Below are 105,227 nucleotides of genomic sequence, written 5' to 3'. Positions count from 1 at the left end.
ATAAAATCCTCTCCAATTACCACCAATTTTTAATGGCCAACTTCTAAAGACTTAGAGTGTACCTCTAAACAAAGTAGCAGTTCCATTTATTTATATCTAAAATCAACAATGCCCATAAGTAACTTGGTTACCAAATAAATTTAATTAATCTACTTAACTTTGAGAAGTAACCACAAGTATTTGTAGTATTTAGTTAGTACTGTAATTAATTGATTTACAAATTTTATCAACCCCTAGTGTATAAAAAATTATTTGTCTTTTGTTTAATATAAGATTAATAAGTAAATAAATAAGCTTATCTTTTATTAAAATTACTCTACCTGACTGTTGCAGTTTGAACTGCAATTGGGCCTGTCTATGCAGCTTTAACTGTAGTAGTTAAATTTAAATACATAAAATGAAGGAAAAACTTCAAATACCGCCCATGTGGTTTCGCACTTTCTCACTTTAGTACCCTATGGTTTAAAGTGTATCACTTTCGTATCCCATGGTTTTATTTTTTTCCTTTTGTTATCCCTCTGCTAATTTTTTTCGTTAAATCATTGACAAAGTTAAAATTAAAGGGTACTAAAGTGAATATTATATAAACTATAGGTGGGGTATCTGAAGTTTTTTGTGTATGATTAACGAAAAGTTAATGGAGGAACTAACGAAAAGAAAAAAATAAAACCACAGGGTACTAAATTGATACACTTTAAACTATAGAGTACTAAAATAAAAAAAGTGCGAAACAATAGAGATGGTATTTGAAGTTTATCATAAAATAAGTAAAATATCATATCTGAATTGATATACAGTTAAAATTTATTGTATAAGGGTTAATTTTATACAAATTCCTAGAAATATAGTGATTTGCAAATATATCCCTACAAAGTTCAACTTTCATATGCTATCCTTATAAAAGTTCTAGTATTTTCAAATATGTCCCTCTGGTTTGGTACCATTAAAATGCTGTCAATTTTTTAAGTAAAATGACATTTTTTGCCATCACAAATGTGTCCCTCCAGAAATTCCAACTATTAATTAAAGAGGGGTAAAAAAGTCAATTTACCTCATTAACTAATTAGAGTTACGTATTTCACTTATGATTAACTAATTTTTTCTAACGGTGGAGACATATCTAAAAATATCAGGACTTTTATAGAAACAACATATGAAAGATGAGCTTTATAAATATATATTTATAATTTATTATATTTATATAGAGATCTGTATGCAATTAACCTTTATAATTATATGCAATCAAACAGTCTTGAAAAGCAGGAGAGGGACCTCCCTGTTGTGATGTCTTTATGGACTGCCAGGAGCATGTGCTGCTGTCAGGACCCAAGTGGGAGAACATGATCTGGCTCATGGAGGGGTCACATGAAATATATTAATTTTTTGTAACCTATTGTTGAAGAAAAAAAAAAAAATCAAAGAGCCCCTCATGATTCAATGCATTTATTTAAGTTATTAGTATTCATCTGGTTCTATTTGTTGTACTTGGTTATTTTGTTGTTGCATTTTCTTATGCTGTAGAGATTTTATTTTTTTTCTTCAACAATAGGTTACAAAAAATTAATATCTGTTAAGTCATAAATACAACTGAGTACGAAACGGAGCCATAATTTTTCATCTGTTATTTCTAACTGGCTGATGATAAAAATTTCTTATGTAAAGTACAAAATAAGAAACACGAGATAATTAAGTAAAACAGATCAAATGACAAAATAATGAAATGCAAATCGGTTAAACTGTTTGTACGCCAGATTTTTTAATTTGTATTACCTACCTGATTAGATTTTGCATAAATGTTGTTTGAATTGACAATTTAATGTAAGCGTTATTATAATTTTTTAATTTTTTTGGAAAGCTCTGGAAGAGTAGTGTTAGTGGATTCTCTCCTCTTACATTCTAGAAGCATATTTTAGCTTTAGTATTGGCCATGTTTTTCGTGCTAAAAATGTAAGGTAACAGTAGAGCATCAAATGAGGCCAAAATATTTATTGACTTATTGATGTTTAATTGGCCATTTTTTATCATAATAATTCTCAATCCGGGGAAGGTGTATTTGGTACTTGGCAATGCTTTTCATGCTAAAAAATATGGGCTTTTTTGCCAAAAAAAAAGAAAAGAAAATTCAATTAGTTTTGCGATTTTATAAAAAAAGGTCACTTTTAAAATTTTTGCGGATTCAAACTGATTTTTATTTTCAAACTAATCAAATTATTTTTATTCTTTCTCTTCTCTCTCTTTTTGCTCTCTTTCTACTCCGGCTTCCCCTCACTCCTCCCCTACCTCACCCACAAGTCATGAGAGGACGATTGCGAAACTTGACTCACTTGTGGTTGTGGCCAATTTCGGCGTTCGATCTCCGGTACTGTGGTCGGAGCGGTAGGAATGAGGATGGCGCCGCTCGGAGCATTGCTAGAGATTGAGATGGAGGTGGAGGTAAAGAGCAATGATCGCTAGTCGAGAACACTTCTGAAGCAGATTCGCAAGCGGGTTCGTGAGCGCGGCTGACGATAACATGGTGGCGGCGATAATGAAAAAGAAAAATCTGATGAACGGCGCGATGTTGAAATATTTAAATAAATATTGCACAATTTAGCAAAGAAACCTTACTCCAACATGATCAGATACAAAAATTCAAATGGCAGAAATTATACCCCAATAAAAAAACAAAAACTCATACAAACCCGATTCTAATATACTAAATAATAAGTTAAATCGTTATAAATATCTTAGTAATCGAAATAAATATTTAAAAATTATTGTGTTACATATAAAATAAGCTTTTATATAGGTTTCATTTTGGGTTCGGATTTTGACTTCGGATTTGATTTGGGTACAATCAAAAACGATAATTGAACCCAAATCCGTTGGGTTCTGGATGTTTTTGTTTGTCAGGTTTTCTCGCAGTTTCAGCATTCGGCCCATGGGCCCGTTTTCTCATCTACTCAAGCAATACTTTTGTTGCTTCTTAAGGTTTAGTTTGATATTGAGATCTATCTAACGTTATTAGATAAAAGAGTTAGGGTAAAAGCATATAGGAATATGCTTTTGCGTTCTCCGGTGGAACCGCAGAAAATATATCATAACCGACTCATTGCGATATGCAGAACACAATATTGTGTATGAAAACAAACGGAATATTTTTTTCATCGCATGTAACGCAATTTCCCCACAATCCCAAACAAAGTCTAAAAGAATTGGTGCTTTTGGCCATCACAATGCTGTGCAGTGGACTAGAATAGAATCAACACGACCGGTCGATTATTGTATCACCGTCCGAGCAGGTGTTACAGTGTTGTTTAAATAGCGCTTAAAATAGTACAACAAACCCTCCTACGAAATATGAGGCTTACACTCTCATTGTAGCTTTTCGCTGCAATAGAAGTTTATTTTATCTTCGAATAACCGCAGTTTAATGCGAATGCACAGTCAATTAGACATAAGAACCACTAGGGCTTCGTTTGGGGGGTTACAGGTAGAACGCATTGCGTGCAGTGAAACAGTGAAATAAGATAATATTATACTTTCTTCGAAGATGGTAATAAATTGTTGTGCGTGCCTTATGTCGAATTCGTCTTTGATATAGTTTTTGCTGTTTCACTGAAAAACAAGAAGCAATCATGTCTTAACATGCTTTTGCCTAAAAATAAACAATCTACTCCCATCTTAAACCAAAAATGTTAACCAGTACTAGGTTGAAGTACCATTAATTAGGCATAAACACTCATAAATGAATAAAGCAGAATTAAAACTAATTAAGTTTAGGTGTGAAATACCTTCTTTGTAGAAGCCAAAATATAAAAAAGAGGAATAAAAAATAGTACACTGTGGTTCTCATGTAGATTTAGCTGAATCTTCAAAACATGAGTTCACTACTTAAACATGAGTCTACTTGGCCCAAATAGAGTTTCCAAAAGTCAAATTGTGGTTGTGCATATAAAACTTAATAGTAATATACTTCGTCAAATAACTCTACTCAAATAGTTTGCAGACCAAATATACCCTCCATAGAGAGTATCTGTTGTCGTCAAATTTTAGCCACCCGATGAATAGGTGTAATGAGATATGTCGGCTGTCTAATGAACGAATTCTGTTCGGAAAGAAATAAACATTTCGAGATTTTCGAGATTCGTCCGAAATCATCGAAATTAGTTATTAGACAAAATTCAGCCGAAAAAATTATTGAGATTCGGTTTCCAAATAAGATTCGATCTTATTAAGAAAGCGGGATTATGATTTGGATTGTGGAGGTTATAAATACCGCGCAGACGACCAGAGAAAAGGAGCCGTCTTTTCAACCATATATTTATCAATTATTCAAACAATTCTAAAGTCGGAGCAAAAACTCTACTTTGATCATGAAGTTTTTATGTTTATGCACCAAAAAAAATTTCAGACATAAATTTGGCTTGAGAAAGAAATATGACTAATTTAAAAGATTACGTCCTTCCCGTCAAAAAGTATTTTGATTCATTTGCGAGATAAAAAAGTACTTGATATTTAGATAATCTCTTCATCATTTATTTTAATGGTCGATAATATTGAAAGCTAATTTGATCATTTATAAAAAATCAAATAACGTTAAATTTATTTAAAGAAATAAGAAATTTAAAAAAAAATTGTTATAAAATTTTTGCAGCCAATTTACAACGGTCTTTCTAACATTCATTTTTGGGTTGACACCTTCTAATTTTTTAATTTTTTCTGAGTAGGAGTAGTTTTAGCAAAACTAATTAAGTTGACTATTATATGAAATAATTTTATCAAATTTATTGATTTTGGAAACCTTTAGGGTGTGTTTGATTCGGATCATCCTGCCAGGATTACAAATAATCCTGTCAGGATTACTAAGTTTGGTTCATCCCGTCTGTAATCTAGTCGGCGATGTAACATTACGAATGGTGTACGAGCGGGAGTTGGAAATCTCGTATTACTGTTGGTGGATTATTTTGTATATTATCTATAAACCTATATGAAGCCACAGTATTTTTTGCCACATGGCATGTTATCTTTCATTCTCATAACCCAACTTTAAATCAATCCATTTTCTCCTCTTCTCAACGCCCAACCCTTCACATCCCCACTTCTCTAATTATATGCAAGGTGCAACATTTAATTACATGCACCATATTAATATTTGGGTGCGTTTGGTTCGCACTATGAAAGATTACTAGTAATAAAAAGATGTCTGAGAATTTTATTCCTATTCATCCTATTACTAAGAATGTGGCATTCCTGTGTTTGGTTCGTACGGTTATATTATTTAGTCACGTTATTTAAGTTTACAAAAAATATATACAATTTATTTATTTATTTATTTATAATTAATTTTAGATAATACCACCAAAAATTTCAATATTTTTTTAGAAAAAAAGGAGAGAGAGAATATAGGTTAGAGAGAGAGAGCATAATCTTAAAGAAATAAGAAGAGAAATTGAGTCGAGATTAGAAAGAGTGAGAGAGTTGAGATTTTAGAAAAAGAGGGGGAGAGAGAGCTTAGTTTAGAGAAAGAAAAAGAGTTGAAGTTTAGAGAGAAAAAAATAAGTTTAGAGAGAGATATGAGGTTAGAGTGTAAAGAAATATAATACCAACTAGCCGACGGATAGAGAGAAAGAAAGAGATTAAACATATTATGATTACTCCAATCCATTAATATGAGGATACCCACCCTCCCTTAAGGGGATGAGATTAGTACTTTGGGATGAATCCCATTCTCAAGTAAATCTAATATTACCAACTAGATTACTTAGTGCGTTTAGCCAAACACCGTCATATTTTTTTATTCTTATCGAATTACTAGGAATCTTAAAAAGATAGCGCAAACCAAACGCGCCCTAATGAGTGAGTTTTATAACTTTAATTCACTCCCCTTCTTCATTAATCTCCTACACCCTCTCTTTTATAACTCTTTTATATGCATCATAAAATTTCTTTGCTATATGATATATTACCTTTGATTTTCATAGTCCAACTTTAAATCAAACAACTTTCTCCTCTTCTTAACGCCCAACCCTTCACCTTCCAACTTCTCTAATTACGTGCAAAGTGCAACATTTAATTACATGCACCATATTAATATTTTATCAATGAGTAAGTTCTAGCTATAATTTTAATTTTTTTAACAATTGAATTTAGTCAGGCAAATTAGCTGTGCTTAACATGGTATAATTTCCTATATATCAATAAGCTGTATATATATATTTTATTAAAATTTTTAAATTTTGCTTCTATTATTTACCCGCTGCATCGCGCGGGTCTCTACACTAGTAGAAAATTATAAGGTCATCCCTCCTGCCCCCTAAACTCTTCCAACATGTCATTTTTAAAATTTTAATTTAAAATTTTGAATTATCAAATTTTAAGTTTTAAATTTTAATTTTCAAACTTTAATTTTAAAATTTTAAATTTTAAATTTTAAATTTTGAATTTTGAATTTTGAATTTTGAATTTCAACTAAATTAGACTGTAAAATTTAATCAACTAAATTAAATTATAAAATTTAATTAAAATAAATTATAAAATAAAAATAAAAAATTATAATAAATTAAAAATTAAAATAATCGAAATGTGCACCTCACTATTTGAGTACTAAAAGTTAAATATAGCCTAATTTTTTTGATTAAATATAGCCTAATTTTAACTTGACTAATTTTAGAAGTGACGAAAACGAAGTTCGGCACGTGCGAAATACTCCGGAATGTGGGTGGAACTTCAACTACAGCCGTCGTTCGTTACCCGTCCCTTTCACTTTCAGCCGTAGATCTGGAGGACCCTCCCTTCGGAGAAATTATTGCCTGCACCGGGTGTATTCATGCGCCTCATACACCACACCTAATTTTTTAAGTATTTTGTCTTAAAATTAAAATCCAATACTATGGAAGGGTCAATATATACATAAAATCATGAGACATAGGTATTAATGGATCGGGTTAATGAAAAAAATAATAATAAATAGTTAATCCAGTCAGATCTCTTAAAAAAGTGGAATGAGAGGCGAAAAAATATTGTCAAATCGGCTTATGTTACTGATCTTTTGAATAAAGTGATAAACGAAGAGCAGAATATGGAATAAAAATCAATCTTCTCCTATTCTACCCCAACCCACCGAGGAAAAGGCACGTATGTGGAGATCGCTCTCGTCCCTGGATCTGTCTCATTTGCTTTCCTACTGAATCATCATTTACTTTGTGAGAAATCGATATCTAAATATTTGTAGATAATATTTTGAATATCGCAAGCCACATCTAATCAAGGAATTCTAGTGAAAATATACAGTGATTAATTTTTTTTCATTTTCGGATGGAATTGTATAACTCATTACAGTATGAATAATATAATATTCATTATAGAAATAAACAGACTATTTTTTATCATACACTCTCATGAAAGATATAGTAGTCTTCACGCAATCTCAAATAGAAAAAAAGTACTATAAAAAATTTATTATTTCATAAATAATATCTCTACATACTTTGGCCTTAACTCTTAGTACTGGACGAGTTTTAATTTTGCGTTCTCTGTGGGTGGTTCTTAAGAGTGTGGTGTACCAGATATATGTGTACACCCGGTTCACGCAAAAACTAGCTTTTCATTTGCTTAGCGCGGAATCATCGGCCCCCTCTTTTTGGGCTCCGATCCGGCCTAGGCTCTTGAACCAGCCCAGTGGCATAGTAGTAAATATACCAAAATCTACGAAAAAGTCGTAGCATGAACCTGGTGTATGATACATCTCATGCACCATATTAAATATTTAATGATCAATACTTATTATAATTAATATCTAGTGGTAATCTTAACTACGATCCATTTGAGTACTTTAAAACTTTTTTTTATATTTTTATTCCAGTGCCTTAAATTTTGCTCATTTATTTAACCTATTTAACGAATTATCTATTAAAAATTGGAAAAACTTCAAAAATCTCCCCTGTAGTTTCACTTTTTTTCACTTTAGTACCATTTGGTTTAAAATGTATCAAATCAGTACTCTGTGGTTTCTCACTTTATCACTTTAGTACCCTGTGGTTTAAAATGTATCAAGTTAGTACCCTATGATTTTGCATTTTATCACTTTAATACCCTGTGTTTTTTTTTTTTTTCAAGTTAGTACCCTGTGATTTGTATAAACCATAGGGTACTAAAGTGATAAAGTGTAAAACCATAGGGTACTAAAGTGATAAAGTGAGAAACCACAGGGTACTAACTTGATACATTTTAAACCACAGGGTACTAAAGTGAAAAAAAGTGAAACTACAGGGTACTAACTTGATACATTGCAAACCACATGGTACTAAAATGAAAAAGTATGAAACCACGGGGGGGTTTTTAAAGTTTTTCCTTAAAAATTTATACATATCACTGGTTTTAGTGAATATATATCAAATATGGTAAGATTACCTGAAAAATTTCTGAAGTTGAAAAATTATCAAAATAAATTAAATCAAATGAATTGAACAGCAATGCAAAAAAAATAAAATATTTTAAGATTAAATAGTAAAATACAAATGGTTCATAATTCAAGTGAGTTTCATATATTTTTATAAAAAAATTACAATATCTAAAAGCTGATAAATATAAAATTTATTATTTGTAAACCAGATTTTTCCAAAGGTTAGAAATATAACAAAGGTATTGATTTTAAATATATGTAAGACTTTTAAACATTATATGCATGACTCAAATTCTAATCTCTAGATTGAATTTTTCAAAATTTTAAAACTCTGGTGCACGGTGCACCGGGCGCACGCAAAAAGCATACAGACGTAACCGCAACTCGAAGTGTTTGACGAACCGAAGGGCATAATCGTAAATGCGCACCTCTTCACACTCCTTGAACTCCGAGATCACGGTGGCTATAAAATACACCCACCACCCCTTCTCCCCTACACCTTCTCTCTCTCTCTCTCTCTCTCTCTCTCTCTCGCGGCCGCGGCTTCGTCTTCAACCTCTCTCCACCATCCCCATCCCCAACCCTCGAAGCTCCCGAAGCTCCCATTTGAAGGTTCTCCAAGGTTCGTCCTCTCCCTCTCTCTCTCTTTCGCTCTCCATTTTTGTAGCTTCGAAAACCCTTCGATTTTAGCAGATCTGGAAATCCTGACCCAGAAACCCCCCAGATCTCGCCATTTTGATCCATCTACGATCTCCATTTCCTCCAGATCTGGCGAAAACCCTAGGTCTCGGGGCCGCATCTGGCGCCAAGATGAGATCCGTCGCCGGATTCGCCATCCGGATCGGCTTCTTCTCCCTCGTCGTCCTCCTCGGCTCCGTCCATGGCTTCTACCTCCCCGGGAGCTACCCCCACAAGTACCAGGTCGGGGATCCGTTGTTGGTGAAGGTAAACTCCCTCACCTCCATTGACACCGAGATGCCCTTTAGCTACTATAGCCTCCCCTTTTGCAAGCCCCAAGAGGGCGTTAAGGATAGCGCCGAGAACCTCGGCGAGCTCCTCATGGGCGATCGCATTGAGAATTCCCCGTATCGATTCAAGATGTACACGAACGAGTCCGATATACTCCTGTGCCGATCGGATCCGCTCACGCCGGAGAATTTCAATCTCCTCAAGAAGCGGATCGATGAGATGTATCAGGTGAATCTCATTTTGGATAATCTCCCTGCGATCCGGTACACCAAGAAGGATGATTACTTCTTGCGGTGGACGGGGTACCCGGTGGGGATCAAGGTCGGGGACGCGTACTTTGTGTTCAACCACCTCAAGTTTACGGTGTTGGTCCACAAGTATGAGGAGACCAATGTGGCGAGGGTGATGGGGACCGGGGATGCTGCTGATGTTATCCCGACGCTCGATAAGTCCGGATCTGGCGGATTGCCGCAGGGATGGATGGTGGTTGGATTTGAGGTTGTTCCCTGTAGCTACCTCCACGATTCGGAGTCAATCAAGTCCTTGAGGATGTATAACAAGTATCCCGCGAAGATCCAGTGCGATCCGACTACCGTCGCGATGTCCATTAAGGAGAATCAGCCGATTGTATTCACTTACGAAGTCTCCTTCGTGGAGAGCGACATCAAGTGGCCATCGAGGTGGGACGCCTACTTGAAGATGGAGGGGGCGAAGGTGCATTGGTTCTCGATCCTCAATTCGCTAATGGTTATTGCCTTCCTCGCTGGTATAGTTTTGGTGATTCTTCTGAGGACGGTTCGTAGGGATCTGACTCGGTATGAAGAGCTCGACAAGGAAGCTCAAGCCCAGATGAACGAGGAGCTCTCGGGGTGGAAGCTTGTGGTCAGCGACGTCTTTAGGGCTCCGAGCCATCCGATGCTTCTTTGCGCGATGGTCGGAGATGGGGTCCAGATCCTCGGCATGGCGGTGGTCACCATCTTGTTTGCAGCCCTAGGGTTCATGTCCCCGGCCTCGAGAGGAGCTCTCATCACTGGAATGCTCTTCTTCTACCTAATTCTTGGAATCGTAGCTGGGTATGCTGGGGTTAGAGTTTGGAAGACTATTAAATGCGGGGATCACTCTGGGTGGGTCTCGGTTTCATGGCGTGTGGCTTGCTTCTTCCCTGGTATCGCCTTTTTGATCCTCACCACGCTGAACTTCCTCTTATGGGGCAGTCACAGCACAGGAGCTATCCCTATTTCTTTGTTCGCCGTTCTATTATTGCTTTGGTTCTGCATCTCAGTCCCTCTTACTCTCATCGGCGGATTCCTCGGTGCCAGGGCACCTCATATCGAGTACCCTGTGAGGACCAACCAAATCCCCCGCGAGATCCCGCCGCAGAAATACCCGTCGTGGTTGTTGGTTCTCGGAGCCGGCACACTGCCCTTTGGCACCCTTTTCATTGAGCTCTTCTTCATAATGTCCAGCATTTGGATGGGCCGCGTCTACTACGTGTTCGGCTTCCTCTTCATAGTGTTGATACTCCTCGTGGTTGTGTGCGCCGAGGTGTCTCTCGTGCTCACTTACATGCATCTCTGTGTGGAGGATTGGAAGTGGTGGTGGAAGTCGTTCTTCTCGTCCGGATCTGTTGCGATTTACATCTTCTTCTACTCAGTTAACTACCTCGTCTTCGATCTTAAGAGCTTGAGCGGGCCCGTCTCTGCTACCCTCTACCTCGGGTACTCACTCTTCATGGTCATCGCGATCATGCTCGCTACCGGCACGGTCGGGTTCATTTCCTCTTTCTGGTTCGTTCACTACCTCTTCTCGTCGGTAAAACTAGATTGAGCTGAGTTGCCTCTGCGGCGAGGATTTTCCCTCACCCAAATCGTAGTTCGGGAACTGGACAAAGGTAAAATTATCGCACAGATTCTTAGTTCCTACATCTTCGATGGTGACATTGTTCGGTACCTGATAGAATGATTCTTATTATTTTTTTCTTAAATCATATACCTAAGCATATATTCGTGTATCTGCATTTGAGTAGCTATTTGAGTTGTAATAGGATGAATTAGCCGAATGTCGTCTGTCGCCTTCTTCTTTGTTTACTCTTTGCTTTTCCTATGCTTCTTGTATTGAATAATACCTCAGATTCTTATGATGCATTTATAGTTCCTCTTAGCCATCTTGTTTGTTCAGATTCAGCATCAGTTGTGCTCAAGTATCATGTTGATCTGGTTAATGAAGTGCTCCGCGCGGAACCGATTCTGCACTAAGCTTTACTTACCGCATCGATTAGGAGTTACTAAAAAACCGTCCGGAGCATCCCAGCATACTTTACAATGTAGTGTTGTTTCGGTATTACTGCTCAAAGAAGCGCAAATCTGTCCAATAGCTATCTCTGTAAACTTCTACTTTTGGTGCGTATTTAGCTTCCGACTGCTGCAAAAAGTTTCGAATTGTACAGCTCTGTTATTTGTGATGTTTCTCTCTGCCCACCTTCCTACTTTCCTTACCTACTTCATCTCAACCCTGACAATGAGAAATAAATCAAATATTGCTGGTTGCCACAAACTGTTCTTTATTATAAACTATGTAGTGCATTTGCATGAAACGAAACAAATTCTCAACTCTACCTATCCTTAGGGCGGGCCGTTTGGTTCGATATAATTGTAAATACAATATAATTAGAGGGTTATATACTCAGTTAAAAATATAGTAATTATAATTTTATGCATTTGTTGTATTGCATGCAGTTGAAAAGCACATTAACGAATTTTTTTCATTTTGTATGGAAGGTAATAACTGATAACACTACTACCTATGTAGGAAAGAATGTTTTTTTAAATTATTCTCTCTAAGTGTTGCAGTTGAAACTATAGCTAATTTAAACATAGTTTCAACCGCTGTAAAATTATAATAGTTAAATTATTCAAATATATCAAAATAAATGCCGGGTTTGAAGAAACTGCATAGTTGTAACTGTTCAAACAGTCCCAAGGAATATATATATATATATAGTTGTAACTGTTAAAATTATTGATTTTGAGCCACTTTGATTACTAGGCAAATGATATCGAAAAATTATAAAATTTATTTTCTAGGTATTTCAAATACTCTAGATCAAATTTAACGGAGCCGATCGACGATTCGAAAGTCGCAACATCGAAAACGAGCTGAAAGCATGGAAGGCTCCGTGCTTCCGATAGCATAGTTACACATATATATCATTAGTAGTGGTATGATATATATAGTATGAGCTAGCTGGTATACTATCGTGTAGCACGGAGGCCTCCGTTGCTTACAAGTTGTTTTTCAATGATGTGGCTTCTAAATCGCGATCGCTCGTTAGATTAATCTACACTATTTGAAAGTACTTGGAAAACTAATTTCATAATTTTTCGGCGTCATTACCAATCAAACGAATAGTCTAAAAATGAACGGCCTGAAAATTGAAATTCATAAAAAACAGTGATAAAGAATTCAATTTTCAATCGGAGTATTGGTCTTGTATTAATGTTAAGTAGAATTTTCTATTAATTTTCATCTAATTTGGATACTTCTTACACCGTTGAATTAAAAGCGTATCATATCTACCTATTAAAATTGTTAATTTTGGAACCTTTTGATCACTAACCAAATGATGTCGAAAATTATGAAATTTAGTTTCCAAATACTTTTAATAGTGTAGATCAAGTCTAACGGAGCTGATCGTCGATTTGAAAGCCGCTCATTGAAAACAACTCGGTAGCACGGAGGCCTCCGTGCTCCGATAGTATACCACCTAGCTCTATATATATATATTATATATATATATATATATATATATATGAACTAGGCTACTATACTATCGGTAGCACGGAGCGTTCCGTGCTACCGAGTTGTTTTCGATGATGCGGCTTCTAAATCGGACGATCGGCTCCGTTAGACTTGATCTACACTATGGAAAGTATTTTTAGAAACTAAATTCATAATTTTTCGATAGTATTTACCTATCAAACAAGTAGTAAAATTGAACGGCTGAAAATAAAAATCTCATGAAAATAATAATAAAAATTTAAATTCAAGATCAGATATACTGACGTTACTCTAAATAGTGAAAAAAATTTTCTATAAAATTTTCATCGCATTTGGATTGTTTACACCGTTAAACTCACAAACACACCACACATCGACCATTTAAAATTGTCAATTTTGAGATCATTTGATCACTAGTCAAATGATGTCGAAAAAATTCTGAAATTTAGTTTCCAAATACTTTCAATAGTGCAGATCAGCTAGAACGGCGATCGTCGTCGTTTGGAAGCCGCATCATCGAAAACAACTTGGTAGCACGGAGTGCTCCGTGCTACGTAGCATAGTAGCCCGGACTCTATATAATATATATTATAGTGTGAGGCTTTATGCTATCGGAAGCACGGACCTTCCATGCTTTCAGCTCGTTTTCGATGTTGCGACTTTCGAATCGTCGATCGGCTCCGTTAAATTTGATCTAGAGTATTTGAATACCTAGAAAATAAATTTTTAATTTTTCGATATCATTTGCCTAGTAATCAAAGCTCAAAATCAATAATTTTAGATGGCCGTAGTGAGCCGTTTGCAGCTTTACGGTGTAGAATATTCAAATCACGTGAAATTTTGATAGAAAATTTTTTATACTATATAAACAGATCAATATATTTTTGATCTAAATTTTAATGTCATATTATCACGTTTTGTAAATTTTTATTTTCAGCCGGTTGATTTTGAGCCTCTTCATTCACTAGGTAACATATATCGAAAAATCGCATAATTTATTTTCTAAGTACTTTCAAATCTTAGATCAGTTTAACGGAGTTGACGACGATTCGAAAGTCGCAACATTGAAAACAAGCTTAGAAGCACGGAAGGCTCCGTGCTTCCAATAGCATAGTAGTCTTACTTCTCTCTCTCTCTCTCTCTCTCTCTCTCTTCTATATTATATATATATATATATATTTATATATATATATACATTCGTAAAACGTGATTAATGGTAGCGAAACTAATTCTCAGCTCTACTGCTCTACCCTTGTAGAAAGATGAAAGAAAATCTATGCAAATTGCGTTGAACGTGAACGTTTGATCGCACGGCATTTTCTCCGTGAATTAGGGTTGTGGGGCCCAGTTGCAAAATTTGGTGAACTGTAATAATTTTCTGAACCGACTGCACCTTATGAACTGTGAACCCTCCACATAGAGAGAAAATCGGCGTCCCATATGGATGGAACTAGGGATGTGTAATCCAGCTCCCTATTCGCGAGCCAGCTCCGTGTTCGACTCGAAATGAGCTCGAGATCGGCTCGCTCGTTTAGTAAACGAGCCGAACGTGAGCTGAATTTTTTCAGCTCGTTTAATAAGCGAGCCGAACACGACCTGGGATTAGCTCGTTCGTATTCGACTCGATAACAGCTCGAATACATATATTTTATATTTATATAATTTATATTAATTTATTTTTATATATAAAAAATATTATATATAATATATATTTTTATTATTTAATTTTTAGAAAAATAAAAATATAAATACGAACTTAATTATAAAAAGACATTTATATGTAAAGTTTCAACTATTAGATCAAAATCTAATAAATAAATTTTATATATTTATTTTTTGTATATATTTAATCTAATTTTTTTTAAATTTATTATACGTTGGCCAGCTCGTGTTCGACTCGTTAATAAACGCCGAACACGAGCTGAAATTTTTCGGCTCGATACTCTAATGAGCCAGCTCGTGTTCGGCTCGTTAATAAACGAGCCGAACACGGAACCAACCCCAGTTCGCTCGTATTCGGCTCGTTTACACCCCTAGATGGAACAGTACAGCGCTTAGTTCATATCCACATCCATACTTTTATGTTGGATCCGAATACTGATTTAGATACTCATCGGATACTAAAATTCAAATTCATATTCAGTAGAAACACTCCAGATACGGGTCTGATATTTATTTAAGAAATATATAAAATTAAAAGAAAAAAACTATCAATATTCATATGTAAGCGTCTTAACCTGAGTGAATCCGAATTCGAATCCGAATTTTAAAATATATTATAGTTTGAGATCCGAAGCTGAATCCGAAGCTAAGTCAGATAGTGAAATTCCAATCCATATCCGGCAAATATTTTAGATTCAGAATCGGGTCGGGTTAGATTTCTTCCTACCCGTTTTCACCCCTACCTCTACACCTCTTCATCCTTCTATTTCGGTTTTCTTTAAATATCCTGTGAGAAAATTCCACGCAAGAAATCTCCAAAAAAATCAATCTAGAATTAAAATAAGACAAAAAAAACAAATATTTGTGAGACGAAAAAAAAAAAAAACTATTAATCGAAAGAAGGATTACACCAAATTCTCTTCTAACACCTTCCTCTCTCTTCTCGCCACCACATAAAATTATTTAAAAATAAAATATTATACTTAATAATTTATAACAATAATATGTGGCGTGGCGAATTTTTTAACTAAAAATAACTATAATAATAATAATAATTGACTATAATCTCATTGCATACCAGCTCTCTGATTATAAACTATATAAACCCCAATTCTCTAAAGACAGGTAACGTACGGATCCCCAGCATCCTAATATTTTTTTATATATTATTAATGTGTTAACGTTGATATTACGTAACGAAAAAAAAATAATTAACTTATATGCATATTGTAAAAATACTATATATATATATATATATATATATATATATATATACATCAACAGCATATATTATTATTAATTATTAAATTATATAAACTAACTATTTATTTAGGGAAAACTTCAAAAACCCCCCTGTGGTTTCGTGCATTCTCACTTTGCTACCCTGTGGTTTAAAACGTATCAATTTGCCCCCCTGTGGTTTCGTTTTTATCTTTTTGTTATCAATTTTATTATTATTATTTTTTTAAATCAGTGACAAAGTTAAAATTAAAGGATACTAAAGTGACTATTCGATAAATATAGATGGTTATCTGAAGTTTTTTGTATATAATTTAACGAAATATTAACGAAAAAGCTTCCGAAAAGATAAAAATGAAACCACAGGGGGGTAAATTGATACGTTTTAAACCACATGGTAGCAAAGTGAGAATGCACGAAACCACAGGGGGGTTTTTTGAAGTTTTTCCATTTATTTAACTCAGGATCTTCTGCTATAATATTATATTAAATTATATAAAATAATATTTTATTTTTAAAAAATTAAGCTGTCCAAAAATAATATTTTTCATATTTATATTCAACATTAATAATATTTTGACTGTCCCAAATCCTATAATTCTATAGGATGAAATTCCACTCTTTCTAATTCTTATTTATTCGGAAGGATTTGATAATATTTCTCATAATACAAGCGAAATTCATCCAACTCCTATATAAGAAATAAATTTTAACTATTTGTAAAAATAAAATAATAAAATATAGTTAAACTTCGATTTAATTGAATAAAAATTATTATTTCTAATTCTTATCATGTGATTTTATATTATATAAAAATGATTTGGTGCGTTAAACAAAAATGTAGATTGGAGAGTGTACAGATTCGTGGGTCCCACACGACTTCGACCAAGTCACAATTGCCGACACTGGACTTTTTTATAAAACAACCCTCGAGGATTTTAAAATTTGCAAAATAACCCTCTCAAAAGTCTCTTTTTTATAAAATTAACCTTTCTTCGGGGGCGGATATTTGTTATAAAGGCGGTAAATCGTTTACTATCTTACTAAAGGCGATGAATCACTTCTTTATTTTTCACAAAGACGGTGAATGATTCACCGCCTTTCGCTTATTTATTGTTTCTTTTTATATCCCATGCGCAGGGGCGGAATCATTGAGGAGTCCATAGTGGCCATGGCCCACCCTCCCCAATTTTTTAAAATTATATAAAAATCCTGTATAATAAAAATTAAAATATTATAAAATTTAATTTTAGGGGGCCAAATTAATTTTTTTAATAAAATTTGTGTCTCAATTTTTTTTCCCGAATTTCTTGGTCCTTTCCCTTCAACTCATATAGTTTTGTTCCTCTTTGAGCATATTATCATTATTATTGCTAGTAATAACTGATCAGTGAATTTGACAAATTTTTTTTCTTACTATCCGAGGTCAAATTTTTTTTCTATCAAATCTAAACCTTGGCCCCCCCGAATCTTAATTTCTAGCTTCGTCCTTGCCCATGCGGCGAACGATTCATCGTTTTTAAAATAAATAGAAGAAAGGGATGAACAATTCACCATTTTTAAAAAAAATTGGAGAATGTAAAAAATGATTCACCATCTTTAAAAGAAGGTAGAATGCGATGAACGGTTCACTGCTTTTCAAAAAAATCCCACGTGGCTCCTATACGATGAAAAGAGGATTAGTTTGCTAAATATAAATTTGATAGAATTATTTCGCAAATTATAAAATTTTAGAGGATTATTTTATAAAAAAAAAAAAAGTCGGCCGACGCTCTCCTGAAGCTTCGCCCCAAAAAGTTACAAGGAATATCCGTAGACTCGGTCTATCGTGGACTCACAATAAATTGAATTTGTGTTCCACACCCAACAACTTGTCGATGGGGCAAAAGCCGCGAATCAATGGATGGACGGTTGCGATTGAAAGAGGAGATCGCGGTTCTCTGACGACGTGGTGGTCACGTTCCACGTAAACCATTTTCTCACCTAGATTTTCACCCCCGCGTTCGCTCATTGGTGTAAAAATGTATGGAGACCCTCTACCTATAGCAAATTTTGAGAAACACCCCTCAACTAAAATTTGTTATCTTTTTGACTATTGTGGCCTAATTATTCTAGTTTTATAAATTTAACGAAAATTGTTAAATTTAAAAAATCAACGAATGAATTTGATAAAATCTCTAGTTTTTTTAAAATATTTAAAAGTAAAAGGGTCTTTCTCAACTAATATTAAAGTTGGGGGATCATCAGGTATTTTTGCCCAATTGTAATGATTTTTTCTTTTTAATGAATATCCCGGTGTCGTACTCTTCTCCCTCCTCCATCAACCGCGTATCAAAATAAAATAAATAAATAAATAAATAAAACTACTCAGAAAAATAAATGAACGGCTACATTTCGCACCTTTTTTTTAATATTTTTTTTTTCCCATTTTTAGATCTACGATAGCTTCAATTTTATCTACCAAAACACCACCAAAAACTCTTCTCTTTCCCCTTCTACAGCGAGAGAGAGAGAGAGGAGATGGGGTCGAAGGAGGAGGTGGTGATGGAGAGGGTGGGATCGGAGGGGGAGGGGTCGGAGATCCGGTCGCCGGAGAGCAACTCCAGCGACGGCGGCGGCGGCGGAGGAAGGAGCGCATTCGAGTACTTCGGATGGGTTTACCACCTTGGGGTTAACTCCATTGGACATGAGTATTGCCACCTCCGATTCCTCTTCCTCCGCGGGAACTACGTCGCCATGTACAAAAGGGACCCCCATGAGAACCCCGGCATCGTTAGTACCTTCCCTCCCCTTCGCACGATTTTGGCCTTTTCTTTTATTCTTATGATCTTTTTTAGTAGTCTTTGAATTAGAGTGGGAAGAGTAGGGATTGGTGGATCATTGCATGGAATTGCTTGAGATTAGGTTAAATCTTGGGATCCTTTAAGTTTGAATTTTTCGTATGGATTCATTGTTCGTGTTGGTGCTAATTAATCCTGTTTATATAGGTATAAAGAGTAGGGATAGGCGCAGGAATTTGTGAATTGCTTGATGATGGATAAAATAATGAAACTTGTGTTGTGCAATTTGGGGAAAGTGACTCTTTTGCTGCATTCAATATCTATGCAATTTATATCTAAAGTTCTTTAATTTCCTTAGTTCTTGATCATGAAAGCGTCTCCGAGGCAAGTTAATTGTGTTTCCATAGCAAAAACATGGTCTGTTAGGGTAACTAAAGATGTATTTCTTGTTGAACTAGAGAAGACTTTATAAATTACTTTATTGGAGCGTTCGGTGGATTTTTTTTCTTGCCTTGGACTCAGTTTTCCAGGTTATTTATGTGTTAGACACTCATTTTGGGCACATTAGAGTTGAGTACATATTTTAGTGAAGTGATGGATTTGTAATCTTCATTTCTTGTTTAATCTGTTGCCACAGAAGCCTATTAGGAAAGGTGTTATAAATCACACTCTTGTGGTGGAAGAAGTTGGACGTCGGCACGTCAATAATGGGGTAACTGTTCAAACTTAATAGTTTTCCATTCATAGGTTAATTTGTAGACTGTTCATGTGATGAAGCAGAACTAAAAGTTGGAACTTTGGTTTGCTTCTTTCCATCTATGCTCTTCTGGTTTGTTCTTCTCGTATTTATGGCTTTTTTCCCCACCATCTTATTCTAAGATAGATGCTGTTTAACCAGGATCTTTATGTTCTGAGATTTTACAATCGGCTGGATAAAGCGAAAAAGGGAGAGGTAATTTATTCTTTTGCATTAATCAGGTTTCTATTTTTTGGGTCTCTATCAAAGAAAATCTTGCGCATATGAGAAGGCCATTTCTTTTGCATCATACTAGTTTCCTAAAAGATTGAGGACACCATAATAATAGTCCTCTTTTGTATACTTGCTAGTTTTTATGATCTTATCTTACTTTGCCACTGTTTGAGTGAGAACTTTCGACTGTTTCTGTTGATCGTTGCTGCTCTTTTTCACAAATTTTGTGATCTTAGATGAATTAATTTTTTTGCGCTATATTTTAATTTCCTTATTGCATAAACTAGATTGCTTGTGCTTCTCCTGGTGAGGCGCGGAAATGGATTGAAGCATTTGAGCAAGCTAAGCAACAGGTGAAGTTAAGGATATGTTTGGTGGCATGGCACTTTACTTTCTATCTTTTTTTCCCTGATGCACTCATGCATTCTCGATTGCTTGCCATGCGTATTCTATTCCTGTTCTTCTTGCTTTCTGACCTTCAGGTAATTCTTCTGACAGGCTGAGTATGATCTTTTAAGAGGGAGTGGCTGTCAAAGCCTAAACACTAACTCTGAGTATGTCAAGAACTCAAGTGTCCTTACATTTAACTGATTTTTACAAGTGTTTCTTTTTAAGCTTTCGTAGTCTTGGTTCTCTTCTCTCATTGCATCTCTGAACGTATATTCATAAATCTACTTATATTTTTGTTGAACTACATTAATTTGCTAGGCTCAATCTTGATGGGCATCGGCCCAGAGTGAGGAGATATGCACAAGGTCTGGGGAAGCTTATTAAAATAGGAAAAGGTATTTGCATGATTCTGTCTGATGCGCCCTTACACATGGTTATATTTATGTCTGCCTAATTATTCACATCCTTAATGTTTGTATAATAATTTGGTTTTGGTACGACTGTATGAGTTGTATGTCTACACTGCCTTTCTCTGCTCCTGTCCTGTTATAAAAACTAGCTATCTTGTTTATTCTTGAATATAATTACTTGCATGGAAACAAATCCTTAGATTCTGAATGAAAGATTTGAAATCCTCTTGATATTATATCTGCAAATCAAAGGCCTGTGCGGCTCTACCTGATGTTGAGAATATCATCTACAAGAGCCAACAACCTCACAATATGCACCAAGAGTTGTATGGATAGTATTGTTCATTTTGGAGACACTCTGGAAGGTGTGACCTATTCAATCCTCTTTTGCTGAATTTTACCTTGTAAATGCTAAGGATAGAGCCATAATATTTATGATATTTTAGTTGGTTACTATTAATTATTATTGGTAAAAAACTGATGTGCCAATGTGACTACGGTTAGGGCTTGGATATAAGCGTTTCTGTGAGAGCAGAGCTTTGAAAACAATAATTTCTAAAGTTAGTTACTGCAGCAATTATGGATAAAATGTCTTGAAATTCCAATACAATTTAGTGTCCAACTCTCTCTGTGTTTCCTAAATTTTTCTGGGTGACAATGATAAAATTGGAGGTTAATGAGCTAAATTCAAGTTATTTTCACAAAGTAGAATAATCAGCTACGAACCATGATCCATCAGCTACTAACCATGTTCCAATTAAGTGTACTTTTGAGGAGTATGGACAGAAACATAGGCGAAACCGTAAGCTAATACATGGCTGTTATCTGGGGACAATGGGTGGTGAATAAGATTAGAGAAGAGGATTATCTGAGCAGTTTCATTTTGAACTATAGCAATCTGCTATGCTGTTTGTTGGCGGTAATTTGAAGTGTGTAGATGAGTGGAGCAGGTTTATCCATAGCCGGTTCAATCTGCTTTGTTAGCAGGAATAACTATTAGCAGCTCTTCCTAGCTTCCTGCGACAGCCGAAGCTCTAAAACTTGATCTTCCACAGCTGGCTGCTGCTTCTCCAACTAAGGTAACTGTTGCAGAAACTGGGCAAAGCAGATGTTTGCTCTATAATGGCATATTCAACTATCTTAAGGGTTTCGAGATCGGATGAAACTTGATAGAACGTAGCTCATATCTCTTGTTGTGCTAAGTACCAACAATAAAGCTATCATCTTTTTGTTATTGTATGGAATTTATGAATCATATACTAATCCATATGAAAGACTTAATACTTGTTTAGATATATGGTTTTGTCTTTGATGCTTAACTACAAGTTTTGAAGTGCATGAGTTCTTATGTACCCATGCAAATACTAAAATGCCTGAGTTGTTAAGCCTAATTTTATTGTCATTCTTTTTCACAATGGTGCATGTTACCTTGCTGTCATTGTCGTTGACTTGATTTGAACTTGCAGGTCCAGAAACGCTCCTTCGAAAGGCTTCAGACCTTGGTAGTTTTGGGAGGGTAAATTCATATGATGAAGGTGACACTGGAGATGCATTTGATGCACATGAATGGAGATGTGTTCGTACTTTTAACGGTAGCCATTTTGACTTTATATTTACTGTATATCTTTTCCCTATAGGTGGTTATTTTTGTTGTTGATGCTGGAGACCTAGTGAAGGCGCATCAGGGCACTGATAATATATGACATTAGAATTAGTGGTTGTAGCTTTATCAGTGGGATGTTCTTCTGAGGGAAGTTCAAACTTATAAGATTCATGGTCATTTTCATTCTAAATTTGCTTTTCTAACACTTAGACAATAGGTGTCTTTGCTATCCTCGAAATCTGACATGTTATTATTTTATCGCTATCAAAGCGTCATGTGCAATATATAGGATTTCTCTCTTTTAGATTGACATTTTGACACATTCTTTTGTCTTTTCTCTTATGTGTAGGTATTAGAGTTTTTGAGGATGTGTCCAAGTCAAAGGTACTAACCTTTGTTGGGTAATGAGTAGTAACAGTCATTCGTATTTCCTGCGTACCTTCAATACTATCGCATATTGTTGAACAGTTCGTATATTTCATAACGTACACTAATTATCTGTTCAGTAAATTTGTCTAAATTTCAAATCATCAAATCAAGTTCCATGCTTTGCCACTATTAAGCTCTACGAAGTTCTTGAAATTATTGGAAACAGCTGTATAAAAATCCATAGTCATTAATATTTCTAACTTTTTCTAGGGTGCAAAAGGTATACTTGTTAAGTCCGTTGGCGTAGTTGAAGCAAATTTGGATACTGTCTTTGAAGTACTCATGAGCCTTGATAGGCATAAGAGATATGAGTAAGTTGAGCATGTTAGGTTTTTCCTTATAATGTTAGTTGACGCCAAAAAATGACTCCATGCCAGGTGGGATATGTTGACAGGCGACCTAGAATTGGTGGAAGCAATTGATGGGCATTATGATGTTGTTTACGGGACCTATGATCCGAAATATCTTACTTGGTATGTGTTTTAATCCTGTTTCTTAATTTTCAAGTGCAGTTTTTATTATGTGTTGTTCGTTAGAGAATTTCTTTCAATTTTATAAGCCACAAGGTTTGCTAAAACTTGAATGTTCTCCTCATTATCTTTATCTGCTGCAACCTAAAAGAAATACGTGTTAGACATTAAGAAGTCAATTATGCAAAAAATTTACTTGAGTTCTAACTTCTTAGTTGCTATCATGTGCTGAAACCCTAGATGATCATGCCTATTTTATTGGACCTAGGAGATTTCAGACATGTATCTGGATGGTCATACCCATTTTTATTGGACCTAGGAGTTTGTGATTCTGCAATTTATAGCTGAGTTTAGGTAACAATGAAACTAACTAGCAACCGAGTAAATTGATTAATTTAGTAGATAACTTTAAGACGTTAGACCAAGTACCATTAACTGTTGAATGGTTAGTTAATCATACATGAACTTGCATTGGCTCAATTAATGGGTGCTAATACATCATTAAATTGACTACAGCTGATAAAATGCAGCATAAACCTATATTGCTTATCTGTGGACACTCTGCTCTTTTCTCTGTCCTAGTAACAGTTTTTGTGTGCTCCTTTTCCAAACACTGTTACAGGTGGAATTCGAAGAAAGATTTTGTTTTCTCAAGGCAGTGGTTTCGTGGGCAAGACGGGGCTTATTGTAAGTATTCGTTGTTGTCTTGTTTTTGTATTTTGTCTCTGTTCGCTGCATGCACAATTCATTGAAGTTTTAGATGCAATTAGATGGTGCAATTAGATGCAAATTCCTTTTACTTCTTTTGTTGAAGAGGGTGAGGCCTTAGCAGTTCTTTTTGCTCTGGAGGAGATGAGTACATGGCGACATTTAGATACTGTTTTTCTGTTTTAGGATTCAGAATTGGTAGTTAGGGATGTAGTCTCGCAGCAGAGTTGTTTTCGTCTTAATTAGCGAGCTATTTTTATGATCTCTATACCAGTCCTTATTAACAGCCTTACTATTGGCGTGTGTCTGCTGGACAAGCCATTTAAACAATATTTCAGCACATGGTCTGGCTCATTCTGCACTCACTTTGCAAGCTGAGAAAGGCTGAAAATCTGTCTTAGTTAAACTTATGAATGTTCTTTCTGTATCTTGTATCTGTGCTCTTGTATGGAACATTTTGTGATGATTCTAATGTGTGCCTACTGGCTTTTCCTCGAAATAATGAAGCACATAATGAAAGTAGATAACAATTGCAGGAACTGTCTGTATCCTTCTCTTTTTGTATACATGCAGATATAAATGTGTGTTTATTTGTGTACGTATTAATTTACATGTATACTTGTACAATCATACATATACATGTTCAATTGGTGAAATGTTCAATTGGGAAATTTTTTTCATGTATTGATGTAATTTAAGCTCTTCTTCCACCAGATATTTTTGTAGTTACTGCTATTGTCAATGTGTATGTTTGTATATGGCTAATAGCTTGATAAATAGCTGATTGTTTTCATCTAATTTACCTACTTCATGATGGTCTTTGCAGCCATTTTGCAACGTCCTGTTGTTCTCAAAAAACAACCTCAAAGATCTGGCTATCAACATATAAAAATGAACCGTAAGTTCTAATGATCCTCATTTACATGTTCTTCTTACCCTTTTGTACATTTTAACTCATGACAATGTTTGAGTTCTTTGTTCGGAGGAAAAATTCTTCAATCTTGATAATCTTTCATACTTCTATGCCTAACCTTTACACTTGACTGAACTTCAATGTTAAAGCTTGTGATGCAGCAAGCTTACCTCCATTGCCATGTTCTTGGTTAATTTGTTTCTTTCAAATGTTTGTGTTTACTGTACAATCTTCTTTCTTAAATGGTATAATATCCTGTTTGAAATTTTGGCTTATTTACATTTTACATGTGAAGCATATTTCCTGTAGTAGAAGTTGTTCTACATTTTGGTGATCTTTCTACCATTGGTTGTTAGTAGGCAATTCACATCCTTTAATGAGTAGTGTGCTCGTATTAAAACTTCTATGGCATTATTAATCAAAATTACCTGTCGAGCTATCTTGATTCTGACCGAAACTTATATATCAGCTTCCATTTGGGAAATTAGAAGACTAAGCACCTCGGGGTCATCAACTTCCAAGTGCCTTGTGACTCAAATGTTGGAAATTAATTCAAGTTTCTGGGACAAATGGAAGAGAAGGCGCAGCTCAAATTTTGAGAGAACAATCTCTTTTGCTTTGTTATGCCAAGTTGCAGGTTTAATCCCCTTCTCTTTTATCACTAATATTTTTATCGTCAGATGGATACTTATTTGACAATTAATGATTATCCGTTTCACTTACTCTTTTAATGAAAATTTCATTTTGTTCATGGAGATCACAGGATTAAGAGAATATTTTGGAGCAAATCCCTCACTGACATCTGATTCCCCCACTACAATTGTTCATGCAAAGGTATCTGATCCTTCTGGTACACATGTTGAGCTTGAGGATCCTGATTCTAAGGATGAGTTCTATGATGCAATTGCTGATGGTGATTCCTTGGATGATGAAGATAGTGATGATGATGCTGAGTTACCCAAGGTGCTGCAAATTAAAGAGAGAATTTGAACATGCTGCTATAATCTGCTTTGTTTTTCTTGTAGGTTTAAATCCCTTAACTATGTTTTTTCCCAGGCTGGAAAAGTGAAGCTGAAGAACGTTTCATGGGCCATCACTGCCTTGGCTTTGAAGAGAAGCAAAGGTCATCTCAATACACGTGATGCTTAAACACGTTATAATATTAAATTCTTCACTAATGCTCTTTCTAGTTTTACTATCTTTTTACTTATTTTGGTGCATGAGTACAGGACAGAAGTAGAACCAGTCATTTGTCATATTTCTGTTTTAACTTTTATGTATTACTAGAAGGTTTTTCCATTTATGCAGGTTTGCCAGAGAGTAGTGAGTTGAATACAAACTTCCCTGCAATTACCTTTGATCCAAGTCAGTTTCATGGTTCATTGAGACAAGGAAAAGGGGAAAGCGACACCAACTGTTGGAGTTCTCCAGGTGGCCAAGGTTTTATGATAAGAGGGAAGACATATTTCAAAGACTACTCTAAGGTTAGTTTAATATGGCGTATGTGAAATTTATTTGTTTATATAGGAACCTCGTAATTTATGTTTTCTCATGTATCAAGTAAGATAAGGCAGAGGATTATTTGTTTACTTTAGCCGGACCTCATTATAGCGGGTTGCTCGGCAAATGATAGCGCAGCTGCATGGGTAGAGATTGCTAAATTGATGCTTCAATGATAAGTTTTAATGAGAAAATCAAACAATATATTTTAGTTTCTAGTATCATGCATCAATTTCAAGAATGACTCATTTCTTTTCTAGCAATTCGTACTTTCTTTGTGTTCCATACTTATTTCTTATATGTCTGTAATGTATGATAGATTGCTGGAGGAGATCCTCTTCTGAAGCTCATTGCAGTTGATTGGTTTAGGTCCGATGACACCATTCATAATGTTGGATCACATCCTAAATGCCTCGTTCAGGTAAAAACATTTACTGCAATTACTTCATTATGGATCAGCAGGATATATTATGAACATGTAGCATTAATGTTTGCCGCAAGTCCATTCTCCCCTTTTTCTTATTTTCTGTATGTTCAAATGAATTTACGATGTTTCTTGAAGTTCATTTTGCGATCTTCCACAAGGCTTGGAAAATTGGCAGTGTGCCAGTGATATGGCCGGTGTGTTTTGAGACATGTCATGGCACATGGCATGCTGGTGCATGACCTAGATCATAGCTAGTTAATGGAGAAACAGTAAAAATTTGCTGTGAAGTAAATGGATATACTTATTTTCTGAAACTTTAAATATGATTAAAATATGGGTGTAATAAAGCTGGAGTTGGCAAAGTAATGGTATGCAATTCGTGCAAGAATAGTACATTTGTGAGTCGAAATTTTGGGAGCAAAAAATAGCCATTAATTAATGTTTCTTACCATATTCATAGTATCAAATATGAAACCTCATCATCAAAATTAAGCATTTAACAAACATTCAAAGAAACCAAATCACTACCAATTTTAAATTAGTTCAAAATTGACGGAATATAGTCTGTCCATACATGAGTGAACTTAAAAGAATCAGTAGTTGGGTGTCAGTTAGGCATGTCTGCTCCCTTGGCTGGTGTCCGGATGGCTTGACTCTATGTTCATTCTTCCAGAAAGTTACTTATATTCTTTTATTTGTTCAATTTATTACAAATGCAGACATAATGATGCTAACTCTGATTTTGTTTGTTTTTTCCTCCCTCTTACCAGTCGGATGCTGGCAAAAAGCTCCCGTTCATCCTCATTATAAACTTACAGGTTTGTATAACTGTTTTTTGGTCTCGTATTCTTTGTCTGTTAGAAATTTGGCTGGTCTTGTATTTCTTTGTCTGTTAGAAATTGTTCATACAGCCAAATTCATCCATTTGCTTTCTCATTGATAATTGGCCATATTATATCGTATTATCCGGATTTTCTGTAGTGTTGAGTCAATTATAGTGTAGACACAAGAAAGGGCATCTAATCTCACAGATTTTAACTGATCAGGTTTCTTTTCAATGGAGAATGCCAAATTTTGTGATTGAGACAGTCAACACTAGTTAAAACGGTTGCAGATTTACTGCATTTAATCTTAAATAACTAGCATGATTACTTTAGTAAGGACAGAGATTCTGTTGCCCTGATCCTTTTGCGAGCATTTGAACTTTTTAAGGTTTTCTGGCATCCTTCTGCAAGCTGTTGCCAAGCCTGTTCATAGGAGAATGTTAAATTTGAGGGCCTCAAGGCCAAGCTGAATTGATATTTATGGCTTTTCTCTTTTTTTTCTTTTTTTTTTCACTTCTGTCTTACTACATACAAACAAGTTTCTTTACATTCTTTTTTCTATTGGTTCTTGTTTCTTACTTCATGAACTGCAGATTCCAGCAAAGCCAAATTACAGCTTAGCTCTTTACTATGCTGCTGATAGACCTGTGAACAAAGAGTCTTTATTGGGTAGATTTGTTGATGGAACTGATGTGTTTCGAGACGCAAGATTCAAACTTATCCCGAGTATTATAGAGGTGCATTTCTTAGCTAGCATTCTGATAATTTCACTTCTAGTGACTGCTACGATGTTTTCTGACTGATATTTTCTTTAGGGCTATTGGATGGTCAAGCGCGCAGTTGGAACAAGAGCTTGTCTATTGGGAAAAGCAGTGACATGCAATTATATCCGAAAGGATAATTTTTTAGAGGTAATTAATGTACTTGAGATTTATTGGGTGAACATCATTTATGTTAGTTGACTTGACCAAGGCTCCATCCATAAAATAGCACTGTATTGAATTTACTTGTATTTTATGTTGTTTTTTCCTAATTCATACATATTATACAGGGTTGGAATTACATCTGACTCATAAATTTCTGTCACTCTGCAGATTGACGTCGACATTGGCTCCTCATCAGTAGCAAAGAGTATCATCAGCCTAGTTCTTGGTTATGTGACAGGCATTGTTGTCGACCTTGCAATATTGGTTGAGGTATATTTCATTATTTCATTACTACTTGGTGCCTGAAATTGTTTTGCATTATCTATCCAGTTAGTTGGATTAGTGTTGTTGTTGTGGACTTGTGGTTATCGTTGTTCTTCTCGCATACCTATTTGAGCCTCACAATAATGAAAATCCAGAAATATTGCTAAATCTTCTGTGGCAAGACCACCACAATATGATGTTTCCAGGCAATTCTATACCTGTTGTTGGGAAGATAAGAATAGCGAAATGCATCCAGTTGCTTTGTCATCAGTAATGCTCGTCTGTTACAATCAAATTTTGTGATGATCTTAGAGACCAACTATATATTTTCTTTTAATTGTTAGATGATGAAAACTCTATCTGTGATTAATGCAGGCTCAGGAAGAGAGAGAACTACCGGAATACATTCTCGGGACAGTTCGGTTGAGTCGTGTGAGGCTTGATTCTGCTGTCCCACTGTGAATAAACGCTTTTTAAGCCAAAGACATTATGGTTCTGAAAAAAAAGAAAAAGAAAAAAGAAGCATCACAAAACAATGGGGGCTAATCAACTTCTCAGTGTGGTCCTCGATGGTTCTATTCAACATTGCTATTTAAATTTCTCTAGCATCATACCATAATATTGTTTAGGGTTTATATGCGGACATTTCGACTGTTAATACCAGTTGTTCTCGAGTGTTGGCTGCATCAGGTTTAGCTAATGGTTTGTAAAAAGTATAGGAGTTTTCACATCAAGTTTATGGGGAGAATTAATTCGAGATAAATGGTAATGATTTACTAGAAATTCCATGTGGGAATTATTGTTTTGTTAACTCGTAGTTAGCATCATCAGTTCTTTCTTAGGCCTGGCTTGTGGAATATCCTATGGAAAAAAAAAGGCCTGTTTTCTTTCTTTTTTTTTTTTCCATTTAACAAATAGAGAGTCAACAACGCCGTACTTTGTGGACAATAATAAGGATAACAAAAATAAGAAGATAGAAAGGAACAGCAAGATTAGCTGCTCTTAATAGTGATTTTTTTTAAAAAAAATAAAACCACCAACAAATACCAAATCTTGCTAGCTTGATTGCTTGCATTGAAGCTGCATGCACAATGAGCAGCACATTCATTTTGATCATATAATAGCGAGAACAAACATTCATTTACTTACAAAGTTGATAAACGATTCACATCCAGTTTACGAAAACCTTGCATATAACCTGCAACACACTCTTTTCTAACCGAGAAATGAAATCATACACCCTCATAGCTCACAAATCAACAGATGGTAAAAAAAAAAAAAACCATTTCGTAAATCATCTGAATAATCAGTGCTCTAGTTGATATTATTACAAATTGAATGTAATATAATATACTCTGGTTAGAAGCACTTATTTCACAATACATAAATGCCTGCAGGTACCTAAATCTAAAGCTTACTATCTTAGGCTTAACTCAAGCTGGAAGAAGACCGGAAAATCCCAGCATTGCTGTGAATACAGAAAAAAAGGAAGTAGGAGATTCAAATTTTTCTAGCTCACATTATGGAATGAATCAATGATGGCATCAGCAAGGTACTCGCATTTCGACAAAGATAGCCCAGCCAAAGAAATTCTTCCATCCTTGGTCATGTACACATGCCATTTGTTTGTCATATTGTCGCTCTGCGAGCATAAAGAAAAGACAACGACGTGAGGAAAACATAGAACCAGAAGGATGAAATCTACCACGCACTTTGAGCAAGAGAGATTTGCATCTCAGTAGTCCCACATTGGTAATGGGAGGGGATTAAATTTTTGCACCCAAAACTATCATATTAGTGTTAAAACTTATAAGTGGAGAGAAGGCTCCGCTCTCGTCAGTTTACAAGATAAACCTGCTGGTTCATGTGGTCTGCAGTTTTATGATGCAACCAGACCACTCATAACGCCCGTTCCACCCAGGCTGGTTCAACAGCCCGGCTCAATCCAGCTTTTAAGACATTGGTTAAAAGTTGGACATAAGCATTTTGGTCAGGTGGTGAAAAACCAATTTATTCAAGTAGCTAATGCGAATGGGTTAGGCAGGCTTTACAGTACCTGTGCTTTGTTTAGGCCGGTGAATGAGAACATGCCGATCTGCTTCAGAATGAAGGACCAGTCCTTCCCACTCTTGTCCTTCTGGGAGAGGCTATCATAGAGCCTCTGCCTAACATGCTTGATTCGACCCGCCATTTGTTCCATCTCTTGCTTCCATTCATCGAAAAGAGTTGGATCTCCGACAACATTAGCAACTATTCTGGCGCCGTGAACAGGAGGGTTCGAGTACATTGGCCGTGCCAGTCGTTTCAGCTGACTCTTTACCCTGATTATGGAAATCACAAATTAATGATAAATAAATAAATCAACTGAATTAACATTCTTATAAATGAACAGTAGGCATCAACATTAGAACAAATTGCATGAGGAATCCACAAGATTTTAAACTTCCCATCTCAAGTATCTCCTTGACATGGGAGGTCTTCTTTAAATAGTTTAGTTTTTCTCCACTACTATAGCTTGGAGAATTCACAGCAAGGCCAGCATATTCAAGCCCTATATGTTACAGCCTGGTTCAGTCCTCCAACTTATATTAGCAAGAAACTTGGCCCTTCTTTCATTAAATATATGAAAATGTTCATGAATCAGCCATTTAAGTAGTATTAACTGCAATGAGAGGAGAGCCAAACAATCATTTAAATGGTGGGCACACAGCAAGAAGATGGAAATCTCTATCCATTAGAACAGAAAAGTTCATGTTCTATTGGAATAAAAGATTCCGGACCTAAATGTAAAACTGGAAGGTTGGAGACGAAGCTAACACTTTTCTAAACATTTGAGGACTTCTCTTGCAATTTACACACAATTTTATACAATACCTATCAGTAACATCCGAAGCTGAGCAAACGAAGTTTACTGCTCCAATCCTTTCAGCATATAATCCTAAGTTTTTACTGTAGGATTGAGCAACGAGAAGTTCCAAACCACGCTCAACAAACAGCCTAACAGAGAAAGCATCTGTATCAAGGCTTCCGCTGGCAAATCCCTGTTAACATCTCAAGTTTAATAGAATAAAAAATGAAAAAAGGAAAAGAGAGGACTCAAACGAACAAATATGCTTTACCTGGTAGGCAACATCAAAGAAAGGGATGTGGTTCTTCTCTTGAACGACATCCGCTATTTTTTCCCACTGTTCAGGAGTTGGATCTATACCTGTTGGGTTGTGAGCGCAACCATGTAGCACAACAAAAGAACCATCCGGTGCAGCCTATTTGTGCACAAGTAGGTAAATGGATGAACACATTTAATTGACAACTAGTTAAGAGCAAGAGATGCTGCACTTGTCCAGATATGAAGATGTCAATGTATCATTTTGCAAATGCAAGCTAATTTAACTATTTCAACAATTTCATTATTCTCCAATCATTAAAAGGCAACCAGTGACTACGTCGTTACTATAAACTGAGTTACCTTTATGTCTGCAATCATTCCTTCAAAATCCAGTCCGACAGTTCTTGGATCGTAATAGCGATACTCAGACCAAGGGACCCTGGCATCATTGAAGATGTTCTTGTGATTACCTGTTAACATATTAAAATTGGTTGCAGAAAGTTAGTACAAGAAGGAAAAATTCCAACTGGCAATAGAGGAGGGGGGAAACCCATTCACAAAAATTGCATACCCCAAGTTGGTGACGATATTAAAGCTTTTGCTTCAGGGAAGTATCTTTGTATGAATGCCGCAGCAAGGCGTAGAGATCCAGTTCCTGAAAGACCTTGAACGGTAGCAACCTGGACAAGGAAGCTATTAGTTTCTCACTAACTAGCAGGTCAAAAACAAAAATACTACATGCTTGCTTGGCATTACTTTTGGAGCAGCTTCTCTACCTTGAAAAGCGGCAGTACAGCGATTGGCAAACAACAACTCAACCTTAAGCTATTGTTGGAAGCTAAAATAAGATTTTGGACCCAAAACTAGAAGCTCCAAATTTGAAGCTTTTGGTTCTACCATAGAAGAAAGCTGATAGTAAGGATATCAATCAGAAAGTTATTAGCAGTTTTTGGATAGCTTTACTCAACAAACACTTCTACAGAAACTCTAGCAAGGCCAAAAATGCCCTAAATATGAATTTATCTTGGAAACATTATAAAATGTCAAGCAGATTGAAAGCAAAAGTAGGTACTGCATACTTTTCCTTGCTTGATGACAGGATTATCTGCTCCAAGTAATAGCTCCGCAGTCACCTTGTTAAATGCAGCAAGACCTTCAATTGGAAGATACTGCAACATGAACCACAGTTTAAGATGGGAAACAAGAGAATTTGTATGAGTTCATATGATCTTTCCACTTTAATGTTTTCAAGTACCTCCTTGTTCTCTCCTCTCTCTAGCATAAGTTTTTCTGCCTACATAGTGAAGAAAGGAAAGAGATACCAATAATGAGTTTAGCTGAAACTTGACAATGAGAAAAGGAATTTGGGATATTAAAAAAAACAAAAGAAGAAAAGTTAACTTGTGCATTCTTCCTGCATGAACTAGATTAACTTCAAGATTCAGTGAAGGGGTCAAAAAGTTAAACCTTCTTAACTACATTTAGCACATAAGGTTGTAATTCCTCAGTCCTGTAGGCTCCAACACCAAGGTTGAGTTTCAACTCGTTTGTGTCTGCTTTGAATGCTTCTGATACACCAAGAATCGGATCTGGAGGGGCCATTGTCACGCCCTCGAAACGAGATAAATTTACAGCAACAGACATTCTAACACGACCAAAGCCCTGTATCCCAAAGATCATAATTAATAAATGATCAGACATTACAGCAGTAGAGTATATATCAGCGCACAACAAGCATAATTAGCAAGAAAATTACCTGAGAGAACCTCTAAAAGGCGACAAGGCATACACACGACAAAGTAAAAAATTCCCAGGACAATTTTAAAAATTGACAGGATAACTTTTATATGTTTTCAGAACAAACCTCATTTTCTGATGATTTTAGGCCATGGACACTAAACCTAACATCAAAAGTTCTCTAGCAAGGCAGCAGTATTTTGAGTACACTGTAGTATGCTTTCAGAACTAACCTCCTTTTCAGATGATTTTAGTCCATGGACACTAAATCTAACATCAAATGTTCTCTAGCAAGGCAGCAGAACTTTGAGAACACTTTAATATGTTTTCAGAACTCACCTCGTTTTCAGATGATTTTAGTCCACGGACACTAAATCTAACATCAAGGCAGTAGAATTTTGAGAACACTTTAATATGTTTTCAGAGCTGACCTCGTTCTCTGATGATTTAGTCCATGGGCACCAAATCTAACATCAAATATTATCGAGCAACATGATAAGGTTACTAGATACTAATATTTACAAGTAATTTTAACTATAATTTCTATGTTTTGACCTGTTTTCAACAATCTCATGCTACTTGCCAAAAAAAAAGGAAACCTTGTTCCCTTATTTCTCGTGACCCTGAGGGCCACAAGTACAAAGTAAATGCCCGACGATCTCAAAAATTATACATCATATGATAAAGATGTAGAGTTTACTACTCTTTAAGTACAAAACGTAAAAAGGCTCGTGATATCTGCAAAGCATTATGAGTTGTTACCAGCTATCAATTACAAATTAAAGCGAAAATAACCCAAAATTAAAACTTTTCAGCAGATGATGAGATAGAAAGACACCTAAAAACAATTAATCAAAAAATCCATATAAACGCAAACGAAACAGCATCGAAATGAAACCCTAGAAAAAGAAAACGCCATGCCAATCGCCAAGAAACGAATCAAATGAAAAAGAAAAAAAAGAGAAAAGGCTACCTTTCCCTTGAGCAAAAGATGGTCTCCTCCATTCTTTGGGACTCCGATCATCTACAAAATCACACGATTTCGGTCCCGATTCAGAACAACGAGATAAAACGAACCAGCACACCAAACACTGCGGAAACAAATCGAGAATCGAAAATTTGAAGAAAAAGGCACCGGAGATCGTCCGCGGAGATCCACCGCGGAGGGGAAGGGCGCGGAGAGAACGGTGGAGGCCATTGTATCGGGATCGAGATCGAGACCTCGTAGAGAGAGAGAGAGAGAGATTGGGAGGGAGAGGAGGAGATAAGAGACGATCGCTGTAGAGGAACGGGGGTGTGCGTGCGTGAGCAATTGAAAACGGTGGCAGTGAAAAGGAGAGAATTGTTGTGGTGGGTGATTCCAAACGCCGGGCTCACCGTACGCCTCGGTCTCTCCGTCGGAAAAAAAAAAAAAATGTACCAGTTATATTACTGATTTGGTGTCTCCTGTAAATCAGATTATTCTTTTGAATTCATTCATCTTATCGTGATTAATAAAAGAATATAAATATTTTATTATATATTTTTAAAAAAATAAATATGATTGACTGATTATTAATAATATACTGTATGTAAGTATGATATAAAAAGCTTTCTCCTTCTCTAGTGATGCATTTGAGAAAGAGAAATCTTGAATGCAACAGTTGCTTTTGTGGTGTCATCAACTAATCAAATTAATTTTTTGAAATTCATCTGTTTCATCATGATTAATTAAAAAAAATATTTTATTTAAAAAAAAAGAGATATAATTGACTGTTAATAAATAATACGATGTGACTAATATATAATAGAAATTTTCGCGCTCGAAAGGTTAGTAATTTTGGATGCAAATATACAGTATCTGAGCTATACACTGCTTTACAATTTTTTTTACTTTTTATGCTATGTAATTTTTTATAATTAAAATATAAACTTTTTTTTTATAAATATATTAACTTTTAAATTTTTCCTTCTTATTTTTAAAAATCTATATTTTTACTTTTTTAAATACTCCCATCTGTTAGAGTTCCATCATTATTTTGTCTTTTTTTAAATAATTTATACTAAAAATATTTTAAAAATAATAAAAATAAAAATAAATTATTATATTATTATTTTTTTTTACAAAATAAATAAGAATAATTTAATTATTTTCCCACGGGCTAAAAATGTTTACAGGCATCAAAATTTAAAGCGCCAGCGACCAGTCTGCACTCTACACCCATGGATAGATAAATGGGCCCCCAAACCTGGGAATAATATATCTGGGCCGACTTCGGCCCGTTACCTGCCCATTGCATCCCTCCTTTCCCGCCAAAATCCCATCTCATCTCCCGCCAAAATCCACCCCCTTCTTCTCCCCTCTTCGCCTCAGGCTCAGAGAGAGAGAGAGAAATTTAGAGCTTTAGAAAGAGAGAGAGAGAGAGAAATTTAGAGCTTTAGAAAGAGAGAGAGAGAGAGAGAGAGAGAGAAAGAGGAAGTGGGGGGAGAGAGAGAGGGAGGGAGAGGAATTGGGAGGGAGAGAGAGAGAGAGAGGAGGGGGAAAAGAGAGATCTAGAGAGAGAAAGAGAGATTTAGAGAGAGAGAGAGAGAGAGAGAGAGAGAGAGAGAGAGAGAGAGAGAGAGAGAGAGAGAGAGAGAGAGAGAGAGAGAGAGAGAGAGAGAGAGAGAGAGAGAGAGAGAGAGAGAGAGAGAGAGAGAGAGAGAGAGAGAGAGAGAGAGAGAGAGAGAGAGAGAGAGAGAGAGAGAGAGAGAGAGAGAGAGAGAGAGAGAGAGAGAGAGAGAGAGAGAGAGAGAGAGAGAGAGAGAGAGAGAGAGAGAGAGAGAGAGAGAGAGAGAGAGAGAGAGAGAGAGAGAGAGAGAGAGAGAGAGAGAGAGAGAGAGAGAGAGGGAGAAGGGGGAGAGCAATGTCGGGGTGGGACGAGGGGGCGGTGTTCTACAGCGACCAGGCGCAGTTCCCGCGGGGTGGCGACGCCGCCGCCGCCTCCGACACGCGCCACTCCGCCCTCCGCAAGTTCAAGGAGTTCATCCGCGGCTTCACCGGCCACAAGGGCGATTTCCCCTATCGGTTTAACCCTAACCCTAACCACCCCCCTCCTCCCCCTCCTCCTCTCCCTCGTAAGCAATCTCCTAACCCTAATCGTTCCCCGCCGCAGCGAGAGCCTCGTCCACAGCCCCGACCGCCTCACCGTCGCCATGGAGGACCTCGACGCCTTCGACGCCCTGCTCTCCGACAAGATCCGCAAGTCCCCCGCAGATTACTTGCCCCTGGTATATAAAAATGACCATTTTTTATCAGGATTTGCGTTTTCTGGTGATTTTGGTGTGAAAAGGTGTCGCCTTTTTCCTATCCAGTTTGAAACGGCGGCTGCCGAGGTGCTCGTGAGCCTCCGATCGAAGGTCGCGGGCGAGACCGGGGAGATGGAAGAGCCCGTGACGGGAGATGTGCAGATCTTTCTTTCCTCCAAGGAGAATTGCGTCTCGATGCGATCTATTGGGGTGGATTCTATGATCTTTTATCTCAAATTCCTTTTTTTTAATGTGTTCCCCCCCATGAATTTTCAACCCTAGTTGTTTGTTATGTGCATTTGGTTTTTAGGCTGAGTACATGTCGAAGCTGGTTAAGATTGCCGGGATAGCGATTGCCGCATCGCGAGTGAAGGCGAAAGCAACTTATGTAACACTAATGTGCAAGAATTGCAAAAATATTAGGACGGTTCCTTGCCGACCGGGGCTTGGCGGCGCCATTGTTCCCCGATCTTGTGATCATGTTGCTCAGGTACTACACTGTTCAAAATCTTTTCTTTCATTTCCCAGAATTTGAGTCAAATTTGTGTGATCGACTTCTTTTCTTAAGCCCGGAGAAGATGAATGCCCGTTGGACCCCTGGATTGCGATTCCGGATAAGAGCAAGTATGTGGATCTGCAAACCCTCAAACTGCAAGAAAATCCTGAGGTATGCGAGAAAAATTCTAACTTTATTCGATCCGAATATATTCTTCACTTTCTAATCTGTGTTTTTTTTTTTTTTTCCAATCCCTAATTCTCTTGTTCGTTTTAAGGATGTGCCGACTGGAGAGCTCCCAAGGAACATGCTTCTTTCTGTGGATAGGCACCTTGTTCAAACCATCGTGCCGGGCACGAGGTTAACTGTAATGGGAATCTACAGTGTTTACCAAGCATCTGCAGCGTACGAGCAATTATAAGCAGTTTTTAATGGTTCATAGTTCTAATTCTGCCGGGATTATTGCTTAATTTCTTTCTTTAATTTTGTAGTCAGAAAGGTGCGGTTGGTGTTAAGCAACCTTATATTAGAGTTGTAGGGTTGGAGCAAACTCGGGAAACTAACTCTTCCGGTCCTTCGACGTTCACTCTAGATGAGGTTAGCTCCCTTTGCTGGGAAGGTGCTTTGAGTCATAGTACGTATTCGATAACAATCGTTTCTTTCAATCTAGGAGTTGGAATTTAAAGAGTTTGCTCAAAGGCCGGATGCATATGCTAAGATATGCTCTATGATTGCTCCTTCAATTTACGGCCATGCTGACGTCAAGAAGGCTATGGCTTGTTTGTTATTTGGGGGCTCGAAGAAGGTATAGCTTCGGATCTAAATGCTAATTATGAAATCAATACTTTACTAACTGCTTTGCTTTAATACTACAGAAATTGCCAGATGGTGTGAGGTTGAGAGGGGATATTCATGTCTTACTTTTGGGTGATCCATCAACTGCAAAATCCCAGGTTGGTCTTTTATTTCATCGAATGTTTTATCTAGGGCAGTCCTATGTAAATTCATTAATATATTAAAGTATAACCAGGTTGGTCTTTTGAATCGAGGAGGATCTCTTAACGGTATTAGGATAGTTTGTAATGTCCTGAAGTTCTGTTTCATATCTCTGCAGTTAATAGCAAGGATTTAAATGCTCGTTAGCACGGGCTGTATCCGTCGTGCCGTATCATGCTAACAAGATATCGGCGCGATATAGTCCCCGTGCCGATAGCATAACTTAAAAACTCTATATTCTTTAAATTAGTCAGTAGTTTTCTCAATAAAATTCAAAAGATTTAATAAATATACATAATAAGCAATTACAATATGTTGTTGTTAAAGAAAATAAATATTTCATGCCATTATATGTCGGCACACGTGTTTTGTGACCGGCATGCATTGGTACCATCCGGCACACACCGTGCCGTACCGTGCCGACAAGTTTACGGTACGATCCCGTGCCATGGCACTTAAATTCTTGGTTAATAGTTGACTATACATCCCGCAACAATCATTTGTAGGTAAGCATTTAGCTGCTACATAGTCACAGTCTTATTTAACTTAGGTGGGAGGGATATGACCTGGATCTAAGTATTGTGGACTGCTTTGTTTCTACTACTCCAAGTTTATTTAACAAACAAGGGGTAGTGATAAGCACACCAAATTTAAGATCGTCAATTATGTTTTTAGCTTAATTGTCCACTAAGTTAACAAATTAAGTTTTTGAATTGTTTGTATACTACATTCTTTTTCTGATTGTACTTAATTCATTCTTCATTTTCCTCTGTTGTTTCGCTATTTTGGCTTTTGCTTAATTTGTTGCTGCCTTTCGTGCTGTTGGTCTGATCAAATCTAGTTTTATATCTGAAGTTCCTGAAGTTTGTGGAGAAAACAGCACCAGTGGCAGTCTATACATCAGGAAAAGGTTCATCTGCTGCTGGTCTCACAGCATCTGTAATTCGTGACAGTAGTTCAGTAAGTTTATAGTCTTAATTGATAATATTTCGTCTCTTATTGTTGAATCTGTGGCTTATGTGTGTTTGCTGGTAGCTTAGATTTTGTTTTTGAGCTCTTCAGTAAATTAAAGTTGAAAATGTGCAATTATTTTCAGCGTGAATTTTATTTGGAAGGAGGCGCTATGGTTTTGGCAGATGGAGGAGTGGTTTGTATTGATGAATTTGACAAAATGAGGCCTGAAGATAGGTAAAGTATTAACTAGTTTGAAAACTCCTGAACTTACTAATTCCTACTGTCATGAGTACCTATCTTTTCTTTTCTTTTTTGAATTCCCTTTCACTAGTGCCTTATTTTGTCATTTTGGCCTTTCATAGAGTTGCTATTCATGAAGCCATGGAGCAACAGACTATTTCTATTGCGAAGGCAGGGATTACTACAGTGCTCAACTCAAGAACTTCTGTCCTTGCAGCTGCTAATCCTACTTCAGGGCGCTACGATGATCTTAAGGTCCTTTAGCAAAGTACCCCTTTTCTTTCTTTTCTTTTCTTACATTGATGCTTGTTTGGTCCAGCTTGTGGAATAGATTATATACTTCCCAAAACCGGTTTTTTGGCTAACAAACTGTTCGGAGCTTTTGCAATAGAGGGTAGTAGCTACAGCGAAGCTTCTGTTTCTGCTGCAGTGTGAATCATAAGATGAAAAGAATAAAAACACCAAATAATCTGCAATCAGCCAAACAGGCTCTTAATAGTGGTTTCGGAAAGTTGGTCCTTGCCACATGGATAAGATGCTAAGAGAATTCTATTTCTTTCAGACAGCACAGGATAATATTGACTTGCAAACGACCATCCTTTCCAGATTTGATCTCATCTTCATCGTCAAAGATATCAGAATGTACGACCAAGACAAAGTATGAACCAGTTCCTCTTTTCAGTTCTTTATGTTTAACAATTTTAAAACTTAACAAATGAAATGAAGCCTTTTTTTTGTTCAGCGAATTGCCAGTCATATTATCAAAGTGCATGCTAGTGGTGCTACAGCCTCGAAGAGTGCTGATGCTGCAGAAGGCGAGAATTGGCTCAAGAGGTTTCTTTGCAGTTCCTCCATTCTTCCTATAACCTAAAGTCAAATGTCTTTTTAGAAGTATGATGCCTATTTTTCATTTGTCAACTATGAAGGTACATCGAGTACTGCCGTGTTAGTTGCCAGCCTCGACTATCTGAAAAGGCTGCTGAAATGCTGCAGAACAAGTATGTGGAGATCAGACAGGTAGGACCAAAATTATAAATTTGCTTATATATGCTATTATCAATTATGAGAAAGTTGGTTTTTGCAATGTGTACCACTGAAAGTATAGATTATTTGCGCATGCCAGTGGTGTCTATGCAAAAATAAGCTTTTGCATCAAGTCTCTTTAATTTCATGTAGATACCCCTGGCCATGCACACACAAATACAAAAGCAAAGTTTTAAGGGGCACGGGTGCAAAAAACCCTTTCCTTGTCTAATTTGGACGTTGATGAACTTCTGCCAATTCAAGTTTCGTTCCCATGTCTGTGTTGCTTTGTAGAAAATGAGGCAGCAGGCTTATGAGAATACTAAGACTAGTGCAATTCCTATCACCGTGAGGCAGCTTGAAGCCATAATCAGATTGAGTGAATCACTAGCAAAAATGAGACTGTAAGTGCTTTCTCATACTTTATGGAAAAAAAAGGGTGCTATCTCATCCTGTGCATTGTAGATTAAACGAATTTTAGCTGAGCTGCAGCTCTTGTTCGCATTACCATTTAGGAGTTTAAAAATGCATTGCCTATTTACTGTGCAAATCTTTTACACTTGTGAAATTCCATATATTTTATATATGTTATATGTCAATTGATACTTATATTTAGGACCTCCGTTGCTACACAAGAGCATGTGGAAGAGGCATTTAGATTGTTCAACGTTTCAACTATGGACGCTGCTCGGTCTGGAATCAACGAGCATTTGAACTTGACCCCTGAGATCGCAAACGAGATCAAGGTTATTTAATAGAGACTCTTAATATTTCTATTCGATATGTGTTCGCACTTCGTATGTATATTTTTTTTGCGCCTTCTATTTCAGCTGAGCTAGTCTTCTTCTTTTGGCTCTCTTTAACAGAAAGCTGAGACACAGATAAAGAGAAGAATGGGCATCGGAAGTCATATGTCAGAAAGACGGCTGATTGACGAACTTTCCAGGATGGGAATGAATGACTCCATTGTGAGTGATTTGTAATCCATGATCTGCTAATTTCAACTTCGCAACACTTCGGTGTATTATCTTAAACTTATCCTTTTATAGGTGAGAAGAGCCCTGTTGATCATGCACCAAAGGGATGAAATAGAGTACAAGAGAGAGAGACATGTTATCGTCCGCAAAGCTTAATGCAGCTCTTAAGCCCTTTTAAGCCTAACATGGCTTAACCTGGAAGCAGATATGTTGCGCATGCTTGTATATGTAGAGATCGAAATAGAACTTCAAATTGACCTTCAAATTGACCTTCATCGGGCGAAGCGGCTGGAAGAACTTAACCAGAACTAAGGACAAGTCTCTCTCAATAGATCAGAAGCCTCAGATTCCATGTTAACACAGGCTCTGATGCAATGAAACATTCTATTTTTAAACTTAAATGTAATTCGGAATATGCTTGTATCTAGGTTTTCACCTCAGTGAGGAATGCTATCATGCTGCCAATTAATTGCGTCTATGTTATATAATTCAAGGGTTTGTTTCTATTGCATTAGCTAGATGAATATTGAGGCTGATTCGGATTTACTGCTAACTCTTTTGGCAGTGGTTGTATGGTGATATGAGTTTATACTGTGTATTTTTTTTAATTCCTTTATAATGAACCGCACAAGGAATTGCTCTTATGTTTAACAGCATTGTGAAGATGTTAAGTTTCTTTTTTATTATTATTATTTTATTTCTTCCTTTAATCCACGCAGCAAGCCTTTTCATTTTCTTTCCTCTTTTATTCATCCAAACTAATAATAGGCTTCAAACGGGTCGGGCTCTAAACGGGCCGGGTCAAAGAGGGCCCAAATGGTTTGGCGCCTCCGTATTTGATGTACCCAAATTCCAAAAGCGTCTCCTAAATCCTAACCCTCGATGGCGCTAAACCTTCACCTTCTCCCTTCCCTTCGTACCCCGCTCCCAAACCCTAACCCTAGAAGCACGCATTTTCTTCTGCTCAGAGCTGAATCCCTACGAAGAAGCAGCTCCCCGAGCTCCTTCTCCACCACCCTTTCTCTAGGGAGGAGCAAGCGCTCCGCGAGGTACGCGATCCTCGGAGCCGGATTCGCGGGGTTATCCGTCGCTTGGCATCTTCTCAAGGTCGCCGATCTTTTCCTCTCCATTGTTCTTCTTCTTCTTCCCTTTTTTTTTTTTTTTTTGGGTTTTCCTCCAATTATTTGAACTTGTTTAGATCGAAATAGCTTGGTTGTTGTTGTTTCTCTCTAGTTTCTCTTATCCTTCTTATAGATACCTATTCCTTTTAGTTTGGTTAGTTGTGAGTTGATTGTGTTGAGGAAAATGTTATCATGCTTTGTTGCTAGAAGAGATTTAGTTAAAATGGAAGGACCATCTAGTAATTATAGTGATTCATCTAAAATGTAGGCATTAAAGATTTTCCATTTCTTATTGTTGCATGTTTTGTACTATGTTATAGTAGAACAATTGGTGTACCTACTTACCAGCTTCTTGAATCGACCTTGGGGACGCCTAAAGCAGAAGTCCGATTTGAAGCTTCAAACAAGTTCACTCAAATAATACTTTTGTAGAAAGTTGCAGCAATCCCTTACAGGCCCTTAGATTTAGGATGAGATGTTTAGAGCAAGCTGAGTGAAGTTTTGCGAATCTATGGAGAATAAACTTTACCCCTGTAAATTGCCATGTCTCTTAATTCACACAGTTCTTTGTTGTGGTGCAAATTGTTCGCGAATCCACTTGCGGGATGATGATGTAGTTCACGGCTTCTCTCACCTCCTTTTCTTGTCACTTGTCATCATATTGGGTTTTGTAGTGCTCAAGGAACATGCTACTTTGATCCGTTTTATCAGTTCAAACTTCAAAGAACTTAAGTTGTAACCTTGCCTTTTCTTAATAAGCTGCTCTCCTTCCATCTTATGATTCTTCTTAACTTAAGATGGACTCAATGTTTGTTCCTTAGCTTACATTCATTTTATTACAGAACTGGAGGAGCATACGAAATTTACATGTTGGTCGGAATTTTGTACTTCATTCAACTGCATTATCAGCATATCTGATCAGACAACTTATTATCTATTTGCGAATATTTCATGACATCAACCTTTTTAAGCAGCATAGTCCGAAAGAGTCCCAGATCCGTGTTGATATATTTGATGAAAATGGGATAGGTGGAGGCGCTTCCGGCGTTTCTGGAGGACTACTTCATCCTTACTCCCCTAAAGGTTTCCATTTTCACAAATTCCACATTGCAATATGTAGCACCTAGACCTTGCCTAATTATTTGAAAATAGAATTTACTTCATCACATTTATGTAGAAGAATTGTGCAAATTGATTAACTAAGTATATGACCTTTAACACTTGAGAGTGGCATGTGCTTGAGTAACTGGGTATTTCTAATTTCAGCTAAGCTTCTTTGGAAAGGTGCTGAATGCTGGAAAGAATGTCTACAACTGTTAAACGTTGCAGAACGAGTGAATGAAGCGACAGGTTCCAATCAGATCATTCAAGACTTTACATCCAAGTTTGATGGAACTATTGTTTGCAGAAGGCAATTATTTCTTCTCCAAACAACTAGAATGGAATTTTCGTCCTAATCTGTTAAACATGCATAGTTCTTGCTGTTGATACTTTTTTTACTAAGTAGGCAATGAAGGTAGCTGATGCTATAATAGCTGATGTTCTTTCAGGGGCATATTGAGACCTGCAACTAGTGAGAAAAAAGTTGATATTTTAATGGAGGTACTTATGGCGAACTTAGTGTCTGGATGTAATGCTATTATTTTTTATCATATGTAAATTTTGATTGATTTATTGCCTATTCAAGTGATTAGAATACTCAGAGTAGCCTTCACTGTTGCAATCTGGAAGCTCTAGATAGGGAAGCTGCTCAATCACTTGTACCTGGATTGTGCGTTCCATTCGACTTTGCTGTATATATGCCCCATGCTGTAAATATCCATCCTAAGAGATACCTTCAGGTGCATTTCGCTCTATTCTTACATTCTATCGAGTATTTACTACACTTGTCGCTTATAACAAATGATGAAAAGAAAACCACTCTCACTTATTTTGCAGGCATTGTTTCTTGCATGCCGAAATCTGGCAGATGAAAGTTCTGCATCAAACATCTGTGAAGAAAGAGAGCTCAATTTGTTCAGGGAGACTATTAAAAGCCTCCGTCAGTTGGCAGGTAATTTGACGTAATTCCTTTCCGATGCGTTAATATTGTGAAAGCATAGTCTGCATGATGGTAATCTTGCTTTAGTGAGGATGGCAAAACGGGACATGATAGTTTTCTGTTTTTTCTCTTTTTCATTTGAGAAATGTCCGAAATTTAAAAGTCATTTGACAACGCCCAGATGAATATGATGCAATGATCATCTGCCTCGGTGCCAAAGTGGACATGCTTCCGGAGCTCGCAGGAAAGCTCCCTCTGAGAAGCTGTAGAGGAGTTGTTGCAGAACTTCAATTGCCGATAGATGCACGGTATGTAATTAATAACTGTGTATGCACTACTGCCGAAGGAGCGGCACTCCATCTTCTTTTGGCCTGAACCTGGTCTATGAAATGAGCCAACACCTGATCCATTTTCTTAGTGAGGCCTATTTTTAGTGGCCCTTGCCGCCAAATACGCCTAAGTGTTTTGTGCTTGCCTAGGTCCATTGCTGGCCTAATAGGCATGCTATATTAGGCATGGGAAAATTCTGGGTCACATGCAATATTCATTTGTGCACTGTTGTAGTTGAGAACAAGCTTACTGACACAAGATTGTTTTTTCCTGCAGTGGAGAGTATGGTGACCAAAGCCCCTCCATTCTATCCGATGCATGGCTCGCGTTCCAAGGGCCGCGTTCTGTCTCGTTGGGGTCCACGTGGGATTGGAAATCAAAAGATTACACATCGAACGTCCCCGAAGAGGAAGCTCGTAGAGCAATGGAAGAGCTTCTTCCAAAAGCTGCTGCTGTCTATCCAGATATAAGAAGGTGGGCTTTTGCCGGGGCAAGGGCTGGTCTAAGGGCCATGCCGCCAGTGACTCCACATGGATCACTACCACTTCTGGGGAGTTTGAACTTCATGATAAGGGAGGCAGGTGAGTGCTTGTATTGGTTGGTTGGGGGGCTTGGTTCAAGAGGGCTTTTGTATCATGGCTTGGCGGGGAACCTGACTGCTCAAGCTGTGGTTTCTTGTGATGAGAGTGTAATACCTTCTGAATTCACTTCTTGGAAGAAGAAGAGAGAAGTTTTGAGTTGAATAAGAAAAGTGGAGTTTCCTTATAGAGTTAGAAGTTGCATGAACTTAATGCTCAGAAACTTATTAGAGCACCACCTTGATTGGATGATAAGCTTCTATCTATCTATTCAGTTGCCTAGTTAACTTCTCCAGAACTGTTGTTTGCTCGGAGCTCTTCGAAGAAACAGGTTAATGCCTTTCCTACTATAAGTTCCTTCACCTGTCAATGGAGGCAACCAACCTCCTACTAAACTTCATCTCTCCATTTCTTTAACGTGTGCAGGCAACCAACCTGTAACACTCCCCAATAGTCCCACATTGGATGGGATACTGATTCTGATCAGTTTATATGAGGCCTACACGCTAATAATAATAACCTGGCTTAAGCATTTTGGGCCGATGGTTTGGGCCCAACGAGTTATTGTTGCTAGCGGGTCGGGTCGTTGCAATTGATATCAGAGCCGAATACCAGCCGGAAGTGTGAGAACTAAGTGCTATGCAGGACAAAGTGCTACACCAACGGGTTTGGTGGGAGCCATCTTTTGAATCCGTAGGAGTCACCTCTGGAATCTCACATCGCCTGGTAATGGTCCTGGTCTGTCTGTTTATGATGATCTGGTTTGGACCCGACGAGGACGTCAGAGTCTAAACAGGGAGAGTTTGTAACGTCCCTAATAGCCCCACATCGGATGGGATACTGATTCTGATCAGTTTATATGAGACCTACACGCTATTAATAATAACCCGGCTTAAGCATTTTGGGCCGATGGTTTGGGCCCAACGAGTTATTGTTGCTAGCGGGTCGGGTCGTTGCACAACCTTCTACTACCGCTGTACGCGCGTTCCATTGAAATTTGGCAACCACCCTACTATTCTAGATCAAAGCTAATTTAAACATTCAGATTTTTTTTGGAGTAGCTTCCGGGGTTTGCAGTTGTTAAATAAATGAAACAACCGTTGTATTCTAAAAAGTTAAATTGTTAAAAAGCAGTATTTATATATTTATATATCTAACAGCGCATGATAGCAACCGATACTTGATCAATCAGTACTGCATCCTATATCATGGCGAAATAAGCCAAAAAACTGCATAGTGAAATTTTGGACTAGTATATAACTTAGATCTCTAAAGTTGACTAAACAATGAGGCTGCGTTTGGTTGGAGAACTAAATTTTGGAGAACAACTTTTATTGTTCCCGAGAACAGGGGATATTCCGGTACAAGATAGAACAATTGTAAATTTGTGTTTGGATGCATTCGAGGATATTCTAGAGGATATCCTTAATAGCGTTTGGATAAAAAGTCTAGAACAACGTCTAAATATATTTTTAAAAATAAAATAATTAATTTATATTAGTATATTTTATATAAAATTATTTATAAAATTATTTCATATAATAATTTATAATATAATATTTTATGTAAGAATCTAATTTAAAATAATATATATTATTTTATTATATATAATAATTTATTTTATGTAATAATTTATTTTCTATAATTTATTCATAATATATTAATGAATAAAGTATAATACTAACAATATCCCTATATTTTTAATTAATAATTAGTATAAATTTTAATACAAATAAAAAATATATATATAATTAAATATTAAAGTATAAATGATAGAGTTTAATAAAATAAAAAATATATCAAATTTAATTAATTTATATTATATAATAAAATTTAAGTATNTTTTAGGGAGAACAAGCTTACCGGGTTGTTCCCGGCTTAACGGGTTGTTCCGGGAACAACCCGGTTGTTCCAAATTGCATTGTGTTTGGAGGGATATCCCTCCTTGTTCTGGGATATCCCTCCAACCAAACGCAGCCTCAGAGGGTTTTACTGGTGTAACTTTTCATCCATTTCTTCGAGCGTGGGGTACCAACCACTAGGCCTTTTGCCCCAGTTATACTTGCAAATGCTTAGTTGTTACATGAACAAAAACACATAAATATTGGCCCTTGGATACCTGGATTTAAAAACAGGGTGAAGTTAAAGAAAGCCAAAAAGCACTGTAACCTCCCATGCTTTGTAACAGGTTCTCTTTGGAATCTTTTGAACATGTTGTGGAATAATACCAGTAGACAACTCTGACACTCAGATCAATGGGCCAAGCTGTAACATGAAAGCGCACTTCACAATCTCAGCAATAATTTTTTTTTTTTTTTTTTTTTTTTTGGTGGTTCCAAAGGGAAGTTATTAAAGTGGTGGTGATGTGGATGTGGATGTAGATGTAAAAACATCCCAGGTACAATTTACAACCAATCTTATTTTCTCTTTTACATGGGTTGATCTTCCAAGAACTGTAAGGCTGAAATTTAAGGACAAGCTTAAAGCAAGAGCTATCCTCACAAAAGAGCTATTAACTATCAATTTGATATGTGTGGTGGTGATTTTAGTGCGTGACAACATGATTTTACATAGACAGATCGAGCAGCTTAGAAATGACTTTGATATCATGTTACTGAAAAAATATCGATATGATTAAACATAGTACAAAAATGTGCTGAGTTGCGTGTAAGTTGTTTATCTAGATCAAAGCAGGAGATTATTTGGTTGAAATTCAGACTCAAATTACTGACCAACAATATTACTGGATTCCACCAGCTTTTTTCTTTAGTTATATCTCAAATTAAGAGGTGGGTATGGTTTTCTCAATAAAATTTCACTAGATTTATTATATTTTTTTTAATTCTAGGAAGAGAGGGACAAGAAGTGAACATTGTTATATATGTTTCACCAAAAAACAAATGAGGGACTATACTATGACTAGCATTAACATTTTCAAGGATTATATAAGCTAGGTTTGGTTTGTAGGATAGTGTGAGTTGGGCCCATAGCACATGGTTTGCTTCTTTAGGGCAAGGTGCTCTTGTTTGGACTTATGGAGCCCCTTTATGTCACTTCTTTCCTTAAAGCTCAACATGGGGTATCTTTGATGCCTACATTAAAGAAACAGTGGGAATAAAAGAGCAATCCACATGACTACACCAACCGTCCCTATAGCAAGTGGCAAAGTGTTTGGTGGTTGGTACTCGAGACCCAAATTCGAATCCTAGTTGATTCACATTTCTAGCTAAGTTTATTTCTAAATGAAATAAACGAAACGAGTAGCGTGCTATCTATTTCTTAAAAAAAAATCCATACGACTACTCAAATATAAGAGAAACAAAAGGTCCATGTGACTACACAAAGGGGGAAAGCTCATGTGTCTTTGGATTCTATATGTTGGGCAATGTGGGCATAGTTTCATGCCAAGGATGATCACCAAAATTGCCAAAAAATGGATTCTTTTTCATAGCTCTCCTTTTGAGTGACCATTCACTCTACTTGTGTATTTCTAGGGTGCTTTTGGTTAGTTGATACATTTTATATTAAGTACTTTTCAAAGCTAATGTTCAAATATTAGACAAATCAACATTAATTATCCAATTTTTCAAGTCAAAACGTTAAACAATTGAGCTAGATTGGTAAATTCCTATACGTGGAGTCCACGAAACAGGCGAATCATATTAGTCCCTTAAGTGCTCGTGTTTTATGTATCATACTATTACATTAATTGAGCTAATTTTATTAGCATATTTGAACAGATAGATTTATTGAACCTATTTATTATGCACCGACTACTGAATAAGATCCGTTTCAATTACAAATATATCTGTGAATATTATTTTCAAATTAGAGGTTGAGATCACTAGTGCAATCAAAGTGGAGATTGGTCCCAAGCACAACACCCCACTCAATGGCACCCAACAAGTCAAACTATCTCATCAATCAACAAGCCAAATTTTGATTACGCATGCGTGTTTGCGTGTGCCAAAACCAAGGTTTTACCATGACAATATTGAAAGGTCTTCATATTCTACAGATGCCAACAAGAGTATAAGCACAAGTTTCATGTGGAAAACACTAGCTAAATAGGAAAGGGGTGTTTTTTTTTTTTTATGATTTAATAATGCAAATTGCTTTAGTCAACTTTATGTCATTTTGGATTCAGAAGAAGTGGTCATTGTAGCCGGATAAAACTTCAGCAGGAAACTCTCCAATAATATTTTGTTGAGGAGCCTTCGATTTGCTACTATATATTAATTTTGGCAATATTCAATAATTCATTGGTTGATTTTTAATACTAAAATCTCCTAAACAAAAATTTAAATCTTAGACAGAAGAATTATAATCCTTAGAGATTGGGACTCCCCACTCAATTTTTTTTTTTTTTTTTTTTACATTGTAGCCTACCAAGTCATACTTGAATCATGATAATTATGTAGTATATATATTTAATTTAATAATTTTTTATTTTGAAAACAAATAGAAAATTTTAAAATAAAACTATATAATATATATGTATTCGAGCTGTTATCGAGCCAAACATGAGCGAGCTGATCCCAGCTCGTGTTCGGCTCGTATATTGAATGAGCTAAAAAATTCAGCTCGTGTTCGACTAAACGAGCAATTCGATTTCGAGCTTATTTCAAGCCGAACACTGACAGATGAACAGCGAGCTGCACTGCCACCTCTATACTAATTATACTAGCAGTTATGAAAATATATAGCTAGAGTTTTATATTTGACACTCAAATGAATATCTAGATCATTTTTATTAGGAAAATTATTATATTCATAACAAATTTAGATTCAATGTAACTACTTTGGCAATATAAACTTATTAGTTGTCTTTTTATATGATGTATTTAGTCCCCCAAGTAGTTGGAATTTATTCACCAGAGATATTTATTCCCAAGAGATACATTCCAGGTAAGTACCTAGTAATTGGATAGGTCAAATCTAATGATTTGGTTTCCAAAACTTGACCAAACTGTGTTGACGCTTCAAAGTTCAAAAGTTTTCAAAGCCCCATTAAAAAGCTCAACACCAACTTTGACCTTAATTCCTTATATTTTCATCATAGAATCCTAGAAAAATCCACCTAATATACGCGTAGCAGTGTTTGATTAGGGGATAGGGATAGGAATAGACCCTTATCCCCCTTTATACTCAAACGCTAATTTTTTATTCGAGAATAGTAGTTCTCGGTTATCCCCAGCAACACCTTCATTTTTTATATAAAACTATCTAAAATTGTTCTTATCTCCGGAAACAACCCAATTTTCATCCAAACATTATTTTTTTTATCCCCATACTTGTACCTATTTCTGTAATAACTGTATCTGCTTTTGGAGACTAAGTCTATAACATTTGCCGCTTCCATACACTTGAATTTCTGGAATCTGATGAGGGAATGTTCGATGATTCAGACCGTTAAAATTTTTAAATATCGATAACTTAAGATCAGTATAGTATTAATGTCATATGTATCAATTATATGCCGCTCATCAGATCCCATCTTATGAAAGATAGTAGTATCAGACACATTTGATAATAGATTTTTATTATTAATTTTTTCTTCCTACATCAAATCAATGTGCCCTTCCCAGCTAATAATGGTGGGCCAAACCCAGACAATAGTTTCTCATGGTCCACCATGTTCTGAAGTCCTTCAATTAGTTTAAGGTTTAATTACATATAGCTCTCTATAAATATATCGAATAGCAGATATATTCCTATAAAGTTTTCAAATATATTCCGGCTGTTAGGATCTATTAGAAAAATATAGTAAACCATAGGTAAAATATTAATCCTGATTAGTGAATGAGTTAAATTGATTTTTTTACCCCTCTTATATTATTGAGTAAATAGTTTTTTGGGAGGACATTTTTACATAATTCTAATAGCTGGGACTTTTGAAAGAATATATTTGTAAGAGCAAAAATATCATTTCACTTAACTGTTGTTAAAAAATAAGCAATACTCTAACAATAACAAATCAGAGGGACATATATAAATATCACTAAACTTTTATAGAAATAAAAATGAAAGGTTGAACATTGTAGGGATAGAGTTGCTCTTTGACATGTTTAGAGGGAGATATATGCAATTAACCCCTTAGTTTAAATACAGCTAATGATTCAACATTATTGTTGCCCAATAATTACTCTAAATTATCATTAAGATGATGATTAGTACAACAACAAAGTATATGCTGGCATATAGTGGAGACACAGTGGGTCCACTAGACCATGGTCCATGGAATTTGAATAAATTATTTGACCCTTCTCCTCATAGCCTAGGTTTGAACTCTTATTAATAATAAGCGAAATCGAAATAGTTTGGATTGTTATAGAACTCGTACCTTTTCCGATCGAGCTCCACCCTCGAATCTCCCGAACCCGGAAACCCTAGCGCCGATGCCGTACTCGTCTCCGGCGTGCTTCCGCGGCGGCGCGGCGGCGGCGCTAGCGACCTCGGTCTACGAGACCGGCGCCGGGCTCGTCGCCCTCTCCTGGTCCCGCTCCCGCCTCGGCCTCTCCCTCCGCGTCGACCTCCTCCTCTCCCCCTCGGACGACGAAGACGACGAGGGCGAGGAGGAAACCCTACGGTTCCGCATCCGCCCATGGAGCCTCTGGAAGCGCCGCGGCTCGAAGCGCTTCCCCCTGAAGCGCCGCCGCCGCTTCGTCGACTTGGCGTGGGACCTCACGAGGGCGCGCTTCTCCGGCGCCGCGGCGCCGGAGCCCGCCGCGGGGTACTTCGTCTCCGTCGCCGTCGACGGCGAGGTCGTCCTCGTCGCCGGCGACCTCCGCGGCGAGGCCGCGGCCATCGCCGCCCCCTCGGCGGGGGACCGGGACCACCACATCCTAATCTCGCGGCGCGAGCACGTGGTGATCGGGGGCCCGGGCGCTTCTAGAACCTACCGGACCACGGCGCGGCTCGGGGGAAGGGAGAGGGAGATCGCGATCGAGCTTGGCGAGCGCGGCGCGGAGAAGGCGAAGGAGAGGGAGAGGGAGAGGGGGAGGGGGAGGAGGGGATTGGGGGAGGTGGGGATGCTTATAATGGTGGACGGGAATTGCGTATTGAACGTGCCGCGGCTGCGGTGGGCGTTCCGCGGGAGCGAGACGGTGTCGTCGGCGGCGGCGGAGGGCGGTGGTCGGATACGCGTCTCGTGGGACCTACACAATTGGCTCTTCCGCCTCCCCGACGATTCCGCGCCGCCGCCGACGGCGTTCGGAGACGCCGGGGACGCGGTTTTCGTGTTCCGATTCGAGCAGGACGGGGACGGGGACACTAACGAGAATTGCGGTACAGGTGAAGGGCATTTTCAAAAAAAGGGCGGGGATTTCGCAGAGCGAGGGTATTTTGGGAAGAGGAATAGAAAGAATTGGAGTGAGAGCGGTGGTTGCAACAATAGTAGTAATAGCAGTAGTAGGGGGAGAAGGAAAAAGAGCTTGTTGAAGGCGAGCTCGTCGTCGTCGTTGTCATCGACGGCGTCGACGGCGAGCACGTCGACGGTGGCGGGGTGGGCGAGCCCCGAAGAGGCGGAGATGCAGAGAGGGGATGCGTTCTCGCTCTTGGTCTACGCGTGGAGGCGTTAAATTGTGCGTAAAAATGGCGAGCTTTGACGGAAGAGATGCGCGAATTCCAGTTACAGAAAATTTGCTTGATCAAACATTCACTACATTTGGAGATCACAGTACTGCAGGCTAAGAAACCGAAGCCAATCTCTTGGGGTGAAGTCTCAGGTCGAATTTTGAGGAAACAGAGAGGAAAATTCTCTCATTGAGGTTCTCTCTTGGGTTGTGATGATGCTGTTAAATTTGTGTATTTTATTTTTCTTTTTCTTTTTTTTTTAGATTTATAAATTGCAAATTGACTATTTGTAAGAAACAAGGAGCAATAGGACACTTTGTCTGATGAAAATGAAAATCGGGTTATAAGTTAAAATGCAGATAATGGCCTTACAATTTTAAAAAGAAGTTTCATTTAATTTTAATGCTATTATTGTTCATTTCTCTCCCATAATTTATATCATCTAAAAGAATATTAACAAACGACGTAACATAATTTGTATTATCCAAGTTTAATCAAGTCATATTATCAATCTTATTAAGTACGTGAAATGAAGGAATGAAGTGGCAGCTGATTTAGAAAAAAAAAATTCTACTTTGGCGTGTTTCAGGTTTTTGCTTTTGACCCAAATCAAATACGGATTTCCGACAATCCAAATGCAATGCCAGTCCATTTTAGAAGCTTTGAAATTTACTTGTAATCGGATATTTTTGTTTTACTCGCATCCATATCCACAAAGAGGTGTTTAAATGTCTTTATTGGGAATCTAACAAATAATAAAGATTAATTTCATATAATTCCATATAAATATAGTGAATTGTATATATATCTTATAAAGTTCAACTTTCATATTTTTATTTTTATAAAAATTTTAATATTTTCAAATATTTCCCTACCATTAGAATTCGTTAGAAAACTTTAGTTAACCATAGATTAAATACTTAACCCTGATTAGTTTATGAGATAATTTGATATTTTTGTCCCTCTTATATTATACTATTGTAGTTTTTGGAGGAACATATTTGTAATGATAAAAATGACATTTCACTTAAAATATAAACCAGAGGGACATATATTTAAAAATATTAGAACTTTCATAAAGACAACATATAAAAGTTGAATTTTGTAGAAATATATTTACAATTTATTATGTTTGTAGGAATCTGCATGCATTTAATCCAATAATAAAAATATCTCAAAACACTATAAATATATTTTGTATCCAAACAAGTACTTTAGTTTAAACAATTTTACTCAATTAGCACTTTTGCATAAAAATTTCGTTGCATGAATTTGTCGCTAGAAAGTAAGGTAAATGGCCTCCTTCCTGTCTCATCACTACTCATTAAGCTCCATTTCTTTGTTGCTTTGTGGCTCAAAGACTGGGCCAGTACTAATTTACGCAAACACTAAAGTGGAATTTACACAAGATGTATAGCGGGTCCAAACTCCAAAGTGGATTTGTAGCTTAAATTGCATGATCCACTTTGTAATGGGACCCGAAAAGAATTTTGAACACTTGAGTTGGAAATCCTAGTTAGTACAATCACTAATAAGCACAAATGAATTGTGTAACCCACAATTAGCTGGTGAAGTTATGTTGTACAACCTCAATCACTAATAAGTGCCTTTGGGATGGTATAAGGTAAAAATAAAAAAATTATATTAAATCATTCAGATCAACAGTTTAACTAGTGATTCATATTTGCAGCTAAGTTTATTTCTAAATGAAATAAACGAAGCAGGTAGCGTGCTACCTATCTCTCAAAAAAAAAAAAAAAAAAAACTAGTGAACCAGTGAACTGATCTAGCTTTTTTCTTGATAGAATCGGGTTTTATGGTTAATTGGCATAACAATGTACATCTCATTTAATTATATTACTTATTTTTAATCAGATACAATATTACAATTTGTAATTTGTAATAATACTATAATTTAATAGTGCGAAGTGGTTGCACATGAACCTTAAACCAATAGCTTTGCCGATTACTGCTACCAGTTTATAAAACATTGGGTCTCTTCTGAACTTCTTTTTAACCAGAAAAAAATGTTTGAAAAATGAAAAATAAAAAATTATTGTGTCTTATACAAGGAGTCTAAAATTAACTTCCTAGTCCACAGATGCGGTAAGCGAAAAGAGCTTACGATGAAACATATTAAGGCTTAGTTTGGTATTGAGGCCAATCTAACGCTATTTGATAAAATAGAGTTGTGAAAAATATATATAGGGATATACTTTTGCGTTCTCCAATGGAACCGCAGAAAATATAGCGTAACCGACTCATCGTGATATGCGAAACGCAATATTACGTACGGAAATATTTTTCCAACGTACTTTCTCACCGCACGTAACGTAATCTCCCCGCAATCTCAAATGGAGCCTAAAAAGAAATTGGTGATTCTTTGAGTCAGCTTATGCAATTCATGATATAGAATCTTACAAGCAGGCCAAGCAAGCCGAGACAAAGTATTAAGTTTTCTTTGTAACTCTCACAAGCTTACTAACTTTCGCGACATCTCACATGCATTAATAATTTCCTTTTTGGGTAAACTTCAATTTTCCCTGCCGCAATTTTGCGTATTTTTTACTTTTAATAGATAGCAAAATAAAAAATTTAAATTAATAGTCTCTTACACTATACTAAAAATAAAATTATAGAATAATTAAACATAGCTCTTTAACCGAAGGATGATAAAATAATAATACACTAAACCACCAGATAGTTATGTATAATTTTTTTTAACTAAAGAGTGGTAAAGTAAAAATGCGCTTAGCCTCGATGAAATAAGTTAAAGTTTACCTTTGCAATTGTCATATCCTACAATTTTACGAAACAAAACTGACTCCACTTCTCGGCATGTTATTTATCCAAAGAGGAATTTTTTTTTGCATTTAGTCTCCTTATTATTATTTTTTTCTTTTACAAATAATCCTACCAAATTTATATTTGCATAAGTAGCCATTTCCTTACCATCCAAGTACTTGGTTGATGTATTTAAGTTGAACATGATGATTCAATTACCATATTTAAATACGATAATTGGATCATCGTGTTTTCTTTTATATTTTTTTTCGTTCCTAATTTAGAAATGAGGGACTAAAATGTGAATATGAATATAATGATTTAATCACCGTGTTTAAGTACAGTAATTTATTCACCGTGTTTAACTTAAACACAAATGTGACGCTCACATGGCAAGAAAATAATTATATATGCAAGTATAAATTTGCCAAGGTCATCTGTAAAATTTTATTTGAGGAGACCTATATGCAAAAAAAAAAAAAAAAAAAAAAAAAAAAAAAAAACCTTTTTCCCTCCTTTTACCTTGATGACTCCGGAATCGAATTAAAGCACAGTGACGTCTCTGTTATTTCATCATTCTCAGGTGTGATTGTTTTGAGCGCTAGTGACCGAGTCAAGAGTCCAAATGAAGAAAAACCCTCACCAACCCAACTGAAACCTTGAACACTCTTTTTCTTTTTCTTTTTCTTTTTCTTTTTTTTTTGTTAAAATATATTCCACCACGCTCTCTCCAACTTCTCTAAAAAGAAATTCCTGAATATGACCTACACCTCACTGGCCATCAAATGCATGATTAGGTTGACCCACTACCACCTACACGATTCAGAAAATGTGGAAAAACTCGTCAACGTCACGTTATAAGTAGTCCAAGTGTCAATTCCCAAGTCAACTTCGTGCCTAAGAATATTATGAATAAAAAAATTATATATATATATATATATATATATAGAGCAGGGCTGCTGTGCTCTCAGGAGCACGGAGGCCTCCGTGCTCCTGAGCCGTTTTCGATGATGGAGTTTTCGAATCGACGATCGGCTCCGTTAAACTTGATCTAGCGTATTTAAAGTTTCTAGAAAATAATTTTTGCGATTTTTCGATATCATTTACCTAGCAATCGAAAGGATTCAAAATCAATAATTTTTAACGGCTGAAAATAAAAATCCTATAAAAAGTGGTGATATAGCACTAAAATTTTCGATCAAAAATATAGATCTTGTTGTAGCTAGTATAAAGAATTTTCTATCAAAATTTCATTTGATTTTGAATACTTTTACACCGTTAAACTTGAAAAAGGCAGATATCAACCATTAAAAATTATAGATTTTGAATCCTTTCGATCACTAGGTAAATGATAACGAAAAATCGCAAAAATTATTTCTAGAAACTTTAAATGCGCTAGATCAAGTCTAACGGAGCCGATCGTCGATTCAAAAATTCCCTCATCGAAAACGGCTCAGGAGCACGGAGGCTTCCGTGCTCCTGAGAGCACAGCAGCCCTGCTCTATATATATATATATATATATATATATAATATATATATATATATATATATAGATATAGGAAAGAAAAAATCAACCTTATAGAAAATTGAACTTTGATATTTGAATTCGAGAAATTAAGTTGTAGCTAAATTAGCTAACCTGATTTCTACAATTAAATTAATTCCTAGACGCATTCGGAGAACAAATTGAAAGATATGTAATATCTTGTTTTAAGATGTATGTTTTGCCCGTGCATTTTTAACTTATCCTATATGTAGATTTAAGGTAAAAATGTATAAAACATAATTGAACTATAGATCATTTTGATTCAGCTATCCAATCTTTCTATTTATTTAATTTAAATAATTTGATCATTTTTCAAATATAAAATTTAAGCTTCCGTAGATTGCATAAAATATACAAACTAAATCTATAAAGATAAATGATAATTTAAAATTTGAAGTTAAAAGAGAAACTAATTGACTCAAATCAAATAAATTAAAATTTCAGATAGTAAAATTAATTTTTTTAAAAAATTAGATAGTAAATCTAAATGAATGATAGTTGAAGTAAATTTTACACATTTTTACCTAAACTTATCTAACAGAATCAAAGCATCACTAGGAAAAGATGTCATATATTTCATCTTATATTTTCAATTCCATCATTCAACTTACTAGTGTTTATACTGATTCATACTAAATCAATCTTTTAGCCCCCGTTTGGTTCGGGGTTAAGAAAAAGTAGCTATTTCAGGGATAGGGTTAAGTTCAGGGTTAAAATGGTGTTAAAATTTTTTTGTGTTTGGTTGGAGGTTGAAGTTAGTCTAGGATAGTGAAAAAAAGTGTTTGGTTGGAGTAGGTGGGATAAGAAAATAATGATTGATAAAGAAGAAAAATGTAAGAGCTCGGGATGCGTGCGTGGTTAAAGTTGGAAGGGGGAGTGGGGTTAATGATTGATAAATAAGAAATAGGTGAGGGCTCGGAATGCGTGCGGGGTTAAAGTTGGGAGGAGGAGTGAGGTTAGTAAACCCCACTAACCCGGTTTGGGGTGGGGTTTACTAACCCCACCCCAAAAGAGTAGTGTTTGGGTATAAATTGGGGGTTAAGGGGTTATTCCACCCCTTAACCCCCAACCAAACGGTGGCTTAGATAATATAGCATAACTAATTCTAAACTCTCTTACCAATCTATTTGATTAATTTGTTGATAACACAGAATAAAAGAGCTAGTTTTATTAAACTCTCCCCTTTCTAGAAACTCTAGTTCCTCTGATTTTTACAATTAGGGCAATTTTCCTTAATTTTTTAATCAAATCAATCAATTTAAACACAACCAATCTATCACATGGTTCCACGTAAGTGGGATTTGTCGAAAATTTCTAATTTCTAATCAAATCAATCAATCAATCACATCGTGTAGCGTTTTGATGAGCCCGGTCTACTAGAGCGGTCTAGGAAAAATACTTTTATAGCGAAGAGCACGAAAGGGCACGCACCGTAAATGTACGCCCGGTCCACCACGTGTCGCTCACCAACTTCTCCCCCACGAGTTTGCGGCGACGGAAACACGGCCGCTCAGAACGAGGACACGCATCGTGCGAAACACCAAACACCGGGCCCACCGAAGAATTCGTGCGCCCCTGTAAAAAGGGAAAAAAATTGAATTCGAAAAAGTATTTAAAAATTTTGAAAAAAAGATATTCTTTTTTTTTTTAATCGCCGTACAGAGGGAGACAAACCGCACCTGCTCGCATTCAATTCCAACCGTTTCAAATCCGAAGATCCCAAATTTTTTTAAAAAAAACAAAATAATAAAAAAAAGGAAAAACAATCCAGATTTTTTTTTTTGAAAAAATGGAAAAAAATGGGATTCCTTTTTTTTTTTGAGTCGGGGATTTTGCCCCAAAAAATCGCCGCCGACGAGGAGCGGCGCCGCCGCCGCCGTGGGATTAGGGTTTAAAGGAGGCGATCCCGACGAGCGTGGCCTTCGTCGTCGTCGACGCCGACGAGGACGAGAACGAGCGACGAATCCTTCGAACGCTTCTAGTCCCCACGGAGAGCGACGAGAGATGGGCCGCCGAGGACGCGGCGGCGGCGGTGGGCGGCGCCGGCGCGGCGGAAGGGTACCTGGTGGAGTTGCTCCGCAGCCTCGCCCTCTCCCCCTTGCCCAGCTCCTCCTCGCCCCTCCGCCGCACCGCCGCCACGTGCACCGGTAACACGCACTTGCACAGAAACCCTGATCGACCCCAAAATCCGGTATCAGAAACCCTAGGAAAAGAGTCGAGATCGAGATCGAGATCGAGATCGTGATCGATGCTAGGGTTTTACGTACGTACGTACCGATCTTGGCGAGGCGATTGACCCATTTGGGGATGGGCTTGGAGGCGAGGCGGAGGCACGCGTCGTCGCAGAAGTGGTTGCAGTTCTTGGAGATGAGGTTGTAGGTGTCGCCCGTGTACTCCGCGGCGAGCTCCTCCATGAGCGCCCGCACCTCGCGCGGGCCCAGATCCGTGCGCCCGATCAGGATCGACCTCCGGAACCGGAACCCCGGGCACTGCCGCGGCTCCCCCTCGAAGATCCCCGTCGTCGGGTGCTCGTGCGCCCCGTACGCGTACTCCACCCCGTGCACTGCGCCCAAAAAAAGAAAAAAAACACCCCCAAACCCTAACCCTCGATCCCGATCACGCCCCAAAAACCCTAGATCGGCGAAGAATACGAAGGGGATGGCGCACGATCTCACCTTGCACGCCGGAGTGGTACACGCCGAGCCCTAGCCAGTACGCGTAGCCGTTGATCGGGGTGAGGTCGTAGACGTTGAGGTACACCGGCGCCGCCCCCGACCGCCGCTTCCCGGAGAGCCCTCTTATGAACATCATCGTCTCCGGCGACGGCACGGCGGAGCAGCGGCGGCGGCGTAGCAGATCGGGGGCGGCGAGGGTTTGAGATCGCCCTCGGCTTCTTCGTCTCCGTCGCACCACTCGAGTGTGTGTGTGTGTGTGTGTGTGTGTAGGGAGAGGCTCGTAGTAGTAATAATACTACGGTGTCCTACGATTCTCAGACGGTTCGTTGCGCCTCCCGAAACGCCCCTCGATTAGTTTCTTATTTACCAAAATGCCATCCCCTCATTGCAGGCTTTTGACCGTTACCCGCCCCAGCTAAATTCATACATAGATGTCGGCGGCGTCCACTATGTTTGTGCAGTGTCGTCGCCGACTTCTTATCTAGTCCCCCTTTATTAAAGACTCGGCACCGACTTTAAAGCCATGAACTTACAAGTTCCGCGAATTCGCCTTCGCCACCCCCTTTTCAAAATCGCAAGTTTAATTTTCGAGATGTACAAAATTAAACATGAGCTTATCGAAAGAGAGTAGAGAATGTTGTTGATGGAGAAGTGAATCCCAAGGAAAGGAAGAGGGAATGGAGGATACCTATATATGGGGGCTATGATGTCTCCATGTTGTGTTCTCATGTGAGAGTTACATTGTCACAGAAGCTACAAATGGAATAAAAGGTTATGAGTTATTCTTTTGTTATATTTTGGGGATTTGGTGGTTAAAGGTAATGAGATCTCTTCAGCTTCTGACTTACGATCTATATGTTGGCAAGATCATATGTTTTTCAATAAATTAATAAAAGTGAGATTTCTTTAGAAACAAAAAATAAGGCAAAATTACAGAAAAAACCCATATAATAACCCACTTTTTTACTTTCCCCCCATAATATTTAAAAACCTACACTTTGCCCCCTTGTAAAATAAAAAATATGCACTTCACCCCCTACCGTTAGGGTTCCGTTATAAAATATTTTTTTATGCCGAAAATACCCTTCCGCCCTCTTCCTTGTTGCTTCGCCTCCCTCCGGCTCGCCGCCTCGCCGTCCTCCACTGCCTCGCCCTCGCCCACATCCCCTTCGCCCTCCTCCGCCGCCTCGCCTTCGCCCTCGTTGCCCTTGCCTACCTCTCCATCAACACCCACCTCGATTTCCTCCCTACTATTGTTGAAATCGAGGGGCGGCGAGGGTGCAGGAGGAGAAGGGGAGTAGGTAGAGAATGAAATGGAGAGAAATCGCGGCCGATTGAGGTGAGAATCGCGGTTGATCGAAGGGGCGGCTGAGGAAGATGAGGAAGAAGACGAAAATGACGAGAGACAAAATGGTCATTTTACACACCGTAACTCCCTGTGAACATTTTTTATTTTACAAGAGGATAAAGTGTAGGCTTTTAAATGTCAGGAGGGAAAAGTGAAAAAGCGGGTTATTACAGGAGGGTTTTTTATAATTTAGCCAAAAAATAACAAAGTTTGTAGCCTGTAGGCATTCCCAGTTGCTAGGCTCTAACTTAGGACCTTTAATAAGACTTAGTTTGGTATTGAAATCTATATGACGCTATTAAATAAAATAGAGTTAGGAAAAAAGTATATAGAGATAATATTTCTCCATTCTCCGATAGGACTGAATAAAATATATTATAACCGACTCATCATAATATGCGGAACGCAATATTAAATACAGAAACAAAACAAAATATTTTTTCATCATACTTTTTCACTGTACGTAACGCAATCTCCCCGCAATCCCAAACGAAGCCTAAATCTCTTGGATTTCATTACCTAGCCTGTAGGTAATGACATAAAATAGCATTATTAAAAAAATTTAAATTTTATTTTATTTGCTCAATGTATACACAGACATATATAACCTTGGATTTTGTATTCTTCTCAAATCGGGCATCCTTGGTCTGAAATATTAGTGTCAGTTTAATAAGTGCCTGTTTGGTCTAAATTCTGAAAAGTAATTTTAAGGCCATAAGTCATTTTTACTCAAATAGAACGTTTGGTAATTTATTTTTTAAAATATGATTATGATTTTTAGAGTCTGTTTTTTTAATTTTAGGGACTCAAAATCAGAAACAGCTAAAACCTATTTCTTTAAAATCCGGTTCTAATTTTAAACTCAAATTTTAAATTTTATATTTCAACTTTTGCGACATTTATTTTCAATTTTGCTATTTATTTGGCGAAAAGTAAATACTTAGAGGTGTGAGAGATGAGTCAATAATTTATTATTTTTTTTTATATTTTATTTCATAATTGACCTCGGCGAGAGATGGTCCGAAGTGAATTATAATATTTTGGGTAAACTTCAATTACCCCTATTATGGTTTCATATTTTTTTACTTTAGTATCATATGGTTTAAAATGTATCAATTTAGTACCATATGATTTTTTTTTTTTTTTTTCGTCAGTCCTTTCATTAACTTTTTATTAAATTATATACAAAAAAACTTCAGATGCCCCACCAATAGTTTATTAAATATTCACTTTAGTACCTTTAGTTTTAACTTTATTACTGATTTAACAAAAATATTAATAGAGAGAATAACAAAAAGGAAAAAAAATAATCATAAGGTACGAAAGTAATACACTTTAAACCACATAATACTAAAATAAAAAAAAAATGAAATTACAATAGTAATATTTGAAATTTTCTCTATTATTTTAAAGAGTTTAAGTTTCAATCGAAAATAAGTTACGGTGAATAAATCAACAAAAATAGATATTTACTCCAATTTTGACTTTTTGATTTTGGTACGGTGAGGGGGGAAATCGCTTTAAACCCAAGTAAACGACTCGATTCGATCATCGTCCCAAAACCCTCGCTAAACCCTTCATCTCCATTTCTCCTCTTCGCGCCCCCCCATGGCTCGCTTCGTCTCCTCCTCTCGACGCCTCCTCCGCCTCAAAACCCTAACCCTAACTCCTCCTCCTCCGCGCCCCTCCTCCTCCTCCTCCTCCTCCTCCTCCTCCCGCTCCTACATCTCCGAGATGCGCCGCTCCGCCTTCAAAGAGAACCTCCTCCGCATCCTCCGCACCGAGATCGCCTACGAGTCCGAATCCCGCCCCCCCAACCCGGTAACGCCCCTCACCTCCTCTACAAAACCCTAACCCTTGCGTAGTCCAATTCTCACCTTCCGATGCTTCGCCATAGGCGGCGGCGGCTGCGGCGAGGTTCGACCTGTTCTCGGTCGACGATCGCCCCGGGGAGCAGTGGATTCGGCTGGTGCGGAAGCGCCGCGGGGGCGAGGAGGAGGTTAAGATCGATGCTACCATGTTCGATGGGGCGGCTCCGGCGAAGAGATCGGGGGGAGCGGTTGAGGACGGCGATGCTCGCCTCCACATTAGCCTTCTCGTGGAGGTGTCGAAGGGGGAGGAGGGATCGGGATCCGTTCTACAGTTCGTGTGCTCGGCGTGGCCCGATTCCGTCGATGTGGAGAAGGTGTTCCCCGTCCGCCGCTGCGGCCCCGCGCCCATTAGGCCTTACACCGGGCCGGATTTCAAGTAATTGGAATCGGAATTGGAATCGGAATTTGAATTCGAATTCGTTGTTTCTCTTTCATATTCAGTGCTTATTTGGCTTGGCTTTTGGAACAGCTGCTGTCGGAGGAATTTTTAGAGCACCGGTTACGTATTGGTAAAAACGTGTAGAATTTACCTGAACTATGAATCATTTTGGTTTTGACTTTAAAAATTTGAATGCTGTTTAACCGGTGTACTTCATGCAATTCACACAATTACAAATTCATTATCGTAAGTAATTAGCTTAAGTTTTGAAGTCAAAAGTGTTGTTGGTCGATTCAAATGATTCATAGTTTAGGTAGGTTCTGTACACTTTTACCTTAAGTATTTGAGAAGCAAAAGAAATTACAACTTTTTCGCTTTTAGAAGGCAGAAATGAGCTTTTGCTGTTGGAAGAATTTTAACTAAGTGTTCAGCTTGCCTTCTGAGCTACTTCTCTACTCCCAAGAGCAGTACTTATGTATTTGACAAGGAAAAAAATGTTGCGACTTTTGCTTTTTTACAAAGTGAAAATGAGGTTTGAAACTCAGAAACTGAAGCTGATGCAGCGGAAGCTGTTGGGTGCCGCTTAATGGAAAGCTGTTAGTGCTTATTCGAACAGCTACACCCAAATAGGCCCTAAACAGTTTAATGCTTCTTGTAACAATTTTATACAAATAAAAGTTTTACGGAAGCTCCAGCCAGGCCAAACAGGCGTTTTAGTAATTCACGGTAATCGACTTAATGGCTGGTTGGACAGGGAGTTGGACGAGGAGATGCAGGAAGCCGTGCGGGATTACTTGGAGGAGAGGGGAGTAAACGACGAGCTCGCTGCTTTTCTGCACGACTCCATGGCAAACAAGGACCGGACGGAGCTACTTCGGTGGTTGAAGAACGTCGAGTCATACGTGAAGAAACCGTGAGGTTTATCACCATCTCTTATTGTAATATTTTGTTGCTTTTCCGTAGAAGATGTTTCGGATCTTTAGTTAGCCTTTCGAACATGTCGAATTCAGCAACTATATTGTATCTCACTGGGAAATTTTAATGTCACAACATTTTGGATGAGAAATATCTGAACTGATTCTGAACTGGATTATTTCCCTGGTTTTTGGTCCCTTGTGTCTTTCAACATATTTGGTATTTGCAAGCCAAATCAATCTTGGATGCTGGAACAAGAAGTGGTTACAAACTTTTCGCTCTATTATGAATTGTGGTTACAAGAATTAGTTTGTCTTAAAGGATATCAGATAAACACTCTTTACTTTGCTTTTAGAGCGACTTCTCTGCATAAGCGTTTCGCGAAAGCTGATACGACGATCTTCTCGGCTTCGAAAGCAGATGTTCCAAATAAAAGCTTTTGTTTTCGCTATGAGAAAAATGCCGTCGACGTATTCATTTAAGAGAAAATTTTGATGGGATTTTTTTCATAACAACTTTCACTCAAAAATCCTTTTATATTGGAAGCTTATTACATCATTTTCTTTGATCTTTTCATTTCTTTTAATCCTCCATGGAAGCAACTGGAGACACCACCAAAACTACTCCCTCTATTTATACACAAACACTATTTCAAGCAACAACTCAACAAGAATAGAATGTTAGAGGAAGTAAACAACTAAGGAAAAAAACTAACCACTTTGATTTAGTCTCATGCACAAATAAATAAGGTTTTTGAGAATATACACACAAATACCAACTTACATAAAAATTTAATAATTTCGGATATTTTAGATTATGTATGGAAAGAGTAATTCAATGTGTTTCCAATTGCTTATTAGATTAATTGGTACTTTTACTGCCTAATTTAATTGTTATTTAAATTTAGGATAAATTAAACTTTGGTCCTCAAACTATGACGCATTAGACTTTGGTCCTCAAGCTTTAATCTGTTGCAATTTCTAGCTCGAACTTTCTGAATTATTATAATCTAAGTCTTCCAACTAAATTAAATTGTGATGGATAATGTGACAATAAGTAAGATGTCAAATCACTTTTACATAGACAACCTGTCAATATTTAGTAATTAAATTAGATCATTGGACTTTATTCTAATAATTTAAAATGTTCAAACTAGAAATCACAATAAATTAAAATTTGAGGACTAAAATGTCACACGTCTTATTGTCTGCAGACCAAAAGAGTAACTTACCCTTAAATTTACAAAGAACTTTTCAACTAAGAAACACTTTGGACATGGGTTAGTGGCCATAATTAGGCCAACATTAAAGGGCAAAAAAAAAAAGTATTTGCTATGATGCATTATTTTGGAAAAATTTATTTTGTGGGACCTTTATGTTTGCCTCTTAAATCCAAATCACTTCTTTAAATACTGCAGCTTGCATTGTTGCTATCAACAGTAGAAATGTATGGTCATGGTGGTGGTGGTGGTGGTAGCAGTAGTACTTATCTTCTTTTCGTGACCAGATTCATTGTGTGTAGAAAATTATGGAACTTTAAATACGAAACCGAATAGTGCGCACCCCTAGATAGCCCCGAAACCAAACACTATGACTAGTGCGGTTAATTCACCTAGTTTGATTCGGTTCGGTTCAGTTTGGTACAGCTCTGGTGATCCGGTTTAAGCTATATCGTGCGCAACACTAACTAGCTCTGGCCACAAACATTGACAATAGTGCAGTTGAGTTCGTTGACTCTATTCGGTTTAGTGTGTCGGTTTGGACTAAACCGTGCACATCCTTAGATAGGGTTGTCAATGAGCCGAATGCAAGCGAGCTGGTGGACGGCTCGTGTTCGCTCGTTTATGAAACGAGCTGAACTCGAGCTGACTTATTAAAATATCGAGTGTGTAGAGACTCGTAAAATGTTTTTTGCGTAAATATTTTTTTTACAGATTTTACATAAAAGTAAAATATATTTAAATTTTTAAAATTTAAATAAAAATTAAAAAAAATTTATATAATTAAATAATAAAAGTGAAAAATAAATTTCCTACGAACCAAACACGTGTTTTTTTTAATAGTTTTATGCCAAACCAAACATCTCTCTCTCTCCCCAACTCTTATCGGATTGGTCGTGTACGCGGATCCGGATCCGGATCCGATTTCCCGATCCCGCCACCCACGCTCTATTCAAATCGAGGTTTCGCTTCTCCCCATCCCAATTCCCAAACTCTCTCCTTTCCCTCTCTCTCTCTCTCTCTCTCTCTCTCTTCTCTCTCTCTCTCTATCCCAATCCCCAAACTCTCTCCCCTGTGTGTGTGTGTGTGTGTGTGTGTGAGAGAGAGAGAGAGAGAGATAGAGGTTGTGGGGATGGGGAGGAGGGCGAGGAAGCGATCCGTGGCAGAGTCGTCGCCGCAGAAGCCGAAACCCGGCGGGGGCGAAGAACTCGGTGGCGGTGGCGGAGTTGGCGCCGCCCGGTTCGAGGAGCGCCAGAGATCGTTCAACGAGCGCGAAGGTAGATCTGATCCTCTTCTTCGCGATCAATTTTGCGAATTTTGTCGACTCTCCCCGTGGATCGGTTCGGCTACTAGCCTCGTGATTTTGGTCGAGTGATCTAGGGTTTCTATTCTCTTTAATTTCTCTTTTCTTGTGCTCTTTTTTTGGAATTATTTTGACATGTGAATCGAAAAAACCTTGTTCAAAATCTTAAAAACGGGATTTTTACTCCCTTTATAGATTCAACAATGAAGTGACATCATAAGATCACACCAATATGTTAAAACCCATCACTTTTGTATCGTTTAATGCTTATCTTTATTTCCTTATTAGATTTAGGGTTCCTATTCTCTATTCTTCATTTTTGTTTTTTTTTTTTGGGGGGGGGAAATTTTTTTGATATGTGCATTGAAAATAGCATGTTTCAAAACCCTAAAAATGGGTTTTTTTACTCACCTTATAGTTTCAGCAATTAATATGTAGAATCAATTCAATGTTCGACGGTGTGATTACATGTGTAGAGTATACTCTTTCATGTGATCAGTTCATATCCTTAAAGATGCTAATAATTAATATAGAGTGAACATTTTAAAGATAACACCTTTTCTTCTTATCTGACTAGTTGATCGTCGAATCGCTGCAATCCAAGCTATTCGAGTGGCAGAGACTGAGAACTTGCTCTCTCGGTTGCGGTTGGTGCGGTCGTACATCAGCAATGAGCAACTAGAGAAACCAGCATTAGAGTTTTTCCAGGAGAATTTGCCCAATTTATCAGTCACAAGAAACGAAAAGTATAAGGTATTTGAGTTGAATTGGAATTGCAAAGAGAGTTACATGCCCGGGAACTGTAGAGACGATGTAAACATGCGCACTTCACTCGGGTATGCTGCCACGTTGCCTGCTACTGCTGGCCTCCAGTTTTCAGCAAACTCAGGTTGAGAACTTTGTTTTTCGAGAATGATCATTCGATTTTGGTCTCGTCATTTATGTAAAAGCTTCTCCCTTTGTTGCAGTGAAGAAGAGCTTCTTGGAGTCTGCAAACTTGCAAATTCCTGATTTTGTACGAATTTTTCTTTCTAATTTGATGATTTTAGAGATTATGGGTATTTCCTTCAATCATCTTATAGCGCGGTAAATGTGCCGTGGATCTTCAGGCTTTGGATGAATCAACCGAAGATCTGATGGCAAGGGCGGCAAAAGACGCTGTACAGACTCCTGGGGTTTGTATTCTCTTGATCACAATTGTTATTTGCTACTATTTACTAATAGATGCTTTAACATGGTGAGTAATATTCTTATAAATGATGCGCAAGTACAACCCTTGTGCAGAATCTAAGTCACTGAAACAGAGCAGGTTATATTTGTATTGGATGCTTTGTACTTTTTTCTTCTTCTCTTCCCAACGTGTGCGATTTCACGATAAATGATGAAACTAGTCCCATCTTCTTTTTTTTTTCCAAAATTGTCCCTTTTCTTTCATGATATGCCTTTTTGTTTTTTTTGCAGGCCATGAGTGCTCGCCTATCATTCGGCATGACACCAAAAACTACAAGGTTGCCCAAGAATGGTGAGATGTTGTTATCTGTGCATGGCTCGCCCCTCGGGGTGTACAAAGAAGAAAACTTGGCAGCAATCCATGGTACGCAACTATTTCAGTCGCTTAATAACAACAAGCAGTACTTTTCGTTCTAATACCCCTTACTGGCCTATTCTTCAGAATCTGGAGATGGAGGTGATGATGGTATCTTGTGATATCAGTACCCTTCATGTCACTGGTAAATGTTGTGGACCAGAAGAAACATTTTTTTCAGCGCATCTACAGATCAGAAGTTGCATCCATTCATTGCAGTGTTAATTATTACATCACCTCTTTTTTTTCCAGGTTTGTGTTTTGGGCGGATGAACATCTGGTGCCACTGGATTGGGTGGCGTAAGAGCTTCATCTTGATGATGCTTGTGAAGTATCTAGGAGTTAGTTAATTGCCTGTAAAATGTTGTAAAATCTGTGAGATCCTCTCAAGCTGTTGTCTCTGCCATCTTTTGCTATTCCACATGAACTTCACTCTCTTTAACCTTAGCAACAGTAATCCATCTAGTCGACTGTCGAGGACATTTGTTTTTCAGTGCTTATTTGCAATCGACAACTATGAAATTTACGGTAGCAAATATGCCCAGAGTAAAGCTGATAGATAGAATTGGTTGCATGCAATACGTTGTTCGATTTTCCTGCTCTGACTGGTAACTATTGAATCTTGCGATTGTAATAATTAACAGGCAAAGTGTTCACTGTAAGATGGCTAAAAGAAATTCCTGTTATGAGAATATTGGTTCATGGTTGCATAAAGAGTAACATCGGATCGCATGCAGCATCGCAATTGTGAGAAGGAAAAGGCATTAAGTGTGGCCATGACTTGTCACCGATAGCAGCATTCGATTGCCCTTGCCACTTTGCGCCATCAAAATGTTTGGAGTCACGCTCGAACATACGACAATTATCATAGAAGTCCCTGCTGAGTAGGCTACTTGATTATTAGGATCAGGAACAGAGCCTACCACTCATTTATACCTGCTGGATTGCATAGGTTGGTGCACAGCTTACAAAAACAGAAAAGAATAGGTATTTTTATTTATCAGACAGATATCAAATTGATATCCCCTTTTAATATTTTGTAGTGGTGTTACAAAAGATCACAAGCAAACAACAAGGAGCAAGGAATGAAAGACTACAGCAGAAGGCCACAATGCTATAACCACTCAAGCTATCAGCAGGAAAGTAAAAAAAATGCTTTTACTACATTTTGACCACGACCAAAATTAGGAGAGGAAGAAGTCTCTCCTCCGCAGCGGCCCTCAGTGCATATCTCTCTTCTCTCTTCCGTTTTCTCCGGGGGGTCTCTCACTCGGGTTTCTCCGCTCTCCGTGCTCAGTTCCGCTTCTTCCCGCCGGCGAGGATACGGGAGATCTGCAGGCCTCGGCTGAAGGCCTGGTTGAACAGCAGCCGCGTCTGGAACTCGGAGACGAAGGGGAACCATGCCAGCACCGCGACTGGGGCGAAGATCACCAGCCCCATTATGTACTCGTAACCCCTTGCCAGCGCCTTGACTGACCCCCACAGGCCAAACGCCTTGATAGCTGGCCTGCATGCTTGCGTTATCTGCTCCCAGAGATATAATGTATATCAATTTTTGGTAGCTACACTATAAAGTAAATACTAAGCTAAGGAGTTCCGCAGGAAACGATTGACGACATCTGTAACATGTCTGCCGCTATTTTTTGATCTTTAAAAGCTTCCTTACTACAGAATCTACCAATCTCTCTCTTATCATATCTTCCGTTTAAGAGAACATGCTTCACGGCTTATCTACACAATCTCCCTCATTCTTGCTTATCTTTAACTCACATCTACACAACCTTCCTAATTTTTTTATTTATGAAAATATACTCTCTTTCACCCTGCATCATACAGGATTAAAGCTTGTAAGTCCGTAAATTAGAAGGAAAATAATGAGAGAAAACCACCTTCACATATAAGACAGTTTAATTAGTAGGAGCTAATATCTGCTCTTATTCTGACTAACTTGGACTCCAGCTCAGCTGATATTAGAAAGTAGGAAGAAACAAAAGAATACCTGTAGAAGAGCCCATCCTGTGGGTACAAATGCTAGGAAGCTGGCAAAGATGTCGCTTATGGTTAGATTAAGAAGAGTGAAGAGGATGCCCAGAGTTCCGACAGATCCGATGAACAAGAACAGCTTGAGAAGCCGGAACATTAGCTGGAAATCGGCACTGAACTTCTTCCTGCCCATGGACACCACCTGCACAAGAAGATCCAATGAAAGCAATATAAAAAACAAGGAAAGGATGGAATAGATACAATGAGTGGTGTGGTTTCGTTGGTAGTCCAACCGCTAAATCAAAAGAAAAGAAATACTGACCTTCAAAACTAGCATCACTGCAACAATCACCAGCCATGAAAGACCATAAACCTGTCCACAAGTTCGACAATTTTGGCATTCTTAATATGGACGTGATTGTATTTAGTCCATGAGATTGGAAAGCAGAGCATACGGAAACCAGGAAAAGGACATGCTACATGCTTGAAACTAGACTTGTGAACAAACGAGTTAAGAAATCAAGTTGAGGACTTGCCATGATGCTTTTGTTGCCATTGGAGATATGCAGGCGATACACAATACCATACTGGAACAGGAAGAAACGCAGCGAGAGGACAATCTCCCAGAAACGTCCCAAGAACCCTGTGGACTGCAAGTGCTCCTGCTCCTCGTCCCACCATGACTCCCAGCTCTTGTTCGCCGGCACACCAATCCCACCCCGACTGCTTATCCATTTCGTCCAATCATCCCAATCCTCAACTATCTTCTGCCACTCGAAACCTGACGGGTTGAAAAGGAATGGAGCGAACAGCCACGTGGCCACCAAGAACCACATCGAGAATGTAAGCAGTATATAGGAGGTTGAATCTGTGGCGGAGGCACCGTATATCTCATAAACTATAAGCAGTACCATCAGTTCAATCCCCTTGACGAAATGGCTTCTTGAATACATTCTATAGTTCTCTGCAAACTTCACGTGCCGGACCACAAAGCCTCGTCCTGTGGCTCTGTACTTTGCACCGCCATGTAAGACAGTCCGTCCAAAGTAGTGAGACTTTGTTCCGAGGGAGAAGGTGAAGAACACCGAGCAGAGCTGGAGCTGCATGATGACGAAGTCTCCCAAGGCAGATCTGAACCCTCTTTCAAGCCCAATCTCCATAAACATAGGTAGGGCCATTAGTAGACCCATCTGGACAACTGATTGGGACGCCATGGCCGCCTCAAGAGCAACGTTGCCCCTTTTCCTCGCTTGCTTCATTATCGCACTTTCCAATCCGCTCAATGATAAGTAGAGCCTTCCGTATAGGAATAGGTAAACAATAATGACAACCATCTGCATATTGAACAAAAAGTAAGACAATGGATAAGAAGTAATCAAGGAATTGCAAAGTACCTGTTAGGGTTCTCTAATAACTTTAGAAAAGAAGAATAGTTCTTACCATTGAGCTGATGTAGAATCCAACGGTTGTAAAGTAGCATGATAGCATTCGGAAGAAGTCAAAGCGATGACCCAAACGATAGATATCTCTACTTAGTATTTGCTCTCCATTGCCGCAGGCCACTTTCGCTTCAAAGAGCGAAATTTGGTTGAGGCCAACATCACGGCCTTTGCCCACCTGGATGTACTCATGGTGTGTGACATTTCCACGCCTTAGCGTCGAGTTGAAACCTGAAAGACATGTCATGCTCAGTTTATATAGGCATTAGCATTGGAGCTAAGAGAAATGATAGGAAACAATTTTACCTGCAAATATATCCTCGCTTAGATTGATTCCACGTGAAGCCTTGCTAATGCCACCCCTTGTGATATGAAAGATCCTATCAAACACATCTGGATGACCGTAGTGAAACCGAATCCTGTCCAAATTGGAGGAAGGTAAATATTTTATCTCCTAAAATAATTATTCATCTGAAACAAATTAACAGGAAAAGGAAATAAAACATCTGTAAAGAGCTACGATGCTTCCAGGATGAAATGTACTTGCCCTTGAGCATATCCATAAGCTAAAAGCCTTATCCAAGTTATGCATGCTGTGACTAAAAAATTTCAGAATTTATGACAGTTCTTCACCATCACAGCTTTTATATTGCAGAAATTCTTTTAGGGCGTGTTTGGATCCTCGTAAAACCGCTCCGAAAAGAAATTTTTCGTTGAAAAAATATTTTTTGTTGTTTGGTTGTCTGTAAAAATTTTCCTGGAAAATTTCTTTTATAGATACTTAGAAAACGAAGCGTTTTCGTTTTCCGCTCAAAGCGAGCGGAAAACGAAGCGTTTTCGTTTTCCGCTCGCTTCGAGCGGAAAACGAAAAGCTCGCGGGGAAAAATCGCGGCTCATGGCTGTGTTAACACGCGGTCCACAATGTGAACTTCACCTCGTGGACCACGTGAGGAAGAATCCACGAGGGAGCTGGACCCGTGGACTCTCTCTCCCTCATTCATTATGTGTGTGCATGCATATCTATATATATATTATTTTTAAATAGTGATTTATTTTATAGTACTAAATATAATATACTATTATATATTATATTATATACTTATTATATAATATATTTTGAATATATTTATTTATTAAAAAACTATAATAATAATATATATAGTATTAATAATTATTGCATATTAATAATATATAATATATATATAAGAATAATAAAATATAATAGTTTTATATTTTTTTTTTCTTTCAAACAAACAGCCATAAATATGTAATATATTTATTAATATCTCAAAATATATAACTATATGTTTATTATTATTTTAAATATATTTAATCTATATATAGAAATTATAATGATAATATATATGGTATATTAATTATTATATATTAATAATATATATAATAAAAAAATATATTTAATAGTTTTTTATCTATTTTTTTTTCCTTTCAACCAAACAACCGTTATGGAAAACTATTTTTCTTTTTCTACAAACCAAACACTAAACGACGTAAAACTTTTTTTTCCACCGAAATTTTTTTTCCAGTTTTACGTGGAACCAAACACACCCTTAGTGTTTCAGCAGCAGAACGAAAAAAGAAATGTGTGAAACAACTGATTACTCTCTAAAAGCTTAAGTTGTTAGAGAACAGTGTTTAAGTATGTTATATTTAGTACTCCCTCTCATGTACAGGGCTTTATGATAGGCTTAAAACATGAATGCCCCTTAAATGGGAGGAAATTAAACAATACTGGATGCACAGTGAGATTTAAACTCATTACCTTTTACTCTGATACTATGCAAAACAACTAACCTATAATATCTCATTCTATTCTTTGGTTTTGATTGTTTTACTTTCTCAATATTCCTTTCTCTTTCCATTGTTCTAATAGAAGGTTTATATATTACAAAGATCAAACATATTCTAGATTCTACTACCAAAATACGAATTACTTTTCTTTTCAGGCATAAAGGCACTGAAAGGTTCTTGAGTTCAGATTTTCATACTAGTTCCAAGTAAGACATAATATTAAAATATAGCCTCTGGGTGACTACTCCAGTAATAACTATATACATTAACAATAAAATATTGGAGCTACCATACTATACCAGCTAGATGAACTGAAATTATTACACGACCAAGAAGTGGAACTTACTTCAATGGGCTAGCGAGGACTCTCTGTCCAATAGTCACAAAGCTGGTTTCCTGGTTTGACATGAACCATGCCAGAGATGATACACTACAAAGAAAAATTGTCAATTGGACAATGGTCTAATGTTATTAGTGAGTAGAAGTAAGGCATGTTAATGCTAATGAATTGTTATTTACCCTCCTGTGAATATATGTTCACGAACACCAAGAATGGTAGGCTGACGCACTCCATGGTCTTCATTAAATTCTTCCAGGAGATTCCGCATTTTTAGAGCCTCTTCCAGATAATTGTCCTGAAAAATTCCTCAATTGTTATATAAGAACAAAGCTTAAGACATCAATTCAGTAATCTTAGAACTTTCTTTACCTGATTCATATCAATTGTCTGAAGTGCCTCACCACGAGTAAAGATTATTGCATGGTTTTGGTTTTCGGGCTTCCCTTCACCTACTTTTGCTGATCCTGGTAATTTTATCCGGTATATTTCCTTTCACAGAAGAAAATAAAACATCAGTATCATCTTAAGTTCAGGCAGACGGGATGTATTGTGAGCAATGATTACCTGATCACGATTGTCAACAGCTTTCACCAACACAGAATAGTAGACCTTCTGTACCTTGTCACCATCTCTTTCTTCAACTTCATCAATATAGGCTACCCGAAGAGAAGGATAGCTGTATTTACAAATTAGAGATTAGCTTTCAGTATTAAATCCATTAGCTAAAAAGATAAAGAATAGAAACATTTTTATGTCACTCTATAAGGTATTATTAGGTACAGCATGATTATTTCACGTACCTTCAAGATCACATGTAAGTATCATATGATGGAATGGTGATATTAATCATCAGGAAGAATGACCAAGTGAAATATTGTAGAAAAACGAACGGAAAACTCACTTGACCATCAAGTTCAAAATGTCTGTTGCACGACGATCTCCAGACTGTTTTTGATTGCCATAAATTTGGCATGTGGCAACATATGTAAATTTCATGTCAGCTATGGCCTCAAGTTGAGCAGATAGTGATCTTTGGCTCTTCTTCTCTTCCTCTTCTGGATCAGCAACTGCTTTATATCCTTCTAATATTTCTGTACATAAAAGTAGATAATCACCAATAGTACTATTGAGGTAAATGATGAGATTGAAATACTTCATTTCGGTGACCAAAGCAACATACCACTTTCAGAAGCCATGTCAAGAAAAGCCTGAAGTTTTAAAGCTCTTCGGTAGTACATCATGCCCCTAACTGTCCTCAGGAAAGAAAATGAAACCAAGCTAATGTTATTGTTGTCTAATAGATGGCAAGAAATAGAAATGTGAGTATAGCAATTACCTGTTCTACAGAGTGTCTGTCCCCTAAGGGAGGCCCAATGGCGAAGTTGTAAGACATTCTCCTCATTAGCCCAAACTTCACTCTCTCTCTTGCAGTTAATTCTCTCCATGAAGTTGTTCCATTCATCTATTTAAACCAATTGACAAGGTTAAGCGCATGTACACAAGTAAAATTCCATGAACAATGACAAACAAGCAATCCCAAAAGAGAAAAGAAAAGAGAGAAGAAGAGAGGCAGGGCTGCAGGTACTGAAGTATTTGAACCTGGAAAGATCTTTTGAAGGTAAAAGATGATTGATACACCATCTTCATTCTCCAAATCAAGATCATTTCTGGAATAGACAGTCTCCTCACTATAGTAAGGGGTCATGACACTGCAAAGTCATATAGAATAAAAATGACTGTTTCAGAATGTTGACTAAACTTATGTAAAATTTTAGCTAAACATAATACTGAAAACGAGAGATCTATACAGTTCATGATACTTGGCAATCATGAATATTCATCTCCGAAGTGAATTATATCTTGATACTTGGTAATGCCATAGACATTCATTTATACAGTTCATGATACTTGGCTATAAATATTCATATCTGAAATAATTTATATGTTCTGCTGATCATAGTATTACTGAGACAAAAGATATTTGTTCTACGAATCACTTGTTGCACCGTGACATATAATGATGTAAACCTCTCTGTAGTCATGTTGTACCAAAACTTACACATATGTAGTGTTAAATGTAGCTACTGAAATGCCTTGCAAAATTGATAGAATGAGGGTCATGGATTTGAACTGAGGAACTCATTGATCTAACAGGTCTCCCTGTGACATAAGCTTGCAGCTACAGTATAATGCAAGTTTTAAATGAACTTCTTAACAAGGTGAACTTAAAACACACCACAGAAACAGCTAGCATGGATGAGTCATGAATTCTCACAGTAAGTTGTAATAAATTTAGTTCATGATATGTCTTGTCACTTATCATGTGGCATTTGGTTCGAAGTTCTCTAATTCTCTTTTAGCATCCAACTCTAATAAAATACTGTTTCTTACACTTAGGAGTTTCACCTCACTTCTAGGCAGAAAAGGTTCAACCTATTCTAGAACCAAAACTGGGGGTGGCAGTATTGTGATGCATGGTCCCGGTCCATATCTCTTTAGTCAACTAACTTTGCTGTTTCCATGTGGGCATTGAACTGGTTCAATGCTGGTTAATGACGAAATCTCTTTCATAACTAGTTAAACGATCTTGAAATATTGCATGTCCATCCAGTGATACTATTAGAAACAAGACAGTAACCTGAATGATAGCATTTTGCGAACTCGAGGTGCACGTGGCATGTCCATGAATAATGAATTCGTGAAAAACGCTATCCTCCGCCGAGCTTCAAGATTCGTAGGCACATCTATTGCTGATTCTTTTACAGTCAACAGCAGGTACAGGCGTTTGATCTGTAAATTACAAATATAACTATGCCGTCCTAGCTATCAACAACATGAGAGGATGTATGGCTATGCACCTGTTCTTCCCATTGAGCTGTAACTACAGGGGGAAACACTATAGCAGCCTTTGAACCAGTACCAGCAAAAAGTTGTCTTCGGGGGACTGAATCCTTGCTACCATGGCCAAGCTCAACCAACTCCCTACAAGAACAAATCCAGATATCAAAAGACGACGAAAAATTACTCAGAAAAATTGACATTTTCAGTGATTCAAATTATACAATTCCCTACCGAATCTCATTAACCATCATATCTCTAGTAACCACCTCTAGCATGTCTTGCAGCAATAGGACCACAGTGTCACGCATAGAAGCATCTCCTTCTTTCTGGAAGTGAAAGCAAAAAAATCATTTTAGGGGTTCTTGTCATACCTTGATAGAAATGTTTTACTTATCCAAAGATACAATGTTAATTGAGTTAAAAAAATTGTTCAACATGATGAAATGTTCACAGAAAATAAATGATAATTTTTTGTATTTGACTTACCAAGATGGACACAAGCTCCACAAATTTCTTGCACAGGACTTGTAAGGCGCTCATTCTAAAATTGGCAAGAAACGTGCTCTTTGCAATGTTGGCTTCAATTTCTTTGATAATAATACCAATAATCCTGTCCCAGTGGATGCACCAGTATGTTAAGAAGATGATGAAATTAATATATTTAAGCACATTGTCAAGTCACTAATTCTCAAAAGATCACATGAAAGCAACCAAAATGAATATAGATGGTTTCTAACAGACCTTTTCTCATTTTCTCCAACCACCAGTACATTAAGAACAAGTTTAAAAGACTCGTAACATTCTAGTACAGCACATTTCATATACTCATCAGCACATATTCGTTTCCAAAGATCATAGTCCCTTGTTCGAAATTGAGCTGCCATGTCCAGAGCTATGGGAATCTGCAAGAGCACCCATGTAGTGAAACATCAGCAGTTGGGCACATAGGTAACTATACAGCCAAGAATAAGAGTGTTGGTAAAAAACCTTGCTGGCTAGCAAGAAGGGCGGCCATTGTATTAACTTCAGGCTAGGATCTGAAGAGTAAGGAACTAACAAAAGATCCATCTCCCTGAATTTACAAACTGTTTATCAGCATTGCAGGACACCAATTTCATAGTATGAATAGAAAATAGGTTATCTTATAAATGAGTTGAAGGGCTTTCCTGTCGCTTATCAGGTCTTCCTCTCGGAAGCTGCAAATCACTTCATTCCACAACTGAGCAAACTTTGCAGCTTCAGTTCTCTTGTTTGGAGAAACCTTCATGGTTTTTTCATATTAGTGTTAAACATTCAGGTCAAATAACCATTCAAAATTGTCTAGACTAAATTAATAGTTTTTGCTAACCTCAGCAAAACGTTTTGAGAGTGAAAAGCCCCTGTTGCGGGTCTTTTCGGATGGCACCAGATATGTATTGAAGGCTCCGAGTAAAGAATGAAATCGTGATCTCAGCATGCCTAGCGTCCGTATCTATTAAAAGTAAAAGAAAGATATAATAAGCGGAAGTTTGAGTTTCTAACCAAATGATTTTTTTTTTGACTGTATTCTGACCACATGAAAAATATTTTACTATGAATTTAAAGTTAGAGCAGAGTAAATTCTATGCTTATACTGTAACAAGCTAGGCATGATAGAATGATAACTAATCCAGTGGGATAAACAAAAGGAGAAAGTCTATAGTTACTCCCTAAATGCGTTTGAAATTGCAAGGAGATCCCTGAAGTTTCAATCTCGTAATTTAGTCCTAGAAGATGGAACATCACCCTTGGGTGTTTTTTTTCCCTAGTTTACCTCTCCAAGTCGGCCAAATGCTCCATAAACACCACCATACAGGGTAGAGAAAATTGAATACCAAATCTGTGTATCCATAAAATAGACCTGAAGAGGAAAGGAAAGTTGTGCTCTCGTAAACTGTTGTTGCCAAACATGTCAACTTTTGACGAGGGAAAAGGATAAAGAAAAGAACAATTCACCATTTACTTTTTTTCTTTTTTTTTTTTTCCAAAAGACAGATGGGTGAAAATTAGTGGCAACACCTACCAAAATCACAGGCGCCCAGAGGGAGACAATAGCACCAATATTGTGTTGGGCTGCACAGATCATAACATTCGTGAATTGAAAAAACATGAGCACCAATCGATAGAAATAATGAAAAACCATTGTTACCATTCGGGAAAAACTCGTGCCAGGCATATTGAATATTGTGAACATCCATTATATCCTTTGTTGGCTTAATCAGAGGTTTAATCTGTATAATAGTAACATGAATAAGCAAACTGATGATATTGACTACTAGATTTCCTTAAACTCTATGTTCTATAAAAGTTTACCCTGAAAAGACAAAGATTACCTGGACAAAATAACTGAATGCGAATTTGGAGCACAAAAGCAATACCCAAAACAATGTATACCTGCAAAAGAAGAGGAGATGTAGGTGGCAATTCTATCTCAGAGAGTGGACCGGAACTAGATAGGATGGCGGTCACATAAACTTACTTGAAAAGGGCAAACTGACTTTCATGCATACCCCGTCCAACATAAATTCGTGGCTACAGGTGTTGATATGATGCAGTTAGTGAATAATAAAAGAATATGCAAGAATAATGGAAAAGGAAGACAGCTATAGCATGATCATGTAATTAGCTAATGGGTTGGATCATCAGAGAGGAAATTAAATCAGATTTCCATGAATTATCCACAAAACAGAATGTGATACACTAGTGGGAAAGCATCCAAGGCAGCCATTAACATGATAACCAGTTCTAGCTATCCAAGGGACCAGCTTCTCATTCATACATATAAATTACCTAAAAGAGTAAAAAAAACAAAACAAAAAAAGAAACTGTTCCACATGACGATTCTAGGCAATTAAGCGTCTCTTCTACTTTGCCTCCTTTTTGATATATGTGCACTAAACTATTCCTACTTGCTGAATAGATTGATCTACTGGTGAATTTTAGTTCCATTAACATGATAGCATGAAAATGGAAATGAACATTAGCTTTCAAAAAAAGGATATGGAAATTATAAATGCCCAGCGCGGCAGCAACTATAATGTTTCTGAAACACAAAGTAGCCACACTTGATATACAGATCAAGCTACAGAAGAATCCGGTTAGTCATAAATAAGAGAAATATAAGAGCAGAGAGGACAAAAGAACAAGAGGGATCTATATGCATTCTGTATTCTTTTTGAACAAAAATATGCATTTTGTACCTGAGACCACCATAGGAGGAATCTAATGATGTGCCAATCAGAGTTTTCGATCCATCTCCGAAGCATTGGAAAAATAAATAGTATTCCTGCTAGCAAATTTGGGAGCAAGTACACTGCTACAGCCATGATATATAAAGGCGGCACTCCTTTCACTTGACCAAGCCATTTCGCCAGATCTTTCACTGGTAAATTTACTTTTTCTGCAGTATTAAGGTAACAAAGAGGAAGGATAGCAGCCCAGGCAGCACTAACTAGTGTCTTGAGTATATTTCGCAGAACATTAGTGAATTTCCATCTATGATAGCCAGGGAAGTTCAGAACAAGGTCCAGAATGCCTGTCAACAATAGAATGGTACAACAATTTAAGTTAACGTCATAAGAAGCATCACAATCATCAGAAGAACCTAGGATCAGCAACCTACTTAGGACTAGTTTGGGAATGCATCCCTTAAAAGCATTCACAATCATCAGAAGAACCTCAAAACCCTAAACCCTAAACATTATAGGGAGCATCACAATAATCATCAGAAGAACCTAGGATCCCCAACGTACTAAGGCCTAGTTTGGGAATGCATCCCTCAAAAGCATCCACCCTTGATAAGTTTGAAGGACACAAAAATTTTGAAAGAACTTTAGATTTTACCTCTTCCTATCCTTAAAAATAGTGGTGGAAACCGCCATAGGAGAAGCATCCAGCAAGATCTTCTCTGGTGATGGCTCCCACCACCATTTTACAATATAGGAAGAAGTAAGGTCTAAACTACCTTGAAGATCAGGACCTACTTAAAGATAAAATTGCATGCTTTTGGGTAATGCATTCCAAGACTACACCTTTATGTCCTATATTATAACAAGTCAATATAAGGTGCTTGGATACCAGTAAGGAGACATTTAATATAGAACTAGGCCTTCATAGCATACAACAAGTTTATCATATGTAAAACTACTTGTTTCATCAAGAATCCAGAAAAAAAGAAAAATATTGTTATATGTTTGGAAAAGCTCGTACTTTGGAGGAACCGAAGAAATGCTGCTGTAATGAAAATGCTAGACACAGAATACCAGATATCTTTTTGAAAGATTTCCTCTAGTGGATAGCCACTCCAAGCAACGACCACCATTGCCTGTAAAATTGGAAAATCAGTATACATATGAGAGAAAATCAAAGTAAAGACATTCCACCTGACGTGTCATCAGAGTACCTGCAGTGCCAATATATAAAAGGTCCACATACGGTCAAAGCTTCGGAAAATGTGCCAAAATGTTCTGGTCTCAACAAAATTTGACTTCCCGGTGCTTTTACTAGTTCTTTGAGATGAGCGTCCAGCCTGCAAATAGAGCATCTTAGCACGACATTCTTTTGGGAATTTTCAATGCATTGACCAGTGGAAGCTTATAACATACCAGCGATATTGACCTTGAATCGTGTACTGATTTAAAAAAATCACCATCATCACGCATAGGCCATCCCAAAGAGAAACAATCAGATGTCCTGAGTGTCACATAGTTACATTGAATATTAGCACATTTGAATGAAACCAAAGAACTAATTTAGCAAGTATTCAGGACTCTTTGAAGTACCAGAAGTACTCATTTAGATCATCATAATTACACCATGCTGAATGTGGAGCTTTTCCATTTTTGCTTTTGCTTGCTTCCTGGCAGATCAACACCATTATTTGTTGTTCCGTAAAGTGAAGATAAAGTGAAATGTTGTATTTTTGATGTTAAGAAGCATACCCTCTCTATAACACGATAAATTGGAGTAATCACTTTCTTCAAGAAAGCCTCGTCATCTCCCCCATATGAAGGTCTAATGTTTTCTCCGGTCACAACGCTTACATTGCCAGCAAGCAGACCATGTAGCTCATATGCCATCTGAACTCATTTAGAATTTGCTTAACGAAAATATAGACGTGTAGTTGCAGGAATTATAAGGCATTAAGGAAAGGGGGGGAAAAAGAATAAATGCATTTGGAAAGGTATGTTACATTATGAAAGATGTAGCACAGGCATTCAGGCATAAACCGAACGTTGGCTGCTTCACCCCAAACAAGAAGAAAGAGACCCATATAGAGAATCTTTCTCTGCTGGACTTCTTGTGGTTGTGCACCTTGAGGGAGTCTGAACTCGTAAAACTTACCAGCATTACACACAATAATAAAAAAAAGTGCTAAAAAAAGTAACCGATAATCAAGAGGGATAAGCATCATACCTTAAACTGTGTTTGCGCCCTAAGAATTTACACCATGTTTTGTAATTCTTGAAAAGCTTATTCATCACAGCATCAACAGCTCGCTCATCCAGCTGTTTCAAAGGAACTGGTTAGCAAATCAACTAAGATATAGCATGATTATTGTAAATACAGAATAGAATGTATTAGCGCTTTATTTACACAATTTTGAGACTGATTGTCGACCTTCCAGTATACAAGTGTAAAACGACAACTAGATACGACATATTTTAAACTGCTGTTTGCAATCGCTGGAAGAGAGAGTGGTTAAACAAGAAATAACTTGTTCTTAGAGTAAAATACATTTGATTGATCTAAACCAAAGACAAAACGCAAGGCCGAAACAAGGCTCCGAATTGGTTCACTTGATGTCAGATATCATGCAGTCAAATAATAGTCAGGAATATTCTGACAGAAGAAATAGCTATCTTAGGCTCAGTCGAAACCTGACCAAGGTAAGCTGTTACATGGTCCATAAACACTTTCTCAATTAAATGTTTATGCATCGATTAACCAAGTATTTTCACTTGCTTTAGTTGCAGTTTGTTAGATCAACAAACATGCAGAAGATTTTGGTAGGTGAAAATGATATACATGCAGCTGCTGTGACAATGGTACATCCTTACTAGCAGTCAATGGAAGCAGAGTGGTTAACAAACACGCACTGCAACTCAGAGGGAGGAAAAGTTTCACATGCCTTATTAAGAGGTTCGGGCTTCGGTGTTAGTCTTATATGAACATTAGATAACAGTAGGATCAAATGCTCCCTTTGATTCCTGACACTGTCCCTCTGGAAACAAAATAAATTTAGTTAGACATAAAGAGAAGCTAGAGACCTCATGAAAGCAATAGCACCAATAAGTCATCTTCTATCTAGAGCTACGAGACCTGAAACCCAAACATCGCCCTCAACCAATCAAGCAGATCCAGGTCTCCTGTCTTTTGCCTTTGCTGCTCAAAGGAAGATGGCCAGTTCAAACCTCGCGTGTTCCTCAGGGCAGCAACTGCTGCTTTCACCTGTCACAAGGATTGTCAGATAATTAGGAAACTATCTTCTTAAGAATAGTGGAGACTAGAAAACTGTGACAAGTCATACCTCCTCAAGTTGCATGATGGACTGTGAAGCACCGGCAGCATCAAGAGGAAGAATGTTGTAAGGAACATAAATTTCCTTCTTTTCTTGCACATCTCTGGCAGCAGCAATAATCTGTGCAAGAACAAACACGAGAGATGAAGACGAACAACTCAATAACAGTGGCAAATAACCGAAATTACTTCAAGAATAAGAAACATGGTTAAATGAACAAAAAAGAAAGACACAAAATGACAAGATCTGGCCCATGGCAATCATTGGGATTTAAAATTGGCAGCAGCACCAACCTCCGGAGCGACCTCTTCAACTTTCTCGGTCTTATTAACTGCGCATAGCACTTCAAAAAGAACTCCAGCAGTCTGGTAGGCTTTCCCAAGCTGGGCTCTGCCAATGACAAGATACTAATCAGTTTCCACATCCAAGGTAGGCCGCAATAAACATTAAAAGAAAGATGAAACCAAGCAAATCAGATGCTTGCCTATCAGCTTGTTGGCCTTTATCGAGAGCACGAACATAGTGCTCATAGTACTGCTGATAAAAGCTCTCAATTTCCCGCGCATCACTCTTCTTTACCCTCTTCGCAAGGCTCGGCGTATTATCCTGTAATGTAATATGATTCAAGTATGCTCAAAACACATTCCACTGGTGAGAAAAAGTAGGCTTTTTTTGGCATCTGGAAAGATTTATCCCTACAGAATTATACCAAAAAACAAAAAACAAAAAAAAAAAGTTTTTTCACCAAATTACTCTGGAAGAAAAATATAGTCCATCTTTCTGAGTGAGATTTTAGCTAAGTTCCCTTCCAGGAATCAAAACATTGATGGAATCGCGGCGATTTCATTCCCAGTCCAATCTTGAATGGGTTGTTTTCCCCTAAAATTTTATTGTCAGAGTAGAAGCTTAATCCTATCTAAATTGTGTTATTATGGGGTTAATGTTTGGAGTAGATTTGATTTGCAGGGATTCTTCAGGCCAAACAATCGCTTCCACTATTCGTAGCCCTAAAAAACAAAAACCTAACAAAGTATTCACCGTCAATAGAGCGGGATTCAAACACAAACTAACCTTTCATTACCGGATTAAACTGGTTGCTAGACACGATTGAGGCTCCCGATCTGGAGCCAAAAGGCAAAACAACATTTTGTTTTTTTTTTTTTTTTTTTTTTTTTTTGGTGTGTCGGGCGAGAGCGGGAAAGAATAGGGCGATTGATAAAGTCACCCCAATTTTACCAATATATACCTCCTATCAAAAAGACGAAAATACCCAAAACCCACGCAAACAACCTGCGTTGACCCCGTACCCCGGCCCCAGCTGTCGGGAATAAAGAAGCCGTTATATGTTAATATTAAATATTATTATTATTATTATTATTATTACTTCGTCCTAAAATAATCATTTTCTTTCCAGTTTCTTATCATCTTGTTCGAGTAACGCCAAAATCATGCGCCGCAAACTCAGAGAACGACGTAGTAACGATGTTTCATAGGTAGTGTATATATATAAAAATATATATGCATTAAAAAGTGGATTTCAAAAAAAAAAAAAAAGAAGAAGAAAATAAAATCTCACTCGCTCGAGGCGCTGTAGGAGAGCGGTCTTAAACTGGCGAACTCCACGTCCGCTTGAGCTCGGATCGAGGCGATGCGCCTTCTCGAAAGCGTAGAATCGACCTATTTAAGTATGCACAAAAAAAATTAAAAGGAAAAAAATCGACTAAGATATATCATGCATGCATCCCCTTTTTTTTGTTTTTGCAGTATTTATTAAAAAATGAAATTGAGATCGAAGACACCGTCGTCGATCGATCGATCTCGTTCTTAGGGTTTCTAACATGGAAAGAGGGATCAAAATGAGCTCAGGGGAAAAAATCGGTAGGAATGGTTTCCATTGTGAGACCGTTCAATTTACAGTTCATACGACATTGAGATTCGTGTTCTTCGCGTGATCTCACTTTTGGACCATCCCCACCAAGTTTTTGAGAGAGAGAGAGAGAGAGAGAGAGAGAGAGAGAGGGGGAAAGGGGGTGTGTACAGAGGTAGGCGACGCGGGGGCGCTCGGGCTCGATCTCGGCGGCGACGCGGAGGATGGGGGCGATGCTGCTGAGCGAGGAGGGCACGACCTCGTTGTCGAACACCTCCATGGAGAACGTCGCCATCGCCGCGCTCCGCGACGGCCGCCGCGTCAGCCCCTGCGGCCCCGACATCCCCGCCGCCGCCGCGGCAGCGGCGGAGCTCTGCCCCGCTTCCGACGCCGGCGCCGGCGCCGGCGCCTCCGCTCCCGCCGCCATTGTCACCTCTCCTCCTCCTCCTCGGCCCCGCAGCAGCAACGACGACGACGATCTCTCCCCGCCGCTCCCTCTCTACTGCCTCATAGATCAACCGAAACAGGTACGTATCCTCTCGATCAGAAACCCTAGGGTTCAAGAACGCGCGATTTGAATCGATTCTTTCGGAAAAATTAACCCCGCTACCGAGTGCTCCACTCGCCTATATACGTACCATTCGAAAGAAAGAAAAAAAAAAAGAAAAAGAAAAAAAGAGATCGATTAGATCGAAATCGATCGATCGATCGATCGAAATGTAGAGGAGATGGGATCGGGAGCTAGGGTTTGCTGCGAACCTTCGAGCGCGGTGGGGCGAACTCAGAGCGGGGGTGGTGGGAGTTGAGAACGCGAAGAGAGACGAAGAAGATGACAGCGAAGGGGTTGGGGCGGGACAAATAATGTGGGGATGGGCTCATTCGGACGAATCGAGCGGCGGAGACGGGGTTTCGGAGCCCGTCCCGACACGTGGCGGCAATCGGGCCCGCGGAGCCGGGGTGGGGCCCACGTGCGGGTTCGGAGTGGTGGGGCCCACCGGGCGCGGTTGGCCGTTGCGCGCTGGGCATGGGGGATTTTTGAGGTGGGGCGCGAATGGGAGGGCCGAGGTTCGTGGGGGACGATTAAAATAATAGCATGTGATCGCACGGCCGGTGATTGAGAACCGGTATTTGATCGGACGGTCCGTATATTTTCAACCTATTTTTCTAATTTATTTTATTTCGTTATATCCCTTCGTGCTATGTGGGGCCTACGAGCCTTGGTCTCGTCCGTACTGTACGGAGTGTACGGAGTGACGAGGGAACTTTTTTGTTTCGTTTTCTCTGTCCGTTTTGGATTACTTGCATATAGGTCCTCACAAAATAGTAAATTACAAATACATATATCTATTTAACTCAACTTCCATATATTATTCTTTCAAAAATTCTAATATTTTCAAATATTAGTTAATTATCAGTAAAATACTTAACTCTAATTAGTTAATAAGGTGAATTGACCATTTTACACTGTTGAAATTTTTTAAAAGATTTATTTGTAATGACAAAATTATCATTTCACTTATAAATAAACAGTGCTTTAACAGTGTTACAGTAACAAAACAAAGAAATATACTTAAAAATATTAAAAATTTTGTAAGAATAACATATATAACTTAAACTTTGTAAGAATATATTTGTAATTCATTATATTTGTAGCGTTCTGTATGAAATTTATTTTCTTCTAATAATTAAGCGTCTTTTTTGGGATAAAATTGCATTTATAGTCACTCCACTTTCAACAACTGTCACTTTGATTCTCAATTTTTTAAAAATTTCCGTATTAGTGATGAATTGGACCGATAGAGTTGTAGTTTTATTTTATTTCCTTTTTTTCCCTACACCTGGTGCATATGTACATTTATACACCGTAGATTTATTGATTTTTAAAAACTTATATTTTAGTGCTATCACCCATTTAGTTATAGCATTATATTTTATGTAAAAATTGAATCGTTCAATTATACATTTATAATGTTCGAATACATGGATAAACTTGGTACAAACAATACCTTTAACCCTAAGGTAATTACTAAAATAAAATATAATTAAAAGTTTAATAACTATTTCGAGTTTAATAACTATTGTAGTGAAAGTTCAGAGTTTTGATTATTGAAATAAAAATTTAAGGACCAAAGCGAAACTCAAAGTTAAGTTCAGGAGCTAGTAGTGCAATTCACCTGACATGCTCATTTCTCACTAATTAATAAACAATTAAATAGAAGAGATAAAAAAAAATTACACTATTAGTCCCAAACTTCTTATTTATTGCTTTACATTAAAGTTCATCTTTGGATATCTATTTGATTTGTAATTAAAAATGTACAAATATTGATCAAAACTATGTATCATTTTGATTTAGTTATCCAAGCTTTCAAAATTTTAATTTTTCTATTCAAAATTTTATTTTGTTTGATTTGAGTTAGTTAGCGGCACTTTTACTTTAAAATTTATGCCAATTATTTATTTATAGTTACGAGAATTATATAAAATATACTAACTAAATATTGCTTAGACCTAGTCCTCATTTTAGAAATTGACCATTACAACTCTTCCCTTCTTCTAGCCCCTCTACCAAGTAGGATGTTGAGCTTTTGCAATAATTAAAAAACAAAACAAAAGAGAAGGATAATTTATGATTCGTTTTGTTTATCTATACTTGTTTATACCAAAATTGAGCCGACCTAACCCACGTATGAGCCAATAAGGACATGTGGTACACCAGGAGTCGGCAATAAGGCGCCTGAAGGACAAAAAGGCGGGAACGGTTGAAGATTGAGCGTAACTTTCAGGAGGAGTTAGCGTAACTTCCATGAGGAGTTAGTATAACTTCCACGATCATGGTTACAACCACTCCCCCCAACTTCTTTCAACCAACTAATAATGTGGGCTATAAATAGTAACTTTAAAGACTGCAATAGAGGTCTTTGCCCCTGCGCACAAAAGACCACCCTTATTTTCTCTGCATTTTATCGCTTTTCTAGGAATAGTCTAAATGTAATCTTTTTCTTTTCCGCATTTACTGCTTTCCTGGAGTAGTTCACTAAGTAGAACCCTGGAGTCTGTCTGCCCCACAGGCATCACTCCGTTGTAGACTACATTTGCAGAGTCTGTCTGCCCCACGGGCATCACTCTATTGTAAACTATATTTCTGAGTCTATATGCCCTTCGGGCACACTCTTTTTATTATTATATAAAGGCATTCGGCTCTTTCAGCCGACCAGTCATTGTGTATTTCATTTTCGGCTCTTCAGGCCGACCAGATCTCGAGTTGTCTTGGCTGGCTCTTCTCTCTGCCCACTTTCTGGCCTGTTTCGAGGATTCGGCTCATCCCAGCCGAACTGATTATACTATAGAGGTTTTCGAACCCGGTTGATCTGATCCCTCATCAGCCGAATCGCTTGATTTGTCGAAGTGTGCAAACTTCGAGGGTCACTGTTCGCAGCCGTCTCGCATCCCGACGCGCTTCCCGAGGAGGATCTTTGACCGGGTCAAGAGTCGGGAAATTTCGGCTCCAACAATACTATATATAAAAGCGTATAGAAATGACAGACGGAATCAAAAGAAATATCTCAAATAAAAACGAAGGTTATGATTAATCTGTTAAAAAATAGTATTCATATCTATCTACTTAAATTAAAATTAAAAATTAAGTTTATATCATAAATTTAATTTAATTTTTTATATCCATTGGAGTTAATAATTAAAAAATTAATTATAGTGGATCAAAATTAAATTTTAAATTCTAAAGTACAAAGTAATTTAAATTTAGATGTTTTTAGTTTAAAACATATACTTAAATTTAAGATTAATCAAAAATTAAAAAATATATAAAAATATTCAATGTATGTAAAAACAATAATATAGGATGTTTCAAATGTTTTCTAATAAAATATAACATATAAATTTATAAAATATAATTTTTATTGTAAATTTGTTTTTAATAAATACGATGTACAAATTTATATAGATTATAAATAAATTAAAATAATTATTACGTACATGTACACTCAACTAGTTTTTCATTTACACTCAACTAGTTTTTCATAAATGAACTTACAGATAGAAATGAACTACCGACCGTCCCTAGAGCAAGTGGCAAGGGCTTGGTGGTTGGTACCCGAGACCCAAGTTTGAATCCTAGTTGATTCACATTTCCAGCTAAGTTTATTTTTAAATAAAATAAACGAAACAGGTAGCGTGCTACCTATCTCTCAAAAAAAAAAAAAAAAAAGAAAAAAGAAATGAACTATATACAAATCTTAATCTGTCATTTCCCCACTGTTTTCTAACCGCTACTATTAAGGATCTTTTTATTGCCTGTAAGTGATTTTCGGCTTAAAAATAATTTTTAGTTGAATTAAATTTTAAATAAAAAATATCAAAAAATTGACTGTTATTTGTTTGATAGGATGCAAGAGAGCCCACTCTCAAGAGCCTATTCCTTTCTATTTATTTTGCTGAGAATTTTAATACTGACATATAAAAAGATGATAAAAATTACAGTAATTATTTTTTTGAATGTACTTCATACTAACATATTAAAAGATGAAAAAAATTACAACAGTTAATTTTTTATTTTTTTATTTTTTTTCTCTTTCTTAATTGACTTCCACACTACTCAGAGACAAATCAATTACGATGTTTTTTTTTCTAAAAAAGTTACAGATGAATTTAACTTACGGTAAACTAAACAACGAAAGTGGATATTTATGATTGAGAACAATTGTATTCTGGTTCACTTTCGGCGAAACAAGCATACCCCAAGTACCACTTAAACTCCACTACTGTCAGTACCGACGGGCCACCATGATGTCTCGCTAACATTACCGCCCTCTCACAATCTTACCAAAATCCAATTTGCTCCTCATTATTGAGGGAATGAGTGGTAAATATTTGAGAATAAGAAAATTAAAGATATATCATCAAAAAAGAGATATATATATATATATATATATATTAGCAACTCAGGAAAATATTTATAATAACCAAATATTGTAAAACGACATCTTATTGTTCAAAGCTTGCATGAATAAATATGTAATTTCCTTACAAAGAAAAAGAATAAGAAGGGAGCTTTCATTGTGAAGTGGTTGAAGTTTTAGAATTTTGTTCAAACTAAATCTAGAAAACGTAAAGCATATGATAAAGTTATATAGAATTTGAGAAGAGCTATTAAAAAAAAAGTGCAATTGCTTATATACTCCTGAAAAGTTTCGACTTTTCGATTTACCCTTTTTAGAAGGCTAATATTGAAAATATCTTTTCTACGTTCCAACCTATTTCTAATATATTCCTAGAGTTAAAATCTGTTAATTAACTCTGTTATTTCTGTAAAATTACTATTTTGCCCTTTCAAATATACCTTTCCACCATCATTGACTTTCTTATTTGCTCTTAAAGTCAGGGGCACAAAAAGTATTTTGACTTTTGTTCTTTTCCAATAAACCCCTCTACCGTCACCAATATTTTTTATTTGCCCTTAAGTTAAGGGCAAAATTGGTATTTTAATTTTTTTAACTATGGTAGATATTTAACTCACGTTTAACCCAAGTTAACTTAACATGGGATAATTGCGGAGGTATTTTGCAATAACGGTGGAACATATGAGGGATATTTTAGAAAGAAAAAAAAGTAAGGGTAAATCGCATATTTAATTTTAAACGTAGGCAATTATTCCAAAAAAACACACATGTAGCTTAGCTGTTAAAATACTTAGGCAGCGTTTGGTTAGGAGATAGGAATAGGAGTAGGCCATTATCCCCCCTTTATACCTAAATGCTAATTTTTTATTCGAGAATAGTAGTTCTCGGTTATCCCCACCAACACCTCTATTTTCTATATAAAACTATCTAAAATTGTTCTTATCCCCGAAAACAACCCAATTTTCATTCAAACACTATTTTTTTTATCCCCATACTTGTACCTATCCCTGTAATAGCTAGTTCTTGACTTATACCCGAATCAAACGGTACCTTAGATGCCAACCATGAGCCCAGATAAGCTTAAATTTGAAGCTTGTGTTCGCACCCTAAGCCCAACTTCTCGGAGCTGCTCTTGCAAAATACCGCTGAGCTAATATACAAATTTCAAGGGGGAGGTTGGGCTGAAACTTTGTGTCAGATCTAACGATCAGAAAAATTTCGGGTCTCAGATTAATGTCGGAAATAAAAAGTTCTAAATATTAAGGCTTATAGCCACAATAATAGTAATAATAATAAGTGTAGAGCTACTATACTATCAGAAATATAGAGGACTTTGTGTTTCCAACTTTTTTGGCCCTTGGATTAAGGATTGTACGGTTGGAATGATAACGTTTCCTTCTAGGATTGAGTGGTTTTCATAAGATAAAAATATTGATCCAAAGATTAAAAATGATCAAAAAAATTGATTTAAAGAGCCAAAAAATTGGAAACAATGGATTCTTAATGCTTTCAATATTATAGTAGCTCTCCTCGTACTAATAATAATAATAATAGAGTTAGGTTAAAGTACTTTTAGAAGTAAATGGGGAGATTTATTTCTGCATAATTTTTTGGTGAAGGAGTATCTAAATCAAGGATTAAGTATGATTCAAACTATTTAAATTTAATAAAAACTAAATTTCACAATTTTAAGCTTTTTTTTGTATTTGGCCTCTTCAAAAAAAATTTTACAAATAGGCCCACCAATTTTATAATTATAATTTTGTCCCTATCCACGCCACGCAGACACCACGTAAACGCCACGCGAACAGAGATGGAGAGTGTGAAATAAGTTAAATGTAGTAATTCATTCACCGTGTCTATGGTTCATCATGTCTAGTGTATTATATTACTTGAGCGCGAGGTGAGTATAACCACTGAACACGATGAATGGTTTACTGTGTTTAACTTACCACTCTGCCCCCACTCTACTCGCGTGGTACTGACGTGACGCTTGCATGACAGGAATAACTTGCCACTCCGCCCCCATCCTACTCGCGTGGTACTAACGTGATGCTTGCGTGACAGGAATAGGATCAAAATTATAATTATAAAATTGATGCGTCTATTTGTGAAAAAAAGAAAATTGAGGGGCCAAATGCAAAGTACCCCAAGAAGAAACGAACGCTGACTCCTCTTCCAATCTCTTCGATGAATTTTCCATAGCAAATGAAAGAGTCTCCTCCGCAACCACAACTCTTTTTCATATATACTATATATATTACACACACTATACAAATGCTACGGTCGTGGGCGTTGAGGCTATACACGCACACCGCTCCTCCTCCACCTCTCCTCCTCTGCTCCGCCTCTTCGTCTTCGTCTTCGTCTCCTCTCGCGTACTCCAACCTCGCCCCAACCCTCGCCATGTCGCGCTCCCTTCGCATCGCGGTCGTTGGCGACGTGGTGAGCTCCGTGAACCGATCCCTCCCCACCTTTCCTAATTTTTGAGGAATTTTTTGTTTGTGTTTTGCGGCGAAGAACTGCATCTGGGTATGTGAGATTTGGGGGTTTTGATGGGTTTTTTGAACTCAAAATTCGATCGTTGGTGTTGCTTTTGCTCGATCCGACCCCCCTTCCTTTACCCGTTTCCTAATTTTTGAGGAATTTTTATTGGGTTTTATTTGATTTGTGTTTTGCGGCGAAATATTGCATGCGGGTATGTGAGATTTTGGGTATTTTATGGGTTTTTCAATCTCAAAATTTGACCTTTGGTGGATTTTTTTTTTAACCAGAATTGGGCGTTTGGAGTTGACTTTTTAACTTATGATGATTTTTCCTTACAAAATTCTGGCTCATATTAATTTCTTTGATTGAAGTTTATAGTAGTTTCCCTGTTACAGATGGAGTTAACTTTACTAATTGATTCTGATGAAACCTTAGTTAAATGTACTTGAACCCATGGAAGTTGAGTGATACTACTAGTTAAAATGCTCTTAGTTCCTTGAGTAGATTGGAATAGCTGAATTGGGCACCGAGCACTTTATTCATCATGTTGCAAGAATCATTGTTTGTAGGATCATCGTATATAACCATTATATATATGAGAATGGCTAGATTACACCGCAATTTCAGTGAGAAATGACCAGCTTTATGATTGGATTTCGATTCTGCTTAACAACTGCAATGTGTCATTCTTATAGATTTTGATACCTTCTTTTGAGTTTAAACAAATCTCACTTGTCCTTTGAGTTACTCCCACCCAAATTCGTGTACTGTTTTCACTTGAAGCCAGATTTTAAATGCATGGTTATTGGAGTTTTTTCCACCACTAGTTTAATTGGAGTTGAGAGTGATTTCAGAATAGGGTGAGCAGTATAAGGGTTCAAGTTATCACTATCTTGAGTATATACATCTGCATAACAGCTTTCTTTTCCTTTGCCATCTTGGATACCTTTTAAAGTCGCCGAGTTCACACGTATATTTGCTGACATATTAAGCTAGTTTGATATACAGCAACGACAAACTATTGTAGATTTGAAAGGCTTAGACTAAAATTCTAGATCTCAATCTGGTTCCTGTTGCACCAATTGGATTCCTAAGCTTCAAATCTAAACCATTTGTATCTTGGTCCTGCACTCAGCTCTGGCATTTTGGTGCTATAGCTCTGTACTTGTGCTTATCTTATGATTTGCGAGAATAGGGTCATGTTTGTCTGACATTTGTTGCATGTCTTGATTACAGAATTCCTCTACATGTTTTGTAAGTAGGAATATCTAATTAACGGAAAAGTACTAGTTGATTCGAGGCAAAGAACTCACTTTGTTATTTTTGTCGTTCTTGGATTGTTTAGCATGATGATTGGGATTTAGAAGAAGATTCAAAGGCCCTGCATCTTCTACAGGTAATCACGGTTCAAAAGGCTTTTATTCTTTTGGATTAGTATGCATGTCGTGCATGCTTATTGACTAATAACTATTTGTTCTAGAATTATGGCATTGTTCCCTAAAAATATATATTATTCTTTAACGTCATGTCGTTAGTAAATTATATTTCTAGTTATGTATTGGTTACATATTTATTATGACAAGTTTATTGGGATCTATTAGATAACATACGTCCCTCCAACTATAGGTTATTTGTAAATAGGTTTTTCCAGTTTAGTGCATTCTCATACACTTTTATCATGAATAATTTTCTTGAAGCATACTGGTTGGAAAACATACTGGTTGGAAAAGCCACTTTTGCTTTCGTTGTAAGTTCATTCAATAGTCATCTTAAGTGATCAGCTTAATAATTCTCTGAAAGAACTATCTAAGTAAAGTAGCATCTTTAAAGTTTCTGTTCCCCACAACACGCCTTCGAATATGTGTCCAAAGATTGCATCTTATATTTTGTCTAAATGTTTTTGATGAACTTTCTGTTGCTGTTTCTTGCTTCTTGTGTCAGACGACAGAAATTCTGACTTGTGTCTAATGTGAATGCAGCCTGATCTGGTTCTGTTTACAGGTATTGTCTTTTCTCTGTTTGGTCTCCCTTGCATTTACTTTGTATTGTAAAATTATAACCTTCTCATTGCTTCTCTCTCTCTCTCTCTCTCTCTCTCTCTCTCTCTCTCTCTCTCTCACCCCTATGACAGGTGATTATGGGAATGAGAATGTTGAACTTGTTAAAAGCATATCAAATATTAAAATCCCTAAAGCAGCCATTCTAGGAAACCATGACTGCTGGAATACTCATCAGTTCTCACAGAAGTAAGATTCATGTTTGTATAATGAGTGTGCGATATCATAGCCAAAAGTTCACATGTTAGAAGAAGATAATTAATGCAGCTCATGATGTATTTTACTTGATTTCAGGAAAGCGGATCGTGTCCAGCTTCAGTTGGAATGGTACTAAGAAATATAACTTCATGTTCAAAAAGAATTGTTTTGGTCAATCATATTTTATGTTAATTTTCACAATTGTAATCTACTGTGGATCTCTGATTTTCTTCTATGTTAGTTGAAGTTCTGTCAGGCACCTGTTTAATGTTATATTCTGCATTCGTAAGTAACTTCATGTTAAAAAAGATGAAGAAGTTTGATATGTAATCCTTAAAATTTGTTTGAGGAAAGATGCCTTATGGCTCCAACCTTTCCTCGAAGATTCTCAATCGGTCGTAATTAGAGTAAATGCGAGTCTTTTTCATAACATTACAGAAGTGGTGACTGCAAACATTGATATGATATGTTTTACGGTGTTTTATAGTGTTATTGATTAATAATTGTGTATGGTCTCGTTAACCAGTCTTGGTGAAGAGCATGTTGGATACCGGCGCCTGGATTTTCGGGCAATGAAGTTCAGTGTTGTTGGTGGGCGACCTTTCTCTTGTGGAGGCAACCGATTATTTAGGCCAAAGCTGCTTTCTGCAAGGTTGGTACAGCATAAGTCGATTCAGCATGGAGGAATATGCATGTTTAGCTAATCCAGTTCCTCTACTTGATCTTCGTCGTATTATTGTTTTTTGCTTGGAGTTCTTGCTGAACAACATAAACCTGCATCAAGTGGATAGATGCTTTGGTTGTGCCGGTAGTCTTAGGTTTCGTCGCTTATGTTTTCAATGTGATTTTTTCATCACCTGTAAGCTTTTTAGGTTATTGATTCTTAGTTCCTAGCATATCTAGCCTAAAAGAAAGGAAGTTGGATGAACTTTAGTCTTTAGAAACTCTCGCATTGGATTTGGTGCTCAGAAAATTTTCGCAGTATTGAGGTTAGAGGATTTCCTAATTAACGGCTTTTGTGCAAAGCTGTTTAAAGATTCCTAATGCATGATCATGCGTTGACATATCGAGGTGTATCTTTTAATAAGCAAGGTTGCTTGTTTTCTGATTTAAGCCTTCTATTTACAGTGAATATCCACTAACCCAGTGAAAGTAAGTATTGTAATTAGTCGCATAAAGCAAGTATGGTTTGACATTTGTTTGAAAAACTGTCTCGCCACTTTTTTGTGTAGATATGGTGTCAATGATATGGAAGAGAGTGCAAAGAAAATATATGAAGCAGCGATAGGAACACCGGAGGAGCACTTCGTCATATTTCTTGCACACAATGGGCCTACAGGTTTTCCAATAAATTAAATTGCACCGATTTACTGTAACTGAGTAAGGCTTGAATGTGTTCTCCAAACACGGCTATTATTCTTAAGAGCTCCCAAAAAATCTGAAAGCACTTTGGAGCTCTGCTCCTCTGGTGCTATGGAGGAAAAACTTGATTCTTCTTCCCTAGAGATTCTCGCCTCCAAACCGCTTTCATTTCTTCCAGGGGGGCTATAAAGCATGAAAATGGCATCACTTGGAGAACGCGTTCCCAAATTAAGTCCATGTGCCTCTTTCGCGCTTGGCTTTTTTGGACAGCTGCTCTATTCGGAGAAGCTACAGCTGGATTGACAGTATTGAGCTTTTGCCATGAGCAGAAGCTGAAAAGTGTTTTTGCGACCCAAAATCAGAAGCTTCAATTTGAAGTTTCTGCTTCCACTGCAGTGCGAAGGCACTGGAGGATTTTAACAGCACAGTTGGTAGAATTTCTTTGAACAGCTCAACTGGAAAACAGTTTGAAGAAGCTCAGACCTCAAATTATTCGCGATCATATTACTTTCATTCTCCAGGTCTAGGCTCGAAAGTAGACGATATCTGTGGGAAGGATTGGGTATTCGGGGGTGGCGACCATGGCGATCCAGGTATACTCCTTTTACTTTATTTTTGCTCTTTCCATTCTCATCGACATTTCAATGTCGACAATTTATAATGTAATAAATTCCATACAGATCTGGCTCAAGCCCTTTCAGACTTGCAAAAAGACACCCAAATTTCGATCCCGTTAGTCGTGTTCGGCCACATGCATAAAAAGCTAGCATACGGGGATGCTCTAAGGAAGATGCTCGTTCTCAGCGCTAACGGAACGTTGTACTTGAATGGGGCAATCGTGCCGCGAGTGAAACAATCGGGACAAACAAGCCAGAATTCGGAGTTCACAAACGGAACATCACGGGCGTTCAGTTTAGTAAATATTCTCGATCGGAGGGTGGAAAAAGTTTCCGAGGTTTGGGTTTTAGTCGATGGCACCAGGGTTGAAGTCGAGCAGGAGACTGTACTGTTTACGAATCCGTAGGCAGCCCCATTTGCTGCCTCTTTTTTCTGTTACTAATTGAAGTGATCAGAACTGAAAATACGAGTCGGATAATCGTGTTGTATATTGATTCTGAATTGAAGGGAATAAATGCCCTTAGTTGTAACTTGTAAGGAAACATCTTTATTTAAGTTATATACAAAACTGTATTTTGGTCACTGTAATGTTCAGATAATTTTTTTTTTTTATCCTTCTTTTAGTAATTCCAATTCGATTGCTTTATAGTTTATACTTGAAAATTTGGCATAATCTGAACTTATAATCTTTGTGTTTCAGCATTAGTTACTCTTACTTTTGACAATTATATTTTGCATTTTTATTATAGTAATAGATATATATACTTGCTATCCCTTATTTTTAACAATTATATTTTGGTCGGAAAATAAAGAAATAAACATACTTGTTATCCATCTCGCTTGGGATTTAAGTCTTATAATATCAAGTTTATCTCCAAAAATAGTAATTTTGCAATATGGTAAAATTGCTCTATCTCCATGGCCATGGCTAACCATTTATTTCGACAAATTCATATTATCTCTATCCAAAAACAATTAATATTATAAAAACTAATAGGCTTAATCACACCCTACTACACATTACTCTAGTGTTTTTTTTGTATTGGCTACATTATATAATTTATATTTTTTTGCAAAGACACTATTATATTATTATATTTTATCATTCTTTACACTGTATTTTAGATTTATTTTCATTTTGCTACTTTATACTATTCTCTTCTTTTTTAAATATCACTAAACTATTTTTTTTTCTCGTCAATCTCTACATTACTTACTGTTTACACATCTATTATTTTAGACAAAATCTAAAAACTTTATTAATAGGCACTAGTTAAATAGTAGGAAAAAAATATAAAATGAAGTTTCATAATAGACTAATGAAGCTTCTATCAAATTATTTTTAATTATTTTTTACTATATTTACGTATTTTGTTATTTTGTGTTAAAAACAAGTTGACCATATGTTTATGTCATTTTCAACCAGTATTTTTTAACAATTTTTATCTAAAAATATAATTTCGTTGCTCACAACATAGGAATTGAAAAAAAAAAAAAATAGTTGAATGGTGTCTTTCTAAAGAATAATAGTACAACAACAAAAAAAATAAAAAAATAATTTGTAAAGTATAGTATAATACAATGTAATTAACCCTAACTAAAATCATTGCTAAAAATAGTTCTCATTATATGGAAAAAAAAAAGAGAAAATTCTAAAACCAAAAAAAAACAGGAGGGTGATGCTAAACATAGTTCTCATTATATGGGAAAAATAAAAAATCTAAAACCAAAAAAAAAAACAAACATGAGGGTTAAAAAAAAAAAAAAAGGTGGGGGGAATATCTTATGAAGGTGAGGGGATCTATGAAAACAGCTAGGATTGGTGGTGGGAGGAGTGAGAGCTAAGGAGGGAGTGGCTCAGCTTTGCTGGCTTAGATACCTACAACAGCAAAAAAGGTCACATGGCCCACCCAATCATTGCAGGAGGTGCAAAACCCTAAAAACTGCATGAGCCCATCACAACACTCCCTCACCCTCTCTCTCTCTTCTCTCTCTCTCTCTCTCTCTCTCTCTCTCTCTCTCTGCCACACACAATATCTTTTTATTTTTAAACTATTGCTAGGGTTACATTAAACTGTACCCTAACATATACTCTCTTTTTTTTTTCTATTGTTTTCTTTTAGTTACTACTACTACTAGGTCCCTGTGCTAAAAACCAGTGGTAAAGTGGTGCAGTGGTTCAATATTTTAGGTTACAACCGACCGTCCCTAGCACAAGTGACAAAGGGCTTGGTGGTTGATACCCGAAGTCCCAAGTTCGAAGCCTAGTTGCTTCACATTTTCATCTAAGTTTATTTTTTAAAAAATAAATGAAAAACGAAGCGAATAGCATGCTACATTTCTCTTTAAAAAAATAGATTACAAAAATTTCGAATATCAGTATTGTGATTTAGCCCATGAGCAGTTTATTATATTGTAGTTTGTTTCTTGTACTTAATAACTACTGCGTAGTTATTATTTGATCATGTTGAGTTTGAACCCTACGAAGAGTGGTTCAACATTTTAGAATGCAAAAATTTTGTATATCTGCATTGTGATTTAGCCCATGCGCGCTTTATTATTTTGTAGTTTGTTTCTTGTACTTAATTAACTACCTCATAGTTACTGTTTTAATCACCATGTAAATTAACATTAGGTTTAATAGTTATGATTGGGTCTCATAGTTATTATTTGATCACTTTGTAAATTAACATTCGGTTAATAGTAATGACTAGGTATCACGAGTCAGTTTTGTGTTAATACATAATTTCAATTAGTTTAGAACTACTCGTGTTATAACGACCCAATCCACTAGTACTAATAACTCCGTTATGTCCGAACCACCAGCCTAAAATACTTTAGTCCAATTATTATTACTAGTGTATCCATCACATATAAGTTCCTCATTTTCTTCTGTATTATTCTATATTATCTAATGTGAGATTATTGAAGTATATAAAATTATAGAATGCTAAAATATAAATGCTAAAGCATAAATCTGGCTCATAGACTACACTGGAGGTACCTTTTGGTGTACACATAGAGGAAAAAGAAAAACTCTTTTGTCAAATTTAGGGCACAAACTTTCACAAGCAATCCAACCCAATGTTGACCCAATCTCTTTATCCCTTTGACCAAAGTCAAATCCCATCCACATCAGGAAATGTTGGAAAGTGGGGCTACTGCACAAAATCATGGGTGTGGTCCCAAAACCCCTAATTTCAAAGATTAAAACCCTACACATATACATTGATGACTATCCATTTTGACCAAATCTTTTATACCTCAAACACTAAATTCATTTACAAGAGCATATTTGTCAACAAATCCTCCTAAAATGGGTATTTTCACAAGAATATAGTGTACCAATTGGGCATCTAAAATAATCTTTTACTAGCTTAATTATCAAATTCATTCGACTATTTTTGCATGGACTGAAACCCCCGCGTGCTCAAAACTCATTCAATCCAAAAATCTAAACTGTAGATTTAAATTCAATTGCAGGATATATCAATTTTTATATAAATTATAACTAATGAAAAGTTCACAGGCGTTACTAACTTGCGAAAAGATAAAGTATATTTGTTTTCTAAATGAGTAAACTTCACTTCACCTCTCCGAGGTTTAGCATAATTTCATGTTGTCACCGTGTGGGTTTAAAAGTTACATTTAAATATACTGTGATTTCTCTCTGTCTTTTTCAGTTTCACTTAAGAGTCTACTGTCAAATAAGATAGTAAAGTGATACTTTTTGAAAATTATTGAGCAATATAATATAACACTTTTCTATATCATATTCTGCATTTTACTGTCCCGCTGCTTTCAAAAAGGATGAGAATATTATAAGAGGAAAAATTCATGATTCTTTATTAAGGGGCCATAATTGGTTTGTGTAATTGAAAATACAGTGCAGCTAAAATAACATACTGTTAAAAATATAGTAGTTACAATTACAAGCATTTTGTTAAGTATAGATATATATTTTATTTGGTTATATATAATTGAGAAATGTTTTTTTATAGAATGACAAGTTAACAAATGCATTAAACTTTTTAAGTTTACAGTGCTAAACAACAATATTAATTTTTAAAGGGTTCTTTTTTACCCCCTAAAAATTTATGTAGTGAGAGAATAAGGAAGTAGGAAGAGAAAAGTTATTGGTGGTACCAAAATGAACATCTTTTGGTAAAGTTGGAACCAATCATTCCCCTTGTGAGGGGGCACACACAGAGTCCAAAGATGTATATATACATGCATAACCAATGTTTAGTCACTTTGTTGTTCTTTAGCCTAGCATTGGAGAACATGATTTTGAGTTGGTCAAAGGCATGTGATTCAGCAAGTACAACACACAGCAGGGTTTGGACCCAAAAGAAAAAGTTATATTTTATATGAAATTATTTTTTATTTTTTTTTTATAAATTTGAGTTAGTAGAGATGATATTTATAATATTTATATTTAATATTATTTTCCACGTCTAGATTCAAAATTTTTTAAAAGTATCAGAATGTGGGCTTAAATTAAATAAGAAAAAAATAAATTATGCTAGAAGTCGGAAAAGATCCGAATTTAGAATTTTCTGCTATGATATAATATTAAATTATATAAAATAACTAATGTTCTCAAAAAACTTATGCTTATCAAAGAACGATATATTTTTTTTTTTTTATTCATAGAGTTTAAATGTAAATTGATCTAACCAACCCTCCTATAACAAGTGACAAAAGATTTAATTGTCGGTACATGAGGTTTCAAATTCGAGACTTAGTTGCTTCACATTCTTAGTTCTTAATTTTATTTTTTAAAAAAAATTGAATGAAATAGGTAGCATGTTATCATTCTCTTTCAAAAAAATAAAAACAAACTAGTTTAGAAAACAAAATAAATTATTTAAAACAAATTGATATGTATTCTCTCCATCTCCGGTACTAATAAAAAATGAGTTATTTAATAAAAAAAGAAATTTTTATTTACCTGGCGACTCTGAAAAAATTATATTAAAATCTATTTGGCCGCAAGAAGTCGGAGGACTGGAGTATTTCTGAGTTTCACAAACTCTACATTGAAGTCGAAAGGCCGATCCTCATACAATTATGAGAAAAAATGTTGATGATCTTGTGATTTCAGTGTCAAAATAAATACTGACGCATACGATTTTTTTTTCTTTTCAAATCACAAATTCAACCTCTAAAGATTAGAAAATAAAAAATAAAAAAAAGAAAGAAAAAAAAAAGGGCTCAAGCATATGAAGTGAATTATTGGGGTGGTTAAAAATTAAAAAAAGCAGGCATAATTCACATGCCTTTTTACAGCAACCACCGCCGAGAATGTCTGACGCCACCTTCTCCCTTCCTCGTCCCTACTCCCAGATCTGCCCCCCCCCCGGCCTTTGACCGCATCTCGGCCGTCCATGCGCATCGAGATTCGCGCACTCTTCATTTATTATTTTATAAAAAAACTTCAAATACCATCTCTGTGGTTGCAGATTATCTCACTTTAGCATTCTATAGTTTAAAACGTATCGCTTTCGTGCTATGTAATTTTATTTTTCTCTTTTTGTTATCATTTTTACTATTTTTTTTCAGCTAAAAAGTACTAAAGTGAATATTCGATAAATTATAGATGAGATATCTGAAGGTTTTTATATATGATTTAATGAAAAGTTAATGAAGATGACGACGAAAAAAAAAAAAAATAAAAACACGGAGTACTAAGTTGATACACAATAAACCACAGAGTACTAAAATGAAAAAGTGCAAAATTATAAGGGTGATATTTGAAATTTATCCTTCATTTATTTTGAAAAAAATATAGTGATACAAATATCTAATTAATTTTTTAATAATTTATAAATATTTTGAAGCTATCAACATATTCTTTCGACAATTTTGTAAATAAAAAAAAGCTTTTTTAAATCTTACAGATGAAAATTAAGTATTATAATTGAAGAAGAAAACAAACATTATTTTTTAATGTAATTTTTTAAGTTTATAATAGGAAAGACATGTTTCACAATATTTTCAAATTTTCGAAAACTACATAAAAAATCAAGTTTAAAAAAAATTAATTATTAATTAAACTCAAGCGTTCGAAGAACTATTAATCAAAGCTCTATAGTTTGACGTTTGTAATTTTCTTTTTTTTTTCAACAATATTAGGATATGTTAAAATTAAATGTTCAGATAATTGTTATTAATCAAAGCTCTACTAAAGTATGATGTTTATTATTGTTTATTTTTTGCTTTTTTAAAATAAAATTAATTCTATTTCGTACTTTGCTTTTAGAAATATGTGTATAAACCTTCGCTTCTACGCTTCTCCGTGTCCTTTTTTGTCTTGAGGTTCTCGTTCCCCACCACCCTAATTTTAAAATTTTTTTATTTTTTTTATGAAGAAGAAGGAAAAAAAGAAAAAAAAAACTCTTGTAATTTTAGATTTTCAAACACTTATTACAATATAAGTTTGTGCTTCACTTTTATTTTTATTTTTAATAATAATATTTTTTTTTTTTCAGACGATACTGTTTTTTACAGTAGGCCAAGTATTGTTACAATTACACTATATATAGAGTTGAGCTCTTATACTAAGGTGCCGTTTGGTTCGGGTATAAATAAGAACTAGTTATTACAGGAATAGGTACAAGTATGGGGATAAGAAAAATAGTGTTTGAATGAAAATTGGGTTGAAGTGAAAACTGCAGGGTTGAAGCAACTGTGAATTATATTATTCAGAGATCAACATAATTCTAAAGTCGGATAAAACTAAAAATGTGATTGTGTCATACATATTCTCATTAATTTTGGGGAAAACTTCAAAAAAAATCCGTGTGGTTTCACACTTTTTTATTTTAGCATCCTGTGGTTTAAAATATATCAAATTAGTACCCTGTGGTTTATCACTTTATCACTTTAGTACTATGTGGTTTTATTTTTGCATCAAGTTGGTACCCTATAGTTTTATTTTTGTATCAAGTTAGTACCCTGTGGTTTTTAAACCACAGAGTACTAAAGTGATAAAGTGAGAAACCATAGGATACTAAAGTGATAAAGTGCGAAACCACAGGGTACTAAAGTGAAAAAGTGTGAAATCACAGGATACTAACTTGATACACTTTAAACTACAGGGTGCTAAAGTGAGAAAAAGTGAAACCACAATGAGGGTATTTGGAGTTTTCCCTTAATTTTGCTTGCAGAATTTTGCACATTATACACTGTGGATGCAATTAAAACTCAAATTAATTATCATAGCAGTACTTTGTTTAGATTATTTATTAGAGCACAAAATCCAGTAGCAAGGAAACAAACAAAAATAAATAAAAAAAAAAAACCAAAAAAAAAAAAAAAAAAAAAAAAAAAGAAAGAAAGAAAGAAAAGGAGAGTGGGGGAAAGTGAAAGATCCAACTCCTGGGTTTTGGCTTCTGAGTTGTTCCAGCTCATCATCACGTTTTTTTCCCATTTTACCCAACCCCTCTCTCTCTCTCTCTCTCTCTCTCTCTCTCTCTCTCTCTCTTCTCTCACTCTCTTTTCTCTCTCTCTCTTACTAGTACTACTTATACATAAAGCCCCCTGTACAATCCCAATATTACAATTTACCCTCTCTTGCTCTTTTTAACCTAAACAATAATTTCACTACTTTACTTTTACGCATATATGTCTCAAAATAAGATAAAAGAGCCAAGAGAAAAGATTTTTTTAAAAAAATATGAAAGATAAATTAAGATACGAAAACACTAAGATACGAAAAAACTGAGCGTTTGAGCGTTTGCATTCACCGTCTCCTAAACTACCAACCCTAGGTTCCTAGGTTCAAGCTTCGGATCAATAAAATATAAAAATCAATTTAAATTAAGACTTTTTTATTGTTACACCCATCATACGATGGAAAGAGAGTTAAAAAAAAAATTTAAAAATATTTTTAATACCTGAATATTTAAATATATGACAAAAACTGAATATATATGTTTAATTAATATTGTACGATTATATAGACGTCTAATACTTCTGTGATATAAGACTTTGTAGATCTTATTAAAAACAAAAAAAGTATTTGTAAGATTAGGAAGTGAAGTTCACGAAATA

The 105,227-nt window shown here is 36.8% G+C and overlaps 11 protein-coding genes across 16 annotated transcripts; 8 read left to right on the top strand and 3 right to left on the bottom strand.

The window, feature by feature from the left end:
• On the top strand, window positions 8,860-11,512 carry LOC109711709 (transmembrane 9 superfamily member 11). Of its 3 annotated transcripts, none has more exons than XM_020234879.1 (2): window positions 8,860-9,005; window positions 9,150-11,512. In XM_020234879.1, exon 2 carries the CDS (start codon window positions 9,194-9,196, stop codon window positions 11,177-11,179), a length of 1,986 nt encoding a protein of 661 aa, XP_020090468.1. In that variant the 5' UTR covers window positions 8,860-9,005; window positions 9,150-9,193; the 3' UTR covers window positions 11,180-11,512. The 3 variants fall into 3 exon arrangements, with proteins under 3 accessions (XP_020090468.1, XP_020090469.1, XP_020090471.1); XM_020234880.1 differs by having other exon boundaries at window positions 8,879-9,005; window positions 9,077-11,512; XM_020234882.1 differs by having other exon boundaries at window positions 8,880-9,005; window positions 9,108-11,512.
• Window positions 18,390-29,501, top strand: LOC109711218 (protein ENHANCED DISEASE RESISTANCE 2-like). The gene is made up of 22 exons (XM_020234153.1): window positions 18,390-18,802; window positions 19,448-19,522; window positions 19,709-19,762; window positions 20,068-20,133; window positions 20,279-20,334; window positions 20,489-20,565; window positions 22,047-22,172; window positions 22,533-22,567; window positions 22,823-22,923; window positions 22,990-23,085; window positions 23,705-23,769; window positions 24,617-24,688; window positions 25,173-25,340; window positions 25,467-25,666; window positions 25,760-25,826; window positions 26,012-26,187; window positions 26,523-26,624; window positions 27,401-27,448; window positions 28,048-28,191; window positions 28,270-28,365; window positions 28,549-28,650; window positions 29,020-29,501. Exons 1-22 carry the CDS (start codon window positions 18,551-18,553, stop codon window positions 29,104-29,106), a joined length of 2,265 nt encoding a protein of 754 aa, XP_020089742.1. The 5' UTR covers window positions 18,390-18,550; the 3' UTR covers window positions 29,107-29,501.
• Window positions 29,930-34,798, bottom strand: LOC109711219 (aspartate aminotransferase, chloroplastic). Its single transcript, XM_020234155.1, has 11 exons — window positions 34,623-34,798; window positions 34,461-34,511; window positions 33,218-33,412; window positions 33,006-33,044; window positions 32,830-32,919; window positions 32,322-32,430; window positions 32,111-32,220; window positions 31,764-31,907; window positions 31,519-31,685; window positions 30,701-30,965; window positions 29,930-30,286 (listed from the first exon to the last, which is right to left on the bottom strand). Exons 1-11 carry the CDS (start codon window positions 34,683-34,685, stop codon window positions 30,155-30,157), a joined length of 1,365 nt encoding a protein of 454 aa, XP_020089744.1. The 5' UTR covers window positions 34,686-34,798; the 3' UTR covers window positions 29,930-30,154.
• Window positions 36,351-41,863, top strand: LOC109712206 (DNA replication licensing factor MCM5). 2 transcript variants are annotated; one of them, XM_020235646.1, is made up of 19 exons: window positions 36,351-36,533; window positions 36,622-36,736; window positions 36,821-36,964; window positions 37,065-37,244; window positions 37,323-37,421; window positions 37,528-37,655; window positions 37,742-37,847; window positions 37,921-38,055; window positions 38,126-38,203; window positions 39,102-39,206; window positions 39,343-39,434; window positions 39,563-39,695; window positions 40,003-40,098; window positions 40,183-40,274; window positions 40,367-40,457; window positions 40,758-40,867; window positions 41,080-41,209; window positions 41,330-41,431; window positions 41,513-41,863. In XM_020235646.1, exons 1-19 carry the CDS (start codon window positions 36,373-36,375, stop codon window positions 41,594-41,596), a joined length of 2,181 nt encoding a protein of 726 aa, XP_020091235.1. In that variant the 5' UTR covers window positions 36,351-36,372; the 3' UTR covers window positions 41,597-41,863. The 2 variants fall into 2 exon arrangements, with proteins under 2 accessions (XP_020091235.1, XP_020091236.1); XM_020235647.1 differs by lacking the exons at window positions 40,758-40,867; window positions 41,330-41,431; window positions 41,513-41,863 and having other exon boundaries at window positions 41,080-41,203.
• On the top strand, window positions 42,302-45,797 carry LOC109712205. The gene is made up of 8 exons (XM_020235645.1): window positions 42,302-42,547; window positions 43,536-43,644; window positions 43,828-43,972; window positions 44,112-44,163; window positions 44,256-44,402; window positions 44,500-44,614; window positions 44,784-44,910; window positions 45,209-45,797. The coding sequence occupies exons 1-8, from the start codon at window positions 42,323-42,325 to the stop codon at window positions 45,672-45,674; spliced, it is 1,386 nt and encodes a 461-aa protein (XP_020091234.1). The 5' UTR covers window positions 42,302-42,322; the 3' UTR covers window positions 45,675-45,797.
• On the top strand, window positions 51,657-53,443 carry LOC109711901. Its single transcript, XM_020235255.1, has one exon. The coding sequence runs from the start codon at window positions 51,909-51,911 to the stop codon at window positions 53,088-53,090; it is 1,182 nt and encodes a 393-aa protein (XP_020090844.1). The 5' UTR covers window positions 51,657-51,908; the 3' UTR covers window positions 53,091-53,443.
• LOC109711978 (deSI-like protein At4g17486) lies at window positions 55,821-60,364 on the bottom strand. 2 transcript variants are annotated; one of them, XM_020235367.1, is made up of 5 exons: window positions 60,092-60,364; window positions 59,692-60,015; window positions 59,096-59,587; window positions 58,848-58,991; window positions 55,821-56,682 (listed from the first exon to the last, which is right to left on the bottom strand). In XM_020235367.1, exons 1-3 carry the CDS (start codon window positions 60,225-60,227, stop codon window positions 59,301-59,303), a joined length of 747 nt encoding a protein of 248 aa, XP_020090956.1. In that variant the 5' UTR covers window positions 60,228-60,364; the 3' UTR covers window positions 55,821-56,682; window positions 58,848-58,991; window positions 59,096-59,300. The 2 variants fall into 2 exon arrangements, with proteins under 2 accessions (XP_020090956.1, XP_020090957.1); XM_020235368.1 differs by having other exon boundaries at window positions 59,692-59,979; window positions 60,092-60,362.
• On the top strand, window positions 62,981-64,767 carry LOC109711979 (uncharacterized protein At2g39795, mitochondrial-like). Its single transcript, XM_020235369.1, has 3 exons — window positions 62,981-63,260; window positions 63,337-63,686; window positions 64,444-64,767. The coding sequence occupies exons 1-3, from the start codon at window positions 63,048-63,050 to the stop codon at window positions 64,604-64,606; spliced, it is 726 nt and encodes a 241-aa protein (XP_020090958.1). The 5' UTR covers window positions 62,981-63,047; the 3' UTR covers window positions 64,607-64,767.
• On the top strand, window positions 66,821-69,657 carry LOC109711956. The gene is made up of 7 exons (XM_020235342.1): window positions 66,821-67,100; window positions 67,704-68,015; window positions 68,095-68,141; window positions 68,236-68,301; window positions 68,588-68,720; window positions 68,799-68,856; window positions 68,964-69,657. The coding sequence occupies exons 1-6, from the start codon at window positions 66,956-66,958 to the stop codon at window positions 68,831-68,833; spliced, it is 738 nt and encodes a 245-aa protein (XP_020090931.1). The 5' UTR covers window positions 66,821-66,955; the 3' UTR covers window positions 68,834-68,856; window positions 68,964-69,657.
• LOC109711164 (callose synthase 5) lies at window positions 69,695-86,366 on the bottom strand. The gene is made up of 43 exons (XM_020234085.1): window positions 86,288-86,366; window positions 85,700-86,154; window positions 85,238-85,338; window positions 84,146-84,267; window positions 83,955-84,051; window positions 83,671-83,781; window positions 83,463-83,591; window positions 83,272-83,364; window positions 82,557-82,648; window positions 82,333-82,465; window positions 82,082-82,219; window positions 81,923-81,999; window positions 81,746-81,833; window positions 81,544-81,669; window positions 81,351-81,465; window positions 80,342-80,676; window positions 79,621-79,673; window positions 79,475-79,535; window positions 79,291-79,372; window positions 79,165-79,214; window positions 78,916-79,002; window positions 78,472-78,594; window positions 78,290-78,384; window positions 78,111-78,195; window positions 77,865-78,025; window positions 77,610-77,733; window positions 77,355-77,449; window positions 77,141-77,264; window positions 76,921-77,072; window positions 75,882-75,991; window positions 75,619-75,744; window positions 75,463-75,531; window positions 75,184-75,373; window positions 74,847-74,958; window positions 74,652-74,771; window positions 74,462-74,577; window positions 74,289-74,372; window positions 72,440-72,552; window positions 72,135-72,364; window positions 71,231-72,028; window positions 71,017-71,067; window positions 70,711-70,896; window positions 69,695-70,235 (listed from the first exon to the last, which is right to left on the bottom strand). The coding sequence occupies exons 2-43, from the start codon at window positions 85,953-85,955 to the stop codon at window positions 70,005-70,007; spliced, it is 5,841 nt and encodes a 1,946-aa protein (XP_020089674.1). The 5' UTR covers window positions 85,956-86,154; window positions 86,288-86,366; the 3' UTR covers window positions 69,695-70,004.
• On the top strand, window positions 92,635-97,778 carry LOC109712018. Of its 2 annotated transcripts, none has more exons than XM_020235435.1 (9): window positions 92,635-92,892; window positions 94,280-94,330; window positions 94,914-94,935; window positions 95,066-95,180; window positions 95,286-95,318; window positions 95,716-95,841; window positions 96,422-96,528; window positions 97,073-97,144; window positions 97,232-97,778. In XM_020235435.1, exons 1-9 carry the CDS (start codon window positions 92,656-92,658, stop codon window positions 97,573-97,575), a joined length of 1,107 nt encoding a protein of 368 aa, XP_020091024.1. In that variant the 5' UTR covers window positions 92,635-92,655; the 3' UTR covers window positions 97,576-97,778. The 2 variants fall into 2 exon arrangements, with proteins under 2 accessions (XP_020091024.1, XP_020091025.1); XM_020235436.1 differs by having other exon boundaries at window positions 92,637-92,892; window positions 94,876-94,935; window positions 97,232-97,752.

This window comes from Ananas comosus, linkage group 6 (assembly GCF_001540865.1).
Source record: "Ananas comosus cultivar F153 linkage group 6, ASM154086v1, whole genome shotgun sequence".
NCBI lineage: Eukaryota > Viridiplantae > Streptophyta > Magnoliopsida > Poales > Bromeliaceae > Ananas > Ananas comosus.
The sequence above is the reverse complement of the archived record's forward strand: the minus strand, read 5'-3'. Positions and strand labels throughout refer to the sequence as shown.

Excerpts from the sequence above, each read along its gene's own strand:
- LOC109711709 (XM_020234879.1), top strand. The coding sequence starts at position 9,194 with ATGAGATCCGTCGCCGGATTCGCCATCCGGATCGGCTTCTTCTCCCTC.
- LOC109711218 (XM_020234153.1), top strand. The coding sequence starts at position 18,551 with ATGGGGTCGAAGGAGGAGGTGGTGATGGAGAGGGTGGGATCGGAGGGG. Across the intron at positions 25,667-25,759 it reads ATGATGCTGAGTTACCCAAG|GCTGGAAAAGTGAAGCTGAA; the intron begins GTGCTGCAAATT and ends GTTTTTTCCCAG. Across the intron at positions 28,192-28,269 it reads TTATCCCGAGTATTATAGAG|GGCTATTGGATGGTCAAGCG; the intron begins GTGCATTTCTTA and ends TATTTTCTTTAG.
- LOC109711219 (XM_020234155.1), bottom strand. The coding sequence starts at position 34,685 with ATGGCCTCCACCGTTCTCTCCGCGCCCTTCCCCTCCGCGGTGGATCTC. Across the intron at positions 33,413-34,460 it reads ATCTTTTGCTCAAGGGAAAG|GGCTTTGGTCGTGTTAGAAT; the intron begins GTAGCCTTTTCT and ends TTTGGGATACAG. Across the intron at positions 32,920-33,005 it reads AGAGAGGAGAGAACAAGGAG|TATCTTCCAATTGAAGGTCT; the intron begins GTACTTGAAAAC and ends TTCATGTTGCAG.
- LOC109712206 (XM_020235646.1), top strand. The coding sequence starts at position 36,373 with ATGTCGGGGTGGGACGAGGGGGCGGTGTTCTACAGCGACCAGGCGCAG. Across the intron at positions 37,656-37,741 it reads GTTTACCAAGCATCTGCAGC|TCAGAAAGGTGCGGTTGGTG; the intron begins GTACGAGCAATT and ends TTAATTTTGTAG. Across the intron at positions 40,458-40,757 it reads AGTATGTGGAGATCAGACAG|AAAATGAGGCAGCAGGCTTA; the intron begins GTAGGACCAAAA and ends GTTGCTTTGTAG.
- LOC109712205 (XM_020235645.1), top strand. The coding sequence starts at position 42,323 with ATGGCGCTAAACCTTCACCTTCTCCCTTCCCTTCGTACCCCGCTCCCA. Across the intron at positions 43,973-44,111 it reads GGAACTATTGTTTGCAGAAG|GGGCATATTGAGACCTGCAA; the intron begins GCAATTATTTCT and ends ATGTTCTTTCAG. Across the intron at positions 44,615-44,783 it reads AAGCCTCCGTCAGTTGGCAG|ATGAATATGATGCAATGATC; the intron begins GTAATTTGACGT and ends GACAACGCCCAG.
- LOC109711901 (XM_020235255.1), top strand. The coding sequence starts at position 51,909 with ATGCCGTACTCGTCTCCGGCGTGCTTCCGCGGCGGCGCGGCGGCGGCG.
- LOC109711978 (XM_020235367.1), bottom strand. The coding sequence starts at position 60,227 with ATGATGTTCATAAGAGGGCTCTCCGGGAAGCGGCGGTCGGGGGCGGCG. Across the intron at positions 60,016-60,091 it reads GTACCACTCCGGCGTGCAAG|GGTTTGGGGGTGTTTTTTTT; the intron begins GTGAGATCGTGC and ends ATCGAGGGTTAG. Across the intron at positions 59,588-59,691 it reads CAATCGCCTCGCCAAGATCG|GGTTTCTGTGCAAGTGCGTG; the intron begins GTACGTACGTAC and ends GGGGTCGATCAG.
- LOC109711979 (XM_020235369.1), top strand. The coding sequence starts at position 63,048 with ATGGCTCGCTTCGTCTCCTCCTCTCGACGCCTCCTCCGCCTCAAAACC. Across the intron at positions 63,261-63,336 it reads AATCCCGCCCCCCCAACCCG|GCGGCGGCGGCTGCGGCGAG; the intron begins GTAACGCCCCTC and ends GCTTCGCCATAG. Across the intron at positions 63,687-64,443 it reads TACACCGGGCCGGATTTCAA|GGAGTTGGACGAGGAGATGC; the intron begins GTAATTGGAATC and ends CTGGTTGGACAG.
- LOC109711956 (XM_020235342.1), top strand. The coding sequence starts at position 66,956 with ATGGGGAGGAGGGCGAGGAAGCGATCCGTGGCAGAGTCGTCGCCGCAG. Across the intron at positions 68,302-68,587 it reads ACGCTGTACAGACTCCTGGG|GCCATGAGTGCTCGCCTATC; the intron begins GTTTGTATTCTC and ends TTTTTTTTGCAG. Across the intron at positions 68,721-68,798 it reads AAACTTGGCAGCAATCCATG|AATCTGGAGATGGAGGTGAT; the intron begins GTACGCAACTAT and ends CCTATTCTTCAG.
- LOC109711164 (XM_020234085.1), bottom strand. The coding sequence starts at position 85,955 with ATGGCGGCGGGAGCGGAGGCGCCGGCGCCGGCGCCGGCGTCGGAAGCG. Across the intron at positions 79,003-79,164 it reads TCTGGGCGCCTGTGATTTTG|GTCTATTTTATGGATACACA; the intron begins GTAGGTGTTGCC and ends TTTCCTCTTCAG. Across the intron at positions 71,068-71,230 it reads ATGGCAACAAAAGCATCATG|GTTTATGGTCTTTCATGGCT; the intron begins GCAAGTCCTCAA and ends ACTTGTGGACAG.
- LOC109712018 (XM_020235435.1), top strand. The coding sequence starts at position 92,656 with ATGAAAGAGTCTCCTCCGCAACCACAACTCTTTTTCATATATACTATA. Across the intron at positions 95,319-95,715 it reads GTCCAGCTTCAGTTGGAATG|TCTTGGTGAAGAGCATGTTG; the intron begins GTACTAAGAAAT and ends CTCGTTAACCAG. Across the intron at positions 97,145-97,231 it reads TGGCGACCATGGCGATCCAG|ATCTGGCTCAAGCCCTTTCA; the intron begins GTATACTCCTTT and ends AATTCCATACAG.